General features: G+C 35.0%; 7 protein-coding genes across 23 annotated transcripts; 6 read left to right on the top strand and 1 right to left on the bottom strand.

Annotated features, from left to right (window-relative positions):
- Positions 1-33,549: 33,549 nt before the first annotated feature.
- Positions 33,550-40,568, top strand: LOC132623917 (uncharacterized). Of its 3 annotated transcripts, none has more exons than XM_060338731.1 (8): positions 33,550-34,383; positions 35,405-35,528; positions 36,572-36,701; positions 37,622-37,658; positions 37,829-38,021; positions 39,088-39,208; positions 39,329-39,412; positions 40,162-40,568. In XM_060338731.1, exons 1-6 carry the CDS (start codon positions 34,150-34,152, stop codon positions 39,183-39,185), a joined length of 816 nt encoding a protein of 271 aa, XP_060194714.1. In that variant the 5' UTR covers positions 33,550-34,149; the 3' UTR covers positions 39,186-39,208; positions 39,329-39,412; positions 40,162-40,568. The 3 variants fall into 3 exon arrangements, with proteins under 3 accessions (XP_060194714.1, XP_060194715.1, XP_060194713.1); XM_060338730.1 differs by having other exon boundaries at positions 33,555-34,383; positions 39,058-39,208; XM_060338732.1 differs by lacking the exons at positions 39,329-39,412; positions 40,162-40,568 and having other exon boundaries at positions 33,551-34,383; positions 39,063-39,205.
- A 5,991-nt stretch (positions 40,569-46,559) lies between these two features.
- LOC132624975 (uncharacterized) lies at positions 46,560-59,125 on the top strand. Of its 2 annotated transcripts, none has more exons than XM_060339735.1 (9): positions 46,560-46,998; positions 47,944-48,008; positions 49,101-49,212; positions 49,295-49,418; positions 49,626-49,706; positions 50,607-50,939; positions 53,061-53,227; positions 53,312-54,138; positions 57,062-59,125. In XM_060339735.1, the coding sequence occupies exons 1-9, from the start codon at positions 46,658-46,660 to the stop codon at positions 58,534-58,536; spliced, it is 3,525 nt and encodes a 1,174-aa protein (XP_060195718.1). In that variant the 5' UTR covers positions 46,560-46,657; the 3' UTR covers positions 58,537-59,125. The 2 variants fall into 2 exon arrangements, with proteins under 2 accessions (XP_060195718.1, XP_060195719.1); XM_060339736.1 differs by having other exon boundaries at positions 46,804-46,972.
- A 7,356-nt stretch (positions 59,126-66,481) lies between these two features.
- LOC132623187 (uncharacterized) lies at positions 66,482-80,576 on the top strand. 9 transcript variants are annotated; one of them, XM_060337908.1, is made up of 16 exons: positions 66,491-67,012; positions 67,847-67,895; positions 68,315-68,396; positions 69,542-69,695; positions 70,042-70,162; positions 70,235-70,430; positions 70,712-70,895; positions 71,019-71,120; positions 71,212-71,535; positions 71,616-71,699; positions 71,804-71,962; positions 74,162-74,245; positions 76,006-76,143; positions 77,100-77,230; positions 78,067-78,230; positions 80,206-80,576. In XM_060337908.1, the coding sequence occupies exons 2-16, from the start codon at positions 67,856-67,858 to the stop codon at positions 80,304-80,306; spliced, it is 2,064 nt and encodes a 687-aa protein (XP_060193891.1). In that variant the 5' UTR covers positions 66,491-67,012; positions 67,847-67,855; the 3' UTR covers positions 80,307-80,576. The 9 variants fall into 9 exon arrangements, with proteins under 9 accessions (XP_060193897.1, XP_060193892.1, XP_060193895.1 ...); XM_060337905.1 differs by having other exon boundaries at positions 66,489-67,012; positions 70,042-70,430; XM_060337907.1 differs by having other exon boundaries at positions 66,496-67,012; positions 70,042-70,430; positions 77,118-77,230.
- A 3,142-nt stretch (positions 80,577-83,718) lies between these two features.
- Positions 83,719-88,906, top strand: LOC132623896 (AT-hook motif nuclear-localized protein 10-like). 2 transcript variants are annotated; one of them, XM_060338705.1, is made up of 5 exons: positions 83,719-84,196; positions 85,358-85,416; positions 87,739-87,870; positions 88,132-88,293; positions 88,411-88,906. In XM_060338705.1, the coding sequence occupies exons 1-5, from the start codon at positions 83,836-83,838 to the stop codon at positions 88,636-88,638; spliced, it is 942 nt and encodes a 313-aa protein (XP_060194688.1). In that variant the 5' UTR covers positions 83,719-83,835; the 3' UTR covers positions 88,639-88,906. The 2 variants fall into 2 exon arrangements, with proteins under 2 accessions (XP_060194688.1, XP_060194687.1); XM_060338704.1 differs by having other exon boundaries at positions 83,721-84,208.
- A 569-nt stretch (positions 88,907-89,475) lies between these two features.
- On the bottom strand, positions 89,476-98,917 carry LOC132623894 (uncharacterized). The gene is made up of 16 exons (XM_060338703.1): positions 98,776-98,917; positions 97,940-98,087; positions 96,068-96,151; positions 95,883-95,954; positions 95,714-95,785; positions 95,398-95,634; positions 95,143-95,253; positions 94,934-95,047; positions 93,685-93,807; positions 93,518-93,586; positions 93,262-93,365; positions 92,411-92,494; positions 92,172-92,259; positions 91,581-91,697; positions 90,278-90,459; positions 89,476-90,139 (listed from the first exon to the last, which is right to left on the bottom strand). The coding sequence occupies exons 2-16, from the start codon at positions 98,054-98,056 to the stop codon at positions 89,857-89,859; spliced, it is 1,857 nt and encodes a 618-aa protein (XP_060194686.1). The 5' UTR covers positions 98,057-98,087; positions 98,776-98,917; the 3' UTR covers positions 89,476-89,856.
- A 24,353-nt stretch (positions 98,918-123,270) lies between these two features.
- On the top strand, positions 123,271-126,844 carry LOC132621472 (plant intracellular Ras-group-related LRR protein 4-like). 3 transcript variants are annotated; one of them, XM_060335755.1, is made up of 5 exons: positions 123,273-123,438; positions 123,870-124,501; positions 124,869-125,782; positions 126,190-126,387; positions 126,598-126,844. In XM_060335755.1, the coding sequence occupies exons 2-4, from the start codon at positions 123,883-123,885 to the stop codon at positions 126,337-126,339; spliced, it is 1,683 nt and encodes a 560-aa protein (XP_060191738.1). In that variant the 5' UTR covers positions 123,273-123,438; positions 123,870-123,882; the 3' UTR covers positions 126,340-126,387; positions 126,598-126,844. The 3 variants fall into 3 exon arrangements, with proteins under 3 accessions (XP_060191737.1, XP_060191738.1, XP_060191736.1); XM_060335753.1 differs by having other exon boundaries at positions 123,274-123,438; positions 123,609-124,501; XM_060335754.1 differs by having other exon boundaries at positions 123,271-124,501; positions 126,553-126,844.
- A 4,656-nt stretch (positions 126,845-131,500) lies between these two features.
- LOC132622241 (eukaryotic translation initiation factor 6-2-like) lies at positions 131,501-136,598 on the top strand. Of its 3 annotated transcripts, XM_060336815.1 has the most exons (8): positions 131,501-131,563; positions 131,890-131,941; positions 132,028-132,124; positions 132,739-132,830; positions 132,931-132,975; positions 134,997-135,127; positions 135,914-136,024; positions 136,170-136,598. In XM_060336815.1, exons 2-8 carry the CDS (start codon positions 131,932-131,934, stop codon positions 136,422-136,424), a joined length of 741 nt encoding a protein of 246 aa, XP_060192798.1. In that variant the 5' UTR covers positions 131,501-131,563; positions 131,890-131,931; the 3' UTR covers positions 136,425-136,598. The 3 variants fall into 3 exon arrangements, with proteins under 3 accessions (XP_060192798.1, XP_060192799.1, XP_060192797.1); XM_060336814.1 differs by lacking the exon at positions 131,501-131,563 and having other exon boundaries at positions 131,592-131,941; XM_060336816.1 differs by lacking the exons at positions 131,501-131,563; positions 135,914-136,024 and having other exon boundaries at positions 131,590-131,941.
- The last annotated feature ends 7,581 nt before the right edge of the window (positions 136,599-144,179 follow it).

Here is a 144,179-nt window from a genome sequence, read left to right as displayed (position 1 = left end):
TATGGTGCTGGCCTTTAATTTTTGTCCTTCAAAGTGGCTAGTGTTTAATTTTTTCCCATCAAAATCGAATTTATGTCTGGAGGGGCCTAAGTTATGTATCATAATATCCACAAGTTATGCCAGCTCCCTTAAACAATTTATGCCCCTCCAGGCAAAAGGTCGATTTTGAAGGACAAAAATTAAAGAACAATCCATTTGAAGAACAAACCGTGCAATTACTTAGAGGCTGGTTGGACAGACCCAAATGCTGGGTCAACTTCTGTAGGTCATCGTCTTGGATCCAAATTTGGGCTGAGGCCCAGATTCCAGTCCTCCACCTCACTACTCTTTTTGAGACCGATAAGGTAATGAAAGGGATTTATTATTACGAGAACATAAATATTACAACTCATAGTACTTTTTGTGAAATTTATGATATGATTTTTGACATTTATTCTCTGTCTTGATTTAACTAGAACATAGTAGCTATTTTAACTTCCACAAATGATAGGAGGACAGTACAAAGGAGGGGATGAAAGTGCTTGCTAATGTACATTCATTAACACTAGTACAATTTTAAAGGTTCAGCTAAAAGACAGCATGAGATCTGATAGTGAACCTTCCTTTGTTCCCGGTATGTTTTAAGGACAATTTTGTCGGTTTTTTTGACACACGATTTCTAGTTGTAAAAGTGAAAGAAGAATAATTTAAACATTATTTACTAATGACACAAAAGGATTTGCATAGTTGGTGTTATTCAGTAGGTTTTAATTAACAAGTTAGGTGACCTTCTTTCCAAAAAATACTCATGTTTAGTAGCATATAAAATATTGATCGGCCTACGTTTTCGACAGGATTTGATTGTATAAAACTCTTAAAAAAAATTGACTAAATATTAATGTGTGAAAACCATCTAATTCAAAAAGTAGCGTGTATCTATCTATTTCGTTTTCATCTTATTGTCTTCTAAAAGACAACCATGTTTAATTATTTATTTCTTTAGTACTTTAGATTCAATGAGAAAATGATAAACAAAGATATTGCAACTTTGAAAAGCTATCTAATAGTACTTAACTAGCGTAAGAGCTAAGGATTGCTGGATAGGGCGGAGCCAGTAAGGGGCAGGAATTCAAATCCTTTCGGCGAAAAATTCTATTATATATACAATATTAAAATTATAATTATGTATATATAGTAGATGTTGAACCATCTCGATTTTTTCGTTTGTTTTTTTTTTTTTTTTTTTATATATATATATTTTTAAATTTCTTGATAAAAATTCTGGTTCTGTCATTACTAGACATTAATGGGTTATAGGTTCAGGAAATGAAGAAGAAATTGACAACAAAGATGGAGGATGATGACCTAGTTTATTTATTTATTTTTAATTTGTGCTGTGCTAGTAACTGTCAAAGAAAAATGTACACAAAAGGGGAACGAAACTTACATAAGGCAGAGAGGAAACATTAGGTAGTTTTGATTTGTCGGGAGTTGCGGTGAAGTCATCGTTTTCTGCCAAATCGGCAATTTCCTCTACTTATTCTTATCCTCCATAGCCCACTCCATCAATTTTATATTAATGTAACAACAGGTGTTCTTCTTTCCATGCAACAAAACAACCTTGTTTGTCTTTTTGTTTTTTGGCTTTCTGTAAATGAAATTCACACTTAAGAAAAGAGCACGTAGCATTATAACCTTATTAAAAAAAAAGGGGAAGAGGAGAAACAAAATTCGGGTTGTTTTTATTTGAACTTCGTGCCTACTTTCATTTTACTTTGTAAGTTTCAATTTAAGTGACACTATTAGTTTTTTGAAATTTAAATTGTATGAACTTTGATCGATATTTTAAGATGTGTTATAAATTATAGTGCTACTTTTCATGTAGTTTCAAATATATAAATTTTAATTTTAAAATATTAAGTTAATTTATTCGAATTTAATTTTAAAATTTAGTCAAATTAATTCTCGAAAAGTGAAAAATGTCACATAATTGGGAGAGAGGGAGTATTAGTTAGGGAAATGTGTAGTGTCTCATGTTCACTTGTTAGTCCACGAAACCTCAAGATAAAAGTGGTGGCCTGCAGAGACGGAGCCAGGATTCGAAGTTTGTGGGTTCCGGGTTCTAATTCTTTAAAGTTATTGGGTTCTTAATTAATAATTTGTACATATTTGACAAAAATTTTAATACAAATATATGATTCGGACAAAAGCTACTGGGTTCGGCCGAACCCACAACGGAAGGGCTGGCTCCGCCCCTGGTGGCCTGTGTCGAAAAAGAAATTCAAACAATATGGTGGTTGCAGCGCAATGTTTATTGCTTGACTTTTCGATTTAATCATAATGTTTAATATGTCGCCCATTGACGAGAACACACTCTGCTTGGATGGTTGTTACCCTTGGTTCCTAATGAATAATATCGTATTGTATTAAAACAAATATTGTAGGAAATCAATCCGTGATCTGTATTGATGTATGAAAGTCATTATATACAAAATAGGTATCTCACTAGCAGCATAATACTAGGCTAAATTATAGGACCTAATTACTATACATAAGGAAGAGAATATTTTCAATATTTACGTAGACTTATTACATAGTCTATCACACCCCCGCAGTCGAAGCGGGAGGTTGTCGTACGCTTAGACTGTCCCTGAAATCATCAAAGAGCACGCGCGGAAGACCTTTAGTGAAGATGTCTGTGATCTGGTAACGGGACGGGACGTGAAGATCACGGACTTCTCCACGGGCAACTTTCTCACGTACGAAATGTATGTCCATCTCAATATGTTTAGTGCATTGGTGCTGAACTGGGTTACCTGATAGGTATATGGCACTAACATTATCACAATAAACCAATGTAGCTGTCCGGATGGGACAACGGAGCTCCAACAGAAGGTTGCGAAGCCAACAGGACTCAGAGACGACATTAGCAACGCCACGGTATTCGGCCTCGGCACTGGACTTAGACATAGTAGGTTGCCGTTTCGATGACCATGAGAGGAGATTATCGCCAAGGAAAACACAGTAACCGGATGTGGATCGGCGAGTGTCCGGACAACCACCCCAATCTGCATCTGTATAAGAAACCAGAGAGGCAATGGAGGATTTGTACAGATGGAGACCAAACTTAATAGTACCTTGAATGTATCGGATTATGCGTTTAACAGCATGCATATGTGCAACCTTTGGATCATGCATGTGAAGGCATACTTGCTGAACCGCATAGGAGATATCTGGTCTTGTGAATGTAAGGTGCTGCAACGCGCCGGCCAACTTGCGATATTGTGTGGGATCATCACAAGAAAGTCCGACCGTGGCACCAAGTTTGGCTTTGGTGTCGACCGGTGTCTGACTCGGCTTACAGGCAATGTTAAACTTTATCTTATTTGGTCATTTCCGCCTCATTTTATATTTAGTAAGTTAACAATTCAAAGGATATTTTATTATATTATACACATTTTTAATTTAGAACCAAAAGATTTGAAAGTCTATCTTTATTTCTTAAACTCCATGTCTAGTCAAATGTAGACACTTAAATTGAGACAAAGGGAGTACATGCCAAATGAAGGAAATGAAAGGACAATTAAGACACTGTGGACCTGTGGGGACTTAAAAGGTAAACATACAAGAGGTAGAATTAATGTTCAACTTCTGAAATATACACATGTTAGTCTCTGCTTAGAGTACAATTTCACTTACTTTTTGTACAACTTATTGTTGTTTTGTTCATCCACCTTAGGCGTTTATATATAAGAACAAGAAAAATATAGAATAGAAAAATAGACATATTTTTAGTAATATGAGACGAAGGGAGTACATCATTTTTATTATTTTTTAAAGACGTGAAAAATCAAGTATAGTAATGTGGCCAAGTAATATGGGACGAAGAGAGTACTTCATTTATTAATTCTTAAAGAACGTGAAAATTCAAGTAATGTGGCCAAGTAATATGGGATGGAGGGAGTACTTCATTTGTTAATTCTTAAATAACGTGAGAAGTCAAAAGTGAACAAGTAAAAGTGCACGGAGGAAATAAATATGTGTCGGAGAATTAAAATTGATGTGCATACGTGTATACACGAGAAGAGAATAAATATTCAGTACCATGACATATATCCACGTGGGATTTATTAATTCTTAAAGAACGTGAAAATTCAAAAGTGAACAAGTAAAAGTGCACGGAAGAAATAAATATGTGTCGGAGAATTAAAATTGAAGTGCATACATGTATACATGAGAAGAGAATAAATATTCAGTAATATGACATGTATCTACGCTGGATTTATTAGTTCTTAAAGAACGCAAAAAGTCAAAAATGAACTAGTAAAAGTGACGGAGGAAATAAATTTGTGTAGGAGAATCAAAATTTAACTACATACGTCTATACATGAGAAGAGAATACGTGAAAAAGTCAAAAGTGAACAAGTAAAAGTGCACGGAGGAAATAAATGTGTCAGAGAATTAAAATTGAAGTGCATACGTCTATACATGAGAAGAGAATAAATATTAAGTATTATGACATATGTCCACGTGGGATAAAAAAATAGTTTGGGTAAAGTGTACAAGTTATATAGCTTATGGTACAGGCATTCATTGCGCGTGCAGTTTGTAAAGTATTTGGTACAAGTAGGTAATGCTGTGTTAGTCCTCCTTAGTCGTTTATATATAATAGAAATATTATGAAAGCCACGTAAAAGTACACTCGAATCTTTTCTAATTATATTGTTGAATGCCCCCTCAACGTTTAGTCGGATTAATTATGACGCACCCAACCTTTACGGATGACCTATTACCCCCTGAATAATTTTAAAGTGAAATTAATACCTCCCTAGATGGTGAGGTGACACAGAGAGTGTAGTTCACTCTCTTTGAGAGAGTGAGAAGCAAATAAAAATGTTTTTTAAAAAAAATATAAGCATTATTTAGTTTTTTCTTTTTTTACTCTCTCTCTCTCTTCTTTTTTCCTCTTATTCCCTTATTCTTCACCGCCCGCCACCATCCACCGCTGTCCACCACCCTCCACCGCCACCAGTTAATTTTCTAAAAATTAACCCATTACTTCCCCCACCTTCTTTTACCCAAACCCAACTCCAAGACTTGCCCACCCACCGTCCTAATCCTAACACTATCCTCAACTTCCTCTCCTTCGCCACAATAATCTTCCTCATCATCCTCCATTAGTGCCCCATCATCACCATTCACCGGTAAAGCTCAATCATTTCATTATTGAGGAAATTCTCTGTTACATCCAATTCAACATCTCCAAACACTTTCTTATACTTCAACATCCACAAATATATATATACACCTAAAAAGTGAGCAGAGACATAAAAGATGAAGAAAAAAAAAAGCAATCAAAGAAAAACCAGAATTTCAATACCCATTTGACAGAGATAGAAAAAAAAATGTTTATTTAGCCTTGTTTGTTAGTATTGTTTAGTATCACATTCTTGATTTGGTGAAAAATGGCAAATGTCAAATATAAGATAAATTCAGAAATATATTTAAATATTTTTACGTTCCGACAATAGTTGCCCATTTCCCTGTTTGGATGGTTATTTCGTGCGGTTCATTATTGTATTATTTTCTATGAAATCATATTTGTTTTTATTGTTCTTAAAATTATTTTATATGGTGTTGTAAACCCGTTGAAATTATATGGTTATATAACCATGGGAAAGTTCAATTTTTGTAACCACAAATTTAGTAATTTTTGCGTGGTTACGTATTTCATTTTCCCATTATACGCTCACCCACCCCCACCCTACCACCCACGCACCACCTACCCCCTACATCATACCGAAACCTGCCCACCCCCACCCTGCCAACCCTCACTCTCTGCCCCCACGCTACCATGTGATCACAATTTCAAGTTGGAATGAATAGTTATATTAAAGGCGAGTTATAATTAAAGGCGTGTTTAGTATATGGAGAAAAACATTTTTGATTTTCTCTAGGAAAATAAGTACCTTAAAAATAAGGAAATTGATTTTTCTAATTAAAGTAGGGAAAATAAGTTTCATAAGTGACATTTCAAGTTTAGTGTTTCCTCTTCACCCACCTACGTCGCAACCTTTCACCATCCCACCTCCAGCCAACCCCGAACCACCTCTCCCAACCATATTACACCCTCATAGTGTTTTGCTAGATTACATATAAATGTTCTTGGGATAATACTACTTATTTAATTAAACATTAGAATATAATTTAAAAACTCACTTATGTTTCAAGAAAATATTTTCTAGAAAAAAGAGTACCCAAAGTGCAAGTTCAGTGATATGGCGCGGGAGGATGGATGTGTGGGCATACAAGGAGGGATATGTCAAATTAGGCATTGAACCTAGTTCACACCCAAAAGCTAGCTCAATGGGAGAAGGATTGTCGATTGCCCAAGCCTTATAAGGAGCCCAAGGTCCTGTCCATTACTGATGTGGTATATTCTATTTACCCCCCTCACGCCTAAATCCAGACATTCTTTTTATCTGGGATCCACTATCCGGTTTGGAGCGTGTACATTATATTCATGGACCGTGGGCATTTTCACCCCGCATCGATCTGGGACCAGTCAATTGGCCCAGGGCGTTCTGCCCTTTTTTTCCGGGGCCCACATCGGATTGGGCCTAGGCCTGACTCTGATACCCTGCAAGGAAATGGATCATGAGCCTAACTCAACTTAGGTAACTTGTGAGGGGAGGATTAATCGCCCAAGTCATATAAGGAGTCCACCCATCCTGATATGGTTCGGGCATGTGAAGAGGGAGTCCGGAACCAAAATGCCCCTAAAAAAACCACTTTGAACCAAAATACCCCAACAAAAAAAATGTTACAAAACTACCTTTAGCGTAGTAATTTACTGCGCTAAAGCAGTTCACGGAGACAGAGCCGTGAGTCCGGAACCAAAATGCCCCAAAAAAAAATCACTTTGAACCAAAATACCCCAACAAAAAAAAAATGTTACAAAACTACCTTTTGCGCAGTATTTTACTGCGTTATAGAAGCAGTTAAAAAAAAAATTTATAACGCAGTAAAATACTGCGTTATAGAAACAGTGCCAAAAAAAAAAAAAATTGGCCAACTTTATTTTTTGTCATATTTTGACCAATGATTAGTCGTGTGTCAAGACTCTGAAACGTCAATATTTTATATAGAACCTGATATTTTTTTCTGCGTACAATAATGTAGGCTCAATACATCAAGGATACGTAAACGTTTGGATCGTCATGGGGTTGAAAAGGTGCCCGAAGTAAGTTTTATTTGTAAACTTTAGGTTTAAGTGTTCTATATACATAGACGTCCATTTTTGTTTGAAGACTTGTTGTCATTAGCTTAAGGTTTTTTATTTTTAGGGTTTAGATTTATTGAAAATAAAGTTGTTGCCAAAAAGTTTTTAACTGCCTTAGTGCAGTATTTTACTACGCTAAAAAAAATTTTTTTTTGTTTGTATAGCGCAGTAAAATAGCGAGCACTAAAAAAAAATTGCCAATTTTTTTTTTGCAACACTTAGTGTATTTTTTCATACTTTGACCAACGATTAGTCGTGTGTCAAGACTCCGAAACGTCAATATTTTATATAGACCTGATATTTTTTTCTGCGTACAATAATGTAGGCTCAATACATCAAAGATATGTATACGTTCGGATCGTCATTTTAGGGGTTGAAAAGGTGCCCGAAGTAAGTTTAGTGATGAAGAAGATTAAATTATTGGATGATTTTAATGGTTAATTAGAGTTTAATTAGTGTAAATATAATTAATAAAAGAAAAATCAAATGAATAATAAGGAAAAGACTAAAATTTAAAAAAAATTCTGACATGGCGCTGACGTGGCCATGTTAAAAAATACCCTCACGCGCTGCTGCTTTGTGTTGACACGCCCATGTAAGAAATGGCCGAAAAAGGATACAAAAATACAGAAAAAATAAGGTTGGGGGTTAATAGATCGCCCGTAAAAGTTAGGTATGTCATAATTAAACAGGTCAAACGTTAGAATGCATTCTAGGCATTTTTTTCAAATAACAACAACAAATGTAACTATAAAATCTCTTAATCAAAATTCATAATTGTGAAAAATTACCTTGTTTTCTTTTCTTGATGGTCAAGAAAATAAAAATAAAAACAAAAACGCATACTCTCTCTTCTATATTGTACTTGGGCTGAGTAAAGAAATGGAAAAAAGGAAAAGAGAAAACTGTAAACAAAAAACAAAAAAATACAAGAGAAAAGAATGTTTGTGTGAAAGTCCTGGAAATGATAACTAAAAGAAAAAAACAAAGTGAAAGAGAGTAAGAACATAAATATAAGAATTCACAGCAATACGAAATCCCTTTTGACCTTAAATCCTTAATTACTCTACACAAAGGCGTCATATACTCACCTGAAACTCAATCCACCTTGACCTTAATTACTCTACACAGGCATCGGATATTTCATGCTGCTCACTTGAGACCTTTTGTCTGTTGGTAACTATATTTTATAATTAAGGTGATTAAATGTGAGTAATTGATATTCTTAATTTAGAGTGGGAGTTATGAAGATGAAGAGGCGTGAGTTATGGAGATGACTTTTTAAATTAAATAAAATAATTGAAAAAAATGAAGAAAAGCCTAGAATAAAAAGAGAATAAAGGTAAATAGGATCCTTAGCCATAGAGATATGTCACATCACCTTGTCTATGCCTAGCTTTATATTATATATAGATAAGCCATATATGTTTCGAGCTTGATGAAATACATCTACTAAGAATATATATAACATCTCGATTAAATAGGGTTTAAAATATAACCATGATGAGGTAATCATTTTGAAAAAATATTTACAATGCATATGATAAACTTCTGCTGCATTTGAGATTTGTTAAGCAATAATAAGACATTTGAATATAGATCTATTTAAGGATTATCATTTTCATAGTTATTATGAAAATAAATGAAAGATAAAGGGTAGCTGACCTCAGTTTAATTAGTTGGGAGTTTCCTCTTTCTGTAGCATTTATTTTGAATATTGGGCCGGGCAAGCAATGTTTAGGGCCACCCAGAAGAAGAAATGAAAACATCAACTTTGGAGGCGGTCATTTGCCTCGTGTTTTTTTGCACGGATTGTCCTTCATTTGGGGTGGTCTTTAATTTTTGGCCTTCAAATTGGTGGTCTTTAATTTTTGACCTTTGCTTAATATCCTAGGTTTTAGGTTCGAACTCCAGCTCAGTAAAAAAAAAAAAAAAAAATCACAAGGCTTCAAAACTCTGCCTTAACATGGACAGAATTTTGAAGGCATTCTGCCTTAAGGCAGAGTTTTGCATGGCCAGAGTTTTGAGGCAAAACGCTGCCTTGCAAATCCAAACTCTACCTTGCGATTTTTTTTAAAATTTTTTTGACTGAACGGAAATTTGAACCCGAAACCAAGGGATTTTTAGCGAAGGCCAAAAATTAAAGACCACCAATTTGAGGGACAAAAATTAAATACCACCCCCAGGGAAGGGCAACCCTGCAAATTGCTGGTCATTTGCAGGCATAATTTACGTATCATAATATTCATGTCAGCTTCCTTAAAGAATTTATGCCCTTCCAGGCATAAGTTCAATTTTGAAGGACAAAAATTAAAGACCGCCCCATTTGAAGAGCAAAAATTAAAGACCAGTCCGTTACCCGAATTTTCTTTTTTTTAAAAAAAAAACTAAATTACATAACGCACTATTTTAGTGCGTTATGTAACCAAATTGGCCCTGTCATCTATACTTAGTGTAGCCCGAGTCCGGAACCAAATGCCTAAAAAAAAACATTTTGAACCAAAATACCCTAACAAAAAAAAAGTTACTAAAGTATCTATAGCGCAGTATTTTACTACGCTATAGCACTAACGGAGACGGACCCGTCAAGTCCTATAACGCAGTAAAATACTGCGCTATACGAAATACGGTCTGACCTATAACGCATTATTTTACTGCGTTATAGGAGTTTGCCTCTCTCCTATAACGCAGTAAAATCATGCGTTATAGGCCTCCACTGTAACCCGATCGGGTTCCACCACTGGCCCCTCCAGTGGCAAAAAAAATTAAAAACGCCATTGGAGGCGAGACTCCTATAACGCATTATTTTACTGCGTTATATGAGTTTCTCTCCCTTCTATAACGCGGTAAAATAATGCCTTATAGGTCGGACCGTATTTCGTATAGCGCATTATTTTACTGCGTTATAGGACTTAACGGGTCCGTCTCCGTTAGTGCTATAGCGCAGTAAAATACTGCGCTATAGGTACTTTAGTAACTTTTTTTTTGTTGGGGTATTTTAGTTCAAAATGTTTTTTTTTGAGGCATTTTGGTTCCGGGTACTATGTAAAAGTTTCCATTCATTACTATGCAAAAGTTTCATTTCTAAAATATATATATTTATGAAAGTACTTATTCTTATAAAAAATATTTATTCTCTTATTTTTTGATAATTATATTTTTTAACAAATTTTTTAACCTCTTGTTCATCGACTTGGTGCTCCCTTTTCTTAGTTAGTGTTTGTTTAGCTAACTCTAAAAACAATCGAGCCGATGATCTTCTTATCACTGACAAAAGTAAACAATTTTCTATTATAATTGAGGGTTAATTATTTAAATACTCATGCAATAAAAATTAATTTGAGATACACCCCTTATATTTAAAAAACGAACATTTACACCATTATACCATGAGAATCATGCACATACACTCTCTATGGGGTATAGTCGTAACTAAATGTATTTATTAAAAGATAAATTAAAATTATAAATAACACAAATTACTTAATAAAATATACCAACTATTGTTATTAACTTTCTCGCACATTAAGCAACAAGTTATTTTAGTTATATTGAGTTATAATATTTTATTATATAAGAATTTCTCATCTTTAGTTTATTTATTCTTCCTTTAAAACTATTTAAAAATTATTTATTCCTATAAATTGTCATTTGCGTAATATTTCTTCAGAAATTAAGTTTTTTTGTTTGAAAATTAGGAATACATCACTATAATTAAGATTTTTTAGTTTTTTTTTTGCCAAATACGTTAAAATTCTAGTTATATTTCTATTAAATACTCATGTAATAAGAATTAATTCGAGATACACCCTTGTATTTTAAAATCAAAGGTAGGATTTTCACAGTATAAGTGGTGTAAATGTTCGATTTAAAATACAAGGTATGTACCTCGAATTAATTCTTATTTACATCAGTATTTAGTGTAATTAATCGTCACTTATAATAAAATTATTAATTTTTATCGGTAAATAGATCTTAGACTTAGATTGTTTTTAGAATTAGCTAAACGAACATTAATTAAGAAAAAAAACCAACCAGCCAATGAACAAGATGATAAATAATTTGTTAAAAGATAATTATTAAAAAGTAAGAGAATAAATACTTTCTATAAAAATAAATGTTTTTCATAAATATCAAGAGATAAGAGAATACATACTTTGGTAACTTGTTAAAAGATTCTTATAGTATTAGAAGATAAATTAATACTCCCTCCTTTCACTCTTACTTGTCCAGAACTTTACACATTCCTTAAGAAATAATAAATGAAATGCATAATTTATCACGATATTCATTTAATTGATGTAAATTTTTAATGGATTTGAAAATGATTTAAAATGAGTAATTACTACTATGGGTAAAATAGAGGAAAAAATTATTTTCTCTTAATATACTGAAAGTGACAAGTAAAAGTGAAAATGTAATTTTAGAATATTGGACAAGTAAAAGTGAACGGAGGAGTATTATAAATATTTTAAAAGATGAAAACTTTTGCATAGTTTTTTAAATGGATACACAGTTGGATGTTGGATGAGTTAAGTAAATTCATAGTCTGCATAGCACACTAAAATAGTGTGTTATGTAATTTAGTTTTTTTTTTTTAAAAAAAAAAAAGAAAATTCGGGTAACGGATTTTAATAGGGGACGTTAACTTACTTTTATATAACGCATAAAAAAGCTGCGTTAAAGGTACTTTCGTATCACTTTTTTTTCTTGGGGTATTTTGGTTCGTCTCTTTTTTTGGATCATTTAGGTTCTGGTCTCCTGATTGGACAGACCCAAATGCTGGGTCAACTTCTATAGGTCATCGTCCTGGATCCAAATTTGGGCTGAGGCCCAGATTCCAGTCCTCCACCTCACTACTCTTTTTGAGACCGATAAGGTAATGAAAGGGATTTATTATTACGAGAACAAAAATATTACAACTCATAGTACTTTTTGTGAAATTTATGATATGATTTTTGACATTTATTCTCTGTCTTGATTTAACTAGAACATAGTAGCTATTTTAACTTCCACAAATGATAGGAGGACAGTACAAAGGAGGGGATGAAAGTGCTTGCTAATGTACATTCATTAACACTAGTACAATTTTAAAGGTTCAGCTAAAAGACAGCATGAGATCTGATAGTGAACCTTCCTTTGTTCCCGGTATGTTTTAAGGACAATTTTGTCGGTTTTTTTGACACACGATTTCTAGTTGTAACAGTGAAAGAAGAATAATTTAAACATTATTTACTAATGACACAAAAGGATTTGCATAGTTGGTGTTATTCAGTAGGTTTTAATTAACAAGTTAGGTGACCTTCTTTCCAAAAAATACTCATGTTTAGTAGCATATAAAATATTGATCTGCCGACGTTTTCGACAGGATTTGATTGTATAAAACTCTTAAAAAAATTTGACTAAATATTAATGTGTGAAAACCATCTAATTCAAAAAGTAGCGTGTATCTATCTATTTCGTTTTCATCTTATTGTCTTCTAAAAGACAACCATGTTTAATTATTTATTTCTTTAGTACTTTAGATTCAATGAGAAAATGACAAACAAGATATTGCAACTTTGAAAAGCTATCTAAAAGTACTTAACTAGCGTAAGAGCTAAGGATTGCTGGATAGGGCGGAGCCAGTAAGGGGCAGGAATCCAAATCCTTTCGGCAAAATTTTTTATTATATATACAATGTTAAAATTATAATTATGTATATATATAAGATGTTGAACCACCTCGGCTTTTTTGTCTGTTTTTTTTTTTATTATTTTTTTTATATATTTTTGAATTTCTTGATAAAAATTCTGGCTCTGTCATTACTAGTCATTGATGGGTTGGTTATAGGTTCAGGAAATGAAGAAGAAATTGACAACAAAGATGGAGGATGATGACCTAGTTTATTTATTTATTTTTAATTTGTGCTGTGCTAGTAACTGTCAAAGAAAAATGTACACAAAAGAGGAACGAAACTTACATAAGGCAGAGAGGAAAAATTAGGTAGTTTTGATTTGTCGGGAGTTGCGGCGAAGTCATCGTTTTCTGCCAAATCGGCAATTTCCTCTACTTATTCTTATCCTCCATAGCCCACTCCATCAATTTTATATTAATGTAACAACAGGTGTTCTTCTTTCCATGCAACAAAACAACCTTGTTTGTCTTTTTTTTTTTTTTGGCTTTCTGTAAATGAAATCCACACTTAAGAAAAGAGCACGTAGCATTATAACCTTATTAAAAAAAAAAAAAAAAAAAAAAAGGGGGAAGAGGAGAAACAAAATTCGGGTTGTTTTTATTTGAACTTCGTGCCTACTTTCATTTTACTATGTAAGTTTCAATTTAAGTGACACTATTCGTTTTTTGAAATTTAAACTATATGAATTTTGATCGATATTTTAAGATGTGTTATAAATTATAGTGCTACTTTTCATATAGTTTCAAATATATAAATTTTAATTTTAAAATATTAAGTTAATTTATTCCAATTTAATTTTAAAATTTAGTCAAATTAATTCTCGAAAAGTGAAAAATGTCACATAATTGGGAGAGAGGGAGTATTAGTTAGGGAAATGTGTAGTGTCTCATGTTCACTTGTTAGTCCACGAAACCTGAAGATAAAAGTGGTGGCCTGCAGAGGCGGAGTCAGGATTCGAAGCTTGTGGGTTCGGGGTTCTAATTCTTTAAAGTTACTGGGTTCTTAATTAATAATTTGTATATATTTGACAAAAATTTTAATACAAATATATGATTCGGACAAAAGCTACTGGGTTCGGCCGAACCCACAACCGAAGAGCTGGCTCCACCCCTGGTGGCCTGTGTCGAAAAAGAAATTCAAACAATATGATTAGAGTGGTTGCAGCGCAATGTTTATTGCTTGACTTTTCGATTTAATCATAATGTTTAATATGTCGCCCATTGACGAGAACACACTCTGCTTGGATGGTTGTTACCCTTGGTTCCTAATGAATAATATCGTATTGTATTAAAACAAATATTGTAGGAAATCAATCCGTGATCTGTATTGATGTATGAAAGTAATTATATACAAAATAGGTATCTCACTAGCAGCATAATACTAGGCTAAATTATAGGACCTAATTACTATACATAAGGAAGAGAATATTTACAATATTTACGTAGACTTATTACATAGTCTATCACACCCCCGCAGTCGAAGTGGGAGGTTGTCGTACGCTTAGACTGTCCCTGAAATCATCAAAGAGCACGCGCGGAAGACCTTTAGTGAAGATGTCTATGATCTGGTAACGGGACGAGACGTGAAGATCACGGACTTCTCCATGGGCAACTTTCTCACGTACGAAATGTATGTCCATCTCAATATGTTTAGTGCGTTGGTGCTGAACTGGGTTACCTGATAGGTATATGGCACTAACATTATCACAATAAACCAATGTAGCTGTCCGGATGGGACAACGGAGCTCCAACAGAAGGTTGCGAAGCCAACAGGACTGAGAGACGACATTAGCAACGCCACGGTATTCGGCCTCGGCACTGGACTTAGACATAGTAGGTTGCCGTTTCGATGACCATGAGAGGAGATTATCGCCAAGGAAAACGCAGTAACCGGATGTGGATCGACGAGTGTCCGGACAACCACCCCAATCTGCATCTGTATAAGAAACCAGAGAGGCAATGGAGGATTTGTACAGATGGAGACCAAACTTAATAGTACCTTGAATGTATTGGATTATGCGTTTAACAGCATGCATATGTGCAACCTTTGGATCATGCATGTGAAGGCATACTTGCTGAACCGCATAGGAGATATCTGGTCTTGTGAATGTAAGGTACTGCAACGCGCTGGCCAACTTGCGATATTGTGTGGGATCATCACAAGAAAGTCCGACCGTGGCACCAAGTTTGGCTTTGGTGTCGACCGGTGTCTGACTCGGCTTCAGGCAGTCATGCCCGCACGCTCTATAATATCTGCTGCATAATTTTTCTGAGAGAGAAACATGCCGTGTGAAGTCCGGGTAACAGCAATACCCAGAAAATAGCTTAAAGGACCCAAATCCTTCATAGCAAATTCGGCACTAAGCAGAGACATGATGGATTTTCTGAGGGCATCTGAAGAAGCCGTGAGAATAATATCATCAACATATAGCAGAATGTAAGCAGTGTCAGAACCTCGACAATAAATAAAGAGAGAGTGATCAGATCGGCTATGTGAAAAACCAATAGTAGAGACATAGTCTGCAAAGCGTTGGAACCATGCACGGGGAGCTTGCTTAAGTCCGTACAGCGATTTCTTCAAAAGACAGACATGATGGGGATGCTTTGGATCCTTAAACCCAATAGGCTGATGCATATAAACAGTCTCATTAAGATTACCATGTAAGAAGGCATTCTTGACGTCCAACTGATGAATGGGCCAAGAGTGTGCGAGTGCAATGCTCAAGACAGCGCGAATAGTAGCCGGTTTGACAACCGGACTGAAAGTCTCAGCGCAGTCAACTCCAACCTGTTGAGACCTCCCATCACAGACAAGACGGGCTTTGTGCCTCTCAAAAGAACCATCAAATTTCTTTTTATGACGAAAAATCCACATAGAACGAATTAAATCCACATCAATGGGACGTGGAACTAACTCCCACGTCTTATTTTTAATTAGAGCATTATATTCGTCAACCATGGCAGCTTTCCAATTGTGATCATTTAAAGCACTTATAGGATTTCGTAGGATAGGCGAGATGGTGGCAGTGTTTAAGTTAAATGGTTGTTTGGGCTTGAAAATCCCATGTTGGCTTCTACTGACCATCAGGGTGGGCTGCTGGGCAAGCACGGGTGGGGCAGTGGGGAGAGGCTGCTGGGCAGTGGCCGTGCGGGTAGACTGCTGGGCAGTGGGGGGGGCTGCTGAGCAGTCACGGGTGGAGCAGGAGGGGGGAGGAACTGCTGGGCAGTGGGGGGGTCGGGTTGTACCGAGGGAACGACGGGTGGAGTAGGCTGCGACAAAAAATGCAGGGTGTATGGAGAAATCCCATGGTCTAAAAAATCATAAGAAGTTTGGGTTGGGGAGTCTAACTTTGAGAAGGGAAATTGAGTTTCCTAAAAGATGACATGCCTTGATATGATGATTTAGTTGGTGGATAAATCATAACATTTATATCCTCCATGATTCAACGGATAGCCCAAAAATACACACGGGGTGGATCGTGCTTGCAACTTATGAATAGTTGTAGATGGGAAAAGTGGATAGCATAGACACCCAAAAACCCGGAGATGAGAATAGGAGGGGGTTCGTTGATAGAGAACTTGCGTTGGTGATTTATACCCAAGGACTTTGGTGGGAAGGACATTAAGGAGGTATGTGGCCATTTGGAGAGCATGATGCCAAAAGGAGGGGGGCATGGAGGAGTGGACAAGAAGAGTGCGCACTATGTTGTTAATGGATTTAATTTTTCTTTCCGCTTTGCCGTTTTGAGGAGAGGTATGGGGGCAAGAAAATCGGAAATTTAAACCATTGGAGGCGCAAAAAGATTGAAAATGCCCATTGGCGAACTCCCGCCCATTGTCACATTGAATGTTTTTAATGTCTCTTTCGAATTGAGTCTGTATTAATGCCTTAAAAGATAGAAAAGTGGAATAGACTTGGGACTTGTTAGAAATTGGAAAAGTCCAAAGAAAATTACTATAATCATCAAGAAAGAAAACATAATAGCGGTGCCCATTAGAACTTAAAACAGGAGATGTCCATAAATCACTATGAATGATATCAAATGGCATAGTAGTAGATGACAATGAATCATAAAATGGTAATTTAACATGTTTCCCCAAAGGAAAAGAGGTACAAAAATAATTTCGGGCCCTATTACATTCAATTAAGGCATTACTACGAAGAGAACTAAGGATAGCATTTCCCGGATGGCCGAGTCGGGAATGCCACAAACTAGGTGATGCGGCAATGAAGGTGGATGGTGGAGTGGTCCGTTTTGTGGAAGTGATAGGATACAATTCCCCGGTGCTCTCACATCTCATTAGGCGGCTCCCCGTCAGTAAATCCTTCACAGAAAACCCAAGAGGATCTAACTCAACAGAAACATTATTATCCTTAGTGAATTTACGTACGGAAATAAGGTTTTTAATGAGTTTTGAAGCATGCAAGACATATTGGAGACGCAATTGGGGATTAGGTGGGGGTAGAGATGTATGACCATAGCCACGAATTGGAATAGTGCTACCATTACCAACAATGATTCCAGAATTATTGCTCAAATTAAAATAAGACGTGAGAGTACCTGAGTTGGCAGTCATGTGGGAAGTCGCTCCGGTGTCCATGTACCAATTATCAACCGGTTGATGCATTGACAGAGTGTGCACGGCTGCCTCCACATCTGTTGGAGTGTACCCAGAATACGTCGGACCATGCATGGAATAGGCCTGCCGAGGCCGTGGACCCGCACTGAGAATGCCGCTGCCGGGCAGCGGTATGGTGGGATGCTGCTACCACGGTCTGGTCGGATACGGGCAGGGGGGCAGTGGCCACTGCTGGGGCGGCCAGGCTGGCCAATAGTAGCCCCCTGCCGGTGGCTGTCCCGTCGGCCACTGACCGTGGCTGGTCTGTCCGCCGCCGCCGCGGTCGGATTTCCCGCGATTGGTGTTGTTGTTGTTCTCCTTTCCCTTGTTCCTGTTGGAATTCCTGCCACGATTATTATCACGACGGTTAGTTGAATTAGTGTTGCCGCCAGGTGGCGGGGAGGGAGTATCATTATCAACAAGCAGAGCCGCGGGACTAGAATCGCGGGCACGTTCCTTGGCTGCGGCGTCTTCGAGCTTGAGTTTGGAGCACACTTCAGAGAAAGAGGGCAGCACATCCTTCTGCTGGATGGTGGTGACAAAGTGTGCATATGTCTCCGGTAAGCCTACAAGGAGGCGCAAGACCAGACGTTGGTCGGACACCGGCGACCCCACGTTGGCAAGCTGATCCGCGAGAGACTTGAGCCTATTATAATAGGCCATCACTGAGCCGAAGTCGGACATTTTTGTGGTGGTGAACTCGGTTTCAAGGTACGCTGCCCTTGAGTGTTGTCTTGGAAAAGTTGAGCAACTCGATTCCAAGCCTTCTCCGCAACATCATCCGCCACGAGAATAGAGGTAAGAATATCATGGGATACGGTGGCATATATCCATTGAAGGACCACCGCATCTAGCCGTTTCCAGAGCGGAAGATTAGCCGCCTTCGTTGCGTTGTACGCGGTGAGTTCAGTGGTGTCAGTTGGTGGTATGATGTGCTCAAGTACGGAGTGGACACGGGCTAGAACTTTGAATAGTATCGCCCATTCGTGATAATGGCCGGTTTCCATGTCTAGAGTGATTGAGATTAAAGATTTCACATTCGTGACGGTTAAAGCAGAATGAAAATTTTTGTTGTCAGCCATTGAAGAGAGAAGAGGGAGGAGAAAGGAGGGAGGGCGGCTTCGGCTAGGGTTAGGAGAGAGGGAGATGGACGGCTAGGGTTTTGGATGCTAGGGTTTTTAGGAGAAACCTAGTCTGATACCATGTAGGAAATCAATCTATGATCTGTATTGATGTATGAAAGTCATTATATACAAAGTAGGTATCTCACTAGCAGCATAATACTAGGCTAAATTATAGGACCTAATTACTATACATAAGGAAGAGAATATTTACAATATTTACGTAGACTTATTACATAGTCTATCAAATATAATATTTGGATAGACTGTATCGTTTGTTGTGATTTAATAATATTTTTATTGCTTGATTTGACTAGATGGTATTTATAATAATATATAAGTTTACTAAAATACTCTTAACCCCCCGTCCCGCAGCCGACTGATCTGCTGATATATATATATATATATATATATATATAAAACTTTTTACGTTCTTTAAGAACTAATAAATCCCGCGTAGATACATGTCATAGTACTGAATATTTATTCTTTTCTCATGTATACATGTATGCACTTCAATTTTAATTCTCCGACACATATTTATTTCTTCCGTGCACTTTTACTTGTTCACTTTTGAATTTTCACGTTCTTTAAGAATTAATAAATCCCACGTGGATATATGTCATGGTACTGAATATTTATTCTCTTCTCGTGTATACACGTATGCACATAAATTTTAATTCTCCGACACATATTTATTTCCTCCGTGCACTTGTTCACTTTTCACGTTCTTGCTGAATATTTATTCTCTTCTCATGTATACATGTATGCACTTCAATTTTAATTCTCCGACACATATTTATTTCCTCTGTGCACTTTTACTTGTTCACTTTTGACTTTTCACGTTATTTAAGAATTAATAAATGAAGTACTCCCTCCATCCCATATAACTTGGCCACATTACTTGACTTTTCACGTTCTTTAAGAATTAATAAATGAAATACTCTCTTCGTCCCATATTACTTGGCCACATTACTATACTTGATTTTTCACGTCTTTAAAAATTAATAAAAATGATGTACTCCCTTCGTCCCATATTACTAAAAATATGTCTATTTTTCTATTCTATATTTTTCTTGTTCTTATATATAAACGCCTAAGGTGGATGAACAAAACAACAATAAGTTGTACAAAAAGTAAGTGAAATTGTACTCTAAGCAGGGACTAACATGTGTATATTTCAGAAGTTGAACATTAATTCTATCTCTTGTATGTTTACCTTTTAAGTCCCCACAGGTCCACAGTGTCTTAATTGTCCTTTCATTTCCTTCATTTGGCATGTACTCCCTCTGTCTCAATTTAAGTGTCTACATTTGACTAGACATGGAGTTTAAGAAATAAAGATAGACTTTCAAATCTTTTGGTTCTAAATTAAAAATGTGTATAATATAATAAAATATCCTTTGAATCTTGTGATTATAAACTTGACATGTAAAATATTTGAATTGTTAACTTACTAAATATAAAATGAGGCGGAAATGACCAAATAAGACAAAGTTTAACAACAATTGAGAAATTAAGGGGAAAAATAAAACAAAAAGAAAAAAAATATGGAGACTCACTAAGGAGAATCGCGGTATCCTTTGCAAAATATACAAACCATAAAGACTAACTAAATTGAGTAACCAAATTAATCATGTTGGGCTTCGTGCATTGCACGGGCATAGTTTGCTAGTCATCCAAATAAACACATTTTTTTCCCAAATGGAAAACTATTAGTTGGAGGGGCAATGCTTGAGACGAAAGATAAAAGGGAAGACTTTCCTAGATTGAAAGCTAAAACAAATGGTAAATACGAGATAAATTGCAAACATTAGAGGTAAATTTGAACTTTTTGTCTTGTAAAGCTTGCCATATATGCATCACAAAAACCGTCTGATCATATTGTATTACATAATTTTTACACTATGAACAATTTCGTCAACCTTAATGGACAACTCATAATGAATTACATGAATGCTTGAACAATCCTTTCTTTCTTAATACTTCAAATGTGCAATTGCTTGAATGATCAATCTAGAGGAACCATGTGATCACAATTTAAAGTTGGAATGAATAGTTATAATTAAAGGCGAGTTATAATTAAAGGCGTGTTTAGTATATGGAGAAAAACATTTTTGATTTTCTCTAGGAAAATAAGTACCTTAAAAATAAGGAAATTGACTTTTCTAATTAAAGTAGGGAAAACAAGTTTCATAAGTGACATTTCAAGTTTAGTGTTTCCTCTTCACCCACCTACGTCGCAACCTTTCACCATCCCACCTCCAGCCAACCCCGAACCACCGCTCCCAACCATATTACACCCTCATAGTGTTTTGCTAGATTACATATAAATGTTCTTGGGATAATACTACTTATTTAATTAAACATTAGAATATAATTTAAAAACTCACTTATTTTTCAAGAAAATATTTTCTACAAAAAAGAGTACCCAAAGTGCAAGTTCAGTGATATGGCGCGGGAGGATGGATGTGTGGGCATACAAGGAAGGATATGTCAAATTAGGCATTGAACCTAATTCACACCCAAAAGCTAGCTCAATGGGAGGAGGATTGTCGATTGCCCAAGCCTTATAAGGAGCCCAGGGTCCTGTCCATTACCGATGTGGTATATTCTCTTCACCCCCCTCACGCCTAAATCCAGACATTCTTTTTATCTGGGATCCACTATCCGGTTTGGAGCGTGTACATTATATTCATGGACTGTGGGCATTTTCACCCCGCATAGATCTGGGACCAGTCAATTGGCCCAAGGCGTTCTGCCCTTTTTTTCCGGGGCCCACATCGGATTGGGCCTGGGCCTGACTCTGATACTCTGCAAGGAAATGGATCATGAGCCTAACTCAACTTAGATAACTTGTGAAGGGAGGATTAATCGCCCAAGTCATATAAGGAGTCCACCCATCCTGATATGGTTCGGGCATGTGAAGAGGGAGTCCGGAACCAAAATGCCCCTAAAAAATCACTTTGAACCAAAATACCCCAACAAAAAAAAATGTTACAAAACTACCTTTAGCGCAGTAATTTACTGCGCTAAAGCAGTTCACAGAGACGGAGCCGTGAGTCCGGAACCAAAATGCCCCCAAAAAAATCACTTTGAACCAAAATACCCCAACAAAAAAAATGTTACAAAACTACCTTTAGCGCAGTAATTTACTGCGCTAAAGCAGTTCACGGAGACGGAGTCGTTAATTGCTTTAGCGCAGTATTTTACTGCATGATAGAAGCAGTTAAAAAAAATTATAACGCCGTAAAATACTGCGTTATAGAAACAGTACCAAAAAAAAAAAAATGGCCAACTTTATTTTTTTGCAACACTTAGTGTTTTTTGCCACACTTTGACCAATGATTAGTCGTGTGTCAAGACTCCGAAACGTCAATATTTTATATAGAACCTGATATTTTTTTCTGCGTACAATAATGTAGGCTCAATACATCAAGGATACGTAAATGTTCAGATCGTCATTTTAGGGGTTGAAAAGGTGTCCGAAGTAAGTTTTATTTGTAAACTTTATGTTTAAGTGTTCTATATACATAGACGTCCATTTTTGTTTGAAGACTTGTTGTCATTAGCTTAAGATTTTTTATTTTTAGGATTTAGATTTATTGAAAATAAAGTCGTTGCCAAAAGGTTTTAACTGCCTAGCGCAGTATTTTACTGCGCTAAAGAATATATTTTTTTTGTTTGTATAGCGCAGTAAAATAGCGAGCACTAAAAAAAAATTGTCAATTTTTTTTTGCAACACTTAGTGTATTTTTTCATACTTTGACCAACGATTAGTCGTGTGTCAAGACTCCGAAACGTCAATATTTTATATAGAACCTGATATTTTTTTCTGCGTACAATAAGGTGAGCTCAATACATCACGGATACGTATACGTTCGGATCGTCATTTTAGGGGTTGAAAAGGTGCCCGAAGTAAGTTTAGTGATGAAGAAGATTAAATTATTGGATGATTTAATGGTTAATTAGAGTTTAATTAGTGTAAATATAATTAATAAAAGAAAAATCAAATAAATAATAAGGAAAAGACTAAAAAAAATTAAAAAATTCTGACATGGCGCTGACGTGGCCATGTTAAAAAATACCTTCACGCGCTGCTGCTTCGTGTTGACACGCCCATGTAAGAAATGGCCGAAAAAGGGTATAAAATACAAAAAAAATAAAGTCAGGGGATAATAGGTCGCCCGTAAAGGTTAGGTATGTCATAATTAAACAGGGCAAACGTTAGAATGCATTCTAGGCATTTTTTCAAATAACAACAGCAAATGTAACTATAAAATCTCTTAATCAAAATTCATAATTGTGAAAAATTACCTTGTTTTCTATTCTTGATGGTCAAGAAAATAAAAATAAAAACAAAAACGCATACTCTCTCTTCTATATTGTACTTGGGCTGAGTAAAGAAATGGAAAAAAGGAAAAGAGAAAACTGTAAACAAAAAAAAAAAATACAAGAGAAAAGAATGTTTGTGTGAAAGTCCTGGAAATGATAACTAAAAGAAAAAAACAAAGTGAAAGAGAGTAAGAACATAAATATAAGAATTCACAGCAATACGAAATCCCTTTTGACCTTAAATCCTTAATTACTCTACACAAAGGCGTCATATATTTCCTAATGCCCACCTGAAGCTCAATCCACCTTGACCTTAATTACTCTACACAGGCATCGGATATTTCATGCTGCTCACTTGAGACCTTTTCTCTGTTGGTAACTTTATTTTATAATTAAGGTGATTAAATGTGAGTAATTGTTATTCTTGATTTAGAGTGGAGTTATGAAGATGAAGAGGCGTGAGTTATGGAGATGACTTTTTAAATTAAATAAAATAATTGAAAAAAATGAAGAAAAGCCCAGAATAAAAAGAGAATAAAGGTAAATAGGATCCTTGGCCATAGAGATATGTCACATCACTTTGTCTATGCCTAACTTTATATTATATATAGATAAGCCATATATGTTTCGAGCTTGATGAAATACATCTACTAAGAATATATATATAACATCTCGATTAAATAGGGTTTAAAATATAAGCATGATGAGGTAATCATTTTGAAAAACTATTTACAATGCATATGAGACACTTCTCCTGCATTTGAGATTTGAATATAGATCTATTTAAGGATTATCATTTTCAAGTGTAGTTATTATGAAAATAAATGAAAGACAAAGGGTAGCTGACCTCAGTTTAATTAGTTGGGAGTTTCCTCTTTCTGTAGCATTTATTTTGAATATTGGGCCGGGCAAGCAATGTTTAGGGCCACCCAGAAGAAGAAATGAAAACATCAACTTTGGAGGCGGTCATTTGCCTCGTGTTTTTTGCACGGATTGTCCTTCATTTGGGGTGGTCTTTAATTTTTGGCCTTCAAATTGGTGGTCTTTAATTTTTGACCTTTGCTTAATATCTTAGGTTGGTTCGAACTCCAGCTCAGTAAAAAAAAAAAAATCACAAGGCTTCAAAACTCTGCCTTAACATGGACAGAATTTTGAAGGCATTCTGCCTTAAGGCAGAGTTTTGAGGCAAAACTCTGTCTTGCAAATCCAAACTCTACCTTGCGATTTTTTTTAAAATTTTTTTGACTGAGCGGGAATTTGAACCCGAAACCAAGAAATTTTTAGCGAAGGCCAAAAATTAAAGACCACCAATTTGAGGGACAAAAATTAAATACCACCCCCAGCAAAGGGCAACCCTGCAAATTGCCGGTCATTTGCAGGCATAATTTACGTATCATAATATTCATGTCAGCTTCCTTAAAGAATTTATGCCCTTCCAGGAATAAGTTCAATTTTGAAGGACAAAAATTAAAGATCGCCCCATTTGAAGAGCAAAAATTAAAGACCAGTCCATTTGAAGGTAAAACCGTAAAATTACTTAGAGGCGGGTCATTTGCACTTTTTCCCCTGTTATGTGCTGGCCTTTAATTTTTGTCCTTCAAAGTGGCTGGTGTTTAATTTTTTCCCTTCAAAATCGAATTTATGTCTGGAGGGACATAAGTTACGTATCATAATATCCACAAGTTACGTCAGCTCCCTTAAAGCATTTATGCCCCTCCAGGCAAAAGGTCGATTTTGAAGGACAAAAATTAAAGACCACCCCATTTGAAGGACAAAAATTAAAGAACAGTCCATTTGAAGAACAAACCGTGCAATTACTTAGAGGCTGATTGGACGAGTCCGGAACCTAAATGGCCCAAAAAAAAAAATGAAATGAAAATACCTCAAGAAAAAAAAAGTGATACGAAAATACCTTTAACGCAGCTTTTTTATGCGTTATATAAAAGTGAGTTAACGTCCCCCGTTAAAATCCGTTACCCGAATTTTGCTTTTTAAAAAAAAAAAAAAAAAAATTACATAACGCACTATTTTAGTGCGTTATGTAACCAAATTGGCCCTGTCTTCTATACTTAGTGTATCCATTCATTACTATGTAAAAGTTTCAATTCATTACTATGCAAAAGTTTCATTTCTAAAATATATATATTTATGAAAGTACTTATTCTTATAAAAAATATTTATTCTCTTATTTTTTGATAATTATATTTTTTAACCTCTTGTTCATCGACTTGGTGCTCCCTTTTCTTAGTTAGTGTTTGTTTAGCTAACTCTAAAAACAATCTATGATCTTCTTATCACTAACAAAAGTAAACAATTTTCTATTATAATTGAGGGTTAATTATTTAAATACTCATGCAATAAAAATTAATTCGAGATACACCCCTTATATTTAAAAATCGAACATTTACACCATTATACTATGAGAATCATGCACATACACTCTCTATGGGGTATAGTCGTAACTAAATGTATTTATTAAAAGATAAATTAAAATTATAAATAACACAAATTACTTAATAAAATATACCAACTATTGTTATTAACTTTCTCGCACATTAAGCAACAAGTTATTTTAGTTATATTGAGTTATAATATTTTATTATATAAGAATTCCTCATCTTTAGTTTATTTATTCTTCCGCTTTAAGACTATTTAAAAATTATTTATTCCGATAAATTGTCATTTGCGTAATATTTCTTCAGAAATTAAATTTTTTTGTTTGAAAATTAGGAATACATCACTATAATTAAGATTTTTTAGTTTTTTTTTTTTGCCAAATACGTTAAAATTCTTGTTATCTTTCTATTAAATACTCATGTAATAAGAATTAATTCGAGATACACCCTTGTATTTTAAAATCAAAGGTAGGATTTTCACAATATAAGTGGTGTAAATGTTCGATTTAAAATACAAGGTATGTACCTCGAATTGATTCTTATTTACATCAGTATTTAGTGTAATTAATCGTCACTTATAATCAAATTATTAATTTTTATCGGTAAATAGATCTTAGACTTAGATTGTTTTATAGCTAAACGAACATTAATTAAGAAAAAAAACCAACCAGCCAATGAACAAGAGGATAAATAATTTGTTAAAAGATAATTATTAAAAAGTAAGAGAATAAATACTTTCTATAAAAATAAATGTTTTTCATAAATATCAAGAGATAAGAGAATACATACTTTGGTAACTTGTTAAAAGATTCTTATAGTATTAGAAGATAAATTAATACTCCCTCCTTTCACTCTTACTTGTCCAGAACTTTACACATTCCTTAAGAAATAATAAATGAAATGCATAACTTATCACGATATTCATTTAATTGATGTAAATTTTTAATGGATTTGAAAATGATTTAAAATGAGTAATTACTACTATGGGTAAAATAGGGGAAAAAATTACTTTCTCTTAATATACTGAAAGTGACAAGTAAAAGTGAAAATGTAATTTTAGAATATTGGACAAGTAAAAGTGAACGGAGGAGTATTATAAATATTTTAAAAGATGAAAACTTTTGCATAGTTTTTTAAATGGATACACAGTTGGATGTTGGATGAGTTAAGTAAATTCATAGTCTGCATAGCGCACTAAAATAGTGTGTTATGTAATTTAGTTTTTTTTTTTAAAAAAAAAAAAGAAAATTCGGGTAACGGATTTAGTAGGGAACGTTAACTTACTTTTATATAACGCATAAAAAAGCTGCGTTAAAGGTACTTTCGTACCACTTTTTTTTCTTGAGATATTTTGGTTCATCTCTTTTTTTTGGATCATTTAGGTTCTGGTCTCCTGATTGGACAGACCCAAATGCTGGGTCAACTTGGGCAATTCGCCCTTCTTTTGGGATGGTCTTTAAATTTTGCCCCTCATATTTGAAAATTTTAAATTTTGGCCTTCGGCTAAAACCCATAGGTTCTAGGTTCGAACCCCCACTCAGTCAAAAATTTTAAAAAAAATCGCAAGGCACAGTTTAAATTTCGCTATGCCCCCACCGGCATACACTTGTTAAGGAATTACCAAAGTTATGTCGGACCCGGCATACTTATGCCTTATGGGCAAACTTGGCATAAGTTTGCCGGGTCCGGCATAACTTTGCTAATTCCTTCACAAGTTTATGCCGGATCTGACATACTTATGGACAAACTTTTAATGAGCAAACTTTTAGTTAAGTTTTAACTAAAAGTCAAATTTTTTTATTATGCCTTAAGGAAAAGTTCCACCTTATGGGGCATACTTTTAGTTATGCCTTAACTAAAAGTTTGCCCCATAAGGCATAACTAGAAAAAGACTTTTAGTTAAAACTTAACTAAAAGTTTGCCCACTAAAAGTTTGTCCATAAGTATGCCGGATCCGGCATAAACTTGTGAAGGAATTAGCAAAGTTATGCCGGACCCGGCATACTTATGCCAAGTCTGCCCATAAGGCATAAGTATGCCGAGTCCGGCATAACTTTGGTAATTCCTTCACAAGTGTATGCCGGGTCCGGCATACACGCGACCCAAACGTTGCCTTGCAATTTTTTTTAAAAAAATTTATGCTTGAGCGGGGGTTCGAACCCAGAACCTCAGATTTCTGCGTGAATGCTCAGGGTTACAACGCAAAGGGCAAAAATTAAAGACCAACAATATGAGGGCATAATTTAAAGACCACAAATATGAAGGGCAAAATTTAAAGACCACCCCAAAAGAAGGGCAATCCGCGCAAAAAAATGGGTCAACTTCTGTAGGTCATCGTCCTGGATCCAGATTTGGGCTGAGGCCCAGATTCCAGTCCTCCACCTCACTACTCTTTTTGAGACCGATAAGGTAATGAAAGGGATTTATTATTACGAGAACAAAAATATTACAACTCACAGTACTTTTTGTGAAATTTAAGATATGATTTTTGACATTTATTCTCTGTCTTGATTTAACTAGAACATAGTAGCTATTTTAACTTCCACAAATGATAGTAGGACAGTGCAAAGGAGGGGATGAAAGTGCTTGCTAATGTACATTCATTAACACTAGTACAATTTTAAAGGTTCAGCTAAAAGACAGCATGAGATCTGATAGTGAACCTTCCTTTGTTCCCGGTATGTTTTAAGGACAATTTTGTCGGTTTTTTTGACACACGATTTCTAGTTGTAAAAGTGAAAGAAGAATAATTTAAACATTATTTACTAATGACACAAAAGGATTTGCATAGTTGGTGTTATTCAGTAGGTTTTAATTAACAAGTTAGGTGACCTTCTTTCCAAAAAATACTCATGTTTAGTAGTATATAAAATATTGATCTGCTGACGTTTTCCACAGGATTTGGTTGTATAAAACTCTTAAAAAAATTTGACTAAATATTAATGTGTGAAAACTATCTAATTCAAAAAGTAGCATGTATCTATCTATTTCGTTTTCATCTTATTATCTTCTAAAAGAACCATGTTTAATTATTTATTTCCTTAGTACTTTAGATTCAATGAGAAAATGAAAAACAATATATTGCAACTTTGAAAAGCTATTTAATAAGTACTGTAGCACTTAACTAGCGTAAGAGCTACGGATTGCTGGACAGGGCGGAGCCAGTAAGGGGCAGGGGTTAATCCGAACCCTTTTTGGTGAAAAATTCTATTATATATATAATGTTAAAATTATAATTATGTATATATATAATAGATCTTGAACCACCTCAATTTTTTCGTCTGTTTAATTTTTTTTATATTGTTAAACCCTTAATAAAATTTTTGGCTCTGTCACTACTGGACATTGATGGGTTTTCTTATAGGTTCAGGAAATGTAGAAGAAATTGACAACAAAGATGGAGGATGATGACCTAGTTTGTTTATTTATTTTTAATTTGTGCAGTGGAAGTAACTGTCAAAGAAAAATGTATAAAAAAGAGGAACGAAACTTACATAAGGGAGAGAGGAAAAATTAGGTAGTTTTGATTTGTCGGGAGTTGCGGTGAGGTCATCGTTTTCTGCCAAATCGGCAATTTCCTCTACTTATTCTTATCCTCCATTGTCCACTCTATCAATTTTATATTAATGTAACAACAGGTGTTCTTCTTTCCATGCAACAAAACAACCTTGTTTGTCCTCTTTTTTTTTTTTTTTTTTTTTTTTTTTGCGCATTCTGTAAATGAAATCCACACTTAAGGAAAGAGCACTTAGCAATATAACTTCATTAAGGAAAGAGGAGACATAAAGCTCAGGTCTTTTTCAATTGAACTTCGTGCATACTTTCATTTGGGCAATTCGCACGAATGCCCTTATTTTGGGGTGATCTTTGACTTTTGCTTTTCGCTAATTTTTTTTATTTCGGGTTCAAACTCTCGCTCTATCAAAAACTTCAAAAAAATATCGCAAGGTAGAGTTTAGATGCAGGCAGAGTTTTGAAGATAAAATTTTGCCTTGCGAAATTCTTTTTTTGTTTTTATTTTTACTGAGCTGAGGTTCGAATGCAGAACCTTTGGGTATTAGGCGAACGCCAAAAATTAAAGACCACTAATTTGAGGGGCAAAAATTAAATATTAGTGCTTTTGAATGGAAATCCGTGTAAAAAAAAGCTTTCATTCTACTCTATATGTTCGAATTTAGTGGCACTTTTCGTTTCTTAAGATTTAAACTATGAACTTTGACCAACATTTTAAGATGTGTTGCAAATTATAGTGCTACGTTTCATGTAGTTTCAAATTATTAAGTTAATTTATTTCAGTTTAATTTTAAAATTTAGTCAAATTAATTCTCAAAAAGCGAAAAATAGTGCATAATTTGGAGAGAGGGAGTACTAGTCAGGGAAATGTGTGGTGTCTCATATCCACTTGTTAGTCCACGAAACCTGAAGATAAAAAGTATTGACCTGTGTGACTGTGTCGAAAAAGAAATTCAAACAATATGATTATAGTGGTTGCAGCGCAATGTTTATTTTTTGACTTTTCGATTTAATCATAATGTTTAATATGTCGCCCGTTGACGAGAACACACTGTTTGGATGGTTGTTACCCATGGTTTCATAATGTATATGTATCCTATCGTATCGTATTAAATATAATGTTTGGATAGACTGTATCATTTATTGTGATTTAATAATATTTTTATTATTTGATTTGACTGAATGATACTGTATACTAATATTAAAGTTTACCAAAATATTCTTAACCTTTAAATGTAAACTAATTTATATATATAAAATAAAAACTTTACAAATAAGTAGGTGATAGGGGTGGCGGTGGTCATTGAGTGGGTAGTGGGGTGGTGGAGGGGTGGGTGGTTTTGGAGTGGGATTGGGGGTTGGGATGGTGGGGCTGGGTGGTGGTGAGGGTAGTGAGTGGTGGTGGGTGGTGGGGTGGGGAGGGTGGGTGTAGAGAATGGGGGTTGGTGGATTGGTGGAGTGGGGTGGGTAGGTTTCAGTATGATATAGGGGGTGGTTGGTAGGGTGGGGGTATGATGGAAAAAAATAAAATACGTAAACATGCAAAAATCACTAAATTCATGGTTACAAAAATTGAACCTTTTCATGGTTATATAATCATAGAATTACAACAGATTTACAACATCATACAATATAATTTTAAGAATAATTAAAACAAACGTGATTTCATAAAAAATAATACAATAATGAACCACGCGAAACACCATCCAAACAGGGGGAAATGAGCAACTATTGTCAGAAGGTAAAATATTTAAATATATTTCTGAATTTATATAATATTTGACATCTGACAAGGTGGATCTCAGTAGGCAAATAAAAAACCTAAACTTACTCATAAATTATCTAATTGATTTATATAGACCCCTTTATAATAATTTCAAGCACGACTTTGAATAATTAAGAAGATTTAGATGTACCCTTGAACAATACAATTAGAAAAGATCCGACTATACTTTTACATGGCTTTCATAAATCATCCAAATAAACACATTTTTTTCCAAAATGGAAAACTATTAGTTGGAGGGGCAATGCTTGAGAGGAAGGATAAAAGGGAAGACTTTCCTATATTGAAAGCTAAAACGATTGGTAAATACGAGGTAAATTGCAAACATTAGAGGTAAGTTTGGATTTTTTTTCTTGTAAAAATTGCCATGCATCACAAAAACTATATGATCATATTGTATTATACAATTTTTACACTATGAACAATTTCGTCATCCGTAATGGACCACTTGTATACGGTAAAAATCGGATGTGAGTTAAACCGGTGAAGCGAGAAATCGGAGGGAGAAGGGAACAAGAACATACATGAAGACTCTCATTCTGAACCGGAGGAGCGTTTGTCCGGAGCTAATCGGGGAACCATTTGGTCCGGTTCCTTCATCACCGAGTTGGTCGAGGTCGTTACCCCGAGTATCCGTGCCGTTTGTCCGGTACAGCCGTTGCACACAAGCCACGCGTCAGTAGCGTCCTGCCATGGTCAACAACCAACCATGCGTGTGTCAGACTGTACGACCAACCTAATCCCACCAAATCCGTTCAGAGTTGTACTTATTATTATTACTTTAACAATTTGTATGGTATGAGGCCCATAGAGGCAACACTATAAATAGAACTCATCCCCCTCTTTTGGGGAGGTTGGCTGATTCATTTTCAAGAACACTTGTAATATCAAAGCATATATACAATCTCTTTCTCTCTCCAAGATCTGATTCGGTCCACAGTGGCCATTTGCATTTTCATTGTATTTCCTCAAATAAGTGCTCAAATAAGTGTTGCATGTTATTTAACAAGCATTAATACTCTTCATCAATTGCATTGCTACATAACGTCCATACACTCTATTCCCTACGGTATATATTGAGGTTTAAACACATATCCTATACCCACTTACAAATTCAATTGATTATCCAAATTCAGGGTAAACACCACTCATAATGAGTTAAATGAATGCTTGAACAATCCTTTCTTTCTTAATGCTTCAAATGTGCAATTACTTGAATGATCAGTCTGGAAGGACCATATGATACAATTTCAAGTTGGAATAAATAGTTATAATTAAAAGCGTGTTTAGTAGATGGAGAAAAACATTTTTAATTTTCTTTAGGAAAATAAGTACCTTAAAATAAAAGGAAATTGACTTTTCTAATCAAAGTACGAAAAACAAGTTTCATAAGTGACATTTCAAGTTAATTATTTCCTCTTCACCCACCTACGTCCCAACCTTTCACCATCCCACCTTCAGCCAACCCCGAAGCACCGCTCCCAACCATATTACACCCTCATAGTGTTTTGCTAGATTACATATAAATGTTCTTCGAATAATACTACTTATTTAATTAAACACTAGAATATAATTTAAAAACTCACTTATTTTTCAAGAAAATATTTTCTAGAAAAAAGAGTATCTAGAGTGCAACTTCAGTGACGTGACGCGGGAGGTTGAATGTGTGGGCATACTAGGAGGGTTATGTGTCAAATTAGGCATTGGACCTAATTCACACCCCAAAAGCTAGCTCAAAGGGAGGAAGATTGCCTATTGCCCAAGCATTATAAGGAGCCCAAAGTTCTCGTCCATCACCGATGGGGTATATTCTCTTCACCCCCTCACGTAATGATCGAGACATTCTTTTTATCCGGGATCCATTATCCGGTCTGGAGTGTGTACATTATATTCATGGACCGTGGGCATTTTCATCCCCCATCGGTCCGGGACCGATCAATTGGCTCGGGAACATTCTGCCTTTTTTTTCTCGGGCCCACATCGGATTGGGCCTGGGCCTGGCTCTGATACCATTTAAGGAAATGGATCATGAGCCTAACTCAAGTCTGGTAGGAAGGGAGGATTAACCGCCCAAGTTCATATAAGTAGTTCACCCATCCTGATATAGTTCGGGCATATGAAGATGAGGTGTGTGGATGCGCCAGTAAGAAGGTGTGAGAGGTTGGCCATAACAGGAGTTAGGAGAGGTAGAGATAGGCTGAAAAAGATCTGGGGGAGGTGATTAGACATGACGTGACGTGATTAGACAGGACATACTGAGGTCGAACCATAAAAAATGTAGACCCACACTAGTTAGTGTATCTAGACAGCAATAACGAACTTCGAGAATTCTCTCTTCCAACGCAGTAAAGTCCAAAAATTGAACTACGTCATATCATGTCTAATCACCTCTCCCCAATCCCATCTAAGGTTGAATAAATTTAGATTAGTCTTTCTAAATTCGTTCTCGAATGATTCATCGATGGAATTAGACCTAAGCGTACAAAATAATACTTTTTCGCCTAGCTCTATCTCTTTTAAATTCGTCCATGGCCAACCTCTCACACCTTCACACTGAGGTATCTTTGCATCTCTTTGTTCGAACCATTTCAATATCGCTTCTAATACCTTATCCTCCATAAAAATCACTCTCACATAGTCCTCAACACCTTTATTGCTAGTCCTATCTCCCTCGGTGTGTCCACATTCAAAAAGAAAATCCCTATGCAACATAAAAATTAACGAAAATGATTATATAACATAATGCTAAAAGGATAGGAACGAATTTGACGTATGCCTTGAAATATAAAATTGAAATTTAATTGTCGGGAAGATTCCGCAGACACAGCTAAAATAGCAACCCTCCCTCATTATCCATCTGCCTAGTTCTCAGCATCTTTCTCCCTCTCTCTCTAAAAGTCTATCCATCTGCTTAGTTCTCAGCATCTTTCTCTCTCTCTCTAAAAGTCTTGGATTGAAAGGACAAGTCTTAGCTGGCTCTCTTTAGAATAACGCGTTTTTCCCTTTGTCCCCACACGTTTTCCAATCTTTCTCTTCTCTCCATTGCAAAATTCAGAAGAGTTTTTAGTAGAGTTTTTAACCCTTCTCTCTCTCTCTGTCTTTCTCTCTCCTCTCCCCATATTGCCACCTCACTCTTTTCTTACAATTCAAGTTTCTTTCATCCTTTCTTGATCACTCATCACTTGCCTTGTTTTGGAAAGATTCCTCCTTCTTTTTTCTTTACCAATTGTGGCCTGTTTCTTGATAAGTGATCACTTGCCTTGTTGTTTTGGGTTCTTGGTCTTCCTATATAAAGATAAAGATTCCATCTTTTTCATCAATTTTAATTGGGGACTTGTTTCTTGACCAGTGATCACTTTGCCTTGTTGTTTTGAGTTCTTGGTCATCGTCTATAAAGATAAAGATTCTATCTTTTTCATCAAATTTAACTTGGGACTTGTTTTTATGGCGTATCAGATGAGCCCAAGTGGTAGTAGTGGTGGTGGGTCGGGTTCGCCTTTTGCGGGTCGGGGCCCGTATGGGGTTGGTGATACGACTTATACTAAGGTTTTTGTTGGTGGGTTGGCTTGGGAAACAAAGAGTGATTCTCTGCGCCGTTATTTTGAGCAGTTTGGTGATATTATTGAAGCTGTTGTTATTACTGATAAGCATACTGGTCGCTCCAAAGGCTATGGCTTTGTGAGTAGTGCTTTAATTCTCACTTCTTTTGATTCTTTAATTATTGATCATGTGTAATTCTCTTTTCTCGGATCACTTTTAACTTCTACTACTTCTTCCGTCCCAATTTATACGACACTCATTTTCTTTTCGACCAGAAAAAAAAAGAATTACCTTCTATTCTATAATTAGTAATAATTTAACTTTAAATTTCTCTTTTTTCCCTTAATAAAATGCTTTGTAGCTAGACAAATCATAAGTTTTCAAAGTCTTTCTTTCATTCTTTATCTCCGTGTCAAGTCAAACACCATGAGTAAATTGGGACTAAGGGAGTGGTATTATTGAAAGGTTTTTGCTTTGTGTCATTTATTCGGTGGACCGAAGGTGACTTGTCAAATTTGATACGTTAATAAATAGTATTTTAAAGGCAAACACAGTTGTCTGAAGACTGAAAGACTGTAACTTGACAGCTTAGTTGGGATGTTTTCTTGTACGTATTGTCTTATAGCACTTTCTTTGGGGGGTTTAGTGCTATCGTGGATGAGCTGGCCATGTTAAATTTATTAGGCAAACACATTATGTGCATGTTATCTGGCAATAATTGTCTCTAGCTGTAATAGCATGGCACTCTTGGCCCCCATTCAGCGTGCAAATTGGGTAATAGTAATACTACTTTTTTTGGCAACTAATTAGTACTGTAATACTATTGTTACTTAAGAATAATATCTGTGCTAAAATAAAATAATTACAGTTTCTTAAGTATTACAGTAAATAACATTCAAGGCTTGTAGATGGAGTAATATCTCATTTCTGTGTCCATTTTTTTTGGGGGGGGGGGGGGGGGGGTGGGGGGTTAACCATGTTAATTACCATTTACAAACAGCAAATTCATACACCTAAAGAGCACTCAATCTTCTAATCAACTTACTAGGAAGGGTACTAGAACAATTTTTTTATGGTGATAGCATCCATGCTTGATAATGTTCAAAGGTCCAATTTTTCTGATCATCACTTGTATTGATAAATTTACCGTGGAAATTAGGTGACATTCCATGATCCTGAAGCGGCTTGGAGGGCTTGTGCCAATCCTAATCCAATCATTGATGGTAGAAGGGCTAATTGCAACTTAGCTTCACTTGGGCGACCTCAAGGACTCTCACCTTATGGTATGCATTATATTCTCTTTGATAATGCATCATTTCTCTAGTTGTTTGTTGTTTTTCCTTTTTCTCTCGTCCCTCTAATTTTTTTTTTTTTTGAGACTTGTAACAGTTAATCTATATATCCACAGGTGTACTACATCAAAATATTTAGTCCTCCTCCAAAAGGTTACCTTTACAGCATTGATCTCTATTGTTTTCTATTCTTACCAGAGATCTAACACATCAAAAATATCTTCTGTTTGACCTAAAATTTCCTTTTTACACCAAAAATAAAAAAGAGCTAGACAATTCATCTTTTAACTTCTGTAATTGTTCTGCTTGTTGTCAAAACATCTCTGGTTCCTCTCTTTCCAAACGGTCCACCAGATACATGATGGGACAATCTTCCATCCCTCCTCTTTTCTTGTTACATTCCCATCCCTGTTCCAGCACTTTAATACTCCTTCTATGCTCCAAGGCTTCACCCATCTGATCTTGATGGCTGGTCTGTCCATTTGCAGTGCAAGTGCAAGAAAAGATGACTGATTGTCTCATTATGATTCCCACACAAAAAACATCTACAACATGAGTGAAAACCTCTTTTGTTCAGGTTTTCATGAGTCAGCACTTTAATACTCCTCCCTCTAATTTTTGCACCTTAAGTCTAGGTATTCATGTGGCAGTGGTTAAGGAGAATTATGTCAGCTGATCTCTCTGATGTTATCTTTATCTTACTTCTCCCACGTTACTAGACAAAAGCGTCAATGGAAGGTGCATAGATGGGGAAAACTAAAGTTAATTTAATTTAGTAGAGTGAAACAGGAGAGCCAGCAATTACATTTCTTAAGTTTTGAGAACTTGTATAAAAACTTTGTCTCAAGTTATGACCTTGTCTTTTGGTGTGGCATAGGTGGTCTACCATCTGTGTAGATGGATAAGACGATGGTAATGGCGAAATGCTAACAATAAACCAAAATTTAATGTGATATAGTAGCATATTTGGTGCACTATGGACATTTGACAAGTACTATCATCTTTTTCCTTCCTTCAATTTTTTGTTCTTGTAGGACGTTTGAGATCGCCAATGCCCTACATGGGAAATCAACAAGCCCCAAGGGGTATGTATATGGGGAGCCCCTATTACCAGCTACCAGTTCCTTACAACTATCAGCCTGGATTCTCATATCCTCCATTTAGGTCAGTAATGATTACCCAAGCAGAGTATATAATCCGCCGTTTCCCATTGCATGCAAATTTCCAATTTTAGGTCGCTCACGAGGTATTGCTGTTCTCCAAGTGAGGGGAATATATTCTGATATCATATTAATAATCACCTGAATCAATGTTCCGTTTTTCGAAAAAAAAAATGGAAAGAAAAGGAATAATCTGATTTATGTTTTCCAATTGTCTTTCCAGGTGATCGAAGTGGCAGATACCTCATTATATTGACTTGATAGATTCGTATCTAAGAGTTGATAGCGTTGTTGTGCTTCTCATTAGTTGAGAGCATACCACAACTAGTCCATCAAATTTCTGAGAGTAAAAAGCTGATATACTAAGCAAACTTAGTAGGCCAAAGATATATATAATTTTGGGTGGAAAAACATATTTTAAAATCTAATACAGTCTATATTTGTTCTCTTGCACATATAATGAAACTTAATTCAGACTTTCGAGATACTTAACAGTTATTTCATCTAAATGTTGCACTGCAACTCGTATAGACTTATGAATTAATGACTTAGCATTCGTATCTCACAGCATAATCTTTATCACCTTAACTGTCGTGTTCTGCTAATTAAATTATATGACAGAAAAATGCGAGAGATGGATCTTTTCTATTTAACAAGCAGGGTTCCCCAGACAATTAAGTTGTGAAGGCAATAAGAGACTTTTACTGTGACAATGTCTTCTGTCGATATCTCTCATTCTGATGTGGCGACAGTATATATTTGTATGTTGATGTTGTCCTGTGTTTCCTTGGATTTGATTAGAATTTGTGGTATCAAATATGTTTTAGCTGTGCTCATGAATACGTTAGTACTACCTGAAATGCACTAGTGTCCTCATGGATTTGTACCTAATTTTCTTTTCATTCTTGAATGACGTATTGGTAGGTTTCCTGCATATGGGCCAGACTACGTTTACCCACAGGTAAGTCTACTTTGCAAAGTTGGAAGTCAAATAGCATCCTTTTCTTCTCTTAATTTGAGGAAGTGCTAGTGGACATCTGATTTTATGCATCACTTTCTATCCACGGATGTGGCTTATGCATCATTTCCCTTTACACGGCTTTATATCTTTTACTTTTGCGTTTCATTCAGATGTATGGGGTACCAAGTAGTGTTGGCACAAATGCATTGCAATATGGCCAACTTGGTGTGCAACCTGGTGGTCCTGCGTATGCGTTTCGTGGTCATGTGATGCCAGGTCCTCAGATGTTTCAATATCAGAGACCTAATACTAGCGGAAATACGACAGACAATGCTCCTCTGTTGCAGCTACCATATCATTCAGGTACTACTTTGGTAGAAATTACTTCATCTCTTGTGCAATAAGAAAGTGTCTTTTTTAGTGATCTGTTTATTCTTTTGATGTTTGCATATGCAAACATGTCTTTTTTTCAACCCAGAACAAAGTTAGTGTTCATGTTAGCACCAACTCACTCAGTTGAGGGGTCTAACTATTTATGTTGTGAGATGCATTTTGGCATTTGTCTGAGGGAGCAAACCTACTTATATATATGAACAACTTGAGTTTTTCAATATGAATGATGACATTTCCAACTGTCAAACTTCATTAAAAGTTAACTGATTCACAATTAGAATAGCTTGATTTTGGCACCCATTATCAGATCTGTTGAATGTGGTTTAATAGGGAAATTTAAGGGATTAAGGTAGGATGAAGGATTGAATGCATAAATTTGCTGACACACGCTTTATCCAAAAAAAAAAAATTGCTGACACACGTACTAAAGCATACAAAAATTGTTAAACACTTTTTTTTACTTTTTTGGTAAATAACTGTTCAACTTTAATAGTTAATATCTATTTGACCCTCAACCATGTATGTACTAACACAACTCAGATAGATACCAAAAGATCTCTCTCTTTTTCTCTCTCCCCCCCCCCCCCCCCCCCCCCCCTTCTTCAATCTAAGTATTTGGTTGTGGGGCTGGTTTGGGATTTAGAGACTGCTTGAGTGGAACCTGCTCAGTTTAATCTGATTGCTAAGAAGATACTGCTTAAAAGTTCTCCTGAGTTGTCTTATTGTAAAAAGTCTGCATCTCAAGAAAATGAGCAACTGCTTTTTCTGCTTTATCATCCTTAGGCCTCTAGTCGTGCTTTTTCCCTCTTTTCCCTGTCCATGACAGTTGACCTTAGTTGTCACGAAATATTGAAATTTCTAGTAAAATGGTAAAACTCCCTGGTGATCATTTCGTTGTCACGAAATATTGAAATTTCTAGTAAAATGGCAAAACTCCCTGGTGATCATTTTGTTTTAATCTCTATTATGTGGTCTGTATCAAAGTAAAAAGTTAATCTTTTTTTAGTGAAGGTGCTTGATTACCCTAGTTCTTCAGGCATCAGTATGCCGTCTCCCCGCCAGTCGCAGACTGCAGTACAAGCTCGCCCACCACAATTCACTCAGAGCAGTGGCTCTGACCAAATGGCAGGTTGAATGGTCTAACTGGATGTATTATGGTAAGGAAATTATGAATTCCTCTACTATATCTTGGCTTTGATTTGGTGGATACACCTTCAAGATAATACACATGCTTATTTGTGTTTTTTTTCCCCTTTCTGATGTTGCTTCATTCACAGGATGAATTCAAGGAATTGGCTCGCTGTTATTTGTGTGGTAGACTTGGAACATGACCTTGAACGTCAGATGGGAGGCAAACAGAGGTACTGATTATCCGTTGGATGGATTTTCATCGGTAGTCTCTCTCAAATGACATGTTTAATACTAGACTATACACATTGCATGGTTTTATCACAAGTTCTTTTTATTTCTTGCTATTTCGGGGTAGTCTGGCTGGATGAATATAGGGTCTAAATAAAAGAACGAACTTTTTGGACAATGAATTTCCATTGCAAAGTTCTTGTATGTAAATATATGAGACGAAATCTTAATTTTGGCGAGTCAGGTGCTCTTTGTCTAACTTGCCCTTCGATCAGGTGTACTCGTAGTTGTAAAGCGAAAATTAGAAAAAACTGACTACCAGGTTGAATTTAGCTCTGCCTACTTAAAAGTCGATCTTGGAATTCTTTTCTTGTGATACAAAATGAATTTCACTCAGTTACATGATCCTGGAGAGTACTCTGCCTTATTTTTCTTTTCTGGTTCTGGGCCAATCCTTGTAAAACATTCTTTAAACTGAATCTTCATTTTGAATATCTAACATATCAGAAGAAAGAAAAGAAAATTCCCAGCACCACTGCCCCTCTCCAGGGGAAAAAATCGCTGTCTAGTTTTACGAAATTTCTCATAGATGTGGGCTCATTTTTGGTTGCTGACTTGGTTACCTGTAGTTGTTTCCTTACGGCAGAGTACTCTTACCTCCCCTGTATGTTATTGCTTTGAAATCCCGCTCGTTGGAGCTGTTACGTTAATCCTGTGCATTTTGCTAAGGTTTATTGCATTCCTATATCAGGTCTTCCAAAGTCATGGCCACCAAGAACTCGAGGGAATCACTTGTAAGATACCAAGCAATTCAGATAACCATATCAGAAATGAGCAAGTGCCTGGACCGCTCTTTCGCAGTCTGTATATACAATCCTGCCAGGACTTCAAGTCACTGATTCATTTAAGTATATAATTCAATTGATTGCGGGAAGATGGTCTCCGCAATCAAGTTTAGGAGAATCAAGATATGATTCTTTATATAGACCTGTGTCATCCTGGTCTATAGGTGTACACTTCTCTTCGATGTCCATTTGATGTGTGCTGTCTTTTACTTATTTTTCTTTTTGGTGGTCCGATCTCTTTAGGCTAGGGGATCATATAGAGGTCTTCGCTTTCACCTATGAACTACTATTTTATAGGACCTATTCCTTTTCACTTTTATGTTTTTCAATCTATTACAGTGTGTGGGGTTCCTTAGGAAAAAAGGAAAATAAAGGAGGTCCAAAGGAAGGAAAACAGGGCTGTTTTCGGGTACCAGAGAAGGTCTCTGGTGCAAAAATCTCGTGCGATTATATGAGCCACCTGCGCAGGTTTGCTTGGAGCATGTGGCTGCTGCTTGATGTAGTTGCCTAGTTTTGCTCCTTCGGTTGGTATCTGTCATTGTGTGCAATAGTAGTTAGTAATAATGTGTCTTGGTTTCTTGGTCAGTTCCATTGTGGGAACAATATCGGTGGATGAATATTCATCCTGGATGGTCATTTTTCTAGGCTTGCTTTGTAGAGTAAATGGTAGACCAGTTATCTGATATTTCAGGTGCAACAAATAGTATTTGGGAGATTTCCCCTCTTATGGTCAGTGATAGTGTCATGTCAATGTAGGTATATAGTGGGAATCTTGATATAATGGGAAAAGTTTGTAAGTTGAGAATACAAATGGATATCCAAACATCAAGATATCTCATAACAATGTTCCTTGAATATTCATGATTAAAAAGGATGTCTCAACAGAACTCTATTACGAGAAAATCCGTTGGAAAGATCGCGGCGAAATAAAAGGAGGCATAATCTATTTAAGAGTTTTGTTTGCACGAGGTAACGGCCTCATTTAAATCTTTGACTAGAAAAAGAACAAAAAAAAGGTGTGATAAATAGTACAATGAGCAGAGAAATTGTACTACAATATGCATCTACACTTTTCTTAAGGACATCAATTGAGATTCATATGTCGTCCTGAAGTCTCTATGTCGTCTTTAGTCTGTGTAGCAATCTTTCAATTTTTAGCTGAAATGCTTTGACAAATATAGGTAATATAATTAGTACTTGAACGGTTTTGCTAAATAGCAAGCTCATCAATTTTGTGAAGTCCACGGATGAAAGAATTTTGGGTAAGTATTATGTCATGCTTCCTTTAATGAATTAACGTTCATCCTCCAAGATGATTAGCTGAGATAAAGTTATTATCATAGGTGGGTTTTTTAAGGTTTTAATGTGAATTTATAGAGTCAAGCGTTTTTTCCCCCTTGATGTAGAGCAAGAAATCGCCTATAGAACGTGGGTACTTAGATGAAGATGAAGTGAAAGGGAGCAACCACTTAAGCAATAATTGGTATGATAGTAGTATTCAGAGAGCAATGTCAAGCACATCAAGGAAGCGGTTCCATTTGCAATGGTTGATACCACGTGAATGTTTCATTTAACTAACAGTGTATTTTGAGTTTTTTTAATGTTTCCTTTCACTAATAAAGTAGTTGTTACGCAGTTTTCTTTTAGGATAGTTACATCGCATAACTAACTCTAGTACATATTTAGATTTAACATTTAGATTAATTACATCCCATAGCAAAGAGTAATATGTTAAATACAATTAATAGCTACATATATATTTAGAATAGAATACTTTATTATTATTAAAATCATCACTGCCCTCCCATCTCCCTACCCTACTTTCTCCCCTCACTTGCTCCGGCGAGGAGCTCTAGCTCTGGTGAACCGGAGTCGATAGATCTGAGAAAATGAAAACGGCGGAGAAGATGGAAGATTTTTTAATACAACCCGATGGAGCAGGCATCAACCACTCAAATCCGCCGGAGCAGCCGCTGAGCCAGCAGTCACCGGAGCTATGCCCAGATCTGGCGTCGTTCATCGCCACTGCCGCCGTCTCAGATCTGAGCTTTTTATTGTTTTTGCTACACCGATCTCCAAACTCGTCGCCACCTCCACTCGTTTTCTGGTGATGGCTCAGATCTGAGTTTTTTTTTTTTAATATAATTTTTTTTAATCTACGTCGTCGCCACCTCCGATTGTTTTCCGGTGGCGGCTCAGATCTGAGCTTTTTGATTTTTTTGTATTTCAAATCGGAGTCTATACATACAGTGTATACAGTATTTTTCCCCTGTATTTCGAAGGAGATCTTTTTTGTATACAAACGAATAAAGTGAATCTGAAGTGTATACAAATGAATAAAGTGAATTTTATTTCTTGTATTCAGTATTTGAGTGTATTCATTAATTTTTTTTAGTGTAAAATTCAGCGTTTGGGGTGTATTTTGAAGGATATTTTTGTATACAATCGATTTTAAATATAATAAAGTGAATACAGTGTAAAAGTAGCTATAAATGAATGCAGTTGAGTTGAATACATTTGACTTGAATACAACTTAATTGAATCCATCTGGCTTGAATACAGTTTAGTTGAATACATCTAACTTGAATACATTGAAATCTGACTTGAATACAACTAAATCTGAACTTGAATACAGTGAAATCTGACTCAGCCGAATTTTGAATATAATTTATTGTAGCGCGCGAATACAATCTACTCTAGCTATGAAATATAATTAGCTAAAATGTAGCTATGCCTAAAAAAACTCCCTCAAAATGTAGTCATTTATGAAAATTGTCCTTTCTTTTACACGCTTTTATATTAACAGCAGTCTAGTTTTCTTAACAGCCTTACTTGCGCCTCAATGCAATACCTATGACTTGCAATTGAGATTCTGTGAAGTTACTCTAAAACTCATAGTTATGAGCACAGTTATATTCTCGAATGTGTTTTTTTTCCCATTCAGTGTTCAGTATCCGCATTGGAACAAATTAAATTCGGATCGTGCACTGCAGGGCCCATTTCTGGGGGCGGCGCTCTCAATAGTTTTTTTTTTTTTCATTTCTAGGGGCTCGAACCCAAGACTTCTGGTTAAGGTGTGGTGATCCCAAACATCCTCACAATCAATGTTGGGTACCGTTAATAACAAAATTACTTGCTATTAAATTTAGTTGCCACACCCAATCAAACTTAAGCAGCTCGTTCTTTTCCAATAGTAAGATAATGTTCCGCCACAGTGTGAGAGATATAATTAAGCAAAATGTTACCACAACATCCTAATCATGGCGACCTCGTTGAATTTTGAAAAGCATAAAGTATTATTATAGATCAATCTATTCAGAACTAAGTACTAATTAACATTAAGAACTTTTCACGCTTCATGAATATTTACTGGGTATTATAGAACATGTGTTAGCCCCATCTGTTGAAAAAAACAAAATTTAATGAGAATTTGGTTCATCCGACACTTATACATCACAAGACATCTCCCATTTTGGTGTTTTATAGACTTTTACACTATATAGAAGAGCCGGTTGGGCTCCCCTTTCGTCGTCCGTTTGTGGGCCCAACCGGACTCATATATATTAAATAAATAGTGGGCCCATATATTATTTATTATTAAAAAAATGGTGGGCTCATATATTATTTATTATTAAAAAAAATAACAACTCATATTAAAAAAAAAATTGTGACCATATATATTAAACAATAACTCATATTAAAAAAAAATTGTGGACCCCATATTAAACACCAACCAGTAATAAAAAAAAAAAGAGAAGAAAAAAAGTAGAACCCACCACATTCAAACTCATGGGGAAAAAAAAGTGGACCTCATATTAACAAAATCAAGCAATATTAAAAAAAAGTGAATCCCATATTAAAAAAACAAACAATGTTAAAAAAAAAAAGTGCTTAGAAAAACAAACAATTAAATCAATAATCAATAACTCATATTAAAAAAAAATTATGGGCCCCATATTAAACACCAACCATTAAGGAGAACCCACCACATTCAAACTCATGGGGGAAAAAAAAGTGGATCTCATATTAACAAAATCAAGCAATATTAAAAAAAAAAAGTGAATTCCATATTAAAAAAACAAACAATGTTAAAAAAAAGTGCTTAGAAAATCAAACAATTAAATCAATAATGATGAATTTATTGTCATATGCGTATCAACCTATTAGCAGGAGTAAATGAAATTATTGTACAACAACATACAAAAAAAAACTCATATTAAAAAAAAAAAAGTAGAACCCGGCACATGCAAACTCATGGGAAAAAAAATAGAACCCACCACATTCAAACTCATGGGGGTAAACAAAGTGGATCCCATATTAACAAAATCAAACAATATTAAAAAAAAAAGTGAATTCCATATTAAAAAAACAAATAATGTTAAAAAAAAAGTGCTTAGAAAATCAAAAAATTAAATCCATAATGATGGATTCATTACCACATGCGTATCAACCCATTAGAGGGAGCAAATGAAATTGTTGTACAGCAACATACTTAAAATATAAAAGTGCTTAGAAAATCAAACAATTAAATCAATAATGATGGATTTATTGCCACATGCGTATCAACCCATTAGTGAGAGCAAATGAACTTATTGTATAACAACATACTAAAAATACTTATATATTAAAATAAGATAAAATTTAATTACTTTTTCATTTTTTTCCTTACTCTAATAAATGTGAAAAGAGATTAATGTCATAAAAGGAAAAATATATTAAATGGAGATCAAATAATTAATAAGGTAAATTAGTGAAATTCTAATTTTAATTGACGTTTCCTTAAAAAATTGTGTAAAAAATAACGTGACAAGTAAAATGGTCCCATGCTTCGTCGTCCGTTAAGCATTTAAAAAAAAAGGTGTGATCCCCATATTAAACACCAATCAATATTAAAAAATAAATCAAAATACCAACCAATTAAGCATTAAAAAAAGTGTGGTCCCCATATTAAAGACAAACCAATATTAAAAAATAAAAGAAAAAAACGCCAACCAATATTAAAAAAAAAAAGGAAGTAAATTAAGTGGAACCCACCATCTCCAAACTCACGGGGAAAAAAAAAAGGTGAACTCTATATTAACAAAATCAAGCAATATAAAAAAAAGTGAACCCCTTATTAAAAAAAATATAATGTTAAAAAAAAAGTGCAGACTTTGTATTCGGAGCAAACACTAATATAATAAAATTTTAGATACTGAGCACAAACTACAATATTATATTAATTGTGTTTTGAACATAGTATATGTATATATATTATATGCATAAAAATAGTACAAACTAATAATGTTAAAAAAAAAAAGTGCACCCCTTAAAGGGTGGACCCCATATTAAACGACATCAAGCAATATAAAAAAAAAAGTAAACCCCATATTAATAAAATCAAGCAATATTAAAAAAAAAATGAACCCCATATTAAAAAAATAAATAATGTCAAAAAAAAGTGCAGACTTTGTATTCGTAGTAAACACTAATATAATAAAATTTTAGATACGGAGTACAAACTACAATGTTATATTAATCCTGTTTTGAACATAGTGTGTGTATATATATATATGTGCAAAATAATAGTGCAAATTAATAATGTCCAAAAAAAGATGCACTCCATATTAAAAAATCAAACAATATTCATGTAATTTCCAAAGTATCTCATTAAGTCAAATGAGCTAAAGCGAGAATATTTACATTCTTTTAAATAGAAAATCAATTTCTTCTTTGTTTCGTTTTAAACATATAAAGGTAATTTATTAATTTGAATTAGAATTATCCAAATCCAAATTTGATAAAAAATAATAAGTATTTTACACTTTTAAATTAATCAAATTAAAATTGAAAGTATCAACTGATGCTTAAATATTGCTATTATTTTATTTCAAAAAGAGGAAAATGGTTTCCTTTTAAACAACTCTTTTCTTTTAAAAAATATTAATAAATTTACGGATTTTGTATTCGTAGCAAACATTAATATAATAAAATTTTAGATACAAAGCACAAACTATAATGTTATATTAATCGTGTTTTGAACATAATATATATATATATATATATATATATATATATATATATATATATATATATATATATATATATATATATATAATCACTATTCAAAGATAACTACAGACACATAGATACACTATAATCCGAAGTGTTGGACCCGTGCGCAGCACGGGCATAGGTCATCTAGTGTATTGAGAATGAAATGTGAATATCCCACCAAAAGTTATGGAGCTGAGAGTCTTCATTGGGCTTTACATGGGCCGGCCCAAATCAGGTAATCCAATTCCCAAATCCTAACTCCCAACTGAAATCAACGGGAGTCAAACCCAACCGAGTCCTTCAACTCCAAGATCTCATCAAATTCACCTGTAATTCTACTCCAACAACTCTTCACCATTCTCAACAATGGAAGAATATCCAGAAGAACTCCGAACTCCACCGGTAGCATTAGTATCCCTCGTAGGTTGTCCAGACCTTCACGCTACAATCACAACTCACCTTCACTCCCAACAACCACCTATTAATGCACTCGCATTGCCTGATTTCTCTAAGATCTCCGTAATTGCCAAGCCTTTCAAGGACACTTCTGTACCGCCTCAACCTGTAGCCGGAATACTAAAGAAGGATTGGCTTCTCAAACATCGGACTAGGGTTCCGGCAGTTGTTGCCGCTCTATTTAGCTCCGATCATGTATCCGGCGATCCAGCTCAGTGGCTTCAGGTCTGCACCGATCTCGAAAACCTCAAGTACGCTTCTTTTGTCCTTTTTTTTTTCAATTACGTTATGAGTATTGTCCATGGAAAATGTAGTATTTGGATCATTTCTAGTGATTAGTTAGGGAAAAACATTTTCTATCGTACTTCCTTTGTCTCAATTTGTTTGTCTGGTTTTGACTTGGCACTGGCACGGAGTTTTAGAGAGTAAAAGAAGACTTTTGAATCTGGTTGTCTTAAGCTAAAGAAATGTAGAATGTATCAAAATGCCTTTTAATCTTTTCATCTTAAACATGCCATAAGGAATGTATTTGGATCACTTCCAGTGTTTGGTTCCTTCATCGGTTAGGGGGAAAGGGAAAATTACGGTCTATGTCTACTGGGAGAAAAGATTTATGCCACGTAGCCTAAATTTTGAGTTTGCTAACCGCTTTAGCTCATATTTGTGTATAAACACCTTTTGTATGCTATTATATACTTTTATACAACGTTGATATATTATATATGATGCTTACCCCCAGGTCTGATGTTGTATAATATTGTATATTGGGCTATATGGCGTAGTATTTTATGTTGGGCTGCATATTTTTGAATTCTCACTGTTTGGTTAAGTCATTAGTTAGGGAAAGATATTTCCTATCACACTTCCTCCGTTTCAATTTGTTTGTTTGGTTTTGACTTGGCACGGAGTTTAAGAAAGTAAAGAAGACTTTTGAATCTTGTGGTCTTAAACTAAAGAAATGTAGAATGTGTCAAAATGCCCTTTAATCTTGTGATCTTAAACATGCCACGGGGAATGTTGGAATTAAAGAGTTGCCAAAAAAGGAAAGAGGCATTCTTTTGAAACGGAAAGTAAGACAAACAAATTGAAACAGAGGGAGTACCAAACATGCGCTATATACTTATTTTTTCAGTTCACATTTGAGTGGATGTATATTCATTAAAAGAGTTGCTTAAGATTGTGTGCTGAATGAACAGAGGTGTATTACGAGGAAGGAATGTTAAATTGGTCGTAGTGGTTGTTGCTCCATCAAATTCTAAGGGTGAGTCTTTAACACTTTCCTCTGTCTATGATCTATCTGCTTATGGATTTCTTGCATGAATGAACTATCTGCCACTTATTTACAATTTATTAACTCAAACACATTCATAAGAAGAGTTTAAGAAGAACAGGAAAAGACGTTGACACTTGCTCTGGTGCGGGTTCCATCTTGGAAATTCTAAATTGACTTCCAATACCTTCATGTTCGTCTTTGTTGCTAGTTTGGCGGTTTAACCTCCTGAGCTACATCGAGAAATGGTTGACTACAAGGGCGAAATTATGGGGCACGTGAACCCATGGTCTCTCCGCAAAATTAGATATTTTATGTACATATATATATATATATATATATATATATATATATATATATATATATATATATATTATTTTATTTTGAAAGAAGGGGAGCCTTGGTGTAAGTGGTAAAATTGCTGCCATGTGACCAGGAGGTCACGGGTTTGAGCCGTGGAAACAGCCTCTTGCAGAAATGCAAGGTAAGACTGCGTACAATAGACCCTTGTGGTCCGGCCCTTCCCCGGACCCCGCGCATAGCGGGAGCTTAGTGCACCGGGCTGCCCTTTATGTACATATTTTTTTGAAAATTGATATAATATTAACTGCTGGCACCCATTCTCCGAGAAGGCTGAATGGTGCACTTGGTTGAAGGTCGAGTTAATTACCCAGAGGAATAGGGTTCAATTCCCACTTAATATATTTTTTCCTCCTTTTTTTAGTAGTGCACCCATGTACAAGAAAATCCTAGATCCACCTCTGGTTGACTAGATGTATGGAATTTATAGTAAGTTGAAGCAAATGAATTAGTCGGGTGCAACTATATTCATCACATTCAGAGGCTCTCAGGCTTGTGGGGTTTCTCATTATTGGAAATATACCAAGTTATGGTGTTGTAATTTTTCTTTCCCCGCTAGTGGTGTTTGAAACAGAGAGATGACTGATATTTGGATAAAGAATGAGTAGAATGATTTAACTATATTTGACTTGCTTCTACTCTGTATGAATACTTTTTCCTATTCTTCTCCCATCTTCTCACAATCTGAGGCTTTGACCCACTTCTGATGCTTCTTTGAAACAGTTGCTCTAAGTGAAGACCGTATGATTGCTCTCAGAAAGCGTGCAGAACTGGACTCTAAGCATCTTATCATCTTTGTCCCAAGCGAATCAGAGCTTCAACAGTCCTTGATCAGGCATGGAGTTATTTTCTCACACTACAGCTAAATTTGAGTTATAGAACCCGGTAGTGTTTGTTATTTGAGATACCTATTGCAGGTTGGGAAACACATTTTCGGAATTAGCTAATTCCTATTACAAGGATGAAGAAAGAAGAATTAAAGCACGTCTCGAAAGGAAAAATTTCCATTCTGCTGAGCTGAATATTCGATGTTGTTTCAAAGTAAGGGTTCTCTTTGAAGTGTAATAGTTCTTAATGTGTTGTCCTTGTAGTATGATTCCACATTACCTAACCTTGTTGGTATAATACAACATTATATTATTCACATTTTATCATTAAATATTGACCTAGAAACTAGCTATTATGCCCCTATATGTTTCCTGGAATTTTGCTCATGTCATGATTATGCTCTTCTTAACATTGTGACAGGCTGCTGTATATGCAGAATTTTGCAGAGATTGGGTTGAAGCATTACGGCTATATAAGGATGCCTATCATGCAGTGCGAGAGGTATACTTATGCTACTCTGCTTGACCTTTAGAATTTTGAGACCACTTCTTGATAGAGTCTTACTGCATTTTAGACAAGGTGAAGTACTTTGCATTACCAAGAGATGAGATGTAAAGACCTTTAGAGAACAGAGTGTTAGCTTCTTTTTACTCTTTCATATCTTTGTTTAGGAAGATGATTGTAGTGTAGTAAACGTTCCAATTGGCTATAAATGGAAGAGACAAAATGTTGGATCTTCTGAAAAACCCTCTATCCCATAGCCTGCATTGTTGTGGTCATTTAGTGAATTCTAATAGTGTTGAAGAGATTCATCGTGGTGAAAATTAATGGAGAACTTTTTCTGTTTCTTTCTCATCCATTTATTAAGTGTATTTCTGACTGAAGTTCATTTAGATGTATAGTCTCTCCTGTCCATTATAACTATCGGCTCTGAGTTGTTAGAGCTTCTCTTGCGTGTTTCACCAGAACCAAGTTTATTGCTTGAGTGTGGTTCCTTTATTTCTTATATGTCTGACTAACTTTAAAATCCAAAGGAACCATCTTATCCAAATAAAAATCCAAAGAAGCACCAAGAGGGGTATATTTCCATCCATGTAGTGGGAATAGCTGACTTGCAGTAGATAAGTGTGTCTCCTTTCTTTTGTTTAGTTATAGTTGCAGAGGTTTTCATTGATTTACTTTCTTAATGTTTCTTCTCTTAATTAAGAGTAGTTGCATAAAAGGGCGGATGAGTTGTAATTACCAGTTTCAACTTTTATATAAATCATTTATATGAGATAACAAGGCAGATTGCCTGTGTTGTAGCAGATTAATTGCTTTGAAGCCTTAAACTGTTGCATAAACATATTTTGCATTATTATGCATCTTAATCATATAAATAGAGACCTCTAAACGATACAGATGGTTGCAACATCAACTAGATTGCCACCTATCCAACGGTTAATTGAGATCAAAAGTGTGGCAGAACAACTGCATTTCAAGATCTCTACGTTGTTGCTGCATGGTGGAAAACTTTCAGAAGCAATTGCCTGGTTCCGCCAGCACTGTGCTTCTTACAAGAAGCTTGTTGGAGCAGCAGAAGTTAATTTCCTTCACTGGGAATGGTTGAGCCGACAATTTTTAGTATTTGCTGAATTACTGGAGACAAGCTCCGCTCAACATGTTTCCCCTTTGGTTTCAGACGCTACAGATAGAACAACTGAGTGGGAATTTCATTCAGCTTATTACTTCCAGGTTGGAAAGCCTTCTTTGTCAAGCTATTCATTTATTGTGGTTTGCCTGTTTGATCAGTAACCCATATGATTAATCAACTAAGCCTCAATCAAATTAGCTGAGGTCCACTATATGAATCCTATATTATCATTGCTGCTCTTTTTAGACCCCTTCCATTAGTAGTCTGATCTTCTAAATTTCCCACTTATCCTTGCACTAACATACAAGTCTATCAAAACAAAAGTTCTCATGATAAAAGTAGGGTCTAATGTAAGTGTAACAACAAGAACAAATACTCAATCATAATTAGGTGGCATCATGTCTATGAATCATTACTTTCATGATGTTTGATCCTTAGCCAAGTTCGGATTGTTCCATAGAGATTGTAAGTCTTTTGAGACAGTTACAATAACTTCATCAAGAAGTCTTTTGAGATAACTTCTTTCATGTGATTTTAGGTCTATATTTTCTCCTGTCACCTTCATTTATCTTAATGTCACAGCTATAGAGCAGTACATATGGAGATAAGCTTTCTTGAAATTACGTTTATTTTTGTTGGAATGCCAAACACTAGATAAGTGCATGTTTGGATGGGCTTATGGCTTTTAGCTCATAAGCCAAAAGCCATAAGTACCCGCAAGGGTGGCTCAGTTGGTTGAGCATGGGGCTTTCATAATGGAGGTCTCAGGTTCGAAACCCCCTGCCTACGACAGCAGGGGATTTGCCTTCTGGGTCGAGCTCGTCGCACGGGGCTTGTCTAGTGCGGGTTATCTCTCCTGTGTGGTTTGCGAGCTATTACACAGGAGCTGGTTTACCCTGTGCGCACCTGAAGGGTAGCGGCTGCGGGTTCCCATGTCATCAAAAAAAAAACCATAAGTTATAAATTCTTACTTATGGATTTTGACTTATTTTTGGTTTTGTGGCTTAAAAAACCAAGTGCTTAAAAGCATTTTTTTATTTTACCCGAACACTAAAAGTGCTTAAAAGCTATTTTGACTTAAAAGCACCTAAAATAAGCCAATCCAAACAGGTCTAAGTAGGAAAAAGTGGATGATAATTGATAGTTACCTATAGCTCATTAAAGTTGAACAATGATTAGGCTCTTATTCACAACTATGTAAGAGGCCTCCAGAGCTTTGGTCTAGTGGTAAGAGTGCAACTTGTGATGTGTCGGTTAAGCGCACGTCACGGGTTCAGATCCTGCCACAGACAAGAGCCTAGTATTTAAGTGGAGAAGGGTAGAGGGATGGACCCATTATCCACAGACTTTTGAATCGTTTGCCACTGGCCCTCTGGATTTCTTGGTTATCAAAAGTAAAAAAATCTCAACTGTGTAAGAAGAAGATGGAAATAAGCATTCACCACTTTCTCCTATAACCAGATACCTTTCTTGGTCGTCATCTTCCCAGAAAGTTCCTATCATATACTCATATAGACAGTTGTTACTTAGACTAACAGATCTCAAGTCCTTTAACTTTTCTGGAAGAATTTTTTCTTGAACTGGATGTGGAAGTGGGCATTACTAGTTAACTTCTCCGGACCTCCACATCAAACACAAAATGACATTTCCATTTTTTTTGGAGAAGGTAACAATATTGTGTGTATATATATAACATTAGCACAATTTTGCTGGAATGACATGTCCATTTGCTGGGCATTACTATTTGGTATGAGACAGGAGTCATCCTAATTTAAGAAACTAGAACCAAGCAATTATGGAACTTCTTTTCCACTATACCGCACCACTTTTCCCCATAGCAGATGCAGGTTTCACCAGTTTTTAATTAGAATTGTCTCATTGCTGAGACAAAAGCTGACTTAATATTGTTGAATATTTGCCAATTATTAATGAAATAACCTCCTAGTTTCTTGATTTGTCTCTTGCTCCCTTACTAAGATGACAACGGATGGGGAGATGAGATCCATCAATTTTAGGCCTCAAGGAGCAATTTTAGCATGCTCTCTCTAAACAAGCTGCCAGCAACCATGTTCTAATCTTTAATTTTTGCTTAAAGCCCCATCTGTAGCTGAACTAACTTCCCTTATGTCTTTGCATGTACTACTTTACCTGTTTTATCTTCATAGCTCAACAACCATACGACTCTATTCATATGCTTGCTTATCTAGCTTTACTTAAAACAGCTAGCAGCTTATTACTTGAAGGAAAAGAGTTCTTCTCTCGAACTTGCGCTATCTATGTCTGAGACTACGGGTGAGATTGATGGGAATGCCGAGTCTGTGATAGCTGCTGCTTATGTTGGTCAGTTTGCAAAACTACTGGAGCACGGAGACACATTTGTTATGCAATCGTGAGTGTGGTGATTTTCTTGTAGTAAATTAGTTCAGAATTTTTGTTTCCTTACTCCATTCTTTCCCCACATATACATTTGCAGTCTCAGTGATGAAGAATATGCCCGTTATGCTCTGGCTGAAGGAAAGAGAATCAAGGACTCCTATGAAATTATTGCTCTGCTTAAAAAAACTTTTGAAGCATACAACAATGATAAAGCCTCTCGGATGGCTGCATACTGCGGTTTCCAAATGGCTAGGGAATATTTCACAGTAGACGAATATAGTAATGCAAAAGAAGTTTTTGAGAATGTTGCTAGTCTTTATCGACAGGAGGGCTGGGTCACTCTATTATGGAATGTCTTGGGTTACCTTAGAGACTGCTCAAGGAAAACTGCTCTCGTGAAAGATTTCATTGAGTACTCTCTTGAAATGGCTGCTCTACCTGTATCTACTGATGCGGCTGGTCAAAGAGACTGTGGCCCAGCTGGGCCTGCAAGTCTTGCGCAGAGAAAAATAATACACAATGAAGTGTTTTCAGTAATAAGAGGAGAATTAGAAAGTGCATCTACTGGAGAAAACAGTAGCCTCAAAGTAACAGCTGATAATCCCCTTTATCTTGAGATTGATCTCGTCAGTCCCCTCAGAGCAGTACTTCTTGCTTCAGTTGCTTTTCATGAACAAGTAGTTAAGCCTGGTGCAGAAACAGTGATTGCCCTCTCCCTTCTATCTCAACTGCCTCTTAATGTTGAGATTGATCAATTAGAAATCCAATTTAATCAGTCGGAGTGTAACTTTGTCATTGTCAATGCTCAAAGATCCCATTTAGCTGCAATATCCTGTTTGCAGCCTGGTCGTAGAGTAGAGACAGCTTCCACCCTGGAACTTCGCACAAACAAATGGCTGCGGCTCACATACGATGTGAAACCTGGTAAGCTGATTACTTTTACTTCCACTTGTTGCAATTCCAAGCTTGAACTATTTCATGTTTGATTGGAGAACACGTCAAACTGTATATATTTATCCCATGGAAATAACGTCCTTCCTAATAATTAACTAACAAATCATCTATGACGCCTATTTCTCGTTCCCAGACCTCCAAAGCAATTTTCATTATAAAAATCTGACACGACCATCAAATCTTTTACTCTGAGCCCTTCTTACCTAATGGAGATGTGACCACGTCCCAATTTATCAAATGAAACTTTTTTGTCTGTCATTTGAGTTCCTTAAGAAGTTCCCCTGAAGTCTTTGATTCTATCCAGGAAAATAGAACTGTCTTAGTCTGCTCTTTTTTTGGTGTAAACAGAATCTATGTGTTTTTGGTTTGGGGTGGGTATGGGGAGTAGTTGAATTAGTTGACTTGATAGGCAATGTATAAGAATATAGGTGTTTGGACAGGGTTTTTTATACCCTTTTGCTGTTTGTAAATATCTAAACTTAGCACCTATTTGGGGTGCTTAAGTTTTTGTTTCATAGTAATACAACTGTTACCCTCCTCAAAAAAAAATAAAAAATAAAAAAAATCTTTGAAGTCTTTCCGACTTATCAATTGCACTTGCCGGTGTACGCATGACAGATGTGTAATACGTCCAGATTGGTTCTTGTATCTTGGCTATGCTTCTCCTCATCAGGTTGATTTTTCTTGGTTTCTGTGTGTGTTTCCATTTGATTGTTAGGGACCATACTGTTTAGGCTTTCCACCTCATCCCATCGAGTCCTGATGATAAGAATTACGTTGCTCTTTTAGAGGATTTTGCTGTCAGCCTATAGTTTATTATTCTTTAGCTGTATGATCATTGTGGACACCCTCAATTCTAAGCCCTTTCTTGAACTCTTAACTGCTCTTGGCCTTTCGCGAGTTCTTAACTGTTGCCAAGGCCTTTCTGCAGCCTTCTTGTGCTATCCACCCCACCTTTTCTGGTATAAAGTAATATATTTCATTGATGAGCATCCAGTGGATGTCAATTGTTACCAAAAGGAATCAGCTTCCGTACATAGTTCAGGGAGCTAACAATAGCTAATATCTGCCCGATACTCTGTACAGTGGGTAAGATGCTAGTGGAATAGATTTAAGCGGCACCTAACTTTTAAGGAGTGGTTGAGAGTTGAGATCCTGTCAAAGAAATATGATTCTCCCTGCCTACATATGCCTTCAGGAACCGTTCATCAAATACTTTTGATGGATTTTGGACTCTCCCTAGTCCACACTTTGGATGGGCATCTTGGTGTTGTAGGGCATTACCAGCATACTCCTAAAATAATAGGAAGATGTTCCTTGTTACTTTTTTTTTTTTGATGACAAGGGAACCCGCAGCCGCTACCCTGCGGGTGCGCACAGGGTAAACCTCGCTTCTGTGCAATAACTCGCAAACCACACAGAAGTGATAACCCACACTAGGCAAGCCCCGTGCGACGAGCTGGACCCATAAGGCAAATCCCCTGCTTTTTGTAGGCAGGGGGTTTCGAACCTGAGACCTCCATTATGGAAGTCCCATGCTCAACCAACTGACCCACCCTTGCGGGTAGATGCTCCTTGGTACTTTACAGTGGAGAAAAAGGCTAGAGACATTTGCTGCTTCTTGCTGGCACATGTAGCACCTATTGCTCAGATGAATCCCTCTTTTGCAAATATAATCCAGAGTTGAGCAGGCTTTCAAGATAGCTGTCTAGCTGAAGCAGGCAACTTTAGTTGATAATTTGGTCTTCCGTATTTAATTTTATTGCCAATTCTCTAATCTCTATTATTCTATTCCTCATGTGTGAGTTGATTTAGCCAGCCTTGATGTGTATTGTCCATAGCTTGAGCGGCTCATACTAGTTTATCTTTCTATTGTGGTTCCACTATGATATTCTCTGATCTTTAATCAAATCCAGAGAACTATTCAATTCCCAATCTTTGAGATTCCATCTAAATAAGTAATTCCAAACATTGCCTTCCCTGCACTGCATGAGTGTATCCTGTGGATGTTTTGCTAACTGACACAATTCGGAAACATTACTTTCAGAGGAGAATTACCTAATCATTTGTCACCCCCAGAAGCTAACGTACCCTCCATTTTGTTCACCAAATGATGCTTTGTTTGTGAGATGTTTGCTTCTCACACATAGTTTGTTTTGATTTTATCCAACTGCTTTGGTACCTTGGTAGGTAGTGGGAAGAGTGTCATAAAGTGTGTTGGACTGCTGTCTTGCACGCTATTAATCAATGTCAATCTGCTACCCACTGACAAATACTGCTTTTTCTAAGTAGCTAGTCTCTTCTCGAAGTTTTCTATGATCCCATTTCAAACCTCTGTTGGCTTGTACTTAGCTCCTAATGGCAAGCCCAGATAAGTTGAGGAAAATGCACCAATCTTGCTTCCAACTACTACTGCCCATTCTTCGCGATTGTGATCTTCATTGGCAGAGTAAATAATACTCTTGCTTATATTTTTATGAAGCCCTGAAATAGCCTCGAAGATGAGTAGAATAAGATTCAATTAAAGCACTTTTGACTTTTCTGCACGAGGGAAAATAATGTCACATTTATAGCAAATGTGACACATTATCTTCAGCTCCTGCACACACTGAAACACTTAATCCACTGCCATAGTACTGCTTTATCCAGCCGCCTGCGTAGTCCTTCCGTTGCCAATATAAACAAGAAGGGAGAGAGGAAATCTCATTGTCTAAGACCTCTCTGAGGTGAGAAAAATCCAGTTGGACCACCGTTGATCAAAATTGAATATTTCACTGAGGAGTTACTGAATTTGTACCATTTTACATATATTACTCTGCTATCCACCCCAGTTTTTAATTAAAATATGCCTTCTTATTGCTCCTTAAAGTGAGATAACATTTGAATGATGCAGAGCAAAGTGGAAAGCTGGAATGCATATATGTAACTGCAAGATGGGGTCAACATTTTACTATCTGTTGCCGAGCTGAAAGTCCCGCCTCCATGAGTGATTTACCCCTCTGGAAATTTGAAGACATAGTGCAAACTATACCAATGAAGGATCCTGGTCTGGCTTTCTCTGGTCAGAAGGCCGTCCAAGTTGAAGAACCAGACCCACAAGTGGATCTAAAGTTAGATTCTTCTGGCCCTGCATTGGTCGGAGAGAGTTTTATTGTCCCTGTGATTATCACCTCAAAGGGCCATAGTGTCCATTCTGGTGAATTGAAAATTAACCTTGTTGATACAAGAGGTGGTGGGTTGCTTAGTCCAAGGGAGACTGAAACTTTTTCATCAGATAATCTTCATGTAGAACTTGTTGGAATATCTGGACGAGAATGTGAAGATCTTGCTAATTCGGAGAACATTCAAAAGATCCAGCCCTCTTTTGGATTGATTTCTGTCCCATTTTTGGACGAGGGAGAGTCATGGTCCTGCAGATTAGAAATCAGATGGAACCGCCCTAAGCCTATCATGCTTTATGTGTCACTGGGCTACTTTCCTCTAAGTCCGGAAGTTAGCTCACAAAGAGCTCATGTGCATAAAAGCTTGCAAATTGAAGGTAAGACTGCTGTTGTGATGAGCCATCGCTTTATGTTGCCATTTCGAAGGGAACCACTGCTGCTGTCAAAGACCAAGCTAGCTTCTGATTCTGACCAAAGTACATCTCTGCCTTTGAATGAAACAAGTATGCTAGTTGTTAGTGCTAAGAACTGCACAGAGGTACCTTTGCGCTTGTTGTCCATGTCCGTTGAGGCAGTTGATGCTAGCACCTGTGATGTGAAAAGTAAGAGTGAGGACCCGGAAGAGCCCGTGCTGCTTGTGGCGGGAGAAGAGTTTAAACAAGTTTTTGCTGTCACTCCTGAGGTTAATCTTCCTAAGCTAAACATGGGTATTGTGTGTTTGAGATGGAGAAGGGATCATGGAGATGGAGAAAGGTCGGGTTCCTGTAGCACAGCATCTGCAGTTCTAACGAAACATAGTCTGCCTGATGTAAATGTGGAGCAACCTCCACTGATCTTGAGTTTAGATTGTCCTCCTCATGCTATTCTTGGAAATCCATTTACATACTCCATCAAAATTACAAACAGAACACAGTTTCTTCAAGAGGTCAAATACTCCTTAGCGGATTCACAGAGTTTTGTTTTATCAGGGCCTCATAATGATACAACTTTTATTTTGCCAAAGTCTGAGCACATACTTAGTTACAAGCTTGTACCGCTTGCCTCAGGTTTTCAGCAGCTTCCTAAAATTACATTGACCTCGGTACGATATTCAGCTGGCTTTCAACCTTCAGTTGCAGCTTCTATGGTGTTTGTATTCCCATCGGAGCCTCATTTCGGGTTGAAGGATATTGGAGAGATGAGAGTGGAATCTGTTGCAGCCGAATAGGTTTCCACGATAAGTTCTTCAAGTTTATGTTTGAGGCTGATTAGTCGAAGAAGCTTAATGATAAAAAGCATGCTTGTGCATTATTGGAAGCTGCTACAAGTGTAAGACTCTCGGCTGTGGATTGACACACTGCTCTGTTTTGAACTTCGGACCGGGGATTGCTTAGTACGTTACACAACTGGCTAAAGCTTTGCCACGAGGAATCTTTGGTGGATATAGATCTTGTCTAAGCAGTCACATTAGTGTGCTCTCTTCCCTTTGATTATCTCTACAATCATGTATTTGTTGCTGGCCTCTTAACGAGGGCGGGTGGTCGAGCTTCCGGGATCAGAATCTTTTTTGTAAATCACACAATCTTTACTGCTCATATATTTATTTACTGAATACTACAGAAAGTTGTCTAAATGTGTTTTAAGCATTTACAAATACAAAACCAGCAAGGAAAAGCTTAATCCGTTCTTTGTTTTTGTATTGAGCTAAGTAGATAACTTGAATCAGGAAGTGAGTCAGTGACACTGGTTATTTGGCTCTGAAGATGCAATTATCTGAAACTTTATGATTACTGGCTCTGATCAGAATTCCACTCTCAGCTACATCTCATATTCATTTGGAAGTTTGTTTCTACCTTAACATAGTCGAGGCAAATGGAGCAACATTTCGTAATAATATTGTGCTGTGTCATAATATCCACTATCTTTTCCTCTGTTAAAAATACTAACTTTTCTTAATTACCAAGCGAGGTTTTCTTTATCTACTATAAAATTGGGGCTAGCCATGATACAATTACTTGTCTTTATCTGCTTCAACTAGTAACACATTCAAGATAAAGGAGAGAATATCTTGAGATTCCAAGCTCCTGCAGACATGATCTACCATAAAATTTTAGAGATTCCAAGCCCCTCCAGACATGATCTACCATAAAAATTTACATCCTACTCTACTCAATCGCGAGAATGCCTGAAAGCATAATAACACGATGGCTTCAAGAAATCAGGATGTTCAAAATGCCACCGTGAGTTGTAATCTGTTTGTACTGAGAAAGCCTCCCACGCAATAGGTGTTGGTTCAATTCTCACTATTTCTCCTTTTACTTATGGAAGAAAAAAATAAATATGCCCAGCATAGAAGCGTGATTGATGACGTTGCATTGAATGAGAATTTGAGGAATGTCTTGAGATATTATATTGCAAATGAGCAAAAAGAATTGAAGATTGGTAATGCACGAGCCAAAACTTGGTTCTACAAAAAGCCGTAATGTTTGCACATAGAATTTCCCAGCCTCAAACGTCCCTGCCACTCTTTACTACTGTAGAGATATCAATATATCATAACATTAAAAATAAAATGGAAACGGCTCAAGGAAACTGCCTATACATTATTTAAGAAAATCGTTGGTCTCCTTTGCTCACTAGCATTTTCTTCTAAACCACTTGAAAACAATTTTACCCGACATCATTCAGCATCTCTATGAGACCATGGAAAACAAATTATTTGACCTGTCAGAAACAAATTGTATAATTGCAAACTATCACTGAACGTTGACTGTAAGTTATCTTACATAGTAAAAGAATATGATGTATTGTCATCAACAGAGAGTAGAAAACTGTGGCGTCAACAACCTCAAGAAAAAAGTTGAAGACTAACCAGCAGGCCGTTTAACTTTAAGGATTAGTAAGTACGTATATGTACAAATAACAAGAGGAAAATATGCAAAAGAAGAAAATAAAATGAATACTACAAAGATTTCATTTAGGTGTCTACTTAACACTTCTCTACTCCGTTTAATTATGGAAAAATAAATTATTTTACCGTTATTATTAAAACATATATTGATATATGATTAATGATCTGTAGTGATTATTTTCTGGTAATATGAATCTTGTGGATGATTTAGACATCTTGTTAATGCTAGCAAGACAACAAAAACTGTGACTTTGTCGCGTACCAAATACAGTAAGCATTTAATAGAAACAGAGAAATATGAGCTCTAACAATAATCTTCCCGTAATATGATTTAAACATCTAAGTTAATGCCAGCAAGACAATAAGTTTTGTCATTAATGTTCGTCTGTCCCAAATATAGTAAGCATGCAAAATTTTAGTATTGATTTTGTTGGGTCTTATGTGGATACTTTTGCATAAATAATATAACTTCTTAAAAGGAAAGATGTTTATAGAAATGTCTCACTTCGTAGAAATTTGGAAATAGATTAACTTTCTCTGATAATGTCACTTGGCTATTAAGGTTTTCCTTTAAAAGTTTAAAATAGACTAATTGTTAAGGCTACATCTAATCTAATTCTTAACTATTGAAAAGTGAATTTTAAAACTTAATTTTGATTACATTGAATTTTGACGACATAAAATAGTATCCTCAAGTGAAATTGTTTGTCAAATATTTAAACGAAAAAATACTAGTAGTAACTAGCAGGTAATTAGATATGTGCTTGCACTCGTAGTATTGTATAAAGAACTCTTCAACTTTTATCTTCTAACAAGTAACAGCAAAAAATGCTAATCAATTTATTAGTGTGGTGGTGGTTGGACAGAGCGTAGGCAATGGTGACCAAGATTGTCATACCCACAATACCCATTTATTTATGTTGTTAATAGCAAATCTTCTCATAACTAATCATGGTTATGATTCACATATTGTATAAGCAGTTCCACCGATGCGATTAATTCGATTTCGTGTCAGGTAAAACTCATACTATGGGACCAATAAGATACACTCATTCAAGGTTATTTCTTTTAATAAAATTTTCATTTGTATTCATCAAATCAAATAGTTTTATAGACTATAGTATATTAATGAAAACACCCCATAATGCTTTCATTACTTTGGGGATACTTTTAATTATCCCACGTAATATTCTAGATTGACTTCAAATTGTTGCATGTACACGATAAAACTTTAAATAAGAAGGCAACATATAATAATTGTATGAAGCACTTACACGAAAGAGAGGTAGTTCATTTTCTTTTTAATCGGTATATTTTCAACTTAGGGTTCGTTTGGTAGGAGTGAAAATGTTTTTCATGGAAAATGTTTTTCTATACTGAAACTATTTTTATTACATTTGAGCAACTGAACACATGGTAAAATGTTCTTATTTGACACTTGCATTTATTCTCAAGTATCCATTATGTATATACGTTAACCACTTAAAATATGTCACTTCCTTTAATTATATGCACTAGCCTCAATAAATTGTAAGCACACATATCTGTTGATGTGAATAATTATATGAGATGACATATTTTATGTGGTTAACTTGACTACCAAATCGGCTCTAACACCTCAGACCTTTAACTTAAGCTTTGACCATGATTTTAGACTTAGAAAATCAGATAAAGAATGTTGGAGTTGGAATTTTGCTTCAGTTCAGCAGATGGAGTTTTACGCCCAGAATTACGGGCCGTAAAACAGATATTGTCTGTAAAAGTTCATGGGAGCTAACTACACTTACTGGAAATTCACATTGTTAATTACGGACCGTAATTAGAATTACGGCCCGTAATTTGTGGACGTAATTAAGGAGTGAGTTAATGCAGTGCACTGTTTTGGGACATTGTTAATTACGGTCAAGTTTTACAGACCGTAATTTGGTCCGTAAAAACCCAGTCCACACCAAAACCTATAAATACCTGGTTTCAATTCTAGTTTTTATTTTTACAAGTCCCTAAACCCTAGAATGACCTGCTCTCCTCCTCCACCGTCAAGAACACTAAGGTAAGCTATCCTAACCTATTCTAAGTGGATTAAATCATGTGTTCATCTAACCTAATCCGGGAATCATTGTTCTTAACCTAGGGTTTTCAAGAAAACCCATATTCAAGGTTTGAGACACAAGCTTTTGGGATTCTTCTCAAAGATTCAGACTTTTATTGTGGATTGTGAAGCAGCTAAGGTATGTGAGGCTAACTATCTACGTGAGGGAACGTTTATGATTCTCCCTACGTCTCATTCTACATGCTTATCAGTAATTTGACTTAGAATACGGTTTAGCCCTAGTTTCTTGAATAGTTGTCTACCTTCTAGGGTTATAGTTTCATAATTCGTTCATAGTTATCATATTGAATATCATGAACTTAGTACGTAATCATTATAAACTTGTGTATTTACATCACATGATTCTCAGTCAGTGTATAGTTAGTTATTTGCTTAAGTTCCATAATCAGAAACAATTATCATGCTATCAGCTATAGCTAGTCTCAATCTTGTAAATTGTTTAATGTTGAACACCTGTATCTGTATTTTTGGGCCCTAGGCCACAGTTTATGCATACGTATTGCTTGGGCCTGAGGCCACAATATTTGTGCATATTTATTTGGGCCCTAGGCCACAGTTTATATTTACAGTTATACAGGTGATTCTTCATTCAGAACAGGGAGTACCTCAGATTCTTGCTTTCCTGTTTAGTTCAGTTTCAGTACTTATATTTCTTTCTTTCAGTTGCTTTACATACCAATACAATTCAAATGTGTTGATGTCCCTTTTATTGCTTGGGGGCCTGCGCATCTCGCGATGCAGGCAACGATATACAGGTTGACGATCCAGCTAGCTAGGACTTGCTCGTATCAGCTATTGGTGAGCAGTTCCTCCTAGTTGTTATCCTGCTTCAGTCTTCCCAGCATTTAGACAATTATCTTTAGAGGCTTCATAGATATAGTCTAGTCAGTCAGATATTAGTAAACTTTTATGTTTTAGCCTTGTTGGCTATTTATTCAGATGTTTCAGACTTAATCCAGTAATTCCGCTTTTAATATATTTTCAGTCAGATTTTTAGTAGATCAACATGTGTTAGTTTTATTTCCTTATTATTGCTTGTTTTGATATCACATGTTGATTCAGCCAGCCTACGGGTCCGATCGGTCACATGCAGTTAGGCACCGAGTGTCGTGTCACGCCTAGGCCATGGTTCAGGGCGAGACATCGGCGCTTGAGATCACGCTCAAAAGTTTTCAAAATTTGAATCGCAAGTGTCTAATAAGAAAACTCTATCATGTGTGTGTTTAACTGGAACAAGGTGTAGTTCGAGTGTCTAAATGAAATTTACTAGCAAGTTTAAGGGGTTGTCGAATGTATTAAGCCAAGTATTTTCTAATATTTGGTAAATAAACCAAAAAAAATATTATCTCACGAGTATTTATATGTAATCTTGCAAAACACTATATGGGGGTGGGATAGGGCAGGGGTGGGGTTTCGGGAGTGGCGGGGTGGAGTGGTCACGAGGTGGGGTTGGGAGCATTGGCTGGGCAGGGAGAAGCCAATTAAATTAGAATGTCACTCATGTACTTGTTTTCCCCACTTCCTTATTTTCCTTATTTTTAAGGAACTTATTTTATTTTTCTAGATAAAATATTTTCCTAAATATTTAACCAACCAAATATAAAAAATAGAAAAATTTCCATAAAAAATATTTTCCTTCCTACCAAAAACTCCCTTAATGTTTATTTTGACAAAGAGGAGACCCTTGACATGCGACAATACTGCAGATCAATTGTACACACCAAATCTTGCCCCTTATTTAACTGGATTTCTCTTCATTATTGACATGATTCAATTAATTTTAGGTACTTTATTTTTAAAATATCACGTAATAGTTGCATTGTTATTAGGACATATGATTTGTTATATAAAATAAATTTAACATTTTAATGCAACATATATAATATAGACATATGCGTGCCATGTGTTCATTGAGTACATATATTCCTATATGAACTTATATGCATGCAACAGCATGTTGTGCATTTCTAACACATTTTACGAACTTATATGCGTTATGACAGAGACTGCAATAACACATTGTGCATTTCTAACCCATTTATTTACCAAAAGTAAACATTATTATATCTTTTAACGATTACGGAGTTGTTAACAAAAACTTGCAGTATAAACCATATAAAATCTTACAAAATAACGTGTAACACCATTAAAGTTTTTTTTTCTTTTTAGAAAAATACTAAGATGATATTTGATTCAAATATTACAAAGATAAAAAGTGAAAAGAAGAGTATACAATATGTACTGGTGGCTTGCTGACGAAAATTATTGAAATCAATTTAGTTTCATTAACAAAAGAGTAAGTTTAAGCGTTACTTGTAATTGTTTTTAATTAAATCTACCTCAAGACCTAAGGTTCTGTCACGACCCAAATCTGACACTTAGGTCGTGACCGGGCACCTTTCGAGCTTCTACCCATAAGGCGAACCCTCTAAGCTAATCATGCGAAAATTAACGAATAAAATGAATAATACGCAAAGTCTCATAATATAACGAAAAGTGCGGAAGCGAAATACAAATACTGAGTCTTGCCCATAAACCCCATAAAATGTTTAAGTCATGGAACTACTAGTCTGAATGGAAAAGTACGAGACGAACTCGGAATACTACTAAGTCAACTAAAGAAGAAGAGGCCGCCATGATCTAATGGTGGCTCACCTCTACTGAACTGGACTGAACAAAGCTGGAATGAATCAAGTATCGGCTACCTGGTCACCGTTAACCACACCTGCACACATACAACATCAACAAGTGTGAGTCTAAAAGACCCAGCAAGATCATCGACACTCTCAGCTTACCCTTGGGGCAAGTCTTTGAAATCCCTGATAATGCATAAGAGCAATTACACAGTACAAGTATATTAAATATATACAAACACTGAAGCTAAAGCTAAAATCATGAAACACAACCAAGCAAAACATGAAATACTCTAAATCTGAATCTATGCTCACGGGACATAGTACGTATTTATCTATGTCTTACCCCGTTTTCCGGAGAGGGCATTATTTACCCCCATCTTAACCGGACGAGCAATACATGAAATACACTGAATCTGAATGTATGCTCACGGGACATAGTACGTATTTGTCTATGTCTTACCCCGTCTTCTGGAGAGGGCATTATTTACCCCCATCTTACCCGGGTTACTTAAAATTCTAGCATCTATCTCTCACCGAACATCAATGGGACCTGTGGAAGTATGCCCCTCTGAAGATATGATAAGTGGAACATACATCCATTCAATACCACTTCTAAACTTTACATTTATATAAATAGTATCTATTTAAGCGAAATTACGCTAAAGGACTCATACGGTCATTACTTTAGAAACTTGAAAATTATCCAATTTAGATCATGCTTGCCCACTCACACGAACTAAATGGTTTAAATGCATACATACAACACAAACCATATGCTTTTATGAAAAACAAGTAAACTAAGAGTTTAAAGTCTCACTTGCCTTATAACCGGAACGCAACTCTCTTGAAGTGTCCAATCTTCAAACAATCACCAATAGCCTCAATCTATCCAAATACATAAATAAATGGTCTAAATTAGTCTAGTGAATCTAATCCTATAATTTTATGTTTAGAACTAAATCTCAACATTCTACCTAATTTCCATAATTCTTCTAAAAAGGTAGAAAATGTAATTCAGTACCACTAATAAGCAGTTGTATATAAACATAATATATATATATATATATATTTAAACTAAAGATACAGTTAATTGCACACTGTAATCCTCACGTTAACTTTTCCTATATGCAAAATTTAATAAATAATTTGAATGATGGATGTGTAGCTAGTAATAATGGGTATACCCTTTGGCATTATTAGGAAAATAATTATAAGATAAAGAAAGAAAAATAAAGAAAGGAAGAAAGAAGAAAGGGACGAAACCCAGCACTGTACGAAATATGCAGAAGAGAATAGCTACTTTTACACTTTTGAAATCAACTTTTCATACTTAATTCTCCAATTCTTCGTATTAGCACCATCATGTGGACCCCCTTAATCATTACTCCCAATAAATTCTTATCATTCCTATCACACTAGACAACACATCACTATAACATAAAAACTTTTATATTCTAAAAGTTAATGACATAAATACTTGATGCTTTTCTTTTAACTCAAGGAGAATTTTCACTTCACTACTGCATTTTGGAAGTGCACCCAAAAAACCGCTCAGTATTCAAAATTTAAAAGTAATAATTTTCCCACATTTCATGAATGTATTTCTATATTCAGAAAAAGTACCCAGCAATGCTATTCGTGCAGACTTCTCTTACAAAATAGTAGTCTTGATTTTCATTTTTAATAACGAAATATGTTTTGCTATACGTTATGCTATTTTAATAAGTTGCTTTTTTTTTATTAGTTTTTTTTTTTTACCACCAAAGGATCGTGTTCGAGCTCTCGGTATCAAATTTTTTTTAAATAAAGTCTTACGCAGCGCGAATTCGGATATACTCAGTCTCTAACACGATACTGTACATGAGATGGAAAGCAAAAAAGAAAAAGAAAAAGTAATTTTTGTTTTAATTATAGATATATATATATATATATATATATATTCCAGCAAAAGCATCCCAGTTTCTGCCGGTTGCATGCCTTGTCTTGTCAACTTTCCGTCCGTTTTCCGAGTGGTTACACATTCCGTTCACCGTTAAATACACCGCCGGTAAGTGCCACGTACTCTACAATGCTAACACGCGTTTCGTATTTTAAGCTTATATATATATCGTATTCTCTGCTCAAAGACCTGCAAAATAGCCTTTTGTTTAGACAGTCCAATTTGTTCTACTAGGGTTTTGACTTCACTTGAAACTTCAACTATTTTAGTCAACAATCAACAAAAACACAGATTTCTGTGAACTATTGTAATTGTGGGTTATGTCACTTGCTTAAATAGTTGTTATTTTACTTTTTTTGCCTATGTTTATACTAGTTTTTTTACAATGCACGTTCTTAGCTTCGTTTTATGATGGTTAGGTTGTGTTTATTTTCCATTTGGGTTAACTTTCAACTTTTCCCGTGTTAAAAAGCACATTTCTTGTTGTTATCTTTTGGCTTTTTTGGTAGTGTTTATTGTATTTTGGTGAAATAATGGTACTACTAGATTATCTAGTGACATAAATTTCTTGTTTGGTTTATTAATCCCTTTTTTGGCAATGTATCTTTTTAATATACTATTGGTGTATTAGGTTTTAATTAATAGTCTATAGTTTTGTCTACCTTAAAATCAAGTCTATTATGTGTGAATTTGTTATTTTTTGGGTACTTTGTCAGAGTATATAAGCATTGAATGCTGAACACAAGCAATTTTGTAACCTAGTTTGTGCAGTTTAGGTTTGTTGATCTTTTCTGCATCTACATAAAGTAGCTTTACAGTGTACTTGTAGAGTTAAGTTTGGCGTCGCCTTTTATGATTTATGAATGTTTGAACACATCCGGCTTGAAATTTGTATTCTTTAATTCAATGCCCTTATGGTTGCTCTATGGTATGTTATTCTAGGTTTTTACAATGGGAGATCTTGGCGTGGAGGAGGAGTTATCATGCGAAGGTAAAATCTTTTTCGTTAATCCAAAAGAGAAAAAGTTAGTTTGATCATCTATTCTCTTCTTATTAAAGAGCTATTATTGGCTATCATATTATATGTTATTTATTCCATGGTCAGGCATAAAGAATTATGGATGTAATTATGTACCAGTACTTAGCGTTGAGAGCCGCTGATGATATTATTCATAAACGAAGTGAAACGTATATTGCTTTGTATCATCAATGCATTGAAAGTTTAAACTGGGCTCTTTGACCCTTTATATTTAAAGAACAGTTTATTTTCAAATTCCTCCCTTTTGTTTCCTCTTTTTTCCTCTTAAAATTTATTGTTGCTTTGATTGCTCTGGATGTACGTGCAAAATACTAACCTGTTATCCATTTACTTATTTTCCATCGCCAATCTGACTATAATTATTTTTGTAGATGGCTTCAAACAGTACATTATGGTGAAAAAGGACAGGAAGATCATATGTCGAATACAGTGTCTCAATCCACCTGCCAATATGTATGTAACTAGTCACAAAATCATTTAATATACCAGCCTTCCGTGCTCTTCTGCCTTTGCTTCACCTTCTGAATAGCTCATGCATGTTATGTTACTATGTTATGGTGAACAATAATGGAAAATTATGTGCTGATATAATTTATCTGCTGCTATAAGTTCTTCTAATTTGGTCGTGCATAAACATATTTTTTTTTTCTTGAGGGAAAATAAGAAAATTCAGAAGTAAATTTGTTCAGTGGAAAACATGGAAGTTCCTTCCGGAGCATTTTTCTCTATTTGGATGATCATTTTTCTTATCCCAATTTTTAACAATTAAAATGTAATTTCTTATTCCAGCTTCGGATGGAAGCTAGTTATTGTTGAGGTAGAGTTGTTTGTCACTGGCAAACATGATTTTTTTCTTTCTTTATGGTAAATTAACGATATAGCTTTTGAATCTGTTGGCAACAAATTTGTTCTCTCCTTTTCATCTTGTAAGTCCCAACTCTTCTTTCCCAATTACAACTGCATGATCCTACTCAAACCAAGTGATGCTGCTGAATTCTCAAATTACTCCCTTTAGGGGGCATCATTTTCTTTCTTCTGCTACTACCAAACCACCATATTCGTGGCCATCTTCTGTGCCACGCAACTCAATTATCAATTGGTCCAATGTTTATTCCCCTGCAAAATGATGCATTCATTATGCAAAAGCATGTGCAGAGATTTTAATCAATTTTCCCTTGTAGCCGTTGAGGCAATTTAATTACAGCCTGTTTAACCAATCCAAGTATGAGTAAGGTACCATATATCCATCAAAATAGTTATCAAAAAGATGTATCCATTAAAAAATGGAGAAAAACATTGTTTCATGGTGATGCAGAAGGGTTAACATGATAAGTTGTGTTAAAGCAGAAACTTGATTAATATTACCATTCTAAAAAAAAAAAAAAAAATTTGATTGACAAATTTCATGCTCAACAGCTAAGAAGGCTTTACTGTTATTTCTTTTCTTGAGTTAAATCTAAATCATGGGGTGTTTTTTTTGAAGATTTAAAGCTATCAACTGGGTAATGCATTACTTGCCAGAGGCTCTCCACCTTTCCTTGTTTCTTTCCTCCATTGATGCAAATCATGATGTGTACTTACTCTGAAATGCTTAACAGGCCTGCAGTTTGGAATATAACAGACATTGTCCGACAAGAAACGTTGGACTTCCTCTTTGGGTTATCCCGCTGCTTGTTACGTCGTGCTCCAGAAACTTCTCATCAGGAAAAGGAGTGGGGAGAATTCCTTGGTTTCCTTCAGAAACACAAAAGGGTAAACTTGATTCTAGAATCCTGAATGTACACCCCCCCCCCCACCCCCACCACCCCCCCCCCCCCCCCCCCAAAAAAAAAGGAAAAAAAGAAGAAGAAGAAGAAGAAAAGGGCAGCAACTGTTTTACATCCTACCAACAATTTCTAGGTGCTCATAGGTTTTTTATTTTTTGGTATACTTCTTGTATACAGGCGATTTTGGCCTTGTGATGATAATGTTTACCTGATTTTAAAAAATAAAATTTAGGTGCTCATTTTACTTTTAAATTCTGTTGATCTATCCAATACATATCTTTTTGTATTACTTTGCTATTGAAGATTGCATTATTTTTGACATGATAATGAAGGTTGCTACTGGAAATCATGAGTGCTTTCAATTTTTCATACTTCCTCCCAAAGAAGGCTCAGGATTGAGCTACACATTTGCTTGTTACCGGGAGAGGGAAAAACCAAGTGAATGTCCTGTAGGTAAGGCCTCTGGATCAACTTCTTATGTGATCAAGGATGCTTGTTCTCCCTCCAATGAGGATGCTGTTGTAGGTGCCCAAACTTGTGATTTGTCAGCCAAAGCTAGTGGACAACCTGGGAAAACAAATCAACACAATCTTTCCTTGGAGAGTAATTTTGTGCGTGCAGATCCTAGTTATTTGAAAACTCTAGGTCACACTCATTCTGGTTGGATTTTTGGAGCAATCGCTGAGTTTGTGGACAATTCTAGAGACGCCAAAGCAACTAAGTAGGTACACTAGTTACTTTCTTGGTCAATGATTCTTTACTGGCTTCCTTGTATATATTTTGTCTGCACTTCCCTTTCTGGTAGTTTACCAATGATTTTTTTTTAAATGCTTTTCGTTATTGTATTCCCTTTTCCTTCTACTTGTTCATTCTGCCTTGCTTGCAGTTCCCTCTTCTAACTTTGCTAGAAAGGTGGGGGAAGGCAGAGGTTACCATTTATTTTTGTACATTTAAGTTTGCATAGTTCCTCATTTCACGTTGCTTTTACCGGATATTTGACAGGTTGGAAATTTCTATTGACATGATATTTTCAAAAGCGGTTGGCAGAGAAATTCCTATGCTATGCATTATAGACGATGGGTGTGGAATGAACCATCAGGAGATGCTTCAGATGGTATCATTTGGACACAGGCAACCTGATGCCGATGACGCTAATCGTATTGGGAGATTTGGGATTGGATTTAAGGTAGGTTAATATCTGCTGTTGTCACCCTTGATGTGAAACTCTAGAGGTCCTTATCTGTTGCCTGAAGAACCTAATGAATTAATCTCATTTATCTTTACTCTTCCATTGGTGTTCTTTGTGCAGACTGGGGCAATGAAACTTGGGAAAGATGCGTTGGTTCTGTCACAGACTACTAACTCTAGATCAATTGCTTTCCTTTCCCAGACACTAAATGAAGGAAAAAATGTACACACCAAACGAACTTATTAGACTTCTTGTTTTGGTTGTAATTTTTTTCAGTAGTGCTTATCTGTGTCTGCTCATTCTTATGCTGCAGAATCTAGAGATACCCATTGTAAGCTACTACAGGAATGGGCAATTTATGGAGCTGGATAAGAAAAATGAGACTTTGTTCAAACACAACTTGAAAGCCATTAAGAAATTTTCACCATTTGATAAGTACTTCATTGGTCAAAAAGTAGGTCTGTTCAGTAAGGATGGCACAGGAACACATATCTATATCTGGAATCTGGATGAGTGGGGATCGAATTATAGCCTGCAATGGGAGTCTGGAATAATTGGGGGGAGCTCCTTCCATCAGGGCGATATTCTCATTCGTTCCAGACGGGTCAGAGCTCGTCCAGGCCAGATGACTCAAATGGTTGGTTACCTTCTTTTGTAACTTATATTTAACTTATTTTTTTCTCTTCATATTTCTAAGTTGCTGTTTTTTGAATTTAGGTTCCTTTGGACTATTCACTTAGATCTTATTTGGAAGTGATCTTTCTTGATCCACGGATAAAAATATATGTCCAAGGATCACAGGTAGTTATATACATTTGGCTTTCGTGTCACAGTTGCATAGGCTGATCACAATGTATTGCTAATAAGATTGGAAACTAATTTCCTTTGTTTAATTATTTTAATAGGTTAAAAGCCGACCATTAGCAAGATCTCTGAACAAGACTGTTGTGGAAAATGGTACTATTATGGGAAAATCGGTTCAACTTACACTGGGTTGCAGTCAATTGGAATGGGAAGAAGCAAATTGTGGAATGTTTCTGTACTGGCATGGACGTCTAATAGAGGTAAGCGTTGAGCATCCATTCTTGCCTTCCTCATTGTTTTGGATAGGAGATGTTATCTTTCTTTTTCCTACAGATTCTTCATAATCTCATTGTGATTTAGCTTTCCATGGCTTTGAAGTAAAATAAGCTTGGACTTAAATTGCAGTCATATTCATAGCTTGACCCCTTTTGAAACACTGGATTTTGCAGTTCTTTTGATTCATTTCCCCATCGAACATCATAATGCATGTCATTTTCTGTTGCCTATATACTTCCATGGGTTTGCTGTTTCTTACTTCAGGAATCATGCTCCCGTCACACACTTAATTGACCAAATGAGACAACAATTCTGGTCCTTCAATGGATTTTAGCTTTCATTGTCTGAGTTTTGATGGTTTAACATCTTCAATAACCAGCAAAGAGGATTTTAGTGAACTTCCATGAAAAATCTATATGAGTTCTCAAATGCTAAAATATATAAGGGTTTCTTAGCAATCTTTTTAGAAACGAGTAGTCATGCACACACTGATTCTTTTTTTTTTTTTGGGGGGTCATGGCTCATTACAGGAAAATAACTTGTCTTGCAATCTGCTTTGTAAAATGGTATTTGACTGGTTGGATTATATTCAGGTTTTATTTAGTCGTTCTTCATAGGTCCACCGGCGGCAGGATAAATTTGACATAAAAGTTCGGGCTTCCCTTTTTTTTTTTTTCGCTTTCTTTTATTTTTGATGTGACATTGAGAATTGCGAAGCGATTTCATTGTAACCACATTTGTTGATTTATCCACTTTGAGATAGGAGCTTTTAATTTGTAGGCCTCTCAACAATTAGATGTTCCTTTCTCATGTTCAAAGATCTTGTCTAGCGAGACCTTCTAAATTGTAGAGTGCTTAGCAAATAATTTGCACTCAGCATGATGACTATAACGATCTCTTTAATGCCATGGCACACCAACCCAGTTACTAGTATAACTGGATACATAGATTTGATAGAACTGAGTTGCATGCCAAGCTTCATAATCTGTTAACTGCCCAATCATGATTAAGCAAGGTTCTTCTAATTGGTTTTATATCCTTTGCCCTCCCTGAAGATATTTGGAGTTCACCATATCCCAAACATATCATGTTTCCAACCCCTTTCCCTTCTTTATAATGACTACCTGTTTAAAGTTCAACTACCTAGAGGTAATGGGTCTGATCAAGTTAATGAACTTCTGAACTTCTGAGTTTGAGGAAGTTTATGGTTATCAGTGGTCTTCAGGATGATTCAAGTAAACTGGATGTCATTCTAGATTGATCAAGGTACATAAGTGACATACTTGCCTGTAAAATATAGGGACTTATGTTTCTGGATGAAGTGTTATAGTTGATCATGATAAAAAAGTACAAGCTACAAAGAACAAGAAGTCAACACAGCATGTACTTCACTTGAAGGGCACAATGAATTGATATCAATTGATCGTTACTCGTTAGATAAATATAGGATGCATTTGGACATCTATCTACTCTTTCCCCCCCCCCCCCTGTTTTCTCTTGTTGAGTTCAAAGTCCAGTATTGGTGCGGCAGCAGATGGTGATAATAGAAGCCCTTATCTCAAAAGCTTGGATTCCTAATTCTGTGTCTTGATTTTAAATATGCAGTTCTTATATACTATATTGCTTGATGGGTGAAATTACGGCTTCCATTTGGACTATATTATTTGATTGTATGGATTTTGGATCCCTGAAGCTGACTTTTGATTATTAACCTCCCCCAGATATCCCTTACTGTATGTATCTTTCAGCATATACTTGATTTGAAGGTGAAGATGGTTTGATATCAAGTGATTCCTAGATACTTGAAAAATCCAGGACGGATTGGACAACTATTAACTCGTTATCTTTCCGCAGTTATGAGTTCTTATTGAGTTCAAAGGGTAGTTTCTCATGCAGTACCGTATGGTTATGATAATAGAACCTCTTATATCAGTAGTTTAGATTTCTGAATTCATATCTTGATTAAAATTTGTTCACTCCAAATACGTTAAAAGTCAACATAATTAACTCTGGGAGATAAGGATGCTAACATTTAGATTCCTAGAACATATATGATGAGAAAGATTATTTTTATTTTTGCAACAAATTGGGTGCATATATAAAGATTTATGTACTCTTTTGGCTGGGAAATCACTTGGCTTATAATCTAAAGTATAGCAGCTCACATGGTTATTCTATCACAGGCTTACAAAAGAGTTGGGAGTATGATGCATAATGGAGATAAAGGTCGTGGTGTCCTTGGTGTTATTGATGTAACAAATTTAATGGTAAACATTCTTCTCTGTTTCTTATTTGATGCTTCATTTACTATTTTGTTCTTCTCTTCCTCCTCTGGCTTTTTTAAACTATTTTTTCAGTTTTTTGCTAAAGTTGATGATGTTTTTCCGATAGATATGTTGGACAATTCGATCTTTGTGACTTGAAGCTATTCCTTTTTGCTCATAATTCTGAAAGATGTTGCTTTTGGTTTCACCTTAATTTACTTAGCATAGCATTGCAATCATAAAATTCTGTGTCCTAACAATCTATTTTCATAAAGAATTATAGTAGTGTGTGGTATTATTTCGTGGTGATCCCTTAAATCATATTTGAGTTAGTATTTTTGTCAGTGTATATAGTTTTGTGTCCCTTAAAATTGTTAGGAGGTCGCACCTAAGCCCTAGGATATTTCGCAAAGCAATATTCTGATTCAACTAATGAAAATGAGGGAAATTTGCAATATTTGTTGAGTTTGTGGCATGAGACAGTTTTTTGAAACTTGAATGATGAACTTTATATACCCAAATTATTTGACTTCCCATTAAAGCTAAATCTAATTGTTTTTAGATGTAACTCTCACATCTCATTTCACAAGTCCTCCTTTTTATCCGTTTATTCAGCCTCTGAAGAACTAGAGTTTTACTAAACTAAGTCTGCATGCAATTCTGTCTCCAAGATGTTTAGTACAGTGTATTTTACATTATTGTATTGCCAAAAAAGTTTTTTTTTTTCTTTAACTTAAGAAATTATGAAGAGGACATGGTGGTAATTATTGGTGACATGGAGTAATTAAACTTTGAGCAGGTGAAAGGCTTGAGAAATTACTGGCTAGAGAAAAGGGACAAAAAGCAAACAAATCTTCACATATACAGTTACAAGTTTAACGACGATCAAACAAGAGATATCTATAATGAGCTGGAAGACTCCTAGAGTCACTTGAATTGTATTTGTTTAACTATTTCTAATGATAAGAATTTCCGTGAGAATTAACTTGAGTTTTTTGATGGGTATATATGTCTGCCAACTGTACGAGATTATTTTTGTCTATCAATGTTTTACTCTAGGGTTTCTTGCTTATATGATAAAATATGTATTGTTTTCTGATATAAAGAAGAAATACCATGTTCTCTTGATAGTTGAGTAGATCATTGAGATTCTAAAATATACTATAGTATAGTACTTTTGTATATTTGACACCATCTTGATGTATATAAATCAATATAAAAAAAATCAACTATCCTAAAATCCAAACCAATTGATGTGGGCTGTGATACGTCAGTAAAGGGCAGCCAGGTGCACTAAGCTCCCGCTATGCGCAGGGTCCGGGGAAGGGCCGGACCACAAGGGTCTATTGTACGCAGCCTTACCTTGCATTTCTGCAAGAGGCTGTTTCCACGGCTCGAACCCGTGACCTCCTGGTCACATGGCAGCAACTTTACCAGTTACGCCAAGGCTCCCCTTCCGCAGTGATACGTCAGTATTAATCGTAATTTGACTATTTTTATGCTGGCTCACAGTCACACTTGTCCTTTATCTGGATTTGGATCATCTGCACTTTTACACATTGGCAAAGTTGCCAATCTTGATATATCGATAAATTTTGGCTCATTAAAAAGTTGGAAGAAACTGAATATCTACTGACAATATTTATAAAGAAGGTGATGCTATAGCAAAGAAGCTTTCTTTTTTACTTTCTTAGAAGACCTTCTATATGATAAAAGTACATACCATGTTGCTTTCAATGTCAAATTAATGTTTCTCGGCACAGGCTGATGATAATGGACATGTTTGGGTGCACAATAATAAGCAAGGATTCCAGGACTGTGAAGTGTATGCTGAATTGGAGAAGTGGTTGGGTGAAAAATCAGACAAATACTTGGATGAACACGTTGATAAAGTTGAATTGGTACTTCCTCATTACACTGGCCTACTATAAACTTTATTTGTGGTTTTGCTGAAGCTACTTCTTATCTCCCCCTCTCCCATCCCAATTCTTGAATTTATTTTAATAGGCTATTGTATTTTGGTATGGGTTGAAAGCTGATATGCTCTTCAGCGTTCCCATTTGATTGCTCAGTTTTGATGGGATAACTTGTTTAGTATCAAGGATGCAATCTAATTAACTTAAAACCAACCATCAACTTTGTATGAGGACTGATTAAATGAGTTCTGTGAGAGTAATTTGAAGGATAAAATGGTTGTCGTATTCCTGTAACCAAATTGAAATAAAATTTTTAGCAGAGCTGGATCCGTAAAATGGGCAAGTAAAATTCAGAGAAGCAAGGATAAGCAAGGCAAAAGAAAACCTTTGAAGAAAAAATATCAGTTGAGTGATGCTAGAGTAAAGTTGTCCCAAGGGATCATTGCTCATGTGCTGTTGGTTTCCCCTTTTGAAGATTGATGAAGTGATTTATCATGTTTCCATACCCACTAGGTATGTGGCACAGAAATTGTTTTATGAGGTTCATTTGATTACAAATAAAGCATGAGGAAAACGTTCAAATGTTTCTGCTCACGTGTAATTCATTAAAACTATTTCTAGAAATTGAAATTCATGATGTAGGAATCTGTGAGTGTGATTATCCTGACCACTGCCTACATAGGCAGAAGTATGCCTTTACTTTCATCTTGATATGAGGCCTTGCAAAGAAAAGTACCATTTTCTTTGCAAAATTCCCTTTTTGAAATATCAGTACATTCACAATCCAACTTTGCCGGCATTTCTGAGACTGATCGAAGCAGGGAGAAGGGATCTCTCTTATTTGTCTCGAGTCTTTCTGTAGCCTTTCTATTGCTCTTTTTGGTTTTAGAGTTCATGGTTCATTTTTGTCGAAGATGGCATTCTCACCAAATTTTAACTAGGGTTTTCCTCTCATACAGAAGGCGGGTAGTGGTGTCTACAAACCTGACAACGAGTGGGTGCAGTGTGACAAATGTAGAAAGTGGAGAATGTTGAGCCATGGCTTCAACAGCAAGACTTTACCACTTCAGTGGTAAGAGTCTTATCTGACTTCCCTGGCTTCCTTGAAAAATATGACATAGAAAAGAGCTTCTTTAGCAGTGTTATTAAAAACTATGGCTTTATCACTTAAAGTGATGAATTGAATCGAAGCGAGGGGTTGTTGCTTCAGGGGTGAAGCCATGCGCCCTTCAAACAATGAAGCACAAAGTGATCCAAAGAAAAAGTGGTTGGTTCTTACTTAACCAGTTTCAAAAAAAAAAAAGTGGTTGGTTCTTTGGATTTCAACTTTGAAGAGTTGGATTAATATCCCGCTTTGCTTCTCGCTTCAAGCCCCATGAACCTTGCTGCTTTTTTGCGCTTTTTACTTTTAATCATACTGTCTCTCAGTTAATACTAAGAATCTTATCTTGATTTATCCAAAAAATCCTAGAATTCCTATCTCTAGTTCATGTCATCCATTCGTCGGGTTCTTTCTCTTAACCGAGGCACTTAACTGTTCTCTTCTAAAGAATGTTTTCATGTGATCATCATTTATGGTTCTCTTTTTGTGATCTGAAAAAGTTACTCCACTTTCTCATCACATAATTATATTCGCGTTACGATGCACATCCAACAACAGAAAATCTGGAATTCAAAGATAATATGCTGTTCCATTGATTATGCTGACAAATGTCAGTTTTAAGGGTATGGAAAAAGGTCTTTGTAGAAGAGGAGAAGATCTAATTTATTGCAAGACGAAGTTTATTTTGGTCGTATTCAGTTTTGCTATATTGTTTACTTCCTCTTGTCTTAACTCTACAGTGAACTTCTACCTGTTCACCTGGGAACAGCTAATTCTGTAAATCTTGTATTGACATATTACTGTAGGTTCTGTTACATGAAACCTTTTAATGGTAAATGCGAGATACCAGAACAGGAAGTTGAACCTGGAGTGATAACGATATCCAGCAAGCGTCTGGGATACAGTTCCACTGAAGATCCCGAAGAGATAAAGCGCAAGCTCTCCAGACAAGCTGCGGGGACACCAGAAAGTATGACACTGATATTGCTCGCTCACTTAAATATTCTTTTTGCAGCTAGAAATGAGTGATTATCTTTATTCTGTTTCCATCAGTGTTTTTAGTAGTGAAAATCACAAAAGAAACAAACAAATAAAGTTAAAAAAAGAAAAAAAAAAAAGAACAAAGAAGTTACTATATTCATGGGATTTTAAGTGAAAAGCAAGAAGCAAAGCACATGCTTCTTCGAATTGAAGTACAAATTAATAAGTTTTTTTTTTACATAACATGTATAAATATAGTATCTACACATCAAGTTGCAATTAAAATCATTAGTTTTAGCACCTGTTATAAAAAATGAATATATTAATTCAACAACTCAAATTTGCATCATTACGATGTACTTTCAACAAAGCCCTGAGTTAACTTCAATTGCTAAATTGTTTTTTGAATTTTCAATTTATCTATTTGCTGCATTCAATTTCATGCTGAAGTAATTATCCTAAAGAGTAGACGAAAGAAGTAAAAGAGAAGCCTACAATCCGAAGTAGTGGTAGAAAAAGACTCATACTAGTACTAAAAGAAAAATAGGAAAGTCATTTGGAGAAGAAATAGAAGAAGAAGAAGAAGAAGAAGAAGAAGAAGAAGAAGAAGAAAGATATAAATCAGAAGAAGCAGAGAAATAGAATTATTGCAGAAGAGGCATTACAAACTCAAGAAATAAGACATCGGCAAAGAGAACGCCGAGTCGTACATGAAAGGAGTCCTATCATAGTTTTTAAAATCGTTTAAAATCAGATTGATAGGATCTACCCTTCTCAGAGATCACCCTATGGCTCATCCTACAAAGTGTGCGCTTCTTTGAACCTCACCGCTTCACCTGTGAGGCAATAACTCTCACTTCACATTACTCCATTGCATAAATGACAAAGCAATAGCTTAAGAACTTTGGTTAAAACAAGACATTCATAGTACCTTTGCTCTAACATTTCTAACTACTTATGCTTTCTGTTTTGGGGACAGTCCAATATCAAAAGAGTACCCCTGTTTCTTCTCATATTTGGTGCTAAAATCTGTAATTCATTGTGATACCATGCTAAGTGCCTTTGTGCAGGTGTAGATGCTATGCTACTAATAGCCAAACCTTTTTCCCAGTATAGTCACGTGCACTCTAACCATTGAGCAAGAGACCTCAGACGTGTGTTATGTTCAGTACATGATAGAGGGTCCATTCAAGTTGAGGTCGCAAAATGAGTTAATGAGTGGAAAAAATTACCACATTCACTTGTCACTTATTTTAAGTTAAGGTTCCTTACTAATAACCAACAATAAAACATTTTTCTTTTAACTAGTGATGGCAAAGATTCCATAGACTAAAGTTGCCAAAGTTTTTCGGAAAAGATGGATGGTGTATCTCCCTTCTTGTTGAATTAGCAACATCAATGTGCACCAGATTACACTGCCCACTCTACTCCACAATATTAGCATCACCTTGAACCGCTGCAAGTATTCTACGAACAGTGGGTGTAACATTGTATGCGACTGTACATGTAGTCTGATTATGCAAGTATAATAGTCAAGCTACTCTTTTGCCTGGTGAGAAGAAGTGCGTGTTAAAGTGGCTTGTGCATAAGTAGATAAAGTTTCGCAAGTTTAGGTAAAAGCAGGTCGGGGTATAAATTTAGATGGTCATTTAAGTTCTATTTGGAGGGTTGGCCCAAGATATCAAAGTTCATTGAGAAGGTTTGCTGGGTGAGAAATCTGGAATTGATGAATTTCATTAATTTTAGTTTTCTTATGCACGTAGTAGAAATATGTTAACTGGATAGATGTAAATATTTTTAGAGCTAAATGAGGATTTATATATCACAGGTTCTGAGGTTCTCAGTCTTGAGTGATTGTAATGAGATTTAATGCAGTTTGAAGATGTTCCTACATGATAAACTGGATAATGCTTTTTAGGCCACATTGTCCCTCTCATAATTTGTGCTCATGGCTTCTTGTGCAGAGATGGGTGAGAAAGTTCCATGTCAAACCATGGAGGATGATCTTGCAAACGAGTCTTCACAGACACGTAAAAGGCTCCGAAGGAATTGTAGGAAAAGTTAGTATTATTTTGAAATATGTTGCTTCTTCTTGTGCAGGTATCTTTACGTATGTATATGTTGTCAATATGCAGCGGCTTTCTTGTTAGTACAGTAATATGTCTGGGTAGGTTATAGTGAAAATGTCATTTTGTTGTACACCTGTGCTCACAGAGATGTTCTATGACCGAGCACATGTCGTAGGTTTTTGTTTTCATCTTATACAAGCAATAGTGCCAAGTGAAACATTGATATTCACTTTAGATCGAATCAATTACACGTAACTGCTTTAGTATATTCTTTTGGACCTTTCGGTATGACGATAGTACTTATAAAAGTATACTGATGTGAATCCTTATAGAAACATAGTAAGGTGAATAACTAGTGAGGTTCAAATTAATTTTTGCTCCGTTATCCCAATATGAATGACGAAGGAAAGAAGTGTTTGCAATAGTAGAACCTAAATTCTTTCCTTCGTCATTCATATTGGGATAACGGAGCAAAAATTAACTTGAACCTCACTAGTTATTCACCTTACTATGTTTCTATAAGGATTCACATCAGTATACTAAATTCAAGGCAACACTGTTTCAATGAGAATTTGGAATTAAACCCACCCGCATCCACAAAGAAGAAAAGAGAAGTGAAATCCATATGCGCGTGTTGAAGTATAACGGGTGTCAAGCAAAAATTCGATCTTAACACCTATGACCTTTGTAAATGTTACTCCCCTCCCTTTCATATGACCTGTTTGATTGAACATAAAACTTAAAAAAGAAATAAAGATTCTTAAAACTTGGTACTTTAAATATGTCAGAAGATTAGTGCTAGTGCGGCCTTAGTGATAGGATGGTGTCGAGTGGAACTGTGCTAAATGGATAAAAGTTACTCTAGGGATAACAAGATAAGCTCCCAAGAGTTCACATCAATGAAAAGTTATGGTACCTCAGTTATAATCATGTCATTAAAGATAAAAATTATTTTCCAATAAAAATAAATATTACTCCATACTTTTTTTTTGCCGTAATAGACTAAAAGAAAATATTGTACCATAAAATGAAATAGGGGGATTAAAGAACAATATTTACTATTCATGATATTTGACGTTTTTAACTTTAGAAAGGCAGGGCCACAAGTCAATGAATATTTTAAATGTGTGCACGAATGATAGGAAATATGTGTCGAGTTCTCACAAATACACAAAAAAGGACCATTTTGGTGGGTGTTAGTAGGGGTGTTCATGGTTCGGTTTGGGTCGGTTATTGGTTAAAACCATAACCAAACCAATTTAGTCGGTTTTTAAATGTCTAAAACCATAACCAAACCAAGTAAAATAATAACCACCGGTTTGGTTATTATCGGTTTGGTTCGGTTTGGTTCGGTTTTTCGGTTTATGACTAGCCGTGACAATTCAAATATTCTCTCTCTACATTCTTCAAATTTCTTATGAAGCTTTTTTTTCCTCATGGCCCAGAAGGGTGAACTTTGCTGCATATTGAGGGAAAGACACGCTGCTGACAAATCAGGTGGACCAAACTTGCAACGCAGTTTAGATTCAAAAGAACAAGTCAAACAGAGGTTTCAAAATACAAACAACCCTTATGCTTACGACTTATTAGAGTTGGGCTTGGATTGTTGGACATATTCTTTTAAGACATGGGCCTTAAAAATAAGTAGACCAAAATTAAATTAATAATTAAAAGATATAAAATATCTTTAATTATTTATGAAAAGCTAATATTATACATATAAATAATTATAAATTTTATGTATATAATTATCGGTTTGGTTCGGTTATTTATTCGGTTATTTTTTACTATAACCATAACCAAATCAAATATTATCGGTTTTTCAAATTTAAAACCAAACCAAACCAAACTAAACCAAATGTCGGTTATTTTATTCGGTTTGGTTAAATTTTCGATTTGGTTTTGGTTTTAACCAAAACTGTGAACAACCCTAGGTGTTAGATATATTTCATTTTCAATTGTCACTGCTTTCATTAAAATCGCACTTTCATCAAGGAACAGCATGTGACTCCATTAGTGGCCCTCACAAAGTGTAGTTCCTAGTTGCTCCTCATTAGACCTCATGAGTCGTGATCTTTCCAGTATCCCCTTCTTTTCATTTTTTTTTTCTCGTAACATTTTAAGTTTAGATGGATGACAACCTTCTACAGTATTTCAAAACTGAAATTTTGTCTATGTTTGTAACCCAAATAAATAATTCTTATTATTGATTAACATTAGATAGAAGTCCGAATCAAAATTTGAACGAATCGGTGTGTTGTACAAATGAGATGATGGATATGAAACACGACCAGTGACTAATTATTTTGAACCAAAAGTTATTAAATTATTTTTTATAAAGAAAAAGTACCTTAACTTTAACTAAGTACAGTATTATAAAAGTTACTCCTTCCGTCTCATAATAAATGTCAACTTAACAAAAAACACTCATATTAAGAAATTAATAATGCAATGCAAAGTTTACTAAATTATCCCTATTTAATAAAAATAAATTATTTTTTCCCATTGAGTGAAACATGCTCAAGTAGTAATCCTTTTGACATTAGAAATTCAACAATACCAAGTTACTATGTGTCTTTTTTTTTTATTAAGCACCGGGTGTCCGGGTCTCTTAGAGACCCGACTAATCCCGGGGGTGCACAGGCCCTCGGCAAGGAGTTTCCCGAAAGTGCACCACGGTTAATTCAGGTTTTACCCAGTCCGATGACCCTCAGAAATTATTTGCACCCAGTGAGTTTCGAACTTGAGACCTTGAAAGGGAGCACCCCAAGGTTCAAGTCAATTATCACCAGGCCAACCCTTGAGGGTTTACTATGTGTCTTTTTTAATCATCATTTAAATGTTATTTAACTTGTAAGTTTTTATGTAAGGATAGAGTTAGAAAAAACTAGTCAATTTATATCTTAATTTCCTAAAATGACACTTATTATGGATAAATTTTTTTTGACTAAAGTGACACTTATTATTGAATGGATGGAGTAATAACTTTTTTTTGTATTAAAAAGTCATAGTGTTACCTAAATATCATAGTAGAAAGGCATAATGCATTTGCGGCCTCTTAAATTTGACTCCTTTTTCATTTTGACACCTCAACTAAGTGTTATTTCTATTAAACTCCTGAACTCATTCCCAAGTGTGTATATCAAACACAATCTAACTTATATAGTATTTCATCTTGAATGTAGCAACATGCTAACATATATTCTAATTTAATTATGCCATCTTTTAGCTAAAATTAACAGTAATTAAGAGTGGAAAAATGAATAGTTCTTAATTAAGCTTACAATGAAAGAGCGGAACCAGCAGAAATCCACACGTCTATCACTTTTTATTCTTCTTTTTCCATTTTTCTGAAAATGTTTTGACCAGTTTTGCTTTGTCTTTTTTTTCCACCCGGTATACATATCTGCTGCATTAAAGATATTTTTCGTCGTTTCCAAAGGGTTTGTTTTTCAAAAATATAAACAAAACATATTCTAAACAATACTAAATAATTAGTGAAAATAGGGAGAGTAAAAAAAAAGAATGTCAGTTGGAGAATCCAATGGAGTTTCAATGCAGCAAAACCTGGGATCACCATCACCCTTTGCTGCTACCGATGGTAGTACAACAACGTACAACCCTTTAATGCAGCCAATTCCCACCTCAACTTCACCAACACCGTCTTACATAAACCCTAGCTCAGTTAAACGGCAACGTGGAAGACCTAGAAAGTATTCTCTAGAAGGTTCCGCGAACCATGGGATAATTTCTCCTCCGCCGACGCAGGTGGACGGCGGTGGATTTGCGTCACCTACGCCGCCGCAGGGAGCTGACGTGGCAGCGGTGAAAAAGGGGAGGGGGAGGCCACGTGGCTCTGGGCGAAAGCAACAAGTAGCTAATTTAGGTAATATATATGGTAAGAAGTGAAGTTTATATACTCTGCACATGTTGAATTAAATAATATTAATTGTATTTGTTTATTTGTGTTGGTAGTAGCCATTGTTTTACTTTTGTTAGTATTGGGGCTACAATTTAAAATATTGTCTTGTGTGAACTCAATTAATTTAAAATATCATACTAGACGATATATTAATTAGTTTTCAGCTAGGTATGTGGGAATTTGGGATGAAGTATTGTACTTAATCAGGGACTAATTTTGCTGATTTAGGTAATATAAGCAGTATCTTTATACTACTCTGCACATGTTAAATTAAACAATTGTATTTCTGTATTTGTGTTGGTTCTAGCTTTGCTTTACTTTTGTTGTTGGGGCTACAATTTTTTATATCATTACTAAAAGACTTAACTATTAGCTACCAGTTTGATATATTAACTAGTTTTCAGCTACATATGAGTGAGTTTGGGATGAAGTATTGTGTACTTAATCAGGGACTACTTTTGCTTTTCTTCTTGATTTTTGTTAAATTTTGCAACTTAGTAATATAATTTTATTTTTTTTAATCAAGTAATAATTTTCATATAATAGGGCGTAAAAAGTGCCCGTATACAAGAAGTATACCAAAAAGTAGAGAACCTCACAACAAAACATGGTTTTGTACAAAGCAACTTAATATATAATATAAAGGGGAAATCTTCTTACCATGCTTCGAGTTGAATTTTCTTTCGCAAATGTTGAATATATCTGGTTAGTAATTTTGCGGCACAAAGTATTGCCTGCTTTTTGATATTTTATGGTAACGTTTGTCGTGTCATTCTTGTATAAAGAAGTATTTCTTACTCTCTCTTTTTTTTCCTTTTCCTCTGTGCATGAAAAAGAAGACTTATTTTATTTACTCATGTTTCTTCATTGGGACAGCATTGCAATTTGGTAATTAAATATTAAAGATCTACTTTTTGCTTCCAATTAACGTAGATGCTGTGAAATTTAGCTCCTTTTCCCGTTAGCTTACGTTGACATGAAGTTCAGCAGAAAAAGCCTCATTCTGATTTTAGGCATATGGTATTTAATAGAGTTTAATAGCTGATAATTTGTAATGTGGAGTTTAACGGCATTGTAATGTTCTTTCTGCCAAATCTCAAGTCACTCATGATATACAACTTGCAGGATCAGAAGCAGCAGGGTTTGGATTTAGACCGCACGTTATCACAATAAAAGCTGGGGAGGTGTGCTCTTAGTTAATCTCTCTTTTGATCAGCATGTGTTTTACTCTTTCTCTCTTGTCCTTTAATTATCTTGTCAGTAGGGTGAAAGCTGGATCAGATGTTCTGGGACTGGCTTGTTTAGTTTATCTTTGTGTCATGTCCATACCTGATCAATCATCGGATAATTTTGCTAATAAAAGCCTGGAAAACTACTTTCTGGATAGTTTGCTCATGTGATTTAATTTCATTATAGCAATTATGAGTTTGTTATGCATCTGTTCTGATTTTAGTTTCACTGTAGCAATTATGAATTTTTTAATACATCTTTTGTGATTTTAGTTTCATTGTAGCAATTATGAATTTGTTAATGCATCTTTTGTGATTTTAGTTTCATTGTAGCAATTTTGAATTTGTTATGCACCTTTTCTTCTTGCTACTATTTGATAAGCACCCGAGGTTACCTTTTATACAAGTTCCAGTCTAGGAGAGTAGCCCGAAGAGTTTTCTTTCTGTCAGGTGAGCCAGGATTTTCAGTAAGGGGGATTCAAAATATAAAGAAAGAAACTAATGAATAAGAAAATTCTGTTTCTTTATTCTGCGAATATGAACTTCAGATGCTATTTTAAAATCTCCATGCTGAGTCTCTTGATAATTTTCGGTTCCTACGAAGATGAAAGTATCTACTCCTTGATCCCAGTTTCTACTGCACGTTTTGCATTTGGGACATTTATCAGTATTTGACACACTTCTATAAGTAATACGGAGTAATAATCTTACAAGTTCTAGGAGTTGAAGTTCATTCAGGAAATAGCCTGGATTTGTTAGGACTAATTTCTAATCAGCTCCATTCCTGATCATATTTGTTCTCATCAATGGAGAAGTTTGTAGTTGTTGGACCGCTATTCTTTCTGTCTGCCTGGCCATTTCTCTATTTTCATATCTCCTCCCTTTCTCATTCACTGTTCTGTATCAACCATTTACTAATTTTGTTGGTGGACTGCCGGTTTTAGCGGTCGCTATGTTTCAAATGGAGCTACCACTAGGTGGTCCTCCTGCCCACTTTTTTGTGTTTTTCGCTCTTGTTCTGTAATTAAACAAAGAACATGTAAGACGGTCTTTCAGATCTCGACTTTCACTATTCTTATGTGGTTTGTCGTTTTCTGGATGTATAATTCTCTTGGGGAAACCAGTTAAAAAAGTTTAAAATAGAAAAAGAATATGAATAGAAACAACTTAAGCATGGACTAGTGACTAGTCATCCAAGACATTTGATATTTTTCTCCCAATTGTTTCAGGCGGTCTTCCACTTATTTTCTTAATGTACCCACTTATTATTATATTTGGTGGTCTTTTTACACATCAGTTGTTAATTAGGTAATGACAAATGACTTAATGGAACTAAGACAAATGTTCCTTGTGCTTGTGGGGATTTTGAATGTGTAGAGAAGAATGATGAAGTGTCATCGGGCAAGTTGGTCAAAAGCAAATCATCTATTATAGCTTGACTTTCTGCAGCTGAAGTATTAGTCACGTTATATGAGTATGTTCCGTGTACTTAATATGGTGACATCATTGCTCTCTTGCTTTATTTTAATCTATGTTGGTCGGACCCTTCAACCTACCTGCCGCACCCATGTCGTTCCAACACAATTTGGGTGTGGCTCACTGGCTGTGAGATCTACACCAGATTTGGTCAACTTATCTTGGGTGACTACATCTGACCAATAAATACAATGAGTATAGAATGCTTTGCTGTTACGCTAGATATATTATGAATAAAATATTAAGTGCTTATTAATAGTACCAGTTTCAAAAAAAAAAAAACATTAAGTGCTTATAAAGAATTAAATTTTATTAGTTTTAGTTTAATAACTTTAACTAATCGAAATATATACTTATATGTGTCGTAATATATAATTATTAGCCGTATCTCAGCACCCATATCCGCACTCGGATCCATACCCCCGAATCCTAAAATTTAGGTGAGGAAGAACCGATTTCTAGATCCGCACATAGAACTTAATAGTTTACAGTACCAGTTTCTCCTAAAAAAAAAAAAAAAAAAACATAGAACTTAATAGTTCAAAATGATTTATTCTTTTGAAGATATGGAATGAATATCTTTTTATTTGTGAAATAAATGTATTACTATAACTACAATGATTACATGGTCTTCTTTAAATATTGTGGAGTGAAGGTGGGGGTTGAAATGTTAGATTCGGAGTGAGTACAACTTAACATGTGAATTTTGTCTTAATTTCTCAAATCAACTTGATATTAGAAATCCATATCTCTACATGTTTGAATGTTCAAATCAGTATTTCCAGCTTTTTGGTTTCTCAGGATGTATTGGCAAAACTGATGTCATTCTCCCAAAGTACCTCACAAGCGGTGTGCGTTTTGTCAGCCAATGGTTCCATATCTAATGTATCACTTTGGCAAGCGGCAACATCAGGTGGCACTGTAACATATGAGGTTTGTACTTCCATGTTAATATTTCTTCTTACGTATATAGAAAGTGGGTATGGAACTGTATCATGTTTAGCATGTGTTTTGCCTTGTATGAACCTATCAGACCAAGGTCATAGGCTGGTCTACCTTAGATTTATGTCATAGTATGTAAACCACTCAATCAGGTGTTTTGACACTTTTGGCTGTATGTACTTTTGGAAATTATCCAGTACCATCAGATGTCTCTTATCACATTCTGGAAAAAATGTTGGTTAACTGGTACAGGGACGGTTCGAGATCCTAACTCTGTCTGGTTCCTTTCTTCTCTCGGAATCTGGGGGTCAACGCAGCAGAACAGGTGGTTTGAGTGTGTCACTAGCTGGACCAGATGGTCGAGTTTTGGGTGGCGGTGTGGCAGGGCTCCTTACAGCAGCAGCTTCTGTTCAGGTTCGATAGAATTTATACAAATATATGGTCCTTATATTCAAATATGTTCGAAATAGCTTTTACTTCCATTACATCTCTTCTTTTGAAACGAGAGCCTGACCTTCTTACTTGCTGCAGGTTATTGTTGGTAGCTTCAGGACGGAAGGTCAGAGGCAGCTGAAGTCAGGGAATTCAGACGCCTTTGGTACACCAGCAACATTTGTCTCTGGAGCATCAGCAGCCAGAAGTCCTCCATCCCTCGGAACCCTAAGTGAGTCCAGCGGCGGGCCTGTCAGCGCTCATAATCAGCTTGTTGAAACTTCGAATAGTAGTCCTTCTGGAGTAGCTAACTTGCCCTGGAGATGAGAGAATTATGTTCGTATGTTCCCAGAATTCGTGTTGATAATCCGTGCCCCCAAGCTTAGAAAGCTGTGTAATCTGTTTATTTAGCACTCCCTCCGTCTCAATATACTTGTCGTCCTTAGTAAAAGTAACTGTCTCAAAATACTTGTCAATTTAATAAATTAAGATAAAATTAAATAGCTTTTTCCACCCTTTGTATCATTGTATCAATTAATCCTACAACATTTATGATTGGTGGAGTTGGCATTGATATATAATGAATTTTTCTTGAGGGGAGGATAGCATAGTGCAAGGTTGACAACTATTTTGAGGCGGAGGGAGTGGTATTTCATTATTCCCTTGTGATCATAGTTAATGATTTTTCCGTCCTGGCCTATAATCTGAAATGTGCAAAAGAGGCATGCTATTTGTTTCTATAAAGAAGTAACATAATTGCTACTCCCCTCCATCCCAATTTTTGTGACACGCTTCGCCGTTTTAGTCTGTCCCCAAAAAAATATCACATTTGTATAATTAAAAATAACTTAATTTTAAAATTTTCATTTTACCGCCACATAAATATCCAATAATTTTAGAATTTCTCTTTTTTTCTTAAACTTTATATCAGGCCAAACTGTGCCACATAAAACGTCAAGGGGAAGTATCATTATGACATTATCTATAGAAATCGAGTCATATATTGCTACTTCGCTCGGGCAGGGATGTAAATTCTCTTGCCTCTTGCAGAGTGTCAGAAATAAATTTTAAGGTTGGAGAATCAAAAACAAATAGGCTCTTGCATCACGCATATAACTAAAATTCCCTCATACTACGCAAGATGTATTTCACCCTTCGCCTGCATGACATTCAAAATATACTCTTATATTGGGCCTTAGAACCGTAATGTATCAACACCAACAAGAAAATACACGAGAATTTAGGTATTTCCACTATTAGTTCTGATCATCATCACCACACCAACTTTTGCTAAATATTACAAATAACTTTTGCCTTGCTATGACTACAAAAATTGACCTCTAACACCACATGGGATGTATGCAGGCAGGAGAGGAGGCCTCATGAATCTAAGATGCAATGAATATGATATAATCTCGGCATCTTGCCATGACCAACCACGGTCCAGGACAAGCATTTTCAACTCTTCATGACATGGTCTGACTCTTTGCCATGGAAGGGCAAGCATTTCCTCTTTCATGGTCATCAAACGGCAAAGATCAATCTCTACAAGGAATCTGGACAAGGTGGGATTCTTGAAGGCATCTGCATGTCCCCTCCAAACCATTGTGTAACTTTAGGTGTTATGGACATTTTGCTCATTTCATTATCAAATTCGTCAAGATCCTGATTATAACTTCGGGCACCTCCATCATTAGCTATATCCATCCCCTTCCCTGCTGTACAGATTTCGATATCGTCTTCGTCACTAGTACCCTCATCATCATCCTCATCGTTGTCATAAGAGCTCCGAACCATTGACCAGTACACAAAATTTGGCCGGATGAATCTTCCAGAACATACGGCAAGAAAGAACACACCAATTAATAGAACAATCACATGGAAAATTTCACCCAAAACGTATGGCAATATCCAATCAAACAATTAAAATACACGATAAGTGAACAATGTCAATGTAGAAAGAAACCTGTCAGATCTCATTAGCAGACAAGGATCAAATGGGAAAAACATGTCAAGCCTCTCTCTACCACCAAAAGCCATTGAAAGTTCTGACTCGAGTAGACCGCTTGATACAAAGTTATCAGGCACATCAAGATGAATCACTTTTGCCAACCGAAGAAATTCTTCCACTATTGATGGCAAGCATACCTGTTGGCAAAATATTTATCGGAGACGAGAATTAACAAAAAGTAGAGAATATACTAACAGAAAGCACATACAAGCCTCGGGCAAGTCCCCACTTAAGGATCGGCTATCGGATCCTCTGCTTTATTTTGGGGGTCCATTATTTGTCTTTATGACACCCCCGAGTTCTCTAAAATTAGCGACTTCAAAACTCATGATTATCCAGACGCTAACATAAATATTTAACCAAACTTAAAAGGATACTTTCAAACACCAGACCTAATGCAAATGGAACCAACAGTGAATATATAACTTAATATCACCTAGTTGGTATCCGCTATATGAATACTTTGCTTCCACTATGTTCTATTGGCTAATCCGCATGCATTCCAAGAGTTTTTAAGACATCTCAGTCAATCTCTGTCTTCTGTTAGAGAAGATCATTTAGTCTTGCCTAATCATGCATGACCGTGCACCCATCATCTTAACATCGCAACTCATCCTATTAGTCCGGACGTAAAAACTGACATTCACTTTCTTATAACACACAGGTCTAGAATTTGTTTCACTTTGACAAAATCATCCAAGGAGTTGCATCATACTCCTGTATCACCATACCCCTCCCCTCTTTTTTTCCTGTTTGAAAAAGGTAATATAATATTAGCAGTACACCAGAGAAGAATGTTCTCAACGAGATATCACAAGTAAAGATAGATCCCCAAAAATGGCCCTAGCCTATTCCAATGAGATATCTTCTGGAGAACTAAAATGATCCTTTCCTCTATTTTAATCCCCTATTTTAATTTTGTGTTAAATCTGCACCTAGCCATTCTCCTAAAAACTGAACCCAATACCTGAACGCTGAACCCTTATATATAAATTGTCTGCATTTAAGCACTGCAACTCTGTCGAACCATCTAATCTCACTCAACTCTATCTTTCTTATGTTATCTAAGCTTAAAACAACTAAGCCTTAGACCCAAACAAGTTGGGAACAGTTACATGAATCCTCACTGCCCATTTTTCTCTATGTTGTCTAGCTTGCCGGGCATATATTCTATCCGAATGAAATAATAAAAATCATAAAGAGAAAATACAAAATAAAAGAAACCTAAGAGCTATAATAGAGAAAATGAACACATTACCATTAATGGGCTCAATGGATGCCTCAAGATATCCTCTAGATGCTTTGATACCCGTGATCTGATGGGAGGGATAGCAAGCATTGATCTCATGCGGAAGCAAAGTACATACATCATGGCCTGCAATACAATGAACAAATCAGTAACAATTCATTTGGATGTCAAGAAAGTTTCCGACAGTGATCCGCTAAAGAAAAAGAAAAAAAGGAAGATAATTTTCTCGCGTTGGTTTGTTTCCAAGGTAAAGTTGAGTCTTCCCTCAAGTTCCCTACATATTTTGCACACTTAATTTGAAATAATTCTTTTTAATTGAAAAGTTTTTAACCACTTCTGTCGCAAGTTTCCTGTAATTCACAAAAAGAAAATAAGAAAGTTTAACTTTCCGACAGTTCCCTTGATCCTTCCTAGCACTCCAATGGTACATAAATAAAATTACCACCATGAATATAATTTGGAAAGCCTTTAAACAGATCCACATTAAGATACAGAAAAAAAGCCCACTCCTCAAACAATATAAAAAGAATGAGGGTCTCTGTGTGGGAGGGAGTGGGACAGACTATTGAAGCTTCTGACTAGAACAAAGCAATCAAGTACCTGGCACGCAGCATAGAATTCCTTGTGAGCTTTTGGATTGATGCCGCCACTCTGGTTGGAGCAATAAGTGGAACACCATTCCATCAAACTGAACCCTCGCACAAAAGAAAAACAAAAGAAAAACAAAAGAAAATCAATGACTTGAGATGCATTTCAATTCATTATTGACCAATGGAAGCAACTCAAAACTATAAAATATATTGTGTATAGAGTTGAAGATGCTTAGTCATCAGACAAACCTTTCTACATATTCAGCAACGGATGAGATGGACAAAAACTTCGCACGAGCCAAATAACTAGCAAGATAGGCCACAGCGCTCATTCTGCAAGCAACCAATAAATCAGTTCCTCCCAACAACCATGACAAAAATGAATATAACTGGAGGAAAAAAACTAGCAGCATTCCCCCACCCAACCCCCCCGGATGAACTAGTAAGCAAAAAACTATCATCGACTCGCGGAGAGTATCGAATCTGTTCTGTTGCATTAGAAATTTTAAGCAAAAGACCACAAAAAACACTACAAAACCTTCTGACAAGGAAATAAAAATGACAGCTACTTTTTGTCTTATCGACCGCAACTGACAGGTACAGAAACATGATAATCTATGACTTTTAAGGACCACTATTTTGATGGCCTGTTATCTTAACAGCATATGCAGAAAGTCTGCTACTTTCAGTAAGGAATACTACTTTTAGTGCACGAAAAATGTGGCAGGGCCATAAAGGGGCTAATGTTGGAACCCAAGCAGTGCCCCAACAAAATCTAAACTAGCACACCTCCTACATTGCATATTAAAAAGGAGAGGATAGTTGAATCCAGAGTTAAGAATGTCTCTAATAAACAGGGACTTCAGACTGTTCATTTTAGCTTCCAAAATTATGTTTGAAGATGAAACTCTTAAGCTCATCCACCTAGTATCACAAAGAGTTTCCGCTAAGACAGAACAGTAAAACTGAGCAAGCAGTTGCTTGTGTACCCATAATTTATGACTAAACAAATTAATAAACAAAACGGAAGTGCCAGGGGCAACAAGTGGGAGGGACAAGAAAAAGAAACCCAAGATTCAAAAAAAAAAATTAATCCTCACCTCCATTCTGGATATCTACTGGTCTTAAATATATGAAACAGAGTATAAGCAAATCTCCTGCCGCAGTTTTCAGGATCCAGTGAACAGGCATAAAACATCACAAACTGCAATAACAGGATCGACAAATTTAAGTTCCAAAAGGCAACAGGTACATTGAAGTAAGAAAAACAAATTTACAAGGTGTTCATCAAGTTTAGAAATGCTGGGAAAAGAACAACTAGCCTAATTGGCTGAGGATGATAATTATGCATGTTACCTGAGCAAATTTAGACTTGTATGCTGTCAAAACAGTTTGCTGAAAAGACTGGAGAAGAGTATCAAAGACCTATTCCGTTTGAAAGACAAATACATGTAAGAAAAGCAAGGACTGGAAGGACTGGAGTTAGAATTAAACTCTGATGCACTCTGATGCATCTACTTTACCTGACTCAGGCGTCCACTCTGTTTGCAAAAGTTAAGGTGTTCAAAAGTAAGCACCATCAAGCTATCCAATTTCTGAGCACTGAGATTTCCACTAAAATACCGGTCAATCCAAGAAATTCGTTGCTGGAAGTAAAGACTTTGTTAGCATATAAAGGGCAGATGACAAATACCAAATCAAAAAGACTAATGAGCTCAGTCAGTAGAGTACGTGGCTCTTAACCTTTTGGTCGTGGGCTAAATCCCCACGGTGAACCCTCAAATAACTAACAAAAAAATTAAAAAAGATGGATGAAAATCAAACAATAAATATAATCAATCATCAGCTGAAAGCTACTCTTTTCTTTGTATTGCCCTTATAATACAGTACTTTTGACATGCCCAGCCTATTGTAATTTATATATGACGACAGACTAGTTCATCAAAAATAAAAATAAAAAGGATAGAACTGAACATCACAGGAAAAAATGACCATTTACAAGAACAAAAAAAACATCTGCTTATAGATGGTATTTGTGATTCTCCCTAATTGATGACCATTTTGAATATAGCGTACCCAAATCCAATTGAATACAACCTTTAAAATGGTTGATCAACACCGTGAAAAAAAGAAATTTGTCGTACTCGATTATGGGAAGGATGAAAATAGCTTTGCGGGCAGTGTGTCGAAAAGGCAATTTTTCCTCAAGATTGACAGTCACTTCAGATTTAAATGGAAATGTTCTAGGAAATCCTCTTCTGAATCATCATGTGTTCTTTATCTACTAGGTTTCTTCAAGATTAAGACCAATCTTTTCTATAAGGTAATAGATTTTATTGATACTGGGAAATCCCTGCATTTAGAGAAACTGCACTGAACATGGTTCTATACAAAATTCACCCAATCATCTAAGGATCCTTACGGATGCACCACAAAGAAACTAAAGACACAAGGCTACTCCACGCATGTACGAAATCATTACCCACCCACCCCCCCACCCCCAAAACACACAAAAAACGACCTCCTATTTCTCTCCTTCCATATTACCCTCACAAAAGCTTTTCTAATTAAAAATAAAAAGGAGAAAAGTAAAACCGAATAATGCAACATTATGGATAGAGCCATCACCTTCTACACAAGTACATGATTCTGAAATACAACCCCCCCCCCCCCTCCACCCCCCCAAAAAAAACACAAAAATGGAACTCAAACAAACAAAATTAGTGGCAACACTAAAATACAGAAGAATATCAGTATAAAGATGAAAATCACCTCGTCACCATCTTGCTGACCATCATCCACTGGCCCTTCCAGATCTTCCAGCTCCATATCGAAGATGCCTTTGGTGAAATCTTCCTGTAATATATCATCCCATGCTATGTCTACCTAAGAAACTCAATAACAAGAATCAAATTAATTTAGTGCAACACCTATTAGAATCTACACTGTGCCTAAGTGAAGGGTCAATTCAAAGAACTTACATCCAAATCTATCAGCCTATCCATAATTGCAACAAGCATTGCTCTCCCAACAAGATCACCAATTGCTCCACTCTCTAGTTTTAACATGTTCTCCACATATGTCAAAATAAACTGTGCGGGGGTGGGGGGAAGGAGGAGGAGGAACATGATTAAGACTTTAGGAGCTTCCAGCAATAAGGAACACAACACAGAAGAAATAGTGTACCAACCACGAGTGGAGTTTTCTTATTAAAGAAAGCATGAATCTGCACTTACTGGTTCCTTTTTGAAAATGAGTGGCATCCTCTCCTTTATTATTCTCTCAAGCCTCAAGGGCGAAAGAGGAACTAACTCTGCAATGTCTATTAATGTTGAATGGACACGATTAATGACTTGGCCCTTTCTTACAATGCCACGCGGCTGATTCAACAATGGTATGAAGGAATTAGGAGGCATAAAATTGCTCACAAGCATTTCCAAGCACAAATCGACATACTGCCCACTGAATGTAGCCTACAGCATTGGGGAAGAGTCATGATCATAGAGACTATTAGACCAAAACATTGAAGATAGTAGCACTAGAGCCACATACCAAGGATATAACTAATTCCATCAAAGCATCCATTACATCAGTCCCATAGTTCCACATGCTCATTTGTAAAACCTGCAAGCAAATAGACATTTTAAGCATCTTACCACTGTCAACCTGTATTCTTCAAAGATATAGATTGAAAGAGTTCATACAGCTATTTAGAACTTACAGATGAAATAAGAGCTTGATGGTGAACAATGTCAAGACAAGAAACTGATCCTGACAAAGCTTTTAAGCATGTCTGAAATGCAAATCCCAGATTAAGTGATAATTAAAACACAAAGTAAAAGACACCACCACAAAAAAGCGATTGCAGGATGCCCAATATATGTGCAATCTCTAAGGAAGACATACCACCAGTATGGCCACATCCTCAGGTATAAGGCCTTCATTATGGTGAATAATCCCACAAAGATCTTCATATTTGCCCCGGTCACCCTAATATACGGAATTCAGCTATAAAATTCATTTTGGAGAGCTATAATAAAATATATAGAAACTATAAAGAAAGTTAAATTCATAAAATTGCATCGCATGCACCAGTGAAAACAGCAACTAAGAAGGTTCAGACATTTCACATCTTGTGAAGATGTATTCCAGGAAAGTAAACAAAGTGGAAACAGGTAAAAAAAAAACAGCAATTTCAGCGAAAAGAATAAATGCAAATGTTTGGCCTGCTAGTGCTTGCTGAATAAAAATGAGGTAAATAACATTGCGGCCCCCCACCCCCACCCCCCCAAAAAAAAAGAGAAAAATAAAAGAGAGAAGGAGAGACAGAAGAGGATGTGTTTAAGAATACCATTTCTGCATCCATTCAGAAGTGAACAGTTAAGAGTACCAACTTAAAAGCACAATACTCGAACCTGAGCCCTCTTTATTCTCTATTCGACATCAGTCACCTGCACAGAGCCCTACCAATTTTCCCCTTTTTTTCTATCTAAGTCAAACCCATGTAAGGCTCATGCACCTCACCTCATCATTTTTTTCTAACCAAGTTTTCCACGAGGACCAGCTAGCGGACGGTTCGAAACTCAGTGAATTACGAGTTTACCCCTTTACCAGCTTCCATAATTTTATCTCATATCAGAACAAAGACAAATGACAACGGCCAGCAACCAACACTGTTTACTTTTTATTAGTTTCACCATAATTCTAACCAGAATCAATATGATTATCAACCAACAGATCAGAACTCCATAGTTTCTCCATACCGTCGATACTCCGTCTGTTATCTTTTCTTAAAGAAACAAACATAGCAACATAATTGGGCGCCTTGACAATAGTCATGGTGCACTCTCTATGTTTGGTTTGACTTGCATTTTAGTCCATGAAAAAGGCCTCTTTCCCGAATGGAAACAATGGTTATCCCAAATCCCAATTGCTATGACACACTGTCGAATTTAGTACAAATAAAAAATTTTAACACCATTCTATTAATATTATAGTTTCATATAGCTTTCACAAGTTTCGAAACTTTAAAATTAAACTTTCAACCATAAGTTCAATATTGTCTTCTACTATTTTTTTATAACTGTGGTGTCCGGGCCAGCTTGCGCGCACCTCGACTCATTTACGGAGTACCTGCTACCACCCACTAGCACAGATATCGAGTAAGTCTATCTACCGAGACTTAACCTAATATTTGTGCCTCCACTGGGATTTGAACATGAGACCTCATGGAGAACACTTTATTGACCACTAGGCCACACCCTAGATACTTCTCTTCAACTACTATTTACATAATACAAAAGCCAAACTAGCATCTAAAATTTAGCGCGCAATCATGCTATCAAATAAAATGAGATGGAAAGAGAGCATATGGTAAGCTAGTAAATCATTTTGAATTTGATGCAATAACTTCATAGTCTTAGTCACGTCTTCCACTATTATATTAACACTTCACCCAAACTCAAAAACTGCCAGTCCAAACATTCAACTCTTAATCTCCAAGGAAGTTAACCAAAGTCAATCGATATGGAGCACCTATGCTCGTCTTCAATCAAATATTAAAAATAGACATCTTAGCAGTAAAGATACTTGTCATTTTATTTGTGATAGCAAGAATAAACGGAGGGTAGCAAAGAATTAAGGCAAGAAAATTCAAGATTTATGCTGACTTCACACGGTCTAAACTTGACTTCCGAGGCAGCGCATGCACCACCAAACCCAACTCCAAGCAATTATATAAGAACATAATTTTCCTACAAATATGTCCAAGCATCTAACCTGGAGAGCAGATTTAAGGACACCTCTAACATGATAGAGCAACTCTGTATCCGTAATCTCAACATTCTCCATCTCAGCATAACCCCCTTGCTCAGCATGTAATTCCATTCCCATCATGTAGATATAATTGAAATATTGGGCAAATTTCCTGTGAAACATCATCATGTGGAAACCCCCTTATCAGCAACAACAAGTTGTAAAATGACCAGCTGTAGACCCTCGAATCATCTCATCAATTAACCAATCAAAAATGCTTCTTCAAGAAAGCACAGTTAAAAATACTGAAGTATGTAATGGTCTTCCCTATTTTTGATACAGATACAATTTATCAAACGATGATCTACCAACAAGACAAGAGCACATAGTGCAAATCATATCACGAATTATGATAAGTTATCAGCTGTTACTTTAATCTTTATTATAATTTCATCATCACAAAGATGTGCATTAAAAGTAACTTCAAAAGAATGCTGCACCAAAGGTTAAAGTATTTCAATTGCAGCAAGCAAACCTGGAATTTTGTTTCTTATTACAACCTTAAACTTTTTAACCATTAAGTTGTTTTCCACGTAAGTTCAAAAATCACTGAGCCCTTTCAATTCAAGCAAGAAATAACCAGTCTGTAGAAAACTAAATTACTATTTCAAGCAAATGAAAAGTATATTAACTTGTGAAACCCACAGGAAACTAAGTAATTGGAGTTAAGCTTCTTTAAATAATGGGAGCACATAGACTATTAAAATCCAATACACCAAAGATTGGTTTTTTTACCATCAAAACTCGCTGATAAAAGAGTTATAGTCTACTAGGGAAAAACAGAAAAAAGAGAAGCATACACTTTGATTTCGCCAGACAAGGGAGAAGCAAAAGCGGCGCCAGGGAGTGTTGGGAAAGAATTTGAGGGCTCAAAAGAGTGAAATTGCGCCTGTTTCACTACTCTTTCTTCTTGTTGTTAATTGGGCCTGCAACATGTTATGAATTGTTTGGGCCTAAAATGATATGGGCCCATCATGCTTTCCAAAGGCTTTTTTTTGCGCAGAGTGCCCTTCTTTTGGGCTGGTCTTTATATTTTGCCCCTCATTTATGTCTTCTTTAATTTTTGTCCTTGTCGCCTGTTTAATGAAAGTTTTTTGACGAAATTACCCTTACCCCATTAAAACTCTTTCTATTTCGTCATTTGCCCTTTTCTTTTCTTTTTTTTTTTGCTTCTTCGTTCCTGCTCTGTTTTGTGTATGTCTTATCTGTTCTAAAATTTAGGTACGAATTTGGATCTTTTGCTCGTTTCAATAATTGTTTTTATGTTAAATTGTCGTTTGTTGAATTGATATCTTTGTCTTCGTCATTTTTTATATTTAATTATAGTGTTTTGTTACAGTGTCTGTATGATATTTTGAACTTTAGTTTCGTTCCCCATGTATATATTTTGGTTTTTTGAATGTCGTAATATGTTTTAGTTGATTTTGATATGCGTTTTGGTTTTCTATTTGTTGAATCTTTGAAGTTTTGCCTGTGAACAGTTATTTTATGTTGTTGCTATTGTTTTTGTTTAATAATCTGGTTTTTGTGAATAATGTGTTTGTTTGAGGCAACATATGCCGGGTCCGGCAGAGTTCTTGGTTTTTGAAACTGAAGTTATGCCGGTTCCGGCATAAAGTTATGTCTGTTCCGGCATAACTTCAGGAATTAAGTTAATTTATGTGTGTCTTGATTTTTTGGTGTTGTCTTGTTAATAATTTTGGTTTTTATGCAATCTTATGTGTTTTTGGTGTTGTTTTGTTAATAATGTTTTATTTTGCTTATGAAAATGAAAGTTGCCTTTAACAGCATACTTTGTGCTTTTGTAAAGTGAACTTCTGCCTCCTCCGGCATACTTTTCTAGTTCTTAACACTTGTATACTTGATGTTTTGCTTATGAAAATGAAAGTGTGCCTCTAACAGCATACTTTGTTCTTTTGTAAAGTGAACTTCTGCCTCCTCCGGCAGACTTGTCTAATTCTTAACACTTGTGTACTTTTTTATTTTGCTTATGAAAATGAAAGTTGCCTCTAACAGCATACTTTGTTCTTTTGTAAAGTGAATTTCTGCCTCCTCCGGCATACTTGTCTAATTCTTAACACTTGTGTACTTTTTTATTTTGCTTATGAAAATGAAAGTTGTCTCTAACAGCATACTTCGTTCTTTCGTAAAGTAAATTTCTGCCTCCTCCGACAGACTTGTCTAATTTTTAACACTTGTGCACTTTTTTATTTTGCTTATGAAAATGAAAGTTGCCTCTAACAGCATACTTTGTGCTTTTGTAAAGTGAACTTCTGCCTCCTTCGACATACTTTTCTAGTTCTTAACACTTGTATACTTGATGTTTTGCTTATGAAAATGAAAGTTTGCCTCTAACAGCATACTTTGTTCTTTTGTAAAGTGAATTTATGCCTCCTCCGGCAGACTTGTCTAATTCTTAACACTTGTGTACTTTTTTATTTTGCTTATGAAAATGAAAGTTGCCTCTAACAGCATACTTTGTTCTTTTGTAAAGTAAACTTCTGTCTTCTCCGACATACTTGTCTAGTTCTTAACACTTGTATACTTGATGTTTTGCTTATGAAAATGAAAGTTTGACTCTAACGGCATACTTTGTTCTTTTGCAAGGCGAACTTCTGCCTCCTCCGACATACTTGTTCAGAACTTTGCCTGATTATTTTTTATCAACTGAAGTTACTGTAATTTCAAGTCTAAGTCATTGAGCATTGTATACTAATCAAATGGAACGTATAAACTAATCAAAATCAGAACAAAGCAATAAAGTTGATCAATTCTATGTTGTTGAGTAAAATTATGATTTGCAATGTTAAATCTCAACTGAATATCAGTTGTTTAGTTCATAAAAGATGATTTGTTGTTATTTTCAAATATTAACAAATCTAAACTTAATAAAGCATCAAATTGAGTTGAATTACGTTCAATTGAAACGCTATATATTATGTATTTATCTTTTCAGACGTTGTAGCAGTAAAATCAATGGAGATTTCTCCGATGAAATGTTGGAACGATGGAACGATTGAAAGGTTTGTTGTTGGAATGATGGATAGGTTTAATTGGATGTTTGGGGTTCGTTACAGACTTTCAGGTTTTTATATGTTATGGGTAGGGGTAGTAACGTCTTTTTATTATTATCTTTTAGCTCAGAAGGGCAAATATTAAAGACCGCGCATTACCGGGGCAAAAATTAAAGACCAGCGCATTTGAAGGGCATTCGCGCCAATTGATCTTCCAAAGGATCCCTCTTGGGCCTACCGACTCGATCTTGATTTCTTTTGGGGATTCGGCACCATGTATCATCTAAGAGATTTAATTGGCAGAAGATAGCCCGACTTTATGATTCTGGCGATTTATTTGTACCGCATAACCAAATAAATGCCCCTTAAAATAGGGATTGAAATCTCAAAACCTCTCTCTTTCTTCCTAAAATTTCTCTCTTTTTAATCCATCTCCCCAAATCTCCCTACTCAAATCCGTAAAATCTCTCAAAGTTTATCAGTTTTTAAAGGTATATTACCTTCTTTTATGAATATATAGGATGTTTTATTAAATTCTATCAACATGTATATCAACTTGTCAAATTTAAATGGACGCCTTTTTATGCAAAATTATCAAGCTAATGTTGTAAACATCATATCCACACTACAACACAAGGCATATATTGCTACAAAATACATTGCAGCTAAATATAAAAATTTTCGTGGTAAACACTTTAGCCACCAAAAAAATTTTCGTAGCATTCGTAGCAATATGTAACGTAGCTAAAAGTTAGCTACAAACTTTACATGATCCGTGGCTAAGGATTAATACTTATTGCTACGAATTTTTTGTGTTGTAGCTATGATGGTAAGAAATTTTTGCCACGAAAAATATATTTGTAGCAAGTGATTTTATTCTTTTGTCACGACAAAATAAATTATGTGGCTATCTTTATGCTTTAGCCATGAAGTGATATATTGTGGCAAAAGATGTAATTTATTTTGCCACAAAAATTAAAATATATAGCTATGCTTACATCTTAGCCTCTTGTTATTAGTATGTATTTATGTCTAGCTACAAACTCAAAATTTCATAGCTAGAAATCGGCATAAGATCCATGGATATATTTTTATTATATATTAAATTATAAATTATTGATATAAATTTATTTATTAGTAGCGATAAAATTTTTCACTGCAAATCTATTGCTATTTTTCCAGATTAAATATTTTCAATGGTTCCATATCCATACATATTATGAACATTAACAACATAATAAGCTTAAGGTATGACTTAATTCATACAAAAAATACACAAATATATAACTAAAGTTCAAGGCATTCATAATACACAATACTTCCAAATCATACATAATGAGATTGTAGAACAAAACTAGGTAGGCTGGATAGTAACAAATATTACAAACTATGTACAGTATGTTATACATTTCAACCACAATCTGTAAAATTCTAAAGTTTCTCATATCCCAAAAAAAGGGCATTTGTTTGGGATTTGTGATGTTGCAACCCTCCTGATGATCTTCTTGCATTCAGGGAAAGGATGAAGTAGGTTTTACCTGCATCAATATGCTGAAAGCCTGAAACAATGAATCAAAAATACTTTGTCACAAACTTATATGTGAATCATAAAATAAAAATAACGGATATAAATACATTTTATGTATCTCCATACCATTAACAAAAAGGCTACACGAATGTCTGCAAAGTCATTTTTCCTCCTCTCCCCCGAGTCCGGAGCCAAAATGACTTATTTTTGCAGCCATTAGACTAAAATAGACTGCCTTTTTTTTTTATACCACAATGGGTATTTCGTTGGTTATCCAACGAAATACCCACACAAAGCACTGTTCATAGCCGGAATTTTTTGTTGCATTTCGCTACACTTGTAGCGAAATGCAACAATTTTTTTTTTTTTTGCATTTCGTGAATTAATAAACGAAATGCAACATTTTTTTATTTTTTTTTACATTTCGTGAATTAATCAACGAAATATGTATTTTTTTTTTTTGCATTTCGTGAATAAACAAACTAAATAGGAAATTATATATATATATATATATATATATATATATATATATATATTTTGTTTTTTGCATTTCGTGTATTAAAAAACGAAATAGGATAAAAAAAATTTAATTTCGTTCATATAAAAACGAAATTGGAAAATATATATATATATATACATTTTGCATTTCGTTGGTATATCTACGAAATAGTAAAAAAAAAAATTTGTATTTCGTTTATTAAAAAACGAAATATGAAAATAATTTTTTTTGTATTTTTGTATTTCGTTTATATAAAAAAATAGGAAAATAATTTTATTTTCATTTCGTTTATATAAAAACGAAATAGGAATACATATACCAATGAAATAGGATATATATATATTTGTATTTCATTTATATAAAAACGAAATAGGAAAATAATTATTTTTTTTCGTTTATATACCAACAAAATATATATTCATATAAAAAAATAATATTTTCCAATTTCGTTTTTATATAAATGAAATAAAATATATATATATATATATATATATATTTTTATCCTATTTCATTGGTATATGTATTCCTATTTCGTTTTTATATATAAAATTATTTTCCTATTTTTTATATAAGCAAAATACAAAAATACAAAAAAAATTATTTTCATATTTCGTTTTTAGATGAACGAAATAAAAAAAAAATTCTTATTTCGTTTTTAATAAACAAAAAAACAAATAGTTGTAAAGTCAAGACATAACTTTATTTTGAATATAAATATAATTCTAAAAAATATAAGGAGAAAGACTAGTTGTAAAGTCGTCAAACTTTAGATGGTCATAACTTTGCGCTCGGACGTCCGTTTTACGCGTTTTTTTTTTAACTTGCGTATTTTTTCGAGATCTATGCGGACGCCGAGCCAATTTTTAAAAAAACGCCTTTTATCCCATTCAATTTTGATTTTCCCCCAAATTGGCCTGAAATTTTCAGTTTTATGTACTTATAAGATGATGATACGCAATAGATTTCAACGTAAAAATCCCGGGGTAATGTAGCTGTGAATGTCAATTTCACTTCTGCGGTTTCAATTTTTGAAAATAAAGCTGACTAATTTTCTCGACATATAAAGTTGACTAAAATAATTTTGAAAATAAAGCTGACTAATTTTCTCGACATATAAAGTTGACTAAAATAACCTTACAGTCAAACACTAAGTTTTTTTAAACAAAACTTACTTCGACCACCTTTTCAACACCTAAAAGGACGATCCGAACGTCTACGTATCCTTGATGTATTGGGCCTACATTACTGTACGCAGAAAAAAATATCAGGTTCTATATAAAATATTGACGTTTCGGAGTCTTGACACACGACTAATGATTGGTCAAGGTATGGAGAAAAACACTAAGTGTTGCAAAAAATAAAGTTGGCCAATTTTTTTTTTTTGGTACTGTTTCTATAGCACAGTATTTTACTGCGTTATAGAAAAAAAATTGGTACTGTTTTACTGCGTTATAGAAAAAAAAAAAAAAATATATATATATATATATGTGTTGACACCCAATTTTGTCCCGCCTCTCCTCCGAAATACCTATTTACGCTTCTAATATTTTGGAAAATTAAAAAATATATATTTATATATATGTTTATATTTTTTTTACTATAATTATTAGCCTCTTATCAATACCAGCATTTCATTATTCTATTACAATACTTATTATTATTATTATTATTATTATTATTATTATTATTATTATTATTATTATTATTATTATTATTATTATAATTCACAATTTTATCATTTCAGCATTTTTTGCCAGCTTACGCACACGCATCGCATTTATCTTTGCATAATTAAATAACAATATTTATTTACTGTGGATTTTCGAAATATTATTACACGGCTATTACAACGCCATTTTTTATCTGAGCACTAATGATTGCATATTTTATATTAAGTAATATTTTAACACAAGTTGTTTAAGTAGGTCTTTTATCTAAATGTAGTAACCCAATCAACTCATACTATTTTTCGGATCAATTCACAAAAAAAAGCAGTCCACATTTTAATTTACCTGGTATCATTTCAATTTACCAGCCCGAATAATTAACCAACACTTCGGATCAGCCCATTCATTTAATATCCAGTCCAAAAGAAATTGACCCAGCCCACGAAGTACCGGATCCGATCCATTCCATTTTGGAATAAGGTAAGGGTTTCCCCTTTCATTTTTTTTTCTCCCCACCGCCGCTCATCTTCCCCTCTCTCTTTTCTTTCCCTTCTCCCTTTCTTTTCCTCTTTCATCGTCATCTTCAACCCCACCACCGCCGCTCCTTTTCTCATCATCGTCCCCACCACCGCCGCCTGCACCCCGCTCCCACTTCCCTCTGTTCCCCACCTTCGTCTTGTCCCCCCCGCTCCACTCTCCTTTTTCTTCAACTCAAAAGAACCCCCAAATCCCCATAAATAGTGGGGTGGAATCGTTTACAGGGGACAGGTTTGGAGAACCCCCAAAATTGCCTTGCAAAAATGAGCTAGTGGAACCCGAAATCCCTAAAAATAAGGAGGATTTTTCGGATCGGTGAGAACCCCCCAAGAACGAGGTCTTTCGATTCATGAAATTCCTCTAGAACCAGTTTTTCTTCTTGATTGGTGAAACCCAAAGAACTGGTTTTACTTTTATTTTTTTTCGATTCAGGAAATTCCCCAAGAACAAGTTGTTTTAGCCGCTCAAATCCCCCTGAAAAGCTTTCGAGTCGCGAGAAATCCCCTCTTAGAAAACGTCAGTTCTTTTAGCAGTGTTGTCGATATCGAGTCAAAATCTAAATCGTTTCTTTTGTTTTGTTTTTCCCTTGGCATCCGTTTGGATTCTAGTGTAGACAAATTTGGTATTTGTGTTATTTCGAGGTAGATCGGAAACTCGAAGTCTCACTTCGCTGCACCCGAGGAAAGTCAGCAATTTCCTCTCTTCTTTGAAGTTCATTTTACTGTCAATGCGATGTTTTGTATGAGTTATTTTCCTATGTCGACATGTAGTTGTTTTCGGGTTCAGTATTAATTAAGGAGTAAGCATCGTCAGGTGTTTGATTTGGGCATGTTGAAATTGTTAGTATAATTATGTCGTTCGGTAGTTTAAACCAGGATCGCGTATGTGAAAGTTGGTTGTATTCAGTTGTGTTCGATTTATTTGCCAAGTTTAATCCTGCTCGAAAGTATTTAATTCCTGCTTATTTGGTAGCCTAGATCCTGTTTAGTCGAGATTCAGTAAGTTGAGTAGTCGGTTTGACCGACGTTGTGTCTATTTCAGCCTCTGTTTGTATTATCTGCTTTCATATGCCTTACATTTTCATTGGTTGAGATAAAGTGACAATACTGATAGATATTATTCCAGTTCTGCTCAAGATTAGTTTGGTTTAGTTTTGAGTTTAGTGTATTTCACCCTCTGATGGGTAATTTGATCCTCAGTATGTCGTTCGAATATAATTAGCAATCTTAAGGCTGTGTGTGGCCATTGCCTTATGTGTTTCAAGCTGGTTTACATTCTTAATGTGTTTGTAGTTCATTCATGTATGTAGAATGTACTCTATTAATTGTCGAAAGCATGTTTTAGTAAGATTAAATATCAGTTTTTTTTTTTTTTTGGACAAAGGCAGATGTTAATATGCATTTTGATTGAACATCTAATATTAAGATTAGACGATAGTATATTTCTTTGTCTTGTATTTGCCTGTTGATTAAGAAATGATGCTGCCCATGTGTGTGTTTACCTAAGATAGCCGATAAGAAATGTAGCTGTGAGGTTAAATGTTTACTTGGGAGAGCCTAAGATAGCTCAGTGTATTCAAGTACGACGCTGCCCAAATTCGTATATTAGATTGAAAATGGATAATGATGAAAACAAGCCTTTTCCCCTTCTAAAACTGCTTTGGGAGTGCGACAACTACTTATTCGATTTATTCTCTTTTGAGTATAGAATCGATTTTTATATCTTTTGAATTAAAGGCAGATTTCTTTTTCTTCTTTTCCTTCGAAATAAGTTGAATCTGCACTCATGTCCATAGTCTGTTTTCTTTTAAAGAAAAGGTAGTTTTTCAGTTCCTGTTTCTGTTTGTTCAAAATTAGTATCAACAAACACGGCAGCAACCACATCAATATACCCAGTTGAATGTTTAAATTAGCATGGGATCGGTTAATTAAATTTCACGGATGTTAAGCTTTACATTGGCTATGGTGTGGGTATGAAAATATGGAAACAATCTTTTGGTCCTCAGTTTCGTTTAGCTGTTATATGAGTTTATCAGCTGCTTACAGATGAGTTTCACCTTCTCTACTTTAATGTGTCTGAATGAGATTGTGAATATTTGAGCCTAAATACAGGCACTGCATTTTGTTTACACCCTTAGTTGAGTTTGTGTACCAGTCTGAACTGCTAGGACCATTTCAGTTTTGTTTGTTGTTGCAAAACATGACCTTGTGAATTCGACATTAGCAAGTTTAACTAGTAAATGTTTGTCAGGTTATTTTAACGTACAAAGAGGATCTTGTGTTTGCTCCTGCTTGTTCCTATACCCATGTTGTTGTTTACCAACCTGCTGATAAAAGCCCAGCCATGAAAATGTTGTGTTGGGCTATTAAAGTGAAGAATGCCTAGCTAAATTTTCAGGATATCATCAGACTTGCTCGACGTGCTGTTTGCTTCTGTTTCAAATGTCGTTGTATGAGGTCCTTGTCCCATCTGTGTCAGAGGTGCCTATATGTCCCCTGTTGTGTCGATCTCTTTGTTTATTTTTCGCCTAAAGCCTAAACCTTTTGTCATTAAACCTGCGAAACTGCCGTGTGGTCTAGAATGAGTCTCATAGTGCATGTCTCTACTCGTCTCCTCCCCTGAAATATCATATTCCTCTTATGAAAGGTAGCTTGCATTGCTTTGAGAGATAAGAATATAGTATGATAATTGAATTTGAGGTTGACTGGTTTGCATTGTTCTTTTAAATGCTATATGTCCAATTATAGAATGATATACTCAGATATACCTGAAGTATACAGTCTCGTGGTGCCCTTCAGGCATAATGGGACTTGTATATTTAAGGTATACCAGAGATATACTATTTCTAGGAATGCTGATCCAAATTCTTTGCGTGACCTTACATGCTTCGATTTAGATAAGATTTGTCATTGCACAAGATTGATGAAATTTGGGAAGTTGGTGATTGTTTAACTAAGTTTGAATCTTGTGTTTTTCCTCTTGTTAGTTTGAAGTATATATTTTTTTCTCTCTCTTGTATGTTGAAGTTTGGGGAAGTTCTTTAAGACATTAAAGCATAACCAAACAACGGACAGGTCTTTATTAGTTTGGAAAGAAGCAGAGATCGATAAGATATTGCCTTGATCATTACATGTATTTGCTCATGCTCAGTTTATGCCTTTGCTGTCCACCTTTTCTTAAGATTATTGGTTGTTAAAAATTTGAGAGTCGGGTAATCCAGTAGAGGATCATGAATGTTTAGTGCACTCTTTTAAAATACTTCAAAACGCGAGCTGAAATCTGTGCGATTATGTATACATGGTGTTTATTCAAATATACATAGTATGTATACAAGGCGTTGATTCGCTTGCTTGAAATTTATATTATATATGGCCTTATGTATTGATTATACTCTAATCCTTTTCTTCCGTTTTGTGCATGACCATCGCATATGAGTTCGAGGCACTCTTCATCCTCCGCATTTGATGTTGGGCTAAAAGCCCAACAAAATCCTCTCGAGTCATTCCCCATCAAGCCAATCCGCAGCATCAATATATAAAATTTATTGGGCCAAAGCCCAATAGTAGGAACAGTCCGCAGTAGTTGGGCCTGGAAAATGGGCCAGATCTATTCAATTTTCTTTCCCTCTATCTTATTTTACTGTTATATATTTTTAGTTGCTTTGTATGATTAACCTTATTTTATTTTTATTTTCTTAACTTAGATAAAACTTTAGCGAAATTAGTGGGGTTAAAAAGTAATGGTTAGCTAATTTAAAGAGAACTAATAACTAATTCCATAAGATTCATTTCCTCCTTTTGTTTTCGTTTAAACTATTTGTAGCATCTGCAATATTCATTTTCATTAGAACTATTGATTTGCAAATAACGTAACTATATATACTTCAAGTAAAGGGAGTCATATTTCCAAAACGTCACTAATACGCAAATATAAGCACGAATATATTTTATAAATAATTCTTTAAGTTTTGAGCCAATTACGCATGCTTTTTAAGCACGGTTAATAAAAAGACAAAGAAAGCTCACTTAAGCTGCCTTTCTACAATTTTGCTCTTAAATCACAAAATCAATTAACATCTCATCATTTCGAGTTGTTTCAAATATTTATTAAAACATTGCACAAAACCCGTATTTTCGTCTATTTATATATTCTATGCACATCTTATTTTCAAAAGCATTATTCCTTAGAAGTTTCAGCAATTTTTATAAGTTCTATTCAAAGTGGCATTTAAAATCTTCTTTTATGCAAATCATTATATTTTCTCTAAAGCAACATTTTTATATTTTTTCTTTAAAATTTTAGCAGTATTTATAAGCTATTTTTTTTAATCTTAAATATTATATTTGTATCTTTAGCCCTAATTAATTAAACTAAGTTTGGTCGGATAACCGTAAGTTAACGGATTCTAAAGGATGCCTAACCCCCCCCCCCCTTCCCTTTAGGATAATATAGAGCCCTTACCTAGAATCATACTGGTTAAGCAGACTATTAATTGAGGTTTAGTTTTAACTTTGCCTTAGTTAACCTCTAGGTGTCCTAATTCACCGTTAAATTAATTAGGTGGCGACTCCTTAAAACAAAATAAATAGGAATCACCAATACGTCATACTCCTAATTTTGACTCCGGTTAAAACGGGGTGTGACAATATGTATATATATATATATATATATATATATATATTCCAATTTCGTTTTGATATGAACGAAATAAAAAAAATTCACATTTCGTTTTTTAATAAACGTATATATATTTTCCAATTTCGTTTTGATATGAACGAAATAAAAAAAAAAATTCACATTTCATTTTTTAATAAACGAAATACCAAATATATATATATATATATATATATATATATATATTTTCCAATTTCGTTTTGATATGAATGAAAAAAAAATCATATTTCAAATAAAATAAAAGAAATAATATATATATATATATATATATATATATATATATATATGTATTCCTATTTCTTTTTTATATAAACGAAATTAAAATAAAATTATTTTCCTATTTTTTTATATAAACGAAATACAAAAATACAAAAAAAAATCATATTTCGTTTTTTAATAAACGAAATACAATTTTTTTTTTACTATTTCGCAGATATACCAACGAAATGCAAAAAAAAAATAAAAAATTTTTTATATATATATATATATATATATATATATATATATATATATATATATATATATATATATATATATATATTTTCCAATTTCGTTTTTTAATACACGAAATGCAAAATATATATATATATATATAATTTCCTATTTCGTTTTTTTATTCACGAAATGAAAAAAAAAACACATATTTCGTTTATTAATTCACGAAATGCAAAAAAAAAAAAAAAAAAAAAATTGTTGCATTTCGTTGATTAACTCACGAAATGCAAAAAAAATAAAATATATTTGTTGCATTTCGCTACAAGTGTAGCGAAATGCAACAAAAAAATCCGGCTATGAACAGTGCCTTGTGTGGGTATTTCGTTGGATAACCAACGAAAAACCATTGTGGTATAAAAAAAAAAGGCAGCCTATTTTGGTCTAATGGCTGCAAAAATAAGTCATTTTGGCTCCGGACTCCCCCCCCCCCACCCCACCCCCCCAAAAAAAATTAATACAAAGATGAAGTTTGCTAAGTAACGATAATAGAATCTCAAGAAAAAAAAGATTATGTCTTGACAATTCTTTTACAAGAATCTTAACATATAACAAAATGAAAAAACAAAAAGTACAATATACAGATCTTTGTAATTGGAAGAGAGAAGCACCGATTATCGCTGGTCGAAGACAAAAAGGGAAAAGTAATAGAGGGGTGTGGAGGCTGGAAAGGGAGAGGATTGGAGGAAGATGTTTAGGTTTTGAAGATTTTATTTTGGACAATTGCCCTAGCCTTTATGACCATTTAACTTATTCACTACTATATTTTACTTTTCTTTCCTTCTATAATAGTGTACGTAAATGAAAGTAAATGCAAGTACTAACAAATATTAGTAAGAAAATTACTTCTGAAGATATCCTAAATAATAACTACGTATAGTTTGCATCAAGTAAAATAGGAAAAACCAACTAATATATGATATCGTTAATCTTTGCATATGGTCCTATTTCAATTATATTAAATTCTTAATTTTATATTCTTAATTAGAGTTACAACGATTAAGTTTTAAAATAGTACTTTCCTTGTATAATAGTACGTAAATGAAAGTAAATGCAAGTAGTAACATATATTAGTAAGAAAATTACTTCTGAAGATATCCTAAATAATAACTACATATAAATAATTTAATATCGCTAAAAGATTACTATTGCTACAACAAATTTCAACTCATGGTAAAAAGTAATGATTAGCTGGAAATGTTATCACAACAATGAGTTCCTGGCCATATCATGTCATCATGATAAATAATTGTAGATATTAAGCCTACTATTGCCACGGTTTCTTAGTACTTGAAGCAAAATTATCTATTTAGCTATAATATTTTGTTTTAAGTAACTTTTTGTGGCTAAAAGGTTACTATTGCTACAGTAAGTTTCAACTTGTGACAAAAATTAATGATTAGCTATGAAATTTTATTATAGCAAAAGGCCCGTGGCTATATATTTTAGCTATTGCCACAATTTTTTAGAACTTGAAGCAAAAGTATCTATTTAGCTACAAAATTTTGTTTTAAATAATTTATCGTGGCTAAAAGGCTACTATTGCTACGGTAACTTATATCGCGTGGCAAAAACTTATGATCAGCTACAAAATTTACTGTAGCAATAAATTTTGTAGCTATTTAGGTAAATATTGCCACGATTGTTAGCAATTATAGCAAAACTGACGAATTAGCTTTGTCAATTAAATTTTCGTGGCTAAGAAATTTTACGAATTTGTAGATAGCCATGGAATTCCAATTTCCGTGGCTATTACTAGGTATTAGCCACGATTTTTAAATTCATAGCTAAGATTTCGTAGCTATATATGCCTTATGTTGTAGTGCCATATGGCAGAAAAAATCATGTGTACCAATATGTATAGCAATTTGTATGCAGATAATGTATACATCAGATTTATGAATGCATGTATAGAAATTGGTATACATATGATGTATACATAAGATTCATAATCTTTATTTTATGTATACATACATAGGCATTAATATCTTTATATTTTTGCATTGGTATACATTGGTCTGTATTCACCTTAAAAATTTGTTTGCATTAGTATCCATTGGTTCGTATTCACCTAATAAATTGGTATATATTTTTTTGCATTATTACCTGTCACACCCTAATATCCCTAGGGTGTGATGGGCACCCGGCCCGATATCCGGAGCCGAACGAACCCACAGACTCTTATTACACACATAATTTATTTGGATTCTGAAATCAAATAAAAGTGAAATACATAGTAAGCTTTCAAAATCTTTCTTCTATCGATGTTTTCAAATCAGGCAAAATCTGTAATCATATAGAGTTTATCACATAATACAGAATGACATATCGGCCGATGGAGCCGCTTACAAAACTGACATACTATACCCACGACTCTGTCTGCAAAGTCTCTAACTTCGAACAAAACATCATAACACATAAACTCTGACTCGGCAACACTCCAGGAGTAAATGGAGCTCGCCAATCCTGCTGAAACATCTTCTGACAAATCTTCTACTCATCTGTATGTACTTGCGTGACATGAAACGCAGCCCCCGAAGAAGAGGGGGGTCAGTACGGAATATGTACTGAGTATGTAAGGCATGAAATATAGAAAACAGAATCGTAATCGGAACAACGGAACAAAAGTAAGTACATTAGTCAGAAAAACCAAGGAGCTTATTTTCCAAACGCAACTCATGTATACCGATGTCACATGTCAGAAGGAGTACAGAAAATGAGTAAATCGTCCAGAGTGTCAGAATACTTACTTTCCAAACACAGATCATACGTGCTGACCTCATATGTCATCATATACATATACATATAACCGATCCATATGTAATGTGATAGTGCCGAGGAACGTACGACCCGATCCATGTATAACATATAAGTGCCGAGGAACGTACGGCCCGATCCATATATATATATATATATATATATATATATATATAACATATACATATAACATATACTGCCGAGGAACGTTCGGCCTGATCCATAAATATAATATATACTGCCGAGGAACGTTCGGCCCGATCCATAAATATAATATATACTGCTGCGGAACGTGCAACCCGATCCATATACATATATCATATACATATTCATAGTAATACTTCTTTTGAAAAAATATATCTTGTTCATATATATACAGAAAACAGAACATATCATGTTGCCGAGGCGTCGGCTCCGATCCATATATAACATAACATGTTAGCGGTGAGTATAACATAACGCACACAATGATACAACCGGCCCGAGGCTCGGCGGACGATATAATAGTAGCACGCATGAGCGGAGCATCGAGAACCATATGTGTATAAATCAATTCTAAGACTCGATGGATAAGTATGCTCACCGACCCCTGGAGGCTCAGAAATAAGTTTCGGGTCAATCCGAGTTAGTATGAGAAAGTTATGATCGTTTGAAGTACAGAACGTTCTACGAACATTTCAGGAGCCCTTTTTGGAAAACCGAAGCAACAATCATATCAAGTACCTTTCGGGTATCGTATGGGTCAAATCAAATATATCTTTTGGAACCATATGTACGTATCAGAACAGGTCAAAGATTCATTGGAACTTACAGAACTCTTTTACGAACCAAACTCTTTATGCACATCTCATTGTTCAATCATATAGTAGGCTCGAACATATTAAGCATACTCATACCCAGAAGTACGTGAGAATCGTAGACAGACTCGGGAACATATAAAATAGAACTTCGGAATTCATAAATACGCATCAAACCATATGAAACTACTTATGGAAATCAAGAACGTTGCCATCCTAGTGGCTCTAAGAGTAGGAATTTCTTTGAAGTCATACATATAAGTCATTTGCTCATTTCATACAGATCATGCCAAAAGAAAGAAAGGATAAGCCTTACATACCTGTCCCACGTCCAATTAGCTATGCTTATTCATCCAAACTCGCTAGTCTACATTCAAGAGAATTGACATAATCATTAGACTCGTCGACATACACTTGTCTTAGTCTTTCAAATGAATTCATTTATTTTCTACCGAAATTTCGGCAGCATTTCCCCTGTAAATATACCATCCCCGAGAATCTAACTCGGTCAAAAATACAACAACAAATCCGAGAATTTAACTCGGCCAAAATATCAATAACAATACCAACAATTATTCTACAATATCCACAATCGGTTCAAAACGCATATTAACATTAGCAACTTCTTTCCACAAACTTCAACGGCGCTTATATTCAATTCATATTTGCTCACATATTCAAGTACTAATCCGGAACCTTTCAAACCATATTCAAGGACACTTTAAACAATCCGCACAACATTCTAAACAATCCAACCAACATGCCCCTTTACCCGAAACTTCCAAGTTCAACAAGAACATTAGTAACACATTTTCTTCTTTCACTTTCATGCACTACACCAACAATTTACACACTAATAACATTACCTTCCATAAATACAAGAACACTATTTTCAATTCTCATTAACTTCTAAAACAAGTCTCCAACCACTATAACTTCAACCAAAATCATTAAATTTTCATTCTCAACATAGAATCCATTACAACAATAACCAAAATACTAGATAAGATTAATTCACTCTCTTCTATACCATACCATAACCATACGGCCACAACTATATGTACACGGCCACAACTATATATTCATATTTTCATGATTTTCATTCCTTTCTACATACTACAACATACACAACCATACATAACATATAAAAAAAGATTAAATTCCTACCTTTTCCACCTAGCTTCCTTCTTGGCTAAAATTGCTCCTTGCAAGAATAAATGTTTTTCTTGCTCCAATAATTACTTCACTTTGCTAGAGACCTTCCAATTAGTAGAACATAATTTTTGAACAATTTTCCTCCAAGGTTCTTGCTCACCCCTACATGGCCGAATGGCCCTTTATTTTTTTCTCTTCTCAACATTTCTTGAATCTTCTAATGTTGAAGATGAAAATAATAAATGGATCATCCTTTTATAAACTAGCATTAAGTCTCCATATGGGCCTTGGCCCATTTGTGGTGGACGGCCACTTTGGCCCTTTTGGTTTCAAGCCCACTTTTTTTTTTTTTTTTTTTTTTGTTGTCTTGCAATTCATGAGAAATTATTTTTCAAATTCTGAATTTGCCCTCGGCCTTCCTCAATATTACCATGAACCACATTGTGAATTTTTCTTTTTACTCTTAGCTTTTCTCAATATTTCCATACTAATAATATTCATAAATAATATTCATAACAACTTGTACATTAAAATAATTTTGGAAAATGGTCTTGCCCTTAACTTCTCGCAATTATCCGAACGTACAAAATACGGGCTATAACATTACCTTTATATTTTTGCATTTGTATACATTGGTTTGTATTCACCTTACAAATTTGTATATATTTGCTTGCATTGGTATACATTGGTATGTATTCCCCTTACATATTTGTATACGTTTGTTTGCATTGGTATTCATTGATCCGTATTCACCTAAGAAATGGTATACATTTGTATACCAAGACATTGGTCTGTATTTACCTAATAAATTGGTATATTTTTTTTTTTTTTGCATTATTACCTTTATATTTTTGCATTTGCATACATTGGTTTGTATTCACCTTACAAATTTGTATATATTTGCTTGCATTGGTATGTATTCCCCTTACGTATTTGTATACGTTTGTTTGCATTGGTATTCATTGATCGTATTCACCTAAGAAATGGTATACATTTGTATACCAAGACATTGGTTTGTATTCACCTAATAAATTGATATATAAATATACCGATGAGTATCAATGAATAATATAAATATTTTTGTTGCATTAATATATTTATATTATTCGTTGGTATACGTTGGTTTGTATTCACCTTACAAATTGTATACATTAGTTTCATTGGCATACATTGATTTGTATTCACGTTACGAATTTGTATTTGCTTCCATTGGACTGTATTCACCTAATAATTTGGTATACAGTTGTTTGCATTAGTATCTATATAATTTTGCATTGGTATACATACTGAATATGTGGTTTGAATTTTTTTATTTTTCTTGTATTTCACTGAAATTATTGTAGTTATATATGTTTAATATGTTTAACTAAGAGATATGAGAGTTTGAAGGAGATCATGCTATTGCCTTTATAAACCCACTTAACAAATGTAGTTTTAATTATGAATAATGAAAGTCCACGATTGCCGCAAAGAAAATGGTAGAAAAGTGGGCACTATTTGTATATAGTTTTAGGGATATCTAGTAAGTGAATAAAGGACAAAAAAAAAAAAATTGAATTTCTAGTTTTGGGGATATTCAGAGTGAATTAAGGGAAATAAATAATGGGATCCCTAGTTTTGCTCCAGGTTTGCATCCTATTATTAAGCCACCTCTTTACTCAATTGGCTACTTGATGCCAATTTTTTTAGGCCTACAATATGCTAATACGTTTTGGGTTAAAAATAAGCCAATTGTATGTAGTACTTGTACTAAAACGTCAATTCCCCATTTCTGGATTTCTTTTGCATTGGGTTGGGTAACTAAACCCGGTATATAGTAAAAAGAAAAGAAGGAAAAATTATGCGACGTGACAAACATTTAGATTGTATTTACAATACATAGCTATAGTTTCAAAAAAACTGTGAAACGTATCAAATACACAATACACGTGTGTAATTGTGTGTGCTGATACAACTCTTTTGCGTTAATTTCAGCCGATACCCGCGATTTTATGTTGATACCCCCGATTATGCACTGATACAGCTCTTAACTATAGTTATATATCCGCAATTGTAGCTACGTTTGGTAAATATACAAGCTGTAGTTGTGTTTCATAATTACGTTCTAAACTATAACTATTTATGAAATTTTCTCAAAAAACAATATGCTAGACCAAGTTAACGGGATAAAGAACATAAAGAGTGAATTCCAACTGTATATGCATTTACGTAATTTCCTTTTATGCGACATGCAACCTTAAGAGTTGGGTTCGAGAGTTTCAGTTCAGATGTTATGAATTGTTTGGGCCTAAAATCATTTTTGGTCCATGACACTTCAAAGTTACTTGTGGGAATCCCTCTTGGACCTGCGGGCTTGAACTTGGGTTCAAATTTCGACTATGTGTGCATTTATGTCTTTTTCTTTTTATGCGATTATTTTAGAAATTTAAACCAATGTGGACGTGAGTAGTGAAAAAAGATTGAGCTGGAAAAGACTATGGAAGTTCAAAAAGGTCATACGAAGAAAATAGCCGTTTTTTCGCTTATCAAAATACTGGTAAGTGCTAACTCGCAATACAACAAACTTCTCCCAAGTCTTCCCAAAAACATTTTTTTGCGCGGATTGTCCTTCATTCTGGTTGGTCTTTAATTTTTTCCCTTCAAATTGGTGGTCTTTTAAGTTTTGCCTTTCACTTAATTCCCCGAGGTTGTGGGTTCAAACCCCAGCTCAGTAAGGAAAAAAATCGCAAGGTAGAATTTGTAAAATTTTGCCTTGCGATTTTTTTTAAATTTTTTGACTGAGCAGGGGTTCGAACCGAAACCAATTTTTTTTAACAAAGAGTAAAATTTAAAGACCACCAATTTGCGGGATAAAATTAAAGACCACCTCCAGCGAAGGACAATCCTGCAAATTGCCCTCCCAAAAAGAGATCTAAAGGTGTAATCCCTAAATATCTTGTTTGTCTTATATAAGAGGCCTAAATTCAACCCAAATATCATAGATGGGCCTGGCAGCCAAAGCAGACAAGGAGACAAACTATTTTTTGCGCGAATTGTCGTTCATTTGGGGTAATTTTTAATTTTTGTCCTTCAAATTGGTGGCCTTTAAGTTTTGTCCTTCGCCTAATATCTAAGGTTATGGGATCGAACTCAAGTTCAATAAAAAAATAAAATTACAAGACAGAATTTTACAAATCTTTGCAAATTCTACTTTAAGGAATTTTTTATTTTTTTTTAGCGAAGGATAAAAATTAAAGACTGCCTCAGGAAAGACAATCCTGCAAATAAAACAGGGCCAGGTGGGTGCAGGGAGAGGAAAATTAGAGACGCCCGCAGGGTAATTCTCACGACACTTTCATAATCAGGAAGAGACATCACATGTGTGGTTGTCCACATGGTTGCTCAACTTCCCATCTTTTCATGTCCACCAAACCAGCCAGGCCCAATTCCCGTGCAGCCCATAAATCGTTTTTTTTTTTCAAAAAAAATAAAAATAATAAAATTATTATTATTACATTGGGGGTAGGGGTAAGGGAGGGAAATATTGTACATGTAGCCAAGCAAGTAGCAACTGAGCTACTAAATGCCTACATAAGGGATCGTTTGGTTCATGAGATAAGATGGTTATTTTAGGATTAAGTATGAGATTAATATATTTTTTTCTGTATCAATTGATGTGATACACTTTCATTTTTAGTCTATCACATAAAAATTTATAGCTTGTTTTAGATCACAAATTTTAAAAGTGTTCCTTTTTTCTTTAGACTGCATGCCTAGTCAAACTATATCATATAAATTAAGACAGAGGGAGTAATTTGATTGGTTGAAGTGATAAATTTAATCCTGAACATTTCACCTTATCCCATCAAACTTGGCGTTATTTCATGATTATAAGGACCCGTTTGGCCATGACAATTATTCACTTTTTTTACTTTATGTTGTTTGGCCATAAAAATTTCAAATACAACTTGAAGTTGTATTTGGAAAACAACCAAAACCTTGTTTTTCACTTTTTTCATTTTATGTTTTGGACCTTTTACTTTTGCTTTTCTGTTTTCAATTTTTACCCCAAAAGATTGTATGTTGCTAATTTTTACCCTAACAGTTCATAAAACTTTTTTCAATGGTTAGATGTAACTTATGTTGCTCAGTTGCTCTCTAATCCAACAACATTGAACATCATGTGCTGAAAAACCTTTAAAAGAAAAGAAGCAGGTGAGAATTTTACAGCAAAATCATAATTAGAGATGCTATATTTTTTGTGTATACCACTAAGCCTTCAGTTGCAGTCTTTTGATGGAAAGAAACCATTAGTTTTGATCTCTCCACAAGCTGATCTCAAATATAATTGCTATATTTTATCGCACTGGTTATGTTTATTAATTGCTTTGGGTGATTTTGCTAGTTTTTAGAAATTGACGGTATAAATCATATTACATGTTTTTTAGAAAAAATACATTTCAACAATCAAATATTATTTATAAAAACTATGGTCAAATATAATTCCAACTCTAACTTCAAAAATTCTAAAAAACGTATTTTTTATTATTTCTATAACCAAACGCCTACTAATTTTAGGATTATAATCCCAGGACAACTTAGGCCAACAACCAAACGACCTGTAAGATACTACCCAAAAAACGATTTGGAAGGAAGAAAAGGAAAAGGAAAAGGAAAAGGGAAATGATATAGAAAAGGTGAAACCGAAGAAACGGTAATGGCGTGAGGGTGGAAATGCCAGGCTACATACGTATGCACGTGGTTTTTATCCAACCGAATTCCAAAGATGTTTCAGTCAGTCAGAAGAGAACATCTGGGCCTCATTGTGTAGAGTGGGGCCCACCTTCTTTTTCCTAAAATGGATAATTCATCTCTTTCAAAACCCAAATTTGAAAAAAGTAAAAAATAAAAAACTTAAAGATAAAAATTTACACTTACTCTTGATTATTTACAATAAAATAATAATCCAATTGGCATGACTTTCTTCAAATTACCACCTATCACTGGAGTATTAGTTAAACCAAACTAATATGATTGGATTTAGACAATAAGTGAACACAAGATTTTACCCAATATATCATCGTACTTGTTGGTATTTTCAATTATATGAGAAGGTTAGAAAATTCGACGAGTAACTTTTCATTTGATAAAACTTGAGGCCTAGATAATACTGGTATTTAATTTGCAGGTTAGTACCTGCACGCACAATAAAAATATAATGTTCTGAAAAACTATCCATTTTAGATTCATATTGAAAGTGCTCTTGCCTCATTTCAATCCTTCATAGATCAGTTGCATATTTTGTGAAATTTATACCTCTTTAGCTCTCTTAAATGTTTGAATGTTCTTACTTGATAAACATGGAGGAGGGAAATCGCAACTTTCAAACCGATTATCTGTAATATTTTCTTAAAAATATTTATTCTTATCCGTAAATTGGTCGTGGAGAGTAGTTGAATACTAGTACTAAATATTTAGGTGAATCTGAAACGTATATAAAAGGGCCGCGGACTTTTTCCACAAATTGTTTTAAGAAGTTGAATCCATGAATATTGAAAGAGATTGATGGGGTTTTGGACTTTAGAATCTTTTCGTGATTATTGTGGCTTTAGTAGGAAATTTGAAGGTACCCTGTGACTAGGATGATCCTTTTTGGTTCTTTTCTTCCACAATATATGTAGTGGAACCATATTAATTACTCCCTCTATTTCAATTTATGTGAATCAATTTCCTTATTAGTCCGTACTAAAAAGAATGATCTCTTTCTATATTTAGAAACAATTTACTTTTATACAATGATTTATAGCCACACAAAATATATGTGACTAATTTAACACCATAAATTTATAAATCTTCTCTATTTTTTTAAACTTCGTGTCTAATCAAATGGGTTCACATAAATTGAAACAGGGTAATTTTTTCTTTAAAGGTTCATAGCTTTGCCCTCCACGTTTCCATACACCACAATAAAAGAATCCATAAGTCTCTAAATTAGGTTTTTCTTTAGTTTCAAGCGGAAAGATCTAAAGTTTCTGAATTAGCGATAAGTACAAACAAATTTCATATCGTTCACATGAAATTGTAAAGAAAAGATAAAAAGTTGATACATAAGCTGACATGCAAACTCTAAAAAGGATCACATTTTGTACTAGTTTGCATTATAAAATGACGCGTAGGGGAAATCCATAGTGAATACAGCTGGATAAACACTTCATATGACTAAATTAAAGTTTTCATTCTCTCTAGTTAATAAAGTTAATAATGGACCATCCATGAAAACAAAATATACATGTTTCATGTTGATAAAACTTGCAATGAACTCCCCTTGGCATATGGTTCTAAATCAAATGTAGTTATAACTTCCCGTTTCTCAATAGTCTAAAATTCTGGCAAGTACTTTCAACAAATCAAGAGACAATGACCCGCAATTCATTAGGGTCCATTTTTAACCATATCAACTAACCAGTTGTTGGACGTCCGGTCTTCCATAAAAGAGATCACCCCTCCAACACATGAAATTATTGAATTTTGACTTGACTGCATTCAATGTAGACCTCCCCAATTTCGCTTGATCTATATTCCCTCCGCTCCAAAATAATTAAGATTTTAAGCTTGACATATAAATTAAGAAATTCACTAATTCCTAACAATTAAGAGGGTTTTGACTAAGATACCTTAATGATGATTTTCTTTTCTTTTTAGATTGACATAATTATTATGGAGATATGAGAATGTATCAAGGGCAAATTTGAAAAAGAGAACTACATACTTTCTTGATTTTGTGAAAACATCAATTATTTTGAACTAACTTTTAAAGGATAAAACCTCAATTATTTTGGACGGAAAGGAGTATCGTTCTTAGCTTAGTTCTCGCTGCTACTTTTAACAACGCCGGATAATTTCACTTGGATGCTTATAAACGAAATACCTCGATATCAAAAGCTCATAAATTAGAACGTAAAATTACTGAGTTCAATGAACTTCCTACAGTGTTATTCGATAAGATCATATTACAATGGTACAACGAAATAGATAACTTATAAAAGATGAAGTTTATAGAACATATACATAATTAAATTGATGCCTGCCGCGCGAAGTGTGTATCAAATCAAAAGGGTGTCAGTCCAGTGACACTTAAATCAATATCATCACTCACATTGAAATGCTACAAGTATATTATCACTTATCAGAGAAAAAAATTCCAAAGCCGTCCGAGAGAATCCTAGAACAGTTGGGACAATCTCGTAATTTATGCATTCAGCCGAGGCCATTTCCGGAAATCTTTCGCTAAGCACAAGGGTCGTTTGGTGCATGGTATAGATTGGAATATTTCAGCACTAATTTTTTATATCGTATTTGGTAGGAGGTATAAATTTATCCTGGAATAGATAAATTTATAGCTCCTACAAAACACGGTACAAAACGAAGCCTTATCCTAAGGGTGAGATATCCCACCTTATCTAACTTATCCTGAGATTATTTTATCCCATCTTTCAAATGGAATAAAATAATCCAAGAAGTGAGATGAATTAGTCCCGAAATTATAATCCCGAAATAATTTTGATTACCTACCAATCGACCACTAAGTAGATTTCCGTTTAATAACCGTCAGTCATTATCCAGTCCACTGTAGTTTTGAATCAAATAACTGTCTTATCATAACTATACCCAATCATTACACTATTTTTTTCCCTATTAATAGTATTTCTAAAAGAGTTTGGTATTCCTTTTATTCTTTTAAAAATTAATGCGCTTATCACAACAGTGGTAAAGGTATTAATAAACCTGTCTTGACTTATTTTAGTTGTTTTTTATGTTAAAATGAATCTTGGTAAAATAAAAAAGTGATTTTAAGTATTTATTTTTAAGTTAAAATAGTAAAAATAAATCAAAAGTCATAAATTAAAATTTCTAACTCTGACTTTTTATCTTATAGCCAATCCACACAGGCTTTTAGTACACCATTCGTTCCGATTTAATTGTCTTACTTTCATTTGTTTTAAAAAATGTCCTTATATAAAAAATAGACAATTCAAACATCATATATGGTAAATTTAAAACTATCAAATTTAAAATATATTTTAGTACATTACACACATCAGTAATTTTTTATTCTTTAAACTTTGCTCTTAGCGAAATTTAGACACTAAAATTGGGATGGGGAAGTTTTTCTTTTTTGTATAAATAAATTGTCATCCTATGACGGATGTCGTTGGATTTTCCACAGAACCAAACAAGGCTCATTTTCTTCTCTTTAGATAACTCATCCTTTTTCTTCCTTCCTCTCTCTGTGTTCTCCAGGTTTCTCTTACAGTTTCACAAACATTGTTGATTTATCTCGAAGAGAAAAAGCCACTGAATAGAGTGAGTGAATGAATTTTCTTTCCTTAAGTGGAGTTTGGAGCTTTATCAGTGCAAAGTTTTGCTTTTCAATTTTCTTTTTTTTTTCCCCCTTCCTTTTTTTGTGGGTTTTTTTTTTTTTTTTTTTTTTTTTTTTCATTTTTATGAGTGTTTTTTGCGTGTTTTCAATATAGGAAAATACGGCGAAAAATAAGCTTTACTATGCATGTCTTCATGTGGGTAAAAGGTTTGAATTGCTGTCATCGTTAATTGGCGCTTTCTAGAAACTTGTAGATAAGAAAGAAAACTAAGCTACGGTTTTTTCATTTTTCTTGATCTAGTGATTTCGTCTTTGTTATTTTTGGCTTCGAAAAATACGGTGTTTTTGTCCTGAGTTGTTAATTAATTTTGAATTAAAATTCTTCTGGGTGTTTCTTGTTTTCGAGAAATTTCAGAAAAAATATTGAAATGGGGTCATCAGGAATGTCAATTGACGAGATTGTCCAAGAAATTATGAGAATTCATGGATCTTTACCGACTAGACCATCCATTGATGAAGTTGAAGCTGCAAGAGATTTAATTGGAAACCTGGAGAAAGAAGATCAGTTGAAATTAGATGCTATTTCCAGGCAAAATAAAAGGAAAGGTGTTCCAGAAGAACTGTTCAAAATTTTACAAGAGATGCAGAGAAACATGGTTCATTTTCAAAGTAAAGAACAAAAAAGGGACGCTTTGAAACTGTTAGATCTTGAGAATGTTTACTGTGTGTTCGACGAATTGGTTCAAAGAGCTTCGAAATGTTTGCCTTCTAATAATTCCAATGGTTTATCTTCGACGACTTCCAGCAGCAGCAACTTAATTTCACCGGCAACGACCGCGACTGCGACTACGGCTACTTCTTCATCGAGTTTTTATAACGGGAAATCGCCTGTTAAAGCGTCTGAACTGTATAGTAGAGATGACAGTTACTTGAATAAGGCAAAAGCTACGTTTCTTGTTGATGGAATTGGTGCTGGGCTTCGATCTGGAGATGCTTATTCATCTGGCCCCAAAATTGTTGATTCCACCTTAAAGCCAGCAACTAGTGGTATGTTTCATCTATTTGCTGCACCATATTTGGTTATGCATTTCTAGCGAATTTGGTTATATAAATAGAGTTACTGGTAAAAAAAATAACTTTTTTCGCGAGTTTTACACCCCAACTATCACCATCCATGTATTAAAAACACCTGGAAGCTGATTAGGCCAACTATCGGTTGTTCCCTTTTGCTACTTGAACTATCAAGTGGGTGTCTTTTAATATATTGATAGTTGAGCGGTGAAACTCGCGGTGTTTCGCGGAAAAGTGATAGTTGAGGATGTTTTTGACCATTATCTTTATAAAATTATTGTTTTGTTGTGTTGATTCAAAGTTCTTATGTTAATCAAGAAGACCCTGGTTACTTTGTTTGTAGGTCAAGACGGTGAGAAATTAAGTTTGATTAAGCTTGCTAGTATGATTGAAGTTTCATCGAAAAAAGGAAGTCGAGAGCTTATGCTTCGGAGTAAATTGTCCGATCAAGTAGAATGGATTCCAGATTCTATAGGGAAGCTATCAAGTTTGATCACTTTGGATCTGTCTGAGAATCGAATTACTGTCCTACCCACCACCATAGGGGGGCTTTCATCATTGCAAAAGCTAGATTTGCACTCAAACAAAATTGTTGAGCTGCCTGATTCCATTGGAGATCTGCTTAACTTGGTCTATCTTGATCTAAGTGGTAATAACTTGAAGTTATTGCCCGCGAGTTTTGCTAGGTTAGCTCGCCTTGAAGAACTTGATATGAGCTCTAACAGCCTGTCAGTACTCCCTGAGACAATTGGCTCCTTAGTAAGTCTTAAGAAATTGATTGTGGAAACTAATAACCTTGACGAACTTCCACACACTATTGGTCAATGTACTTCTCTCAAAGAGCTTCGTGCGGACTATAACCGGCTTAAAGCTCTTCCGGAAGCAGTGGGACGAATCGAGTCTTTGGAGGTTCTGTCTGTGCGTTACAATAACATCAGGCAATTGCCCACAACTATGTCAGCCCTTACAAGTTTGAAAGAGCTCAATGTTAGTTTCAATGAAATCGAAGCAGTGCCTGAGAGCTTGTGCTTTGCTACTAGCTTGGTAAAGCTGAACATTAGCAACAATTTTGCAGACCTTAGATCACTACCAAGGTCCATTGGGAACCTTGAGTTGCTTGAAGAATTGGACATGAGTAACAACCAGATACGAGTTCTTCCAGACTCATTTAGGATGCTCTCAAGTTTGCGGGTCCTTAAAACCGATGGAAATCCTTTGGAAGTGCCACCAGGAAACATCCTTGAGAAGGGAGCACAGGTTTGTTTCATTTTACTATATTGTGCTTTCTGAATTTTTATCTTAGCCCTTCTTTCCTGAGACCTTAAGGTCGCTTGGTAGGGTGTATAAGGTGTGTTACGAATGTTGGGATTTAGTAATGCTGAGATTAGTTATGCTGCCATTAATTTTTATCCGTTGTTTGGTTTGTTGTACTAAATATAATGCATTGTATTAGAATAGGAGTAGTACTTGTATTGTTAATGCGGTACGGTATAGGGTGTATAACTAATGCAGGTATTACTTATACATTAGGTTGAAAACACTACCAAACAAGGGAAAGCTAATAACAATATTATTTTCTCCAATACCTCCTACCAAACGATCCCTAACTATATTTATTGTTTAAGATGATTGGATCACTAATGTTTAGTTTCACTGATTCTCAGGCTGTTGTTAAATATATGGGTGATCTGGTTGCCAATCGGGATGTGAAGGCGCAACCCGTGAAGAAGAAGAAGAAATCATGGGCTCAAATATGCTGCTTTTCAACATCCAACAAACGTCAGCGCAATGGTACGGACCATGTTAATGCCTGAAGTGCTGCAGCTTCGATACAAATGTTTGAACAACACTATCTATATCTGGTATGCTATTTCTCCTCCTTACCAAGCTGGTCATTATGGTTTTCTTAATTAGATTCTTGGAACTGACCAAGCAGCTTCCTAGAGGAGTATTTTATTGTTAGGTGCATTATATATGCTGATTGCATTAACATGCTGATTTGCGTTAATTACAATAATGAAATGTAGGGATATAAGGGTAACGCCTCACATGCTCTGTGTTATCCGTTGTAGGAAATGAGCTGGAAGATAGCTGCCATTTCAGTTGAATTCAACCAATTTTGCCAGCGAAATTCATCAACTTTCTTGTTGTTCCAGATCTTGCTCTAGTCATTGCCACGTGTTTTTTTTATTCTCATTTTGTTTCATTCTATGTAATTCTTTTAATGCTCTTTGCTGTATTCAGCTGTAAACTTTTCCTCGATTATGTAAAATGAGATGTACAATCTATCATACCCGGCAGACGAAGAAATTCTTATCCTATTTGGCTTCTCTCAGCGTTAAATAATCAATCAATTTACTGGTTTCAGAATTTCTGATTAGTTGAATATTGAATATACTATTGGAAAGTCAGCCTTAAATTAGTTTGTCATCATCCGCTCGAAGTTTTAGTACGGCGAACTTGTATGGAATCTTGTTATATTTTGGAGACGAATCCTGCTAAGGTCAAATGAGGGATGGCTTAGACTTGTAGTCCTTTTGTCAATAAAATTTTAGGGGCGGCCATGATATTCTGTACCAACTATAGTTGACCTAAAACATTTTTGGCGAGTTTTCTACATTCAATTGGATTTATGTGAAGTATTAAAGTAGGCATCATAAATATGCCGAAATACCCGAAGTACAGCAGCCATTTCTTTACTGGTCGTAACTCATGGAGTAAGTATTATTCTTCTCATTAATAATTATTCTCTGTGTCCCAAAAAAATTATCTTATTTTCCTTATTAGTTTATTTCAAAAAGATTGACGCTTTTTCATATTTAAAAATAATTTAACTTTATGAGATGATTTACAGTCACACAAATATCTAATGTTTATTTGGATTACACATTTCAAAAGTCTTCCTTTATTTCTTAAACTTCGTGTCAAGTCAAAATAAGATAATTTTTTTGGGATGGAGGGAGTGTCTTTTATTAGTACTCCTCCCATTCCATAATAAATGATATTTTTAGTTTATGCACACCCTTTAAGAAATTGCTCACTCCTAAAAAAATTATGAGTGTTTTTACTAACATACTCTTAATTAATGCCTAAAAAAAAAGCTACTTAATAATTCTTGATTATAAATAAGGTTAAGTTTGGAAGAACAAGATCATTTTTTTCTTGAAATTCTAAAACACAATTTATTTTGAAACAAAATGAAAAACTTAAAACATCACTTATTATGAAACCGAGGAAGTAGTATTTTATGCTATCATTATTCCTCGAGACAAAAGGCCCTAATCTTTTCGATGACCTTACTTTATTAAGCGGAAAGCTTTTCTTTATTTCAATCAAAATTATGTGAGCACGTTAAGCCGCAGGAAGCCGGTGGTTGCGTTCAAATCAAATGGGGGGAAATTATTATAGCCCAAATGGTTTTCTATCATAAGGCGGATTTATGATTAAATTTTGTGGGTTTCTATAACTATTTCAAGTTGCTAATACAGTAATAATAACTGATTTCATAGTTAAATATTTATAGCTATTTAATGGTTTTCATTTGGCCAAAAGTTACCACACTCTCATGAACCCCATAATCGATCCTCTAACTATGCTCTTGACTACCAGAACTCGCCTTTTAATCATCTTTCTTTCTCTCTATGTTTAAGTAAAAAAATCAAATGCTAATTGTAAGGATGAATTTCCTAGTGTTAGCTTTTCGGGTTAGGGTAGTGGCATAATTATTGGTCATATTCCCCATGGATAATTAAACAGGTCTACTTTTGTTTACGTTAGAAGTCAATGTAATGATGGTTGCTGAGTTCGTTGTTCAGTAAAATTGGTTTTAATAATGCTTTTTAAAACGATTAAACTAATCGTTTGTGATGGTGCATGAGTAATCCTTTCCAGATTAGCAGGTCCGTGTGAGTCAGCTAAACAAACACATTGGGGTCGTCATTTAACTTGTGTCCGCTTTGTAATTTTTGCAGGTTTATCCACTTTAGGCACAAATTCAGATAGTTGCGTCTGAAGCTTGACAACTTTAGACATTCATGTTTGAAAGTGTTATCAGATGTTTTCACCTGATGTATGATATGCCTTGTTAAGGCAAAGCTCACACATTTTTTTACCGAGGGGCGTATAAAAATTGGCTAAATTTCAGTCATGTAGATATGAATTTAATAAAAAAGATTCAGACGCACATGACTAAAATTTTAGCCTATTTTTACTTCAGTCGTGCATACAAACTTTAATCATTGATTCTTAAGCGAGACATTGGTATATTCTGCAAAAGAATGCGTAAGATGTGTACTACCCAATAGTGAACCTAATATAAACTAGTAATATGATATATACTGAACATAATATACTATATATTATGTCTGTACGGTAAAAACTACCCCAACATGATATAAATTATTAATATGATATATACTGAACACGATATACAATATATTAGATATATACATTTTACACTACCTAATAGCTAACGTAGATTTAGTTTTAGCATATATGTATACCAATATGCTATATATTTTCTGCAATGCATTAATATAAAATACCTTTAAATAAAATATACACCGAACATTATATATAATATAATATACTGAGCATGATATACTATATATTAGATAGACACAATAGTGCTTCCTTAGTAGTATTTAACAAAATGGAGAATTTGTAGGGCTTAATTAATTTTATTAAATATTCCTCATGTTTATAGCATGTTTGGCCAAGCTTACTTTCCCCCCAAAAATACTTATTTTTTCAATAAATGCTTATTTTAAAAAACGTGAGGTGTTTGATCAAGCTTTTGAGAGAAAATAAGTGTTTTTGGGGAGTAGCAGAAACAGTTTTTCAGAAGCTAAAAAAAATAGTTTTTGTTCAAAAGCACTTTTTTGAAAAGTACACATAGAAGCAATTTTTAAAAGCTTGGCCAAACATTAATTGCTGCTCAAAAGTACTTTTTAAATTAATTGGCCAAACACGAACTGCTTTTTAAAAAAATACTTTTGAAAAAAGTACTTTTTAAAATAAGCTATTTTTAAAAACTTGGCCAAACAGGCTATTAGTCGACTCAATCGAAAGAAAAAATAACCTATCAGATTTAGTTTCCTCATTTATAGGAAAATTCTCATATCTAAAGGGTTTCTCCTTTACTCACAAATTAAGACAGATGACACAACTTGATTGAAGAATTTAACTATAAATATTACAAAAAGATATTTTAAGACGGCCAAATTAATCATATCATAAATTTTTATAGTAGAGATAAATAGGCTAAAAAATTTCAATAAAGAAAATAAACGCGGTATTATAAACCACTAGGGAGGTAAGTGTTACGAAGTCATATGTGGAGCTTTCTAAAATTATCCCAAAAGAAAAAAGAAAATACTAGTAAAAATTTCGAAAACCATAAAAGGTTATGCGGAAGTACGTGACTTGAAGCCCAAGAAACCAAAATTTAGCCCGGTACGTGACTCGAGTTTTTTTTTATTGATTGATATTATATCATATTGATACTTTTGATTATCCCGAAATTGGAATCTGATCATCTAGTTTCCTGGAATTGAACCTGAATTCATCGATTTATGTACCAGTATCTTGTGATTCCGAGTCCAAAGTTACAATTTTAATTTATTTTCTTATTTTTTATTATATTTTTGTTTATATTTCTAAGGGAAAAGGTGCAAATATACCCTTCAATTTCGCGATTTAGAGCAGATATACCCCTCGTTCCAAAAGTGGTGTATATATACCCCTGCCGTTACAAAATAGTGCAAATATACACTTTTCGTTGACGGGATTTAAAAAAAAAAATCATTTAGGTTATTTTTTAATTAAAAAAAATGTCACGTGACTTTAAGAAGAAGTCTAACTATTTTTTTAGTAGACATACTTGCCACATAGTAATTATTTTTCTGGTGGGTCGGGTCTGGGTCGTTTTAAAAAACGGATAGACTTATTTTTTTAAAGTCACAAAGATATTTTTTTAAAACGAACTAGACCCGACCCACCAGAAAAAAATTACTATGTGGCTTTAGAAAAGTATGTCTACTAAAAAAAATGGTTAGACTTTTTCTTGAAGTCACGCGACATTTTTTTTAATTAAAAAATAACCTATATTATGTTTTTTTTTTAAATCCCGTCAACATAGTGCACCACTAGAAAAAAAAAAGGGAAAAATATATTAAGTAGGAATTGATTTTTAGTCCTTTAGAAAAATAACTCAACATTTAATTAAGTGTACCACGGATTCCAACAAATAATATTATATCGTTTTAAAAAATATATAGTCAAATCTCTCTATGACAGCATCGTTGGGTTCGATTTTTTTTTCCTGTTATAGATAATGGTTGTTATACATGTATAGCAACATTTGACATTTTAGATAATAGTTGGTTGCTATAAGCAAAAAGAAAAGATGCATAAAATCTAATTTTTAATTTTTTTTAATGCTATATAAAAATAACAAAATTATTTAAATTTTAAATCTCAAAGATATGCATCTTCACTAACTAAACATTAAAGAAAATTAATACAATGTCAATAAATTCATAACTGAATGAATAAAGTTTTAAGTCACAAGACACACACTTTAAATTTGCTTGAAAATTAAATTCTTTCAAGATTGATTGAAGAAATTTATAATTATAGCTTGTTTCGTATTTCTCTTAGTGGTGATGTAACACTTGAATTGACGAAGATTTGTGTCCAAACATACAGCAAACGGGTATCCAATTGCTTTCAGGGAATCTAAGAATTGAATCGTTGAATCGTCTATCCCCATCCAAGTAACAATAGATATTCTATTTTTTTAAAGATGATTAATTATTATATTATCAAAAATTGCTGTTATAGGTAACATACTGTTCTAGAAAAGTAAAATATAACATGAAAAATTTATTCCTAAAAAACTTAGGCGGTTATATATGCTCTTATATGTCCTTTAGCTTAAAAACAAAAACCTGAACTCCCATATATTTGGCCCTACTCGAACAAAAGTGATAGCAGAACCGACAAAGGCGCCACTATTTTTCTGCGGCAACTCTCAATGTAGGTTCTTATACTATTCTAAAATACTATAATTTGTCTACTCCAAATTTTTCATGTAGTTCTTTGTGATTTTACAAGTTGCCTTCTGTTCTTATTTGGTTCCCATGTTATCTCAAGAAAAAGGCCAAAAATAAGCCCCACAGATAAAATATTTATACTGCTTGTTTATGTTTTGGGATTAAAAGCCATAAATTTCAAGTTTTTACTGCCCCCTTCTGTTAATGTTAGAAGTATTTACTGAGTTTGATAGTTAGAAGAGTATGTGTAATTATTTTTTGTTTACCAAGAATACTAATTGTTGAAGTTGTCTGATTGGCTGTTGGCAGAATCTTCAAAAATTGTAGGAGCTGTGTCCTTTTTAGCAAGTCATGGCCACTAGTGAGTTACTATAAGATTGTTTCATTCTGATATATTCAATTGTAGTATTTGTTTATGTGTGTGAAGGTTCCTTTTTTAATATGTAGGGCTGCAATTTGAGAATTCTTGTGATATTGGAGTATATTCCAAGCTGACTAATGCATACTGCTTAGTTGGTATTGGGGGTTCTGAAAAATTCTACAGGTTCATCTTTCTTGATGTTTAAACTAACACACACTTTGTTTGGATGGTTGTTACCTATTAGTTTATAATGTATTGTGTTGTACTGTATTGTTTTAATGAATACAATATTTAGATAGATTGTGTCGTTTTCTGTCGTTACATAATGTTAGACTTCAACAATTTGAAGAATAAACCTACAAGAAAAGTAGGGTTCGGTATAGAGTTATCATAAAAAAGGTACGGTAAAGGATTAAGTTTGATTATTAGATAGTACTAAGCAAGACAAAATGAGAAGAAAAAAAATAATGACGCGATCACACCAAATTGGTCGTGACATAAAATGAATAAGTAACAATCAAAACAAACATTGTATTTAAACTAACAACACAATATAATACAATAGGTAACAACCATCCAAACAAGCTCTAAAAGATTAGAGAGAAAAAAATGATGTGGAATGATGAAAAACGGAAACATGAATGGAATATAAATACTTAAGCAGGGGTTATAGAAAGATTTAAAATTAAGAAAGTGTCTTTCTTGTTAACTTTCTCTGTTTCTAGAGAAGTTGACTCTCCCATTTCTACTGGAATTGTATTATGGAAAGAGTTGTAATTTTTGTGCTTTCCTTCCAGTACATTTGAGGATGAGTTAGGTGTTATTCGAGGCTTTCCAGTGATTAAAACATCCATTAATGGAAGCTGGTCAGTTGGAAGACTCTGTGCTGGTATTCAACAAATATTCTAACTATATTCTGGAATTCTAAAGCCCTTTTGCCCTCCGATTTTTCTGTGAGAACTAAGCTTCAAACTTCCAATTTTCTGCAGGAAACAAAAACGGGCTTCTATTGCCTTACACCACTACACCTCAAGGTAATAACATAATTTGCTGTGCTATATGTATTCAGTTCTAGAGTTTATAGTTTTTTCTTTTAGTTTTAGTTTTCATCTGTGATACTCCAATAGGATTCCATACATAGGACGAGTTCAACCATTGCAAACATCCGATGTTAATAATTTTTTACCAATGTTAAATCCAGTATTATTCAAGGATTTCAAATGAAAGCCAAAATTTAGGAATTATAAGCTGTAGAAAATACCTAGGAATACTATAGTACAAAAATTACTTAGGTTTTAATATGGAAGTTCAAACTCATGTTAATTTATAGACTGCCATAACTGTTGATTGTGCAAACATATGTCAGTCTAGTTGCTTGTAGGGGTGGGCATGGTATGGTATTTGAAACTTCGGTTCGGTAACTTCGGTATTCGGTTTTTAAAAATACGATACCATTACCATACCAAATTAATTCGGTACGGTTCGGTATTTTTAAGTTCGGTTTCGGTATTTCACGGTACGGTAATTCGGTAACCATAGTTTATTTGACTTCGACTTACGTATATACTCATGTAATAAAGGATTATGACTTCGAGATTTCTCAATTATATTAAACTAACACCATACACAAATAGACGTATTTAAAAGAAAGTACAAGCAATTTTCTTCGTTAATCAATTGCACAACAGACATTTGAATCACGATAGAGTAGTCAAAGTTTCAAAGTCTAAACAACATTAGCCAAAATTAAGCATAATCTTCGGTCCTAAACAATTTTACACCAAAAATTTCATTCAGCAGTAGAGAGAATAGGCCATTTCCACCATTTCAAGTCTTAATGTATTGGAAAAATAGCAGAGACAAATTAAAGGCTGCTTCTTGGCCTCAGCATATGTGAAAGACTAAAAGCATGAAAATATTGGATAAAAAGTTAGTTTTGATGGTACAATTTTCTATTAGATACAAATTGGCATTAAATGAGATGTGATGTAATTTTTTATACGAAAACTAGTCTATATATTTAGCAGTAGTAAATATAATATATATGGATTGTATATATGTAGTATAAACTTCGGTATGGTATACGGTATTTCGGTATCCATTTTATAAATACCAAATACCATACCGAATACCAAAGAAAATTTAAATTCATACCAAATACCATAATACTAAAATCGCGGTATTAAAAACTTCGGTATCGGTATGGTATTCGGTATGTACCATACCGTGTCCACCCCTAGTTGCTTGTATTCATATAGAGCCTTTAGAATACTTATTTCTATGCTGGCGATGGATATAAGTTGGACTTGCTATGAAAGAATTTGTGGGTTAGAAGAAAATTTCATTAGTTGTTGGTCTGCAACATTGCTGTTCTTGAACTCTTGCGACAGTTTTGGGCCTGGAAGGCCACTAATAAATCCTATATAAACTCACAAAGTGTTAACAATTTGATGCTCATTTGGACTAATGTTTCCATCTTATATTTTAGTCACAATAAGCATTATTCCGTTCTTGAAGTTTATTTTTGGGGTTAGTTCTTCTCATAGTTATGGTGTAGCATAGCTGGAATTTCCTTTTTATATCCCCACTGCTGACATGGGATAGGTGTTCAAATCAGAAAACATTGGCTAAATTAATTTACAGAAAACATGAGTTGCCGGTTTAGGGCTGGTGATTGGAAAATTAGAAATTAGGATTGTTGATTGTCAACGCCTGATTAATGATATCCAGGAAAGTCTCTATTAATGTAATGCTTATTTTCTGTTACAGTGATAGTTTAATGACAATGCTACTAAAGATGCGTGATTAGATTTTATTGCAAACTTCTTTACTTAATGCTTAATAGTGTGTGGAGAAAAGATTCAAGCATGTCCATATAAATAAGATTCAAACACGCTCCCTATAGCATGATGTTTAGCATTCACCGTACAGTTTCATGTTTATTGGGTAGGACTGTGATGTCATTCTAACTTGGTCATAATACCTTCCGTTCACTTATATCGTCTGGTATTTATTTGACTTTGCATCTGGTTTTCTGCTCTTTCGGTGGTTGAAGAACTTCAGCACTTGAGGAATAGTCTACCAGATTCTGTTGAGGTACAATGCATTGACGAGGCACATTCTGCCTTGGGAAACTGCATAGCATGCAATGATCATGTCGCTCTTATACATCCTGATCTTGACAAGGTTATCTTTAACTTGTTTTTATACAGAATGGAATGTCATTATGTGGTCTCTGGAATTTCATTCCTCTCTATATATTCCAAAAATTTAGTAAACCGAGTTGTCAAAATTTGAGCGTCGCCATTAGGTAACTGCTGTGATGTTTTGGTTGTCTATGATTATCTATGAATTGGCCTTTTCTCTATTTTATTCTACAGAACACACGAGTGGTCTGTCAAAATTAAAGCAGTCGGAGTTGTGATGTTTTGTGGCATTATTGTGTTAGGATGTGCATAACTAAAGAAAGGATCTTTGAAAATTGTAGTTCCACTACTGGGGATTTCTCGGTTATCAAAAAAATTGTAGTCCGAGTCCTTTATGCACAATTTTCCAGTATCTATTTATTTAAGCGTCTTCCATCTGATATAAAATTTTACCTTATAAAAAAATAAAGCGTCTTCCATCTGATATTGTGTCATCTTACACTCTGTTTAGCTCCAAGGAAGGGGATATCTTGATTGACTTCTCCTAGGAGAAGCATTTTCATCTCCTTGTATTAGCCCTTGGCGCTTCTCTTTTACTACCGCTACCTCTGCCATATTTTTTGCTGTTTAAACATATTCTATCATCACCATATAATCATGGCGATCGTTGGAGTTTGTCATGCCCTGAATATGGATTTAACTATAGCCTGAGTTTATCAAGATTCAGCAATAGGATTATTCTCCTTTGGGATAAATTAATAGAGTGTCCAGCTTACTTATCATAATCTTGTGTTGTGCTCATGTTAGGTTTTTTTATCTTTACCAGGACACGGAAGAGATGATTGCTGATGTTCTTGGCGTTGAAGTTTTTAGGCAAACGATAGCTGGGAATGTTCTTGTTGGCAGCTATTGTTCTTTATCCAACAAAGGGGGCTTGGTAAGTATAATTTTCTACAATGGGAGAACCAGGGAAGAGGATATATGCTTACTGCACCTTGTTGACAGTTGCAGGGGCTACAAGACACAGAAATATGTTAATATAGTTTTCCTAATTTTGGTGAAATTTTGTTTTGGAACTACAGGTTCATCCTGGTACATCCATTGAAGATTTGGGCGAGCTTTCAACTCTTCTTCAGGTTCCTCTGGTTGCAGGAACTGTGAATAGGGGTAGTAATGTGATCGCTGCTGGATTGACCGTTAATGACTGGACAGCTTTTTGTGGCTCAGACACTACAGCGACAAAATTGGCTGTTATTGACAGTGTATTCGGGTTGAGAGATGCTCAACCTAGGGCGATTGGTGTTGAAATAAAGAAATCATTGATAGACAGTAGTTAGATTTGAGTTCTGTGGTTTATGTTGCATGTTCTTTAGAGTGTTTCTATGGATTAGAGTTTGAGCTGTTGCTCTTAATTTTACTTATGGATGCACAAATTTTGGTCCAGTTGTAAAAAATTAACTACGTTCTCCTATTTTCAAGTGTTTATTAAGTACGTTTAGTTACTTATTGCCTTTTGCTGAAAACAACTTTTGTTCGTTATTTTGCTTGAGAGCTTAAATATGGCATCGATCAATTGCCAGAACTACGATACGTACTTTTTCCTAAATTATATACCATCCGTACTTTACTTTTAGCAATAATGATTACTAGTATGCAGTATTTCAATTGGGAAGGTCCAATTAAAGTTGGACCCTAGTCAGGGGCAGGTCAACAGTATGTGTGGCCTTAAGCCAATATTGACGAGAGGACTTAACCTTTGAAATTTTATTTTCCTAACTTTTTGAGATGCAAAATTGTTAATAACTTTTTTTTTTTTTAATAATTGTATCCTTTCAAGGTTGAGAAAATCCATATAAAGGACCAAAATGTAAGAATTACTTGGCGAAAGATTATACTCATTGCCTCTTTTTGAATGGACTCTTTCGAAATTGATGTTGTCCGCGTTGGTAGGGAATATGAAGGGATTAGAGAAAGAGATCTATGAAAATTTGAAAATATTTTTTATTTTCTATTATGATGGGGGAGAAAAGTATTTAATTGGACATATTATTTCAATTGAATTTCTGTAATGTTATTAAATAAAACTGGCTCAAATACTCGAGTCAAAATCGATAGATTTAGATGATCTCAAGTTGATTCGCTAAATTATATATAAATATATGCCAACAAAAGAAACAAAGAACATGTTTAAGGTAAGTTCTTTGCGTATGAGGTAAGTTCATATCTGTGTAATATGCATATGGATTTTTTAATTTATTTCTTTTATTGGTATTTGTGAGATATGCATATGGATTTTTTATTTGTATAATATGCATATCTGTAAGGTTAGTCCCAGCGACAACCTTGCAATCCGACATAAGCTCTTGGTGATGGATTTAGAGATCAAGAAGAAGAAGAAGAAAAGGGTCGTGGATGACCGGCCTAGGATCAGATGGGGGAGTTTGACCCTGACTAGTGCCTTGGAGATGGGAGAGAAATTGACTGCTAGGGGGGCCTGGGAGAGTAATGGGGATGCGACCAGTATGTGAGATAGGATGGCTAGTTGCATTAGGGTAATAGCTAGGGAGGTGCTGGGGGTCTCGACAGGTAGTCGTGGTGGGCATCGAGGGGACTGGTGGTGGAATGGAGAAGTTCAAGGGAAGGTGGAAACAAAGAAGGTGGCGTATGCGAAGTTGGTAGAAAGCAAGGATGAGGTAGAGAAGTGGACTAATAGGGAACTTTATAAGATGGCAAGGAAGAAGGCGAAGTTGGCGGTTTCGACGGCAAAAACGGTAGCTTTTGAACGCCTTTATGCTGAACTAGAGGATAAAGGCGGGGATAAGAAATTATTCAGGCTAGCCAAGGCGAGGGAGAGGACCGCAGGTGATGTGGATCAAGCGAAGTGCATCAAGGATGAGCATGGCAAAGTTTTGGTAGAAGAAGCTCTCATTAGATGGAGATGGCAGTCATACTCTCACAAACTCGGGAACGAAGAAGGGGACAGAGACATTGTGTTGGGAGATTTGGAACATACCGAGAGGCGTCACGATTTTGGGTATTGCAGGAGTATTAAGGTTGAGGAGGTTAATGTCACGCCCCGAACCATGGCCCGGGAGAAACACGACACTCGGTGCCTTACTGCATGTGACCGAGCGAACCACTTGGCTTGCTGAATCATCATAAGGCATAACATGAGCGGAATATGACCTGAATGCATGATGAGATTTTATAAAACGCAATAAGTCATACTACTTAATCAAAATACTTGTTTAAACATGAGTGCGGAAATAACATGAATGAGCCAAAATGGCTATAAGACTCCGAAAGTCTGACTTAACATAACTGACTTGTTTAGTCTATGAAACCTCTAACATAAGTCTGAACATGGAAAAGATACTCACTGGGACAAGGTCCCTAGCATACTTTAGATGCATAGCTAATCATAAAATAAAGAGTTGACTAAACCTCGAAGGACATGGGGCTCACCAATAAGCTGATACGAATGTTGTCCTACTGAGCAGATGCGTCGTCCTGTAAATCAGTACCTGCATCGTGAAATGCAGGCCCCCAGGCAATAAAATGGGACATCAGCACATTGAATGTATTGGTATGTAAAGCAACTATGAAATAACACGGGACATGAAATAACATGATAAAGGCTGAAACTGAAACTGAAACCTGGTCACGAACATGAGTATCTGACATGGACATAATTACATATAGATATATATAATATAGGAATAAGACATGAACTAAAACTGAATATAACCTGAACATGAGCATGAAGCGGGAGTAAAGTCTGAAAACAGTAAACCAATGAAAATACATGTATATGTATATGTATATAATTGCTTGTAACGTGGGGAGTGCTATAATGTAACCGACAACATGATCTGGTACTTGCGTCCTACCAGCAGAACACTCACATCTTGCCAGGGATATGAGATTTAAATAATAATAAGCATGTAAGGATCCAAACTGCATAATGAAGGTGTTGCCTCCTTGCTGACAACCCTTATCCTACGTGGCTACGTAATTTCAGGCTTTACTGAGCCTTCTTGGTTAACTAAGCAACTCCCAAAAACATGAACATGATATGGTTGGCTAAGAAGCCCATGATTTTCGTGAAATAACTTGTAAATAACTTGTAATCATGATTTCACGAAATTAACTAGTAACATGGTTTCATGAAACGACTTGTAACATGGTGTCATGAAAGAACTTGTAAGCAAGTTTTGAAGTGATATAACATAAACACGGTTTCATATCAAATATCTTGTAAAACATGGGTTTGAACAATATAGTTACATAATATACTTGCATGAAAACGTGTAAATCATGTAGAGTGTTTTCTTGAAAATAACATAATGATTCATAACTTGCATGTAGGAACCCATGGGATGCAAAGTATGAGTTTTCATGGATTTCGGACGGATTCTCAATAATCATAATGAAATATCAAGAACTCAATGAAGAATTAATAATAATTCAATACATAATATAATCATGGGACATGGACCTAGGGTTATCATGAACATGGTTAAAAACTCTAGTTTTCGTAAAGATTCATACTTTTATGGAAGAAGAGGCGTGGGAAAAAACAATGATGTTCCCACACGTAGATAGTAACTCCACATACCTTAATCGCTCCAAAACTTGAATTAAAGACTTGAACTTTGAAGAAGATTTCCAAAATCTTGAAGCTTGAACCTTTAGATGGGTTTTCTTGAAAACCCTAGGTTAGGAATGATGATTTCTTGTTTAGATTACGAGGATATATATTAGAATTGACTTGGAGTGATTAGAATAGGCTTACCTTGGTGTTCTTGATGATGGGAGAGGGTAAGAGGTCGTTCTAGGGTTTGAGGATATGAAGAATGAAGTGCAAAAGCCTTAAAACGACGTTTTAAAATTGCTGCCGGACCTGTTTTACGCCCCATTTTACGGCCTGTAAAAGTTTTATGGTCTTAGATCCCACCGTAAATCAATTACAGTGATTTGGGCTCTCTGGACCAGTTTTACGACCCAAATCTATGGCCTGTATAATTTTTACGGCCCGTAGATTCCACCGTAAATCGGCAAAACACTGTTTTAGTAAAACGAGCATAGCTTTTTGTACAGATGTCTGTTTGACGTTCATAATATACCGTTGGAAAGGTATTTAAAATATCTACAACTTTAAAGAAGGAAATTTTCCTAAATTCCTTACATATTTGTCCGTATACTCATTTTAAGTGAGAAATGGTGCAAACTCACTTGAAAACACGTTTCGTAGGGTAGCTTCCGACTTTCCTTTGCTCAAGGACTCTTCTCATGTCTTGATTGGGTTTCAAACACCATTCCCACATTATTCTTATTAGGTTCATTATACCCTCGTCTTATGAGTAAAATCTTAGCCCGAATGCACGAGATGTTACAGTTAAGGGTGTTGTTCGTAGGATGCGTAAGGGAAGAGCGATCGGACCTGACGAGATTTCTGGGAAATTTTGGAAGAGCGCGGGCTCGGCAGGTTTGAAGTGGCTGACTATGTTGGTTAATGTCATCTTTAAGACGGCAAGGATGCCCGAAGAATGGAGGTCGAGTCTAATGATCCCTTTATACAAGAACAAGGGCGATATCCAGAGTTGCAACAACTATAGAGGTATCAAGCTGCTAAGCCATACTATCAAAGTATGGGAAAGGGTGGTGGGGATGAGAGTGAGGAGAGGCGTGCCTATTTCAGAGAACCTGTTCGGATTCATGCCGAGACGCTCAACTACAGAACCCATCCATCTTGTAAGAAGACTGGTGGAGCAGTATAAGGAGAGGAAGAGGGACTTACATGGTATTTATCGACCTAGAAAAGGCTTACGACAAAGTTCCAAGGAAGGTTCTATGGAGATGCTTAGAGGCTAAAGGTGTACCAGTGGCGTATATTAGGGTGATCAAGGACATGTATGAGGGAGCCAAAATCAGGGTAAGGACAGTAGGAGGAGACTCAGAGCACTTTTCAGTTGTGATAGGGTTGCATGAAGGATCAACTCTTAGTCCGTTTTTATTTGCCTTGGTGATGGATGGATTGACGCGACATATTTAAGGTGAGGTGCCATAGTGTATGCTTTTCGCAGATGACATAGTCCTGATCGACGAGACTCATAGCGGAGTTAACGCTAAGCTGGAGGGTTGGAGACAAACTCTGGAGTCTAAAGGGTTCAAGCTGTGTAGGACCAAGACAGAGTACTTGGAGTGCAAGTTCAGTAAAGCACCTCATGAGGATGGCGTGAAAGTGAGGCTTTGTACCCAGGCCATCCAGAAGAAAAGTAGTTTCAAGTATCTTGGGTCTATTATACAAGGCAACGGGGAGATTGACAATGATGTCACACATCATATTGGGGCAGGGTGGATGAAATGGTGGCTCGCTTCCTGAGTGCTATGTGATAAGAAGGTGTCACCAAAACTTAATGGCAAGTTCTATAAAGTGGTGTTAGACCGACTATGTTGTATGGGGCAGAGTGTTGGCCAGTTAAGATCTCTCATGTCAAAAGATGAAAGTTGCCGAGATAAGAATGTTGAGATGGATGTGTGGGCACACTGGGAGGGACAAAATTAGGAATGAGGCTATCCGGGACAAGGTAGGAGTGGTCTCGATGGAATACAAGATGCGAGAAGCGAGACTGAGATGGTTTGGGCATGTGAAGAGGAGAGACACAGATGCTCCAGTGCGGAGGTGTGAAAGATTGGCCGCGGAGGTGTGAAAGATTGGCCACGGATGGTTTCCAAATAGGTAGGGGTAGGCCGAAGAAGTATTGGGGAAAGGTAATTAGACATGACAAGGCGCAATTAGAGCTTACCGAGGACACGACCTTACATAGGAGGATATGGAGGACTCAGATTAGGGTAGAAGGCTAGTAGATAGACTCGTTTATCCTTTCATATTAGTAGTCACATTATCGCACTATAGTTTCTTGTGCTTCGATTTCTGCTACTATCTGTTATTTCCTGTACTTTGATTATTTTATTTTATTTGTGGTTGCTACTGTCCCTTTGTAAACTGCTTCATCATGGCTTAGTCGCTTTTGTTATTTTCATTTCCATATCGCTTTGAATTTGTTGGCCTTATCTGACCTCTTTTTATGCTTTCTATTGAGTCGAGGGTCTTTCGAAAACAGTCGTTCTATCTTCGTAGGAGTAAGGTCTGCATACACTCTGCCCTCCCAAACCCCACGTTGTGGGATTTCAATGAGTTGTTGTTGTTGTATTTCTTTTATTGGTATTTGTTAATGTACAAATTATTTATCAAATCAATGAGAGATAGTCTACATCTATCAATTTTGACCAATATCTACGTTCAACTCTATTCAATAACATACTAAAATTTGTCGTGAGTAGAATTTGTCTACATAATAGAAAAAAAAGTCTAACTTTTATATATCAATTTTTTTCGTCTAGAAATTTTATTTTGAGTGAGATATGCCAAGTAATACTTGTGTGAGGGAAATATTTGTTTGTCAAATCAAATAGTGGATTCGCACACTGGTATTACTCGTCAATTGACATGTCTCTCTCAAAAAAAAGTTTCTCCCTCCAATATTTGTTAGTAGAATTATGGATTCAATCAAACCCACACGGATACACCCCTGACCGTGATATCATTTCCTCAATTGATTATTTGGTATAGTGAGTATGGATAACAATCATAAACAAAAGCTCTTTTTTCTTGAAACTACAATTCTTTGGCCTTTTTGACTTGTGAGCAACACCAAATTTGTCAATCTCATATTTTACAGATAATATCAAGTTGGCTGATACATTATGTCTTGAAAATAAGAAAACCAAATACTCCTCCCCCCCCCCCCCCCCCCCCCCCCCACAAAACCCCACACACACACAAACCTTCAAACCTACAAAAACTTAATACCTCCTTTCGCTAACCCCAAAATTACAACACAACCATAATATATTATAAGCACACTTTATTTCATCTAACAACTGTCTCTAAATAAATGCCCGATTTTTTTATTAGAGTCCGCGATTATTCATCCTAGCAGAAGACAAGTACATCGGAAAGGACTGGACGAGGTGACACTAGCCTACAAAGACTCTTGTTATTACTTTTGTTCTGGTCCATAACGAACGAGTTGTTGCTAGATGCTTCGCCCCAATTGAATGTCCCAAAATTTTCATTGGAGTTGTCGCTAAAAGTTGGAACACCAAAGGTGTAAGGATAGTGATGAAGAGCCAGCTTGATGATTGTTGTTATATGCAAATCTGTCGTTGATCTGATGATTCATGGTCATAGTTGTTGGCAACCTAGGGTTAAAGGTGACAGTTTGGATGTCATTGATGCTACGGCGATGATGCTCCACCGGAGTCGTACAGTTCTTAAGAGATAAGTACTTTTGAGCATGACTGGCCACTTGGGTCGATGTCTTCGAAACGACATAGTACTTTGAGATGTTCTTCCAATTTCCTTTCCCAAGTTTGTTCAGTCGGATGAGAAACAACCTATATATACCATGCCACATGATTGAAAAAAATTTACACATACATAAATTTTTAAGTTTTTTTTTTAAAGAAAAGTTGGAATAAAAGTTCCTAACAGAAGATTTAAGCTAATGAGTTTTAGTTATATGCTCCGTTAGTATAAAAAAAAGTATACTATCAGGACACACAGAGAATATTTACAGGTAAGCCTATTTAAAATATGAGATTTGTAATCTTAAAATTAAAAGAGATTACATACTATAACACGTAAATTTGACCCGCTATTGTAAAACAATTATAATGACATTGTAAATAATTTAAACCCTGACTAAAAAATGAGAATGAAACTTCAGTTATAGCAAAATTGAGAGTATTAACGATGAGTACTTGCAAACAGTAGAAGTAAATGAAATCAATCACAAAACTACAAATAAAATTCTTGAACGAAGAGTTTGTTGTTCTTGATTATAATAAAATTTGCGATTCAGTGGTCTAGCAAGGTTTTTCTTTTTATCAAAATATTTTTTCCATGAAGTTAAGCCTTCATGGAAGTCGAAGAAATGTTTAAAACACAAAAAGGAAAAGGTGAACTCATACATCATAGAAAAATGAAAACGAGTAATAAAAGAACTCAAATGAATTTAAAACTA

The sequence above is a fragment of the Lycium barbarum genome, chromosome 12 (assembly GCF_019175385.1).
Source record: "Lycium barbarum isolate Lr01 chromosome 12, ASM1917538v2, whole genome shotgun sequence".
Lineage (NCBI taxonomy): Eukaryota > Viridiplantae > Streptophyta > Magnoliopsida > Solanales > Solanaceae > Lycium > Lycium barbarum.
The sequence above is the reverse complement of the archived record's forward strand: the minus strand, read 5'-3'. Positions and strand labels throughout refer to the sequence as shown.

Bases quoted from the DNA above. Each gene is read 5' to 3' on its own strand.
- LOC132623917 (XM_060338730.1), top strand. From the start codon at position 34,150: ATGGCGTATCAGATGAGCCCAAGTGGTAGTAGTGGTGGTGGGTCGGGT. The intron at 34,384-35,404 runs GTGAGTAGTGCT...CGTGGAAATTAG, and splicing joins GCTCCAAAGGCTATGGCTTT to GTGACATTCCATGATCCTGA. The intron at 37,659-37,828 runs GTAAGTCTACTT...CGTTTCATTCAG, and splicing joins CAGACTACGTTTACCCACAG to ATGTATGGGGTACCAAGTAG.
- LOC132624975 (XM_060339735.1), top strand. From the start codon at position 46,658: ATGGAAGAATATCCAGAAGAACTCCGAACTCCACCGGTAGCATTAGTA. The intron at 48,009-49,100 runs GTGAGTCTTTAA...TCTTTGAAACAG, and splicing joins TGCTCCATCAAATTCTAAGG to TTGCTCTAAGTGAAGACCGT. The intron at 49,213-49,294 runs GCATGGAGTTAT...TACCTATTGCAG, and splicing joins CTTCAACAGTCCTTGATCAG to GTTGGGAAACACATTTTCGG.
- LOC132623187 (XM_060337905.1), top strand. From the start codon at position 67,856: ATGGGAGATCTTGGCGTGGAGGAGGAGTTATCATGCGAAG. The intron at 69,696-70,041 runs GTAAACTTGATT...ATGATAATGAAG, and splicing joins TCCTTCAGAAACACAAAAGG to GTTGCTACTGGAAATCATGA. The intron at 70,431-70,711 runs GTAGGTACACTA...GATATTTGACAG, and splicing joins AGAGACGCCAAAGCAACTAA to GTTGGAAATTTCTATTGACA.
- LOC132623896 (XM_060338704.1), top strand. From the start codon at position 83,836: ATGTCAGTTGGAGAATCCAATGGAGTTTCAATGCAGCAAAACCTGGGA. The intron at 87,871-88,131 runs GTTTGTACTTCC...TAACTGGTACAG, and splicing joins GTGGCACTGTAACATATGAG to GGACGGTTCGAGATCCTAAC. The intron at 88,294-88,410 runs GTTCGATAGAAT...TACTTGCTGCAG, and splicing joins CAGCAGCAGCTTCTGTTCAG to GTTATTGTTGGTAGCTTCAG.
- LOC132623894 (XM_060338703.1), bottom strand. From the start codon at position 98,056: ATGATGGGAATGGAATTACATGCTGAGCAAGGGGGTTATGCTGAGATG. The intron at 93,808-94,933 runs GTGATTTTCATC...CTTTACTTCCAG, and splicing joins GTCAGCAAGATGGTGACGAG to CAACGAATTTCTTGGATTGA. The intron at 92,495-93,261 runs GTGAGGATTAAT...GGTTGCTTGCAG, and splicing joins AGTAGATATCCAGAATGGAG to AATGAGCGCTGTGGCCTATC.
- LOC132621472 (XM_060335754.1), top strand. From the start codon at position 123,883: ATGGGGTCATCAGGAATGTCAATTGACGAGATTGTCCAAGAAATTATG. The intron at 124,502-124,868 runs GTATGTTTCATC...CTTTGTTTGTAG, and splicing joins CTTAAAGCCAGCAACTAGTG to GTCAAGACGGTGAGAAATTA. The intron at 125,783-126,189 runs GTTTGTTTCATT...ACTGATTCTCAG, and splicing joins TCCTTGAGAAGGGAGCACAG to GCTGTTGTTAAATATATGGG.
- LOC132622241 (XM_060336815.1), top strand. The intron at 135,128-135,913 runs GTTATCTTTAAC...TATCTTTACCAG, and splicing joins TACATCCTGATCTTGACAAG to GACACGGAAGAGATGATTGC. The intron at 136,025-136,169 runs GTAAGTATAATT...TTGGAACTACAG, and splicing joins TATCCAACAAAGGGGGCTTG to GTTCATCCTGGTACATCCAT.